This window comes from Rhinopithecus roxellana, chromosome 6, assembly GCF_007565055.1.
Source record: "Rhinopithecus roxellana isolate Shanxi Qingling chromosome 6, ASM756505v1, whole genome shotgun sequence".
NCBI classification, from domain to species: Eukaryota; Metazoa; Chordata; class Mammalia; order Primates; family Cercopithecidae; genus Rhinopithecus; species Rhinopithecus roxellana.
The window spans coordinates 69,730,277-69,843,357 of NC_044554.1; the positions used below are offsets into that span (position 1 = coordinate 69,730,277).

Consider the following 113,081-nt stretch of genomic DNA (forward strand, 5'->3'; position numbering starts at 1 on the left):
GTTTCCAATTCCCAATGTTAGCAGTAAATTTATAGTATCTCTGCCTAGAGATGACAACAGTGAAGGACTCACTGGAGTAGTTCCACAGTGAAAGTTGGGTGTAGTTTCCAATTGTATAGAGTGAGTAAGGAAATCTGACATTTGACCAACAGGTATTCCAGAAAGAGAAAAGAAAAAAAATTAAGGGTAAGAAAAATATGCAAATAACAAAAGAAAAATTTCCAGCACTAAAATACATGAGTTTTTGGATAAAAAGGGCCTTTGGAATACCCAGTACAATAAATGTAAAAGTATTCCACTATAGTAAGAATTCCATAAACAAACAGAAGATCCTAAAAACTTTTAGAGGTCATAAAGAGTCACATACAAAAGATCAGAATCAGAATAACTTCAGATTTCAACAGCAATGTAGAAAGTTCAAAATCGATAAAATAACACCTTCATATTCTGAAGAAAACTGGTATTCAACCTGAAATTTTCTACCTTGTTAAACTAATCAACCAAGGGTGAGATTAGAATAAAACTATCAGATATTCAAGGTCTCAAAATTTTACTACCTATTCACTTTTTCTTAGGAAGTCACTAAAGGATATACACTATCAAAACAAGGGAGTACATCAAGATGGATGACATAGATTCCAAGAAACAGAGGGTCTAACACAGAAAGATAAAGGGAAATCCCAGGATAGTAACTCAGTAAAATTCCAGACAATAGCCATGTAGCAACAGTACAGATTAACATGGGATGATGGATGGCTTTGGGAGACAGGTCTCTGATTAAAATTAGTGAGTCTAATAGACTCCTAATACACTTGATTATGTGGAAAATAATATGAGGAAGGACTTTATAGTTGTTAATAAAGAAGAAATAAAAGAAATAAAATTTAAGCAAATTATTGAGGGGGGAAATCCAACAAAGTTAAAGTATACAAGAATGTAACTTCTGTTTTATGCTGTTTTAAGTTTTGTACTACTATTTGATTTTTTAAATTATGTGCATTTATCATTTGCATAAAAATAATTGATTTTAAAAACATTATGTGGTAGCAGAGACCATATCTTTGACCCCAATAATGTCGATGTGGTAATGGGGACATGTGGTATCTTCAAATTTTCCGAAGTATCCAATCTGCCTACTCATTTATAACGTAGATTGACCTTGAGCACATTACAATAAAGGAATCAATGTTGTTCCTGTCTCATTTGGAATAATAATAAGCCAGTGAATATTCATTAAAGTTAAAGAGCAGCCAGAAAACCAGGAAGCAGCATCCTGGGAACTATAACATACTTAGCTCTTCAAATCATTTCTTGATTACAGGTAAGTACTAGGTATTTGGAGACTAGGTCATATAATGGTAGTAACTATCACTGGTAATTTAGTAGCATGAATAAGTGTTCAATTTTCCACTAACTTCAATAAGAAATCAGAATGATTTGTAAATAAACTGTTTATTCCTAAAAAAGAAAGCCCCAAAGAGGTTTGTAGTTAAAATGAATTTAAAAACGAGAGGCAGAAAAAAAAATGGTGTGCTAGCTTACTTTTCAGATTTTAGTTGATGCAAAATAAAACAATTAACATTTAACTTGGGATAACATGTACTAGAACAAATTCTTGTAAGCATTGCTATATGCAACATTTACATAAAGATGTGCAGAGATATTTTACAAAATGAACATTTTAAACACATGACATTTGTGAAGGTTGGATGGGAGAAGTAGCACTCATTGCTCCTGCACTTGGTCTGCAAATCCACATTTGCAGCATTCAGATTTGCTGTTGTTCTGTGTCTATAAATCAGTTCTGCCATAGCCAAGCAGCAATTATGGCTACAATGGCTGCTGAATGCCGTGTGCATTCAGCCACCTTTATATTCCCCCACAGTAAAGGGTGTCACTACATTTTGAATTATTAACATTAGCAAGGGGAATAGGGTGTTTCAGAGGACTTGTAACAGTACATAAACAATGACATTTGTGAAGAAATATATATAACAGAGAACCATAACAAGAGAAGCTTGCAAAGTACCCATAAGGATAACAGCAGGAATGTATCTGAAATTATGCCCTCATTTCCATAATGAGCTACCCTAATGTTTTCTGTTGAAATGAGGGCTTTACCTTAAAAGATCATACCAAAGAAAGAAAGAAGAAAATGAAGTACTAGATTAGATTCTAGTTGAGGTAAGGAAAGTCGAACGGAAGAAATGAAATGTAAGAATTGCCTTTTTTTGGTTATATTCATATACACGTTAATAAAGGTTTTTTGTTGTTGTTGTTGTTGTTGTTTTTTTTTTTTCCCCACAGCCCTCTCCCACTACTCTTTCCTGTCTTCAAAATAGTTTGGTGGTCTACAAGTTCTAAAAGCTGGTATTTCTAGCATATGCATTTTATATGTATATTAAGATAAAATCCCTAGTCTTCTTAACTGAGCTTACAAACTTCAAGATACTCTGTTGAAGGGAAACAGAATGCTTATGTCCTGGATAAAATCCAATCTCTCAAACTGGGTAAAAAGAATTTGAGATAAGGAAATAACTTGCCAAAGAAAACAGACAGAAAAGATGTCTTGTGTTCTGCCAAACAGCAGATATGCTATCAAGAATGAAAGAAAGGACTTGCTAAAACTTTTGAAACAAAAACAGCTAGTACTGCTTGGTTTCAGGATGAGTATGGAAAAATAGAATCCTTTATGTATGGTAAGGGGGGAATCCCCAAATACTGCTTGTTCACAGGCTTAAATGAGTAAGGAAGTCATATTTCCAGTGAAATGTTCATGCTTACGTTTTCAACATCAAGAGCTGGAAAAAGCCCAGAGAAAAACAAAAATAACAATGGAGGGTAGAAGACAAGAACTTAAATTGCAATTTTGTGGACAAAGGACTATATTAAACATTTGGAGAAAATTAAAGAAAGGTTGGACCTGAGGAAAAAAGTCTACTGTGGTCATAATTTTCCATCTCCAAGTTTAAAGAAAACAGAACAAGGGCAAATAGTAAAAGAAAAATTGCATTTAGATAAGTCATAAAATTTCCTGAAAGAAAAGAAAATCAATAAAACAATAGATAGTCTAGGCTAGTAAGAGGTTGTGAAATGACTGGAACTCAGTGATTCTTAGAATGAGATATATTCTTCAAGGCAGCTACTGTCCATTCACCTATCATCACATGGCCTTTTTTTTTTTTTTCCCCACAGCCCTCTCCCATTACTCTTTCCTATCTTCAAAATAGTTTGGTGGTCTACAAGTTTTAAAAGCTGGTATTTCTAACATAAAATTTGCTAATCTTTCAGTTTTTTTTTTTTTTTTTGAGACGGAGTCTGGCTCTGTCTCCCAGGCTGGAGTACAGTGGCAGGATCTCAGCTCACTGCAAGCTCCGCCTCCCGGGTTTACACCATTCTCCTGCCTCAGCCTCCGGAGTAGCTGGGACTACAGGCGCCCGCCACCTCGCCCGGCTAGTTTTTTGTATTTTTAGTAGAGACGGGGTTTCACCGTGTTAGCCAGGATGGTCTCGATCTCCTGACCTCGTGATCCGCCCGTCTCAGCCTCCCAAAGTGCTGGGATTACAGGCTTGAGCCACCGCGCCCGGCTACTAATCTTTCAGTTTTTATTAATTAGAAGCTAATGGGATTCTATCTCTGGATTTACAGTTTTAAAAAGTTTTATTTTGGCATTCTGGGATATATGTAACTTATTTGGCATAATATATGGCCTAATCAGAAACTCTATCAAGTTCTTCACTATAGTTTTGAAAAATTATGTACAATTGTAAATTTGAAGGACAGTTTTTGAACAGTCAGACTTAAAACAAAGGTAAGAATACATATATTAAGTCTTGATCCCTTAGCTCAGGGAAAGCAGAACAGACCATAGGCAAGGACTGTCAGTGGCCGACAACTAATACTTGAGTAACCACTATGTATCAGGTACTTTACATGTGATATCTTTTTTAATGCCTTATAATTTTAGTTTAAAAAAATTTTAATAGACAATAACTGTACATGGGGGTACATAGTGATGTTGCAATACACATAACGTATAGTGATTAGATCAGGGTAATTAGCATATCTATCATCTCAAAAACTTATCATGTCTTTGTTTTGGGAATATGCAATATCCTTCTAGCTATTTGAAACTATACAGTATTGTTAACTATAGTCATCCTACAGTGCTACAGAACACTAGAACTTATACCTCCTATCTAGTTGTAATTTTGTATTTTACAACTTCAAAGTAGGTGTAATTACCCCTATTTACACTATACTTGTATGAAACAGAAATTATTTTCATTTTACAGATGAGGAAACTGAGACGCAGAGAAGTAATTTGTCCAAAGTCCACTGGGTTATAAGATTCATAACAAGAACTACAACTTGGGTCTATCTGAATCTTAAACTTCTGGCACTATACTTGTTCACAGGTTTGAAAAGAAGAGCTTTAATTTCTATTATTTCTCAAGAATTTGTAATGCTTTCTCTTGTCACTATGCTTTCAACTTACAGAGGTTGCAGTTTTGATAAAAGACAAACTGATTTAGCTTCTAGCTTTGTTAGATCTGTAATTTAGAAGCAACTCCAGGCTTCCATTTCTACTACTGCTTTCTAAATCTAATTATTTTATAAATAGTCCTGTTGCTTTAATTCACTTTTTACCCTAACATTATTAATCAAGTTTCACTTTGAAATCTCCATATTTTATGTGAGACTTCCCAATGCTATCCACTCTTACCTTCCTTTGTAAATTTATTGTTGCTCAGCCTATTTCATTAAGGACAGCTTTAATTTTAATACTTTATAATTATTTTCAAAGTGCATGATAATGGTTTATCCGTCTGGTTAGTACATCAGAGATTTCTATTGGCGCTATCAGAGATGTTAACATCCAACAATTTTACCAAAGTGTAATTGTTATAGATGTCTTGTTTAACATATAACTTTTTTGTTTATTGAAATTAAGCAATTACCAGACATGAATTTATGCAACAAAAATGTTTAATGTGGAGAACAGTGACATGCATAATTGATAACTCACTGCAGTCTGCATCATCGTCTCTAGATTCCAAAATTTCATTTTAAGCCGTTTAGTACTTAACTTACAGAACAAAGGGGGTTATCTTAGATAACTTTTAATATCCTGGGCTATTTTCCAATTCACGATAAAGGGAAAAAAAAAAATGTGTCCTGGGCCCTTAGAAGAAAATACTTTGAATTTAAATATGACACATACATTAAACCCACGTGACACGCCAGGCAGGCGGTGGAAGTCAAGTGCATTTGTTTTTGTTACATCCATCAGGGCGATCTCTTTCACAATTCTGGGAGAGGCCTGTTTGTTCCTCCACTCCCACAGTTGAAGTTTGGACAAAGTTTGAGAAAATCCCAGGCACCTGCGGCTCCTAGCGAAGCCTGCGAGGAGCACAGGGGAGAGCATCGCTTCCCCAGTTTTCAGTCTTCAGATCGCAGGCCTCTCGCACCCGCAGAGCGAGCGTCACGCTGCCGCGCTTGAGAAATAAGAGCTATTTCAAGGACGGGCCCTGGCTCCTCACTGACGCTTCGCAAAGGTGTGCGTCCGCCCAAGGAAGGCCGGCGGCGCGGCGGCGCAGCGACGGCGAGGAGTCTCCACCCATCTTCTCTTCAAGCAGCAGTAGCTGAGTCTGTGTACCGAACCGACAAGCCGAGATGCCAGAGGCCAGAGGACGAAGTTGAAAGCCTGCGCCCCGAACCAACCGGGATTCCACTTAGCTCCGCGCGGTCCGCGCCTCGGCCGGAAGGGGGCGTGGCTTCAGGCCGGCGCGGCGAGGCCCGCCGCCGAGTTGGGGGGGTTCCTCCCGGGCCCCGGCCGCGCGTTTCCGGTGCGCTCCCCCGCTCCCTCCGTCCTGTGGTCTCGCCCGTCCCCGCTGCCATGTTGGATTGTGCGGCCGCCGCCGCCGCCGTTGCGGGAGGGTTGGGGGAGGAGTTGGGAGTTTAGCGCAGTCGCCGGAGTGCGAGGACAACGACCATCCGGCCCTATCCTGGCCGGGCGGGAGCTCGGAGCTTCCCTTTCTCAGCGCGGCCCGAAGGTGGCTCGCCGTCGGCGTCTGCGTCCCTTGACCTCCTCCTCCTCCCCGCTCCGGAGGAGCTGCGAGATGTGGCGCCTCTGACTCCGCTTCTCCCCGCCCCTGTCACCGAGAGGGGGAACGAGCTCTCGCCCACTCGCCGGAGGAGACGGCCCTGGCCTCCCGGCCCTGGCCTCCCAACCCTGCCGGCGAAACCATGAGCTCCGTCCAGCAGCAGCCGCCGCCGCCGCGGAGGGTCACCAACGTGGGGTCCCTGCTGCTCACCCCACAGGAGAACGAGTCCCTCTTCACTTTCCTCGGCAAGAAATGTGTGGTCAGTGGACAAGAACCGCGTCGCCACCCCTGACATTACCTCACGGGCCCGGACTTGGGGGCCGGGAAGTGGGAGTGGGGAAGGAGGCGGGAGCGGCGCGGGGAGGGTCCCGCTTGTCGGCCAGGCCTCTCGCCAGCCCCGGCCCCTCGTCGGCGCCCTGGCCCTGCTCCCTGGGTGCGGGCTGTGGCGGTCGGGCGCCGCCTCCCCGAGCTTGTGGGGGAACAAGGGAGTGTCACCTCCGCAGGCCTGTCCTCCAGCCTGGCCGGGCCTCGGTCCGCGCCCTGGCTGCCGGTTAAAACTTTACTCTCAGGCCACAAGGGGATTTTCTTGCAAGAGTCGCTTGGTCCCAGAATCTGGGTCCTTGTTCTAGCTCTTGCGTCACCTCCTCCTACTTGATCTGGGGGTACCTTCCTTAACAATGCCAGGTTTGAGGAGTGGATAGGTCGGGGAAGGAAGGTGGTTTTTACCCTCCCATTAGGATTCCAGGAGGGAATGAAGTCGAGTGCAAGAGCCTGGGCTCTCTTCAGATTAGAGGGGGTAAAAAAATGTTATTGCTCTTCGTTAAAGAGAAACAAGATTTATTTCTCCAGCAACCTTGTCTAGGCCTGGTTTCTACTCTCCTTCCCACTGATTTTTTTCCCCCATTGGTGGGAGGGGGTGCTGCTCTCCCCGCAGCCATGCGCAGGGAAACCTCAATCTCTGGTAGTTCTTGGTTTTTGGGGCCGAGAAGGATTCTTAGTTTGGTGCTGTGCGGCCAATTCCAACCCCAGATGGCCAGTTGGGAGCGAGCAGTTATGCTCTGGGAAGGGGAACGTGTGTTGTTGACGGAAGCATTCATTACATTGGCTACTGGCACTTCTGGGGGTGGGGAGGTTCTGCTCTGTGGTATAGGCCTTGTCGGAATCGTACTGCGGTGACTGGGTTGAAGTGTGGTTTGTTGAAATCCTGGCTGGGTCCCTTTCTCTCCACTTTGTTTGCTAGCACCTGCAGAGTATGTGTCACTGAAACCCAGAAAACACGGAAATTTCAACAGAGCAATACCATTTTATAACTCCTTTAATGTTAGGTATGCCAAACCAGATTTCACCTGCTTCTTTACGAAGTTAAGATTAGACAATTTCTGGAAAGTTCTTGGATTAATTGTTAACTTCATAGAAGTCCACCCTTTGTATCTTGTGCCATCCAGTTGGAGATTGAATCGTTCCATACAATTTCAGATGTGTTTCAAATTTCGGAACTTAGACCTTAGAGAACATTGAGTTTCCTGATTAGAAGGATGAAACAAGAGGAGTGGCTCAAAACGAGAATTTTGGGTAACAACTTTAAGCCCCTCCCCATTCACACACACTTTTTTCAACAAATGAGAGAACTGATCCAATGAGCCCAAGTCATACAGCAGTTTAACATTGTAACCAGAACCAGAAAACCAGGACTCCTCATGCCTAGTCCTATGCCATTGTACTTTCCACTACATCATGTTGTTTTAGAAGGGTGTTTTTTTTTTCTTGTTACTGATTTATTTCCAAAAGTGGTGTTAAAGGAATAACCACTTTGCCTTTTTCACCAAAAACTAATTAAAATACAAGATTCTTAAAGCACCACTAATGTTTGCATATGTTCAGTTTAGGAAAATCTCCAGCACTTTGAATGTTAGTTACCTCCAATGAAAAAAAAATTCAGTTGCTGGTTTAGTAGATTAGCTGTGTAACCTGTATCAAAAAGGAAGTAGTCGTACTGTGTTCTACATACCACACACATTAACTTTACGCAGAAAGGACATTACATTTATACACAAGTATAATAATTGTTCTGTGCTTACCTGTAGTTTTACTGGTTTCAAAAAATGGCAGATGGGGAAAAATACTGTAATAGGGAAAAATGATGTTGCACGTTGGTTAGTGTAAGTGGATTGCTGAATAGGCTGTCAGTATTCAGTGCTTAATTTCTTTATGCCATCTTTTATTAATTAACTTTACCTTTTGCATTTCTGTCATTTAAAAATTACACTGTGTCAGTTGCCTGCTTTTGTGGGATAAGTCGTTGCAAATACTAATTTCAAAATTTCAAGTCCCTAGTTAATAGAGAATGAAGAGTAATATTTTAATTTTTGAAATAATCTTTTCCTCCCTTTGCTGATTATGCCGGGTTTTTTTGTCTTTTAAAACATTACTGAAATACATTGTCTCATAATAAATCCAGCAGTAAGATTTACAGGTCAGACCAAATGTGTTAGGCAGAAGTGTACTCAGAGCTCTATTTAAGAATTCAAGAAATGAAACAGAAGCAGTTACAGTCTTAGCTCTGGAGGAGCTTCATATCTTCTTTCATTCAACAAACATGCATTGATTAAATGTTGAGGTCAAAATCTAGAAGGGCTGATACTTGTCCTCAGGGAGTTTACTAGGTCTAAAAAGGGAAACGTGTAAACTGATAAATAAGTCAGTGCTTCAGAGTGATGTGTAAGAGGCTACTTTTCACAATAGAAAATGCCTTCGCTATGTAATAGCAAATATGGGTTCAAACTGGGGGTCACTTTGGACAAGTTTCTTAAGCTTCCTATCCCAGTTTTGGTTTTCTCATGTGTAAAACAAGGATACTATCTCATGGGTAGTTGTGTGGATTGAGACTGTGTAAATATATGGAAACTATTTTTATAAAGGTTTAGGGGATTAAAGGAGAGAATGGTGGGAGAGAGGATGAGTAAAAGCTTGTTAAAATGGATAACTGAATGTTTATATTTAAACAGGTACTCCCTAGGCTGATGAGAGGTATGAAACAGCTTGAAAAGTTAGGAGACCTACTAGTAAGTTTGTTAGGTTTCTTAGGGAGCAAGAAGGGCTTCTGCTTGGGCTCTCAGATTTAGGTATGCATTGGAATCATTGTGGAGATTATGAGAAATGCATATGCCTAGACCCAATTCCTAGATAATATTCACAATCACTGGATATGAGGTGAAGCTTGGACATGTCTATTTTTAGCAAACTTGACAGAAGATTTTAAAGTATATCACAGTTTGAAAACCACTGCTGAAGACCACGTTGTCTGATAGGATAATCCTTGAGCACATTGGAAATCTTAATAGATTTTTCTTCAATTTTTGGTCTATATTTTGCAAATTGAAGCTCAATTAAGTTAAACCAAATTCTTTTAGTACAGCATTTCTCTGACCGCTTAAGATATCAGTGTACATTTCACTAAGAAGTATTGAGGAAGTATTGCACTCTTTAATGGGGACTCACAAGATCATATTTGACTTAGAAAATTTTCAGGGGAAAGGTGGAGGCAGTATAGAACGTGGATTGAGGATTGTGAGGGAAAGACAAGGGAAATCAGATAGTTGTTTTATAGTAGTGCAGGTGAAATATGATGAGGGCCTAAATTAAGAGAGTACTTTGGGAATTCAAGAACAATTAAAGTCTCCAGCAGAAATTAGTCCCAGTTATATATAGAAGGTGAGGGAAGGGAGTTTCAATAAAGGCAGGCATTATAACCACCAGCAGAAAGAAACATATTTTTATTCTCATTCGCTGCAAATATGCCTAAATGTTAATGAGACTCTGGATTGGTGATTGGCTTCATGGAGGAGGTAAATCATCAGTAAATCTTTTGTTTTACCACAAAATTCATTTTGTGGAAGTTGAGATTTCATGGTGATATATAAATACATGATATGTACTTTTACATAAATAGTTCTGATGCCATTCATTAGCTGGTAGTATTATGAAGGGAGAACAATTTAAGAAGGTTATAAATAAGATTACTAGGTCTTGTTTTGTAGTTATATCTGTTGCCTTTCATGTAGTGTAATTCAATTAATTTTATATAAAGAGTATGTGCAATTTTGCTAAGTGGAGTTCAGCGTGTATAGTCCTGAATAAGTGAGAAACTAAGGATTAGGGAAAAGTAAAACATTAAACTACGTCTCTACAGCCATATCTGGTCTATATGGATTGGGGTTGATAATGTTATTGAGCATTATCTTTCCCTGCCATACTCACCTGGTTTGTTTTTTCAAGATTTAGTGATACTTAAGCCATTTTTATTAATCAACCTTAATCTTTATTTCCTTTATCTCCTCAGCACTTGTTTTAACTTGCTTATTGTCTTTAGTTTTTTGTTTCCTCATTCTAATTCTTGGAGGTAGACTTTATGCCTCGGTAGTCTATTGTAATTTTTATAAGTTCCAGCACACAGATCAGTGAATACTTATTGATTGATTGAATAATTATAATTGCTCACTTGCTTATTTTTTAGGAGCTTGTTCTGCATTTCTCATTGCTTGATTAGGTTGTTAAGCCCTTCAGTTTCTAATGTACATGGTATCTGGACTTTAGTCTTCATTTATTATGCGACCAAAATGGTTTAGTTCTGCTGCTGAACTAATATAGGTGGTAACAGTTGTCTAACAGTAGTTTGTTTCTGTTCTGAATCAGACCTTTTGGGTAGGGATTCTTAAATAGGCAGAGGGAAAGATATGCTTAGCAGGATCATTGTATTGATGTTGGCCTGAGTAAGGCACTACTGGTGGAAAGTTTAGGCTGGGAATGTATTTCCCCTTGAGTAGTAAGGAAAAATAGAAGTTAAAATTCACTGGATTTGGAATATACAAAGATGACAAGATACCCTTGTCTAGTACAGAGGAAAAAGATTAGCACAAAAATGTATGTGATGCAGCGTAGCTATAAGCACAAGAAGAGATTCAGAAAAGTCCAATGGTTGGATTGTGAATTTTGTTTCTGGTTATTCTTAGCTCTATAATACAGACAAATTTCTTAACTAGTCTCAGCCTTCATGTCTAGATTTGTAAAATGGGCTTAGTCAAGGATTTCAAAGAGTGTACAATAATTATGGAAGATGCTTAGAGTCCATGACACACAGTATTCGGGGAGTTTGTAGGAGCATATGAAAGAAAGTTGTTATTAATACTATTTCGTGCTCAGTTTAGATTTCCTGTTACTGGCAGAGAGGATTTAGAGTAAAATTTTCAACTCTATGTTGTATTTGTTTTGACTTAGGTAAATTAACAATTTTAAAGTCAGTTAATTATAGAGTGTGTAAATTAAAAGTTAAGGAACAGCTTGAATGTATCTCTTTGGGAGTGTCTGGGCAGCCTGAGCCTCCCTGGCTGCTAATTGAAGAGGAAGAAAGGGGTCCTGATGAAAAAGTTAGGAGTTCCTGTATTTTAGTCCATACTTTACTACTATACATTGTGAATGTGAACAGGAATTTCGGAACTTTTTTTTTTTTTTTTTTTTTGAGGCAGAGTCTTGCTTTGTTGCCCAGGCTAGAGTGCAGTGGCACAATCTCGGCTCGCTGTAACATCCGCCTCCAGGTTCAAGTTATCCTCCTCCCTCAGCCTCCCAAGTAGCTGGGACTACAGGCATGTGCCACTACCCACAGCTAATTTTTGTAGTTTTAGTAGAGACAGGGTTTCACCATGCTGGCCAGAGTGGTCTCGAACTCTTGACCTCAGGTGATCCGTCCGCTTCAACCTCCCAAAGTGCCGGGATTACAGGTGTGAGCCACCGTGCCTGGCCATTTCTCCCTTCCCGAACTTCACTTTTCTAATTTGAAGATGAGCGGTTGGACAAGATAACTCCACAGTCTTTCCAGCTTTAATGCTTAATCAGTTTCAACTAACTACTCTAGATACCAGGGACTCCAGCAGGGGAGAGAACAGGCCTAATGTTAACTCTGTTTTGCACAGCAGAGACTAATATAACATATATCTAAGCAGAAGGTAGATAATCCTGAATTATTTCATTGAAAATTCCCATTTTTAATTCACCTTTTTCTAAGCATTGTAATTTAATAGGCATTTCACTTTTAAAACAACAGAGTGAACAGAATAAAAAGGTGTTAGTAATAGAATTATCAACTTTTAGCTAACTTAGAATTATTATTTGTAATTATAATGTATTTTTGGGTTGTTAGAAACTGCTTTTTTGATTAAGATGGAGTTATTTTTAAGAATTTCCCTTTTGTTAACCAATTCCATCTAGAATCCTAAATCTGGATGAAATTGTATTAGTGATGTGATAGGTGTTACATGTTACTGCTTATTTTCCAACGTTAAAAACATAGGTTTTTAGTTTAAGTAATAGACTTAATAGTTACAACGAATTGACTTGGTTATTTTAGAGACTGGTTCAAAATTGAGATTACCATGGGGATTCATCCGTGTGATTAAAATAATCTTGCCTTTCTTAAATTTTTTTTTAATGCACTAGACAACATGCTGAAATTATGGCTTATTTTATTAGTGAATTTTATATTCCTGAAACCGCATACCAAGAGACACTAGAACCTTTGACAGAACTTTTCTGAAACTCAAATGAATGCCTAAATTAGGCATCCTTTTAAGATTTGAAGGACTGGGTTTTATCTTTTACTGTCTTTCTTGCTTTTTTAACTTCTGTTCTTGCTGTACTCTGGGTATTAGAAAGCACAGCTCTTGAGGGAAAGATGTGACTGGGCCCTCTGAACAGTGTCTCCTACACCAAGTTCTGCCAGTCACTCGTTGGCCATCTCTCTTTTGTGGACAATTGTAGGGATTTTATTTAAAATATACCATTTTTAAGAAAGTTATATTTGTAAAAATTGTATGTGTGAGTAAAATCAAATTGTAAAGTCTAGAAATAAAGTCTTGATTAGAGAGCAGGTTTGATTAGGACATTCAAGATTCCTCATAACATACAGAGTTGGAGCTGTTTAAGTGTTGGCCAAAGTACAGAGGAGCTGGGTTCTACTTGTTTTGCTGCTGTTAATGGTAGCCCATTCTAGTTTCAAGTAGAAAAACAAATTTTAAAAGAGCAGGTAAGAGTTGAGCTTTGTTATAATTTATTCTGTCTGGAAGTCATAGCTTTGTTAATAGAGTTCACTCTTACTCTAAAGGTTCTCAAAACAAAACAAGTTATACATTCATAGTCACAGTAATAGGGTATACTATAAATGTAATTCTTATAGGTCACCTAGCATTATTGATAGATTCTTGGAAACTGTGACTTTAGGTGAAACAACACATAATGAAACCAGTTTTACCATAGGGTAACTGATACAAACAAGAGTTAAGTTTCTATAGCATATTTATGGTCACAGAAATATCACCAAATGTCTAAATAAAGACAAAAACACTTCTAATATTAATTAATGAAATAAATGTAAGCTGTAACACGTTTAAGAAAGAGTAATAAAAACAAGACAGTTATCTACCCAGTTACTTCACTTCAGTCTCAGGTGATTGGAGCCTATCCTGGCAGCTCAGGGTATAAGGCAAGAACCAACCCTGGACAGGACATCATCCCATCGCAAGGTGCACTCATACCTACACCCACACCTCACTTGTACACTCGCTCATCCTGGGATAATGTAGACACACCAGTGAACCTAATATGCAGATTTTTGGGATGTGGGAGGAAATCCAAGTACCCAGAGAACCCAATAAACATGGAGAGTACCTGCAAACTCCACACAGATAGTGGCCCAGCTGGAAATTGATTTTCTTTTCTCATCAAAGTTAATAATGGGCTGGGTGTGGTGGTTCACACCTTTAATCGCAGCACTTTGGGAGGCTGGGGCAGAAAGATCACTTGAGGCCAGGAGTTTGAGACCAGCGTGGGCAACATAGACCTAATCTCTACAAGAAAAGTAGCTGGTAGTGGTGGGCTCATGTCTGTAGTCCCAGCTACTCCAGAGGCTGAGGCAGGAGGTTCACTTGAGCCCAGGAATTCAGGGATGCAATGAGCCATGATGAGGGCATTGCACTCCAGCCTGGGCAACATAGCGAGACCTGGTCTCTTAAAAAAAAAAAAAAAGTTAGGATGAAAGGACATTGAACAAAATGATGTTGAACAAAAGGATGTTATTTGAGGACCAGCTGTATTAAGTATTTAGTAATTAGGAGACATTTGGCATACTTAACCATATTCATAAATATAATACAAAATCTTATTTATTGCATCTATGTTAGTAGTCTCAGAAGTATTAGAGAGTTATATAATAGCATATAGGAGAGTAAAACTAATTAGAAAACAGTATTTTCTCTTTGGAGTTAATGCATTGTAGAGGAATTGTAACCCTTTTTTATAGAGACCAAATAATTGAATATAGAGTAATGTTGAAGAGGTAAATACAGAAAAGCCCCTTAAGAAAATGTGATCAAATGAAAGATATATATATAAGATAATATATATGAAATATATCTGACATATGTATGAGATATATATGTTTTATCAATCAACTCCTTTACTAATACATGCGCTAGTTAGAAACTGAAATGATTTTTATTAGTGAAACATAGTCAAGTCTTGAGGACTTACTGAGCACATAACACCCTCCCAGTATCTTGGAATATGAGGGAGCGATAAGGAAAATCCAGGTTTTACCCCTCGGTTATTCACTGTAAAGCTGAGGAAGACAAAAATTATGCATAAAAAGATATATGCTCTAAACCAGCATATATATATATATATATACACACACACACAACACACATATATGTATAAAAGATTTGAATAATAGAGAGGAGAGATGGGTATATCATTGTGGGACTTGAATATAAAAAACCTTAAATAACCTAGAGAATTGATGTCAGAAACAAGGAAGCAACTTATCAGGTACAGATGCTCTTCTACTTATGATGGATTATGTCCTGATAAGTTGAAAATATTGTAGTCAGAAATGCATTTAACACACCTAACCTACCAAACATTATAGCTTAGCGTAGGCTTCCTTAAATGTGCTCAGAACATTTACAATTACCTACAGTTGGGCAACATCATGTAACGCAAAGCCCATTTTATAATAAAGTGTTGAATATTTTACATAATTTATTGAATACCATACTGAAAGTACAAAACTAAATGGTTGCATGGGTACTCAAAGTATGGATTCTACTGAATGCATATTGCTTTTGCACCATTGTAAAGCTGAAAAATTGTAAGTGGAACCATCATTAGTTGGGGAGTATTTATATCGAGAAATGTATAAACAAAAGTTTGGGGATAGAAAATGTGTATATAATTTTAGGAGGTATTGAGGAGACTGGTTGGCTAGAATTGAGAATGATATTTGCTTGGGCAGATAGTAGATGGTAAGTTTGAAGAGTAAATTGAGGCTAAATTTTGGAAGACCTTTGAACTTCAAAGGATTGAACTTTATTCCCTAGACAGTAAGGAAACACTAAGATTCCTTCAAGAAATTTCAAGATAGGAAGGATCTGGAGAAGGAAAATTGGAAATTATTATTCATAATAGAAATAATTGAGTAATAGTTTATTGTTTACTAAATTTCTTACTAGTTTAGCACATCAGATCTGACTAAGAAACCTGGATTGTGGCAGCTTCTAGAGCAAGCTTGTTCAACCCACGGCCCAGGATAGCTTTCAAGGTGGCCCAACCCAAAGTCATAAACTTTCTTAAAACATGGTGAGTTTTTTTTTTTTTTTTTGCAGTTTTTTGTTTTTGTTTGTTTGTTTGTTTGTTTTTGCTCATCAGCTATTGTTAGTGTTACTGTATTTTGTGTGTGACTCAAGACAATTATTCTTCCAATGTGGCCCGGGGAAACCAAAAGATTGGACACCCTGATGTATAGCAAAAATAAAAGGACTAAGTCCTTGATCTGTGTGTCCATGGCAGACACCAACAATCACAGCATTTTTTTCCTACTGAGTTCAGACATGGTCTCTGACTGCCTGTTGTATTCCTAGAGGCAATCACTACCAATTGTCCAGGTTCATGATAGATGAAATCTAGTTGTCATTCCAAGGCTAGATACCAGAAACATGTGAAGAAAAAATTGGCAGTATTTAATTGGCTTGTGAATTATTAAATAGTACTATAAATAGTACTATTTATAGTATATTTACTATATGTATAGTAAATATATATATATAGTCCAAAGCTCTAGTTCCTACTATCTAGCTATATATAGTATAAACATACTATATATAGCTAGATAGTAGGAACTAGAGCTTTGGACGCTAGTGTTGATTATTACGGCTGTGGCAGTGGAATTAGATCTGTGAAGGTGAACAGTCTAGCTAATGTTTTACTTGGCCAGCATTGGAAGAGGATGGCTTTGGCTAAGTGCTAAAGTGTTACTCTCTTTAATTTGCTAGAAACATGGTATACATATTGTTCTGCAACTTAACTTTTTCACTTTTATTAATATATATTATATATTTCCATGTTTATATCTGTTGCATCCTTTTTATTAATATATTATTGCCTTTTATCAAGTTATATTTATGTGTAATTAATTAACCTCTATTAATGGGTGTAATCGTTTTCCCTGTAGACAGTCTCACACTGGTGAAAACATCTTTTTGTTAAATTCATAGTTTTTGGTGAAGTTCAATATCTTTTCATGTCATTTGGCCATTTATATTTCTTCTGTGAATTGCCACTTCTTGTCCTTAAACCAATTCTCTATTGGATCATTTGTTTTTGTCTTAGTGACTTGGAGGAGCACTTTATATGTTAAAGATAATAATTCTGTATTATAGTATTTTTTGTGGTTTGTCATTTATCTTTTGACAAGTATTTGGTTTTGGTCATTGTACAGGTTTAACAATTTTTGTAGTTAAGTGGAATAATCTTTCTATTATAATATCAAGTTCCCCAACTCAGAATTGCAAAAATATTTACTTACATTTTTCTGGTATTTTTATGGTTTTATTTTGAACATTTAATCTTTAATCTTTCTGGAAGTGAATTTGGAAAATGAATGTAATAGAAATCCAGCTTTTTATTTTTGTAAATGGCTAGTTGTCCCAACACCATTTATTGAGCAATTTATTTTCTCCCACCCATATGAAATGCTTTTTTTTTTTTTTTTTTTTTTTAGATGGAGTTTCGCTCTGTCACCCAGGATGGAGTGCAGTGGCGCCATCTCTGGTCACTGCAAGCTCCACCTCCTGGATCAAGCGATTCTCCTGCCTCAGCCTCCCGAGTAGCTGGGACTATAGTCATGCACCACCATGCCCAGCTAACTTTTGTATTTTTAGTAGAGACGGGGTTCACCATGTTGGCCAGGGTGGTCTTGATCTCTTCACCTCATGATCTGCCCGCCTCAGCCTTCCAAAGTGCTGGGATTACAGGCGTGAGGCACTGCACCTGGCTGAAATGCTGCTTTTATAATTTACTAAATTATTAGGAGTACGTAGACCAAGCTTTTCCAACCTGTGGCCCATGGGCTGCATGTGGCCCAGGATGGTTTTGAATGCTGCCCAAGACAAATTCAAGTACAGTCTTAAAACATGAGGTTTTTTTTTTTTACAATTTTTTAAAAGTTCATCAGCTATTGTTAGTGTTAATGTATTTTGTGTGAGGCCCAAGACAATTGATTGAATGTGGCCCAGGGAAGCCAAAAGATTAGACAGCCCTAAGTCTTAGACTTACTTTTGAAGTTTCTTCTATTTCTTTCATTTGTTTATTTCTTGGCCAGTACACTGGATTTTAATTAGTGTAGCTTCATAATGATGCTACAGTTTGATTAGAGTCTCTCATTACTCTTCAATATTTTCTGGCTATTTTAATATGCATATGCTTAGTTTTTTTTTTTTTTTTTTTTTTTAAGGCTTTATCCTCTACCAAAAAAACATTCTATTTGACTTGGAGTAGCATTGGATTTGTAGATTAATTTAGGAAGAATTGACATATTGAGGCTTTCCATTGGAAAGCAAGATTTTATTTTATTATTTGTCTTGTTTTCTTCTATAGTTTTATACTTTTCTTATATATACACTACCCATTTCTTTAACATTTTTTTTTGAAGTACAAAATAATACCCAGTTACAGTCATGTATCACATAATGGTGTTTCAGTCAGTGATGGACCACATATATAATAAGGTCCCATGAGATTACAGTGGAGCAGAAAAATCCCTGTCATCCAGTGATGTAGCCCTACCGGCTATTATGCTGTTTTGTTGCCATGTATTTTACTTCTACAAATGTTATAAATTCCATGATACATTTTTATAGTTTTTGCTGTAAAGATTCGGTTATCTTTTAGAAACATTTAAATAGTAAGGGAAAAACCCTTGTATTTATTCACTTGGTTATCATTTCTGGTGCCCTTAATTCATCTGTCTAGATCTAGGTATTTCTCTGGTATCATTTTCTTTCAGTGAGAAGGATAACTATTTTTTTCTTTCCTTGTTTTAAAATGTTTCTTATAGTGCAGGTCTGCTACTTATAAATTCTTTCAGGTTGACATAACTTAAAAGTCTATATTTTATCCGAATTATTGAAAGTCGTTTTCTCTGGGTATAGAATTATAGGTTGATAGGTTTTTCTTTCTGTTCTTTAAAGATACTGCTCCAATATCTTCTGGTTTGCATTATTTCTGGCAAGAAATCTGCTATTGTTTTTTTCTTTAATCTTCCGTACATAATGTATCTTTTTTTCTCTGACTGCTTTTCTGATTTTTCTCTTTACTACTAGTTTGAAGGGATCCAATTATGATGTGCCTTCGTGCAGTTTTATTATTCTTTATCGTGCTGGATGTTAACTAAGTTTACATCAAGTTTGGAAACTTCAGACATGATTTTTTCAAGTATCTACTTTTTTTCCCCGGCCCTACTGGGCTTGAGTTTCAGATATATTAGACTGCTTGAAGTTGTCCCATACCTCACTGCTGTACAGCATTTTTTTCCTCCCTCTCCTCCTCCTCCTCCTCCTCCTCCTCCTCAGTTTTTCCTTTTCTGTGTATTTTTGGATAGCAGCTGTTGCTATGCCTTTAAATTCACAAATATTTTGGCTACAATATCTGCCATTAAAACCATCCACTGTATTTTTCATTTCAGACATTGTGGTTTTCATTTCTAGAAGTTTGATTTGTGTATTTTTAAAATACATGTTCAGTCTTTGCTCTAGCTACGTTTTTAAATGTGTGGACTACAGATATAACAACTGTTCTAATGTCCGGTCTGCTATCATCTGAGTCAGTTTTTGTTTTATTCCTATTTTCACTATTGGTCATCTTTTCCTGTTTTTGTTTTAGTTTTTTTCCTGCATGTTTGGCAATTTTTGATTGAATGCCAGATTTTGTAAAGTTTACCTTGACTCTTTTTATCAGTCTTGAATTTTTGATGGTAAAAAGTTACTTTTTTTATTTTCCATGAAATCATTTGTATAATTGCTAATTGATCTATTTTAATAGCAACCTGCTCTTTTGTGTGCTCTTTACAATAATACTTAACATTTCTGAAGATGCAGATAGATTTTTTAAAATTCCCATTAATTTTTTTTTTTTGTCAAGTCACCTGCACTGTGTATTCATTGTAGTCCCTCTACTCTTTGCTGCTGGTTTTCCTCAGTTGTCTTATTATTCTTGGTTGTTTGTTTGTATTTATATTTGCAGGACTGCTTGCTCAATATAGATAGCTGGCTTGCATTTTTTTAAAATGAAATAGTCATATTTTTTAGAGCAGTTTTACATTTACAGGAAAATTGTGCAGAAAGTGCAGAGGGTTCCCATATACTCTGTCTCCTTCCCTGCTCCCTCTTCAGTTTCTCCTATTAATAACACTTTGTATTAGGTAAATTTATTACAATTGATGATCCAGTATTGATACATTATTAACTAAAGTTTGTAGTTGACCTTAGGTTTGAGTCTTCGTATTGTACAGATCTTTGGGTTTCGGTTTCACAAGTACAGAACATCATGTCCACCATTACAGTGTCATACCAGAATAGTTTAACTGCCCAAAAAATACCTTGCACTGTGCTTATTCCTCCCGCCCCTCCCTGCTGAAATCCTAGCACCCACGGATTTTTTTTTTTTTTTTTAACATTTTCTATAGTTTTGCCTTTCCCAGAATGTCGTATAGTTGGAATCATACAGTATGTAGCCTTTACAGACTGGCTCCCTGTTTCTGTTGCTCCACATTCACACCAGCATTTGGTTTTACTGGTGTTTTGGATTTTTAGTTATTTTAATAGTTTTGCTGTCATATCTCAATTCCCTAATGCCATATGATGTTGGCCGTCTTTTCATTTGACTATTTGCCATCTGTATGTCTTCTTTGGTGAGATGTCCAAGTCCTTTGTCAGATTTTTTATTGGTTTGTGTCTTATTATTTTATTTATTGTGTTTATGTCTTATTGATGAGCTTTAAGAGTTCTTTATCTGTTTCAGAATCAATTCCTGTGTCAGCTGTGTGTTTCGCATGTATTTTTATCTGAGTCTATGGCTTGCCTTTTCATTCTTTTATCAGTGTCCCATGGAAAGAAGTTTTTGATTGTAACAAAGTCCATCCAGTTCATCAACTTTTTCTTTCATGGATTGATTATGTTTTTGGTATTGTATCTAAAAAGTCATCATCGACCCCCAGGTCACCCAAGTTTTTTCTTATGTTCTCTTCTAGAACTCTTAATAGTTTTGCAATTGACATTTAGATCTTTCATCCATTTTGAGTTAATTTCTGTGTAAGTTGTAAGGTCAGTTCCTAGATTTGATTTTGTTTTGTTTTTTTTTTTTGGCACGTGGATGTCTAGTTTTTTACCACTTGTTGAGAAGATTGTTATCAGTTCTTTGTTGGATTGCCTTTGCTCCTTTGTCAAAGATCATATGACTGCATTTGTATGGGTCTACTTCTGGGCCACCAGTCTATTTTGTCTATTTGTGTTTTCTCTCAACAAGGCCACACTGCCTGATTACTGCAGCTTTATAGTAAGTCTTGAAGACAGGTAGTGTCAGTCCTCTGGTGTTACTCTTACTCTTCAGCATTGTGTTGACTATTTTGAGTCTTTTTCCTTTCCCTAACTTTCAGTTTTTTGATATCCACAAAATAACTAGGATTTTGACTGGGCTTCTATTGAATCTATAGATCCATTTGTAGAAAATTGACATTTGAGCAGTATTTTTTTCCTATGTGAACCTGAAATACCTCTTGTTTAGGTCATCTTTGATTTCTTTCATCAAAATTTTGTAGTCATGTAGATCCTGTACTTATTTATTAGATTTATACAGAAATTTTTTTTGGTACTAATGTAAGTAGTGCTATGTTTTTAATTTCAGGTGTTAATTGTTCATTCCTGGTACAAAGGCAAGCAGTTGACTTTGCATATTAACTTTGGTTATGCTACAACCTTGCTTGATATAAAAGCTTATTGGTTTCCAGAATTTTTTTGTTTCTTTGATTCTTTTTTTTTTTTTTTTTTTTTTGAGACGGAGTCTCGCTCTGTCGCCCAGGCTGGAGTGCAGTGGCCGAATCTCAGCTCACTGCAAACTCCGCCTCCTGGGTTCATGCCATTCTCCTGCCTCAGCCTCCCAAGTAGCTGGGACTACAGGCGCCTGCCACCTCGTCCGGCTAGTTTTTTTTGTATTTTTTAGTAGAGACGGGGTTTCACTGTGTTAGCCAGGATGGTCTCGATCTCCTGACCTCGTGATCCGATCCGCCTGTCTCGGCCTCCCAAAGTGCTGGGATTACAGGCATGAGCCACCGTGCCCGGCGTGTTTCTTTGATTCTTTAGGATTTTCTACGTTGATAAGTGTGTCATCTGCAAACAAAGACAGTTTTATTTCTTCCTTCTCAATCCATATACCATTTATTGTGTTGCATTAGCTAGAACTTCTAGAATAATATGGAATAGGAGTGGTGAGAGGAAACATTTTTACTTTGTTCCCAGTATTAGGAGAGGAATTATCTACTTTTTCTCCATTAAGTATGGGGTTAGCTGCAGGTTATTGATGGATATGCTTTTATCAAGTTGAGGAGGTTCCCTGCTATTCTTGATTTTTTTTTTTATTATGAAAGAGTATGCTTTTACTGTATCTGTTCATATGATCATTTGGTTTTTCTTTAGCCTGTTGATATGATAGATTACATTGGTTGATTTTTGAGTGTTGAGCCAACCTTGCATACCTAGAATAAATTTCACTTGGTTTTGATGTATAATTCTTATATATTGTTGGGTTCAATTTGCTATATGTTGTTGACTTTTTTTCCATCTTTGTTCATGAAAGATATTGGTTTGCAGTTTTCCTTTTTTGTTAAGTCTTTGTCTGGTGTTGGTATTAGCTTAATGCTGGCTTTACAAAATAGTTACTAAGTAGTCCTTCTGCTTCTATTTCTAGAGAGATTTGTATCATGTATTCCTCATATGTTTAGAACTCACCAGTGAAACCATCTGCTATGGTGTTTTTTGCTTTGGAAAGTTATTAATAATCCAATTTTCAAATAGTCGTAGGCCTATTCAGATTGTCTAGTTTTTGTGTAAATTTTGATAGATTGTGTCTTCCAGGAATTGACCCATTTAATCTAGATTACTAAAATTTGTAGGCATAGAGTTTTTCAAAATATTCCTTGTTAGTCTTTTAATGTCTGGAAGATCAGTAGTGATAGGTCTCTTCTTTTGTTTAATTATTTTTTATTTTTTTATTTTTTGAGACGGAGTCTTTCTTGCTCCGTCACCCAGGCTGGAGTGCAGTGGCAAGCTCCGCCTCCTGGGTTCATGCCATTCTCCTGCCTCAGCCTCCCGAGTAGCCAGGACTACAGGCACCCGCCACCACGCCTGGCTTTTTTTTTTTTTTTTTTTTTTTTTGTATTTTTAATGCAAAATTAAAATGTTGGTTTCAACATGTTAGCCAGGATGGTCTCGATCTCCTGACCTCACGATCCGCCTGCCTTGGCCTCCCAAAGTGCTGGTATTCAGGTGTGAGCCACCACGCCTAGCCGCCTCCTCTGTTTTTATGTTAGTGATTTGTGTCTCTTTTTTCTTGATTAAGCTGGTTGGAAGCTTATCAATTTTATTGACTTTCATTTCTGTATTGATTTCCTATTTTCAGTTGCATTGATTTCTGCTATAATTCTTTTTTTTCTTTTCATCTGCTAACGTTGAGTTTAATTTGGTCTTCCTTTTCTAGTTTCGTAAGTTAGATGCTTAGGTTATTGATTTTAAATCCTTTTTCTTTTCTAGCACATTTCTGCTTTTGCCGCATTGTACTTATTTTCAGGAGTTATATTTTCATCTTAATTTAGTTTAGAATATTTTAAAATTTCTCTTGAGACTTCTTTGACTCATTAATTATTTAGAAGTATGTCTAGAAATATTTCCGAATTTTCCTGTCTGTTACTAATTTATGGTTCAATTCCATTATGGTCTGGGAGCATACTTTGTGTGATTTCTGTTCTTTTAAATTTGTTAAGGTGTGTTTTGTGTCCCAAAATGTGGTCTTTTTTGGTGATTGTTCCATATGTGCTTGAGAAGAATGTGTGTTGTGCTGTCGTTAGATGCTGCATTCTATAAATGTCAACTAGATCCAGTTGATTGGTGCTGTGCAATTCAGTTCTATCCTTCCTGATTTTTTGCCCACTTGTCAATTACTGGTAGAGGGGTGTCGAAGTCTCTAAAATAGAGGATCTATCTATATTTGTCCTTGTAGTTATGTGGGCTTTTGCCTCATGTATTTTGACACTGTATTGTTAACTGCATACATATTACAGATTGTTATGTCTTTTTGTATAATTGACCCTTTATCATTACGTGGTGTCCCTTTTTATCTTTGATATGTGTGTGCATATATATATATATATATGTATGTACGTGTGTGTATACATATTTACTCTGAAGCATACTTTGCCTGAAATTAATATAGCTGCTCCAACTTTCCTTCAGTTAGTGTTAGCAAGGTCTGTCTTTCTCTATCCCTTTGCTTTTAACTAGTCTCTGTGTTTTTATATTTAAAATGGGTGTCTTCATTGAGTACACATGGATGCAAAGAAGACAACAGCAGACACCGAGGCCTACTGGAGGATGGTGGGGGTAGGAGAAGGATGAAGATTTAAAAACTACCAGTGGGATACTATGCTGATTACCTGGGTTACAATCACCTGTACACCAAACCCCTGTGATGTGCAATTACCCATGTAACAAACCTGCACATGTACTCCCTGAACCTAAAATAAAAATTGGAAATGAATAAAATAGGTTTCTTGTAGACTATATAGAGTTGGGTTGTTATTTTTTAACCCATTCTGACAGTCTTTTTTAAATTGGTGTATTTAGACCATTCACATAGGATTATTGACAGTTGGATTAATATCAACTGTAACTGTTTTTGTTGTCCTTAGTCTTTTTTCTTCTTCTATTCTTTAGTTTTAATTGAGCATTTTATGTGATTCCATTGTCTCTCTTTTTCTAACAGCAGTTATACTTATGTTTACAATTTTTTAAGTGGTTGCAACCCTGTAGTTTGCAATATGTATGTACAACTAATCTCGGGTCTAGTTTCAAATTATACTCTAGTGCTTTGTGAATAGTAGAGGTACCTTAGAACACAATGTTCCCATTTTCTTCCTCCCATCTCTCCCCACTGTCATTAATTTTATTTATCTAAAAGGTGTAATCACTGAATACATTGTATCTATTGTTATTTTAATCAAACTATTATCTGTTAGATCAATTAAAAAGAAAAAAATTTATTTACCATTTATCCCTTCTCTAGCAATATTTTTTCTGTATATATGTGTATTAAAGTTTCTGACCTCTATAATTTTCTTTCTCTAAAGAACTTTAAACATTTTTTGCTAGGCATATCGGTAACAAATTTCTTCAATTTTCAATCGAAAAATTATTTCTCTTTCATGTTTGAAGGATAATTGTGCTGGATACAGAATTTTAGGTTGTTGTATTTTTTTCTTTCAGCACTTTAAATATTTCACTTCACTCTTTCGCTCCACTCTCTCCTTGTTTGCATGATTTCTAAAGAGAAGTCCAATATAATTCTTAACTTTTTTCCTCCACAGGAGAGAAAATTTCTCCAATAGGAATTTTTAGGTTTATTGAAGGCACACAGAATGAATTCTTAATTTTTTAAGCCTTGTTTAATGCTACTAATTACTATCTTTTTCCTATTTTTGAAAAAGACCTAAGAAAGTTTGAGAAGCTTTTAACTTTATTTGATTAAACATAAACCGAATTATCATAATCTCATATTAAGGGAGCTCAAAGTAAGGCTCATAGTATGGTCAGTAACTATTGAATTTAACTATCAGAAATTCACTGTTAGAAAATCTGGAAATTAGGGGTTGGCTTCATGTGTACACCCACATACGTATCTGTAGGAAGACTTATTTTAGTGCTACGTTGTAGTTTGATTTTTATGTTGTATCTCTTTATTCCATAACTTTACATCAAACTGTTCATTTACAAGAACAAGAATCTTCCATGGAGTGCTAGGAACAGTTTGGAGTAATCCAGAACATTATGTAATACACAGATGTGAAACTTTGGAAAAAGCTCTGATAGCAGTCAAGTGACTTATTTAAAAAATACTGTGTCTTACTCATTAAAAATACAGTGTTGATTATTAAAGACTTAGTCCTGCACTGTCCAGTATGGTACTTGGTAGCCACTAGCCACATGGGCTATTGAGCAGTTGAAATGTAATTAATTCAAATTGAGATGTTGAGTAAGTATGAAATACACACTGGATTTCTAAGACTTAGTACAAAAAAAAAAAGTAAACTATTTCATTTAATATTGATTACATGTTGAAATGGTGGAATTTTAATATATTCAGTATATAAAATTTAAATTAATTTCACTTTTTGATTTACAATTTGGCTACAAAATAATTGAAATTGGTTATTAGTTTGCATTATATTTCCAACAGATACTGCAGACGTAGGCAGTTCACAGAGTAATAATGATGACAGTGCAAATCATCTATAAACCTTACCACCCAGAAATAACACTTATTAACATTTTTGTCCAAATCCTCCTAGGTTTTGTCTTACATGAATTATTGAATAACTACACATGTATGTACTTACTCTCAGCAAACACACATCCACAGGCACAGTCATTAATGGTTTGGGTTTTTTTTCGTTTGTTTTTTGAGACAGTCTCCAGACGACTAACACCAGTTATGTACAATGAAGTTCCCCAGGCTAGGAGTGCAGTGGTACGATTTCGGCTCACTGCAACCTCTGCCTCCCACGTACAAGCGATTCTCTTGCCTCAGCCTAAGTAGCTGGGATTACAGGTGCTCACCACCACCATAATTTTTTGTATTTTTAGTAGACGGGGTTTCAGATAAGTTGGACAGGCTGGTCTCAAACTCTTTACCTTGTGATCCACCTGCCTCGGCCTCCTAAAGTGCTGGGATTACAGGTGTGAGCCACTGTGCCCGGCCGACATTAATGTTTTATGGACCTTGTTTCTTGTCACTAAGTATACCATTATCAGTGGACACGTTTATGGAATTAGGAATTTCCTAGAGATGGACAGTTGTTGGGTTGTTGTTTTCCTTACTACCTTTTTACTCCCTAACATAATGTTGCAGGCCACACACACATGCTCTTCATCTGTCTTCACCAGACTTGATCTATTCTTTTATGACAGTTTCTAAGAAATATGTTTGCTCAGTTTTAAATTTATTTTTTGCCTTGCCAAATTGCATTTTTCAATAATCTGTACCTTTTATAATGACAGTTTAGAGTTTTCTCTGTAGTTGTTGAAAGTGTCCGGTCCCCAGGTAATGTTAAACAAATGTGTCAAGTTTTTTTTATTATTATTATTTAATTCTGTTAAGTGCTCTGAATTTTAAAATGCGATCTTTCTGAATGCTGTCCATGCTTTTTGTAAGAGTCTTAGAGACATCTCACTTTGAAAATGAAAGTGAATGCCTGAGATGATGAATACAGCAGTAAATTTTACAATTAAGCTTTCTTGTCTCCCTTGTAAAGTGAGATACATTTCTTTTCAAATAAAGCAAGTAAGGTTACATTAATATTTATTGTTAATAAGAACTTTCTTTCTAATTTCTCTAGCTACCATGAAATGAAGTGTGTCAAACATAAGTTATTAGTGTTTTTGGTGTTTTGCCTTAATGCTTCATCTTAAGATTCTTTTTTTCGCTTAAGAAATTACAGCATAATTTATGTATAATAAAATACATGGACCTTAAATATTAACTTTCATGAATTTTGACAAATGATACAGAGTATGACCATAGCCCCAAAGTAAGTTTAGAATATCTGTAATGCCTCAAAAAGTTCCCTTGAGACTCTAACCAGTTAGGTTCTTTCTAATTCCTGCCTCTCTCCCATCTTCATGCACCTTTTGCAATCACTTTCTGATTTCTCTCATGATGGCTTAGTTTTGTCTGTTTTGGCCTCTTCACTCAGTGTGTTTCTGAGATTCATCTCTGTTATTGCACACGTTTATTCTTTTTTTATTAGTCACCTGATCAGTGTTGACCATGAATATACCACAATTTGTCTGTTCTTCTATTAACGGATATTTGAGTTTCCTGTTTTTGACTATTAGGAATAAGTCTCCTATGTTCTTGTATACTTTTGTGTGTGTGTGTGTGTGTGTGTGTCACATATTTTTATTTCTTTTGAGCAAATAGCTCAGGAATTACATTGTCATTGGAAAGATGTACGTTTATTTTTATAAGAAACTTTCAGATAGTTTTCTAAGTGGTTGTGCAATCTTTGCACTTCCACCAGCTATGTATGAGACTTTCCGTTGCTCCACATCTCCAGTATTTTATGTGGGCAGTCCTTTTGTTTTTGGTCATTTTAGTGGATGTGAAATGGCATCTCAGTGTGACTTTTGATTATATTTCCTTGATGACTAATGGTATTCTTTCTCCCTTTCATGTGCTTATTGGCTATTTGTGTATCTTTGTTTTTTGGATAGCACTTCAGGTCTTTTGCCCATAGCTTTTGTGGGTTGTTTGCTCTTTATTAATGATTTGTAGGGATGTTTTATATATTCTGGACACAAGATTATTGTTAGAGATATGTACTTCAGATATTTTCTCCCAGTCTGTGGTTTGCTTAATTATTATTATTATTATTGTTGTTATTATTTGAGATGAAGTCTCACTCTGTCGCCCAGGCTGCCGTACAGTGTCACAGTCTCAGCTCACTGCAACCTCCGCCTCCCAGGTTCAAGCGATTCTCTTGCTTCAGCCTCCCAAGTAGCTGGGATTACAGGTACATGCCACCACACTCGGCTGATTTTTCTATTTTGAGTAGAGATGAGAGTTTCACCATGTTGGCCAGACTGGTCTTGAACTCCTGACCTCAAGTAATCCACCTGCCTTGGCCTCCTGAGGTACTAGGATTACAGGCAGCCACCATGCCTGGCCTTAATTAATTTTTAATGATGTTTTTTGATGGGCTGGGTTTTTTAGTTTTGATGAGGCTAATTTATCTTTTTATTTTTTCTATCACATACATTTGTGGTCTGAGAAATCTTGGCCTATGCCAAGGGGTCACAGTCGGAGTTTTTTGCTTCTTCTAGGAGCTTTGTGGTTCTAACTTGAGGTTTATGATCCATCTCAAATTTTATGTGTTATGTAAATTGCAAAAAAGGTCATATGAGGTGGTCATATGAATTTTTTCTTTACAGGTTCATTTTTTTCCCTATGTAGTTAATTTGATACAGCACCATTTGGTAAAAAAGCCTTATCTTTTGTCATTGAATTGACTTGGAACCCTTTCTAATAATAATTGGCCTTATGTGTTTGGATCTATTTCTGGAGTCTGACCTGTCGCATTAATTTGTTTTTGCATCTTTATATAATATATTATTGATATGATTGTATTTAGATTGATTTTTCACATTCATATGCATGAAGAATATTGGTCTAAACATTGGTCTGTAACATTAACAGATTTAATGCTGGCTTTGCAATACCTTTAAAAAATATTCTTCAGATCTCTAGGTAATATTTAACAGGGAACTTATGTTTGCTTTAAAACACTGATCTGTTTATCTTCTTTTCTTGTGACCAAAATTAACTGTTAGGGATTCTTACAGACTTAGTGTTGAATAAAAATTTTTTGTTTAGGGAAGGAATTGAAATCCCACCTCCCCCTCTAGAAGCCAGTGGGACATTTAATTTAAATGTTTTCTGCACTGAGACACATGGTTCAGTAAAGCAGAACCAGTAAAGCAGGTCTGCAGTAAAGCAGATCTAAATTTATAACCCTGTTCTTTGAGTTTCTACCTCTGTGACAATAGGCAAGTTACTAAGTCTGTCTCAATTTTAATTTCCTCATACATGCACTTGGTTCCTTCTAGGATTGATATTAAATAAGAAAATACACGTATAAGTTCTTAGCACTCTGCTTGATACAAGTATCAGTTCTAGACAGTTGTTATTAATATTTTTATTTGGGATTCTAATGAGGAAAAAGGCATATTTCGAGAAATTTTTAAAAAATATAACCTAATGTAAATTAAAATAGAAATAGGTTTCAGAGGCATAAATTCTGTGTAAAATTACATGTGTTTTAATTTTTATCTTTGCATAGCTTTACAGTTTTCAAATTATATCCCTCCTTTTTTAAAAAAACAGATTATTAGCATCTTGAGTTTAAAAGTCCGTTCTGTATTTTCACAGCACAGTAATGATGGGCGTACGTAATATTTATTGGGTAATTTAATAGAACATTAAATTTATATACAGTTTGTGTACCACAACAATGTGTAAAAGATAGAACACCATCGTTTTTAAGACCATCTTGAAAACCACAAAGTTGTTCAGCTAACAAAATGTACTGAAAATTATTTCGTGCTTCTGTGCTCTTCTGACTCTCAGCCTTGTTGTACTTTGAGAATTAGTGGGAAAAGTACATTCTTTTTAAAAATGTATGTTGACTTTGGTATGCTGTTTTTCGCCTCAGAACTGTCACTACTTCCTTCTATTGGGGAAGCTTTGAGAATTGGTAGGAAAAGTACATTCTTTTTAAAAAATGTGTGTTGACTTTGGTATCCTTTTTTTTGCCCCCAAACTCTCACTGCTTCCTTCTATCGGGGAAGCTGTTGTGGAAGCAAATTGTTACGGCATTTAAAACAGTATGAAGGGGATGCATTAACTGAGGTTTTTCACCATGTCATGTAAGTGCTTATGATTAGTTATGAAGTGCCAAGAAGAAAAGTGTCATCATTCTTCTAAAAATAATTTTAATACCGCAGATTAGCAGTTTGTAATGTCCTGAAAAAATATTTAAGACAATTTTGATAGCACAGCAGTAATCAATAAGATTCTAAGAAAGGCACCCCTTTCAGTTCAATCTAGCAATTGAATATGCAAAACACATGTAAAATACTGTGTTAGAAGCGAAAGGTAATAATAGTTGAGGAGCATGTAGCCCTTGTCTTTAGAGGGTGAACAGTGTTTTGGTGAAGCAGATCCCACATAGGAACTTATAGTCATTCAATAAGTGCTTTATTGGATGTATAAATGAAATATTATGAGAATATATAAAGGGAGAAATATTTGCCTGAGGAAATTGAAAAAACTTGATCGAGTGTGATATTTGAACTACATATATGGAGTCTGAAAAGTTTTCAACATTGTGTTTCAGCAGAGTGAACATTATAAGCTGAGAAGTATGATATGTTTGGAGGTCTGCAGATTATTTGGCTGCTATCTCTGATGTATATTGGGTTCATAACAAGATAGTGTCAAAATATTGATTGCCCCAGACTAAGAAATAGCTTGAATTCTTGAAGAAGAGTTTGGACTTTCTTTTTATTAAATAGGAACCTGTTATGTTTTTGCATATTGATCTGGGTACTGAAAGATAATTGGCAAACACTTAATGAAAGAATAAAATAGAGGCAGTATCTCCTCTTGGGAGCAGGGAGCCATTACAATACTTCAGGCCAAAGCAAGGTATAAATTTCAGATCTCACTTACATACTTGCATATAATAGCATATACATATGATGAAAAAATGTATCATTTCTCATTGAATTTCATTAAGATTTCAGAGATATGAGAATACACACAATCTTTAAGAAGTGTATTGTTAGCTAAGCTTCTTTTTGTACAAATAAAATGAACTGATTCTGGCTGGCTCAACCAAAAAGGAATTTTTTGGCTACCAGAGGATCCCATGGAATTCAAAACAGAATTGAACAAGGAAGTTTCAGGAACAGCAGGAAGCTGGGAAGCTCTGAGAAAAACAGCAGGAGTTATTGGAACTTCTCTGAACTCCAAGCCTCTCTGCTTCCTTACTAAACCCATCAGTCCTGGGTCCCAGTTGAGAATTCTAAATTCCTGGGAGAGGATCTTAATTTAATTGATTGAGCTTAGCACAAGTGCTTGTCCCTGGAGAGAGGCATTGAGTCTCTAACACTTGGAAGTATTGGGTTTGGGTAATGGGTGGTACTGGCAAGGTAGATTTGTCATATTTATACAAGCCAGCAAAAATCCCATTAAAATACACTGCATGATGATTAATTTGGTTTCTCACTGACCTAAACTTGCTTTAGATGCCATTGTTCAAAATGTTTACTCTACTGTACTGAAGTGCTTTTTTAGTTACAGCTACAATCTGAGATTTGCACATAATAAAGGTGTGAATGTTATCTTTCTTATTTTTGGAAGTCTGGGCTTTTTTTAGATTCTCTTTAATTGACCAACATACTGAAAATAAAAGAAATACTAGTCTTTTCATTACTAGCTTCTGTTGGTTAGTAATAGAGCCTTAAAATGATCTGATTAGAAATGTCACAACTGATGCGTCTGATAATATGAATATCATAATTAGCATTTAATAATGCATACAATGCCAGTGTTTTAAGTACTTTATGTGTATTAACCCTGTAATAAGGAACTTTATATGTATTAACTGAAGTTAGTCCCATTTTATAGATGGTAAAACAGAAATAGGGTAATTTAGTAATTGCTTAAAACCACATTGCTAATAAGTGGTGGAATCTGTCCCAGAGTCTGTGCTTTCAGTCGTAACACTCTTCTTCCCTGGAACATTCCTGATGCTTTGCCCTCGCTTGTGTCCAGTTAGAATTCAGGGCTCCCTTCTTAGCCTTCCCAGAACACTTCTATTCTTGCTTTCATACTTATATCATACTTTGTTATAATTATTATTATTTTCGTTATGTTTTTTGAGGCACAGTCTTCCTCTGTCACCCAGGCTGGAGTGCAGTGGCGATCTTGGCTCACTGCAACCTCTGCTTCCCAGGTTCAAGCGATTCTCTTGCCTCTGGGATTGCAGCCGCCCACCACCAAGCCTTGCTAATTTTTGTATTTTTAATAGAGGCGCGGGGTTTCGCCATGTTGTCCTTGCTGGTGTTGAACTCCTGGCCTCAAGTGATCCACCTGCCTCAGCCTCCCAATGTGCTAGGATTACAGGTGTGAGCCACCATGCCCAGCCTACAATTATTTTTCTAAACATATCTCCTTTTCTAGGTTATTAACATCTTGGAGACAGAGACCTTCTCTTAATCATCTAAGATGATTAAGGTAATAAATAATTGTTAATTGAATTAATGCTCTGTTCAGATTTAGTCTCTAGGTTAGCCAGACATTTTATGAGTAAATATGATTTTTTAAATTATTTTTATTAGGAACATTCCTTTGTGTAGTTATTCCAACTTTGACCTTCTCTTGACCTTATAAATTCCGTATCTTGTTCTAATAAGTTATTTGCGTAAGATTATCCCTAGGACTTCCCAGAGCATTATTGTCCAATAGAACTTTTTATGATGCTGTCCAATATGGTAGACATCTGATTATTGCACACTTGAAATGTAGCAGGTGTGACTGAGAGACTACATTTTTAACTTTTATTGGAATAGCCATTTGTGGCTAGTGGTGACCTTATTAAACAGTACAGCTCCAGAGAACAAAAGCAAGATGAGTCCAGAAACTAACGGTACCCTCCCGCCTGCCCCTGCCCCCCAAGCCACCCAGCTTTGGAGCTTACCTAGAGAGGACAGTAATAATGTAAAAGATCTGTGTGGACTGAAAGTGAAATCATTCCCAATTAATTTATACATTCTAAAAAATAGAGAACATTTAAGTTATTAATTCTCAATCTCAGCTGACTGTAACCTCTGTCTCCTGGGTTCAAGCATTTCTCCTGCCTCATCCTCCTGAGTAGCTGGGACTGGGACTACAGGCGCCCACCACCTCACCTGGCCAAATTTTGTATTTTTAGTAGAGACGGGGTTTCATCATGTTGGACAGGGTGGTCCTCAGGTGATCCACTCTCTTTGGCCTCCCAAAGTGCTGAAATTACAGATGTGAGCCACCACACCCAGCCTTAAGTCTCTTAAATTGTGAATACAATGTATATCTTAAAAACAAAACTTGAGAAACGTTCTTGGGTTCTTCAGTGGGTTTTTGTTGTTGTTGTTGTTTGTTTGTTTGTTTTTTGGTGGGGAAGGTATCTAGCTCTTGTGTATAATGTACGGGAGTGTCTCAAATGTTGTAGTCTAAGTTCTTAGGTTGTATGTTGAATTTAAACTGTTACTTGTTACAAAGTTCTTTACCTTTACTTCATGCCTTCAAAAGCTCATATTTAAATAAAATGTCTCGCAAAATGCAGTGTATTTTAATGGGATTTTTGCTGGCTTGTATAAATATGACAAATCTACCTTGCCAGTACCACCCATTACCCAAACCCAATACTTCCAAGTGTTAGAGACTCAATGCCTCTCTCCAGGGACAAGCACTTGTGCTAAGCTCAATGACTTTGATTGTACATGTCAAAGTCAAACAAACTAAAAGTGCTTATTTCTATAAAATATATGTACATCCCTGTGACTGTCCTTCAGTGCTTATTAGATTATTCAATTGCTGAATACAGAATAACAAATATGGAAGACAAAAATTTTTAATTTGCTTATTTTTATTAATCATGTTTAAGAGTTTGAAAGTCTGCAAGTTTGTAAAAGAAATCAAAGACTTTGTCCTTCGTTATAGACCGGCTATCTCCCTATTGTAGCCAAAGTTTGCTTTTTATTACTTTAAGTCCCTGTAGGCCCTGTAGTATGTTATTCAGCAATGTTTACGTTTGATTTTTTAGGGGGAAGCTAAAGAGCTACTCAAAATTCTTCCTAGGTTACTGTTTCTAGGTCAGAAAGGTGATTTTGTTGTTGTTATTGTTGTTTCAGACTTGCACCATAATGTGATTTGAGTAGGTCTTTTTTTACGTGTATTTTTTAAAATCAATTTTTAATTTTTGGAAAGCTAAAATATCCACATGGTTTAAAAATCCCACAGTGTGCAGGCGCCTGTAGTCCCAGCTACTGGGAGGCTGAGGCAGGAGAATGGCGTGAACCTGGGAGGCGGAGCTTGCAGTGAGCCAAGATTGAGCCACTGCACTCTAGCCTGGATGACAGAGCAAGACTCCATCTCAAAAAAAAGAAAAAAGAAAAATCCCACAGTGTGGAAAAAAAAGTGATGTTTCTCATTTATCCAATCCTTCATTTGCCTAGTCATTTGTTCTCTGACAAAATACATGCCCACACACAGAACGTCTAAACAACTGTTACTAGTTTTGTCTCTTTTTCATAAGGTTCTGTGCATACATAGGCAAATGTAAGTTATTTATTCTTGTTTGTGGTATTGTGTATAGATGTTAGTATGTGCTACCCTTCCTTTTACATCTTGCCTTTTATTCAGATACCAGTGTATCTTGTTCATCTTATCATTACTTGAAGAACAACTTAGTTTTTTTGGTTTGTTTGTTTTTGTTTTTTGCAGCTGTATGGTATCCTGTTTATATAGCTAAACTGTGCTTTATTTAATAATTGGGTATTTTTCTTGATGACCAAAAAAATTCCAGTAATTTTAGATAATTTTAAGATTCTGAAGATTTGAATTAATGATTTAAAATAATGATTTTGATAGAAGTCATTGTAAAGTATGTTACCCCTTTACCCTGATTTAGTTAAATAGATCAAACAGGTAACTGAACTGATTTTAATTCTTATAAACTGGTTGTTGGGAAACAGGTTTTGGGGTAACCATATATTTTGTGCTAGGTGAATATAGAAATTAGTCAGGGCCTTATCTTCAAGGAGTTGACAGTCTGCTGAGAAGACCTAAGTGAACAGATTATAATACAGTAACTGGTGTAGTGAAGGTTCCTAGGCACTATGGGAACCCGTACTGAGGGAAAGGTGGGTTGGGAGGTTCTTGTCACAGGTGAGCAGTGGCTAGTGACTATCTGGGGGTAAAAAGAATTTACCAAGACAGTTGTGGGTACAGAAAGGCAGATTTCTTTTTTTTTCTTTTCTTTTTTTTTTTTTTTTTTTTTTTGAGACGGAGTCTTGCTCTGCCACCCAGGCTGGAGTGCAGTGGCCGGATCTCAGCTCACTGCAAGCTCCGCCTCCCGGGTTTACGCCATTCTCCTGCCTCAGCCTCCCGAGTAGCTGGGACTACAGGCGCCCGCCTCGTCGCCCGGCTAGTTTTTTGTATTTTTAAGTAGAGACAGGGTTTCACCGTATTAGCCAGGATGGTCTCGATCTCCTGACCTCGTGATCCGCCCGTCTCGGCCTCCCAAAGTGCTGGGATTACAGGCTTGAGCCACCGCGCCCGGCCAGAAGGGCAGATTTCTTAGAGACAGTATGAAAATATGTTGCAAGGGTGCAACAGACAGGTCAGCAAGAGAGGAGCTGACTGTCAGGATACAAAGGCTTGCTGGAGATTTTATAGAATGGTGCTTGTGCTCTATACTGAAGAGGGCTTTGTGCGGTACTGATAACAAGGTTGCAGTGAGCTAATTTCATCAGCCAAGGGTCTGCTAATAGCTGAGCTCAGGAAGATCGTGAGTTATTTGCGCAGAAGGACTGTGTGTCCTGGACCATGAAGAAAGGCAGACTTACAGCTTATCTGCTTTCTCTTTTTGCTTTCCCTGGGTCATCTTGCCAGCTTGACTCCACTCCCAAATTAGGACTTCACAGTTCCCATGGGCAACGTCATAGCTGAAGTTTGAACAGTGACCAAGTAAAAGGAGAGTCAGAGAGAGTACTTCCTTTTGGGAGCCTGGATTTCGACATAAAGGATCAGGATATGAGACAGGGTAATGACTTCTAAGACAGTCCCATGTGACTTCAGCATATGATGTGGTAGATGACAATGAGGCTGCACATTTCTTTTTATGATCAGAAACATTATTTCACCAATATGTTGCACTGATCAGACCACATGTAAAATATTGACTTCCTTTTAACAAGGGTGACCAAACTATTAAAGGGATTCACAAAAACTAGGTCAGATGAGGAGTGATCAAAATAAATTTTACCTTAAAAAGAGATGATGTGACAAGTAGAGTTTTAGTGGAACATTGCTGTGGAAGTGAAAATGTTGCTGCCACTACACAGAAATAAGTATGCTGTAACTGGAGGACGTGGTATATACCTTCAAAGTTTTTGCCTTATTGTAGCTAAAGTACCTAGCATTATGCCTGCCACATAACAAATGCTGAACAGATGCTTGAACGATAGAAAAAAAATTCACAACCTATGGGTGGCAATTGCCAGGAAAACAGGTTTAGATGAAGTGTTTAAAATTTTCTAATAGTCAGATGTTCTTACTGCTAAAACAATAAGACAGTTTTTCCCTCAAGTTGTGAGTACCCCATTACAGCAAGCGTAAGCAAATGTTATGTAATCATCTGTTAAAAATGGGACTGGGCATGGTGGTATGCCTGTAATCCCAGCACTTTGGGAGATCAATGCAGGAGGATCACTTGAGGCTAGGAGCTGGAGACCAGCCTGGACCACATAGTGAGACCCTATCTCTTAAAAAATAATAATAGTAATGTTATATGAAGGATTCTTAAAACATTGAATATAGAAGACTCTCCTCCTTCCACATAAACACTCATTGTCATTACCCACCTATCTTAGTGTTTTTGTGTTTTTTTGAAGTTGCTTGGCTTTAGTTTTCTTAAGTGGATAAGATCACTATATGTTCAAAAGTTGTTTCATTAAGTGTGGTTTGGCAAAATGAATATATTGGCTTAGTTGTTTGCTTTCTTCATATACAAAATTCTGTTGTTCTGATTGATGCATCATTTTCTTACCCCAAGCAAGGCTAATCCAGGTTTTGTGGCCTGAAGCTTATAATTTGGAGGGGCTCTCCTTAAGAAAAATAATCCAAAATTAAATATAAAAGTGAATGTTTATTTGGTGTGAGAAAAGATCACAACAAATAAAAAATGCCATAAACTTCACAAAATTTAGACAAATAGCTTATTGTTATTATAACTTACTGTGTTTACTATTAATTAACAGCCCAATATATTATACCTCTTTGGTACTTTTTTTTTCTACCTATTGTGGCCATATATTCATTCATCACTTCTTTACATGACAGTTTTATATTTTCTGTAGGAAGAATCTTTTCCTCTTGAACAAGGCTTGACAGAGTACCAACCATGGACCAAATTCAGCCTGCTTGTTTTTATAAATAAAGTTTTTTGTAGCACAGGCATCTCCATATTATCTATAGCTGCGTTTGTGTGCAACAGTGGATGAGTTGAAAGAGATCATATGGTCCACAAAGCCTAAAGTATTAAATATCTGGCTTTTTACAGAAAAAGACCCCTGCTCTAACATATTTGCTCAAAATTTATTTCCTACTGATAGTTGTGAAGCTGAAAAAAAAGTTTTGAAACCAGTTACTAGTAATGTGATAGCACACCTGTAATTTCCTTCACTTTACATAAAACGTGTTTCTTGCCTGGGGAGAACTTTATATCTCCTTTGTTTGGACCACTGCCCCTGACCCTAGAAGTGTCCATGTAGTTGGATCATAGTATGTCACACCCAGCAGGAGCTGGGCAACACTCATGCAAATCTTTGGGTTAAAGGTTGAGTCTGGATGCATTATGTGGTCCAAGAGGGACGGGGCATTACTGCTAGGAGCTGGGCAGATACAGAGATAGTGCATCCTTGATGGAAGTACCACGATCATCTTCCGGGATAGCTGAACAGGAGCCCCTAGGCATGAGGCTGCAGTTGATGTTGGTCCTGTGTCCCAAAGGAGAGTAATCCAAGCCTTGTAAGGGACTCTACCAAGTAAAATATCCTGAAACTTAAACTTAATTAGCTTTATCGTAAGTTCACCTCTTTTCCCCAGGACAAACAACTTAATGTCTGTTTGGAGATTCTCCCTTCATAAACATCCTTTTTTTCTCATGCACCAGCAGTCCTTTACTTTCTACAACCACTAACACAAGCTCTCCCTCCCTGCCGTTTTCCCTGCCCCAAAATTAAGGTAAAAAACAAACCAAAAGGGAATGTTAGAGGAATACAACTATATGAAGGATATATCATTCTTGGAGGACTATTTAGCTGGCATAGGGCAAAAATATGACAAATTAGGAATTGGGATGAATCACTGATTATATAGTGTATGTTGAGTATAGAATTAGCAGCTGATTGGGAAATGCATCCAAAGCTGTATAATATGTGACCTCTGGCAAATAAATTGAGCTCATCTGTAAAATGACGGGATTAAATTATATGCTTGATAAAATATATGGTGAAATGGTATTAAGTGCTATTTGGCTCTAGCGTTCAGGAACACCCACATCCCACCAGCAACTGCAGTAACTACTTTTCACCCTGTCATCCCAAACTGTTCCCACAGAAGAGTAGTAGCAAAGTTAAAAAACAAAAATCTATCTTTCTCGCCCCCTTCCTTCCTGCCTCCCTCTTGTCTCTCTCCCTCTCTCTCTTTCCCTCTTTCTCTCTCCATCCTGCAGTCGCACTCTCCCTCCCTTCCTGTATTCTTTCTCAATTTTTTCCCCTTATTATCAGGACTTGGGACTCCACTAGTAATGCTAAACTTTGGGCCGAGCACAGTGGCTCACGCCTGTAATCCCAGCACTTTGGGAGGGTGAGGCAAGCGGATTGCCTGAGGTCAGGAGTTCAAGACCAGCCTCGCCAGCATGCTGAAACCCCATCTCTACAAAAATTAGCTGGGCATGATGGCGGGTTTCTGTAATCCCAGCTACATGGGCGGCTGAGGTGGGAAAATCTCTTGAACCTGGGAGGCGGAGGTTATAGTGAGCCAAGATCGTGCCATTGCACTCCTCCACCCTAGGTGACAGCGTGAGCCTCCATCTAAAAAAAAATAAAATTAAAATTAAAAAACAAACTTAATTGGTGAGCTGGGACTCCTAGGGTAACTCCTTTCCAACTTCATTCCCTGAAAATCCAGAACCAAATATCAAGTTTTACCATAATCCATCTGAATTTGCAAGAAACAGAAGGAAAAGGAGGCAGAAGAAAAGAGAGAGGAAAGACTCCTTTTAAGTAGATCCACTTAAGTTACAGAGTAGGGCAGAAGAGAATAAGCCACACCTATGAGCTACCCTTTAACACAGTGTCCTCACCCGTTTGCAAATATAACCCAGTCTATAATGAGATCGGTATTCCTCTCACCTTTATCTATATATGATTATCCTTCCAGTAGTAGAAGGTTAAGGAGAATACATTAAGACTTGCCATTTTTAGTTTTAACATCTAATTTGGATTGTTTACTGGTAATGCTAGAGGTCTGTGCCACATAATAATTTGCAATTTTCTGGATGTATGAATTTAAATCATAGTCAGTATATAAGATTGGTGTGTGGTTGTGAATGACCTAAGCCTGCTGTCTAGCACACACCTTTCCATATGGCTTTTGTATATTCAGTTATTTTTTAAATGTTTCCAAACAGGAATGTGCACTGATAATGAAGGGATGTCTAAAACTTTTATGATTTGTAACCACAAATTTGTCCTAACTATACTGGTAGAAATGGAATGGAGGAAGACGTAGAGCCATTTCTTATAGGTCATATGTCTTTTAGTATATTAAAACAATCCCCTATATCTGTTATCTGTTGTTGCAAACAAACCACCTAACCTAATGACTTTGTGACTTAATAGCAGTATCAACATATTTCTCATTCTGTAGATTGAGTGATTGGTCTGCTGGTGACTAATGTCACCAGAATGTAGGGACTGGGCTCAGAAAGGACAGTTGAAGTGGGCTAGGGCCTTGCACCCCATGTGGTCTTTGATTCCAGGTTTTAGGGCAGCTCTTCCAAAAGGGCAGGCTATAAGGTACAAGTATTCCCGCTTCTCCTTCCATTTACCAATGTCTTTTTGGTCAAAACAAGTCACATAGATACATCCAGCATAAGTGGAGGAAGAGAATATATAAGAACTTGAATCAAGGGCCATTACAAGAATGATGTGCTATTGTTCCAAATCTCCAGTCAAGGTTTCCAAACCGTATATGTCTGTTTGTCTTTAAATCACACAACTGAGCTGTGTTTTGTATTACTTTAACATTAAATCTGTGTCTTCATACCATGACACTCTTCTCTTTCTTATTCCCTACTCCACACAGTTCACCAAACTATCCTATGGTAGGTTGTTTTTTGATGAGTCTGCTTAGAATGCCATTTCCTCCATACTTGCCCCCCACCAACCCTTTGTTCACTTAACTCACCCTTTTTCATTCTTCAGGTAAGCCTTCCTACACTAGTTAGATTTTAATTTTTCTTGCATACTGATTTTTCCTAGTAGCATTTTAATAGTTACTAATAATGCCAGTCTTCCCATTGACTAGATGTTTTATGAGGACCCTAATTCATTTTTGTATTTGCTCTCATTTTCATTCCTGTCCTTACCCCCAGTTATCCCAGTCGTTTGAACATGGTAGGTTCTTCATAAACATTTGGTGAACAAATATGTCTGGCTTAGAAATTTTTTTGAAAAGCTGCTAAGATCTAAAAGACTCTTTGTGTTTGGTCCCTGAGATAGCAGCTCTTTTTATCTGGCTCCATTTTTCTTCACTGTTGAGATTCTGTTGGTTACTTTTTGCTTTTGTGGTTTTCCTCCTTCATTCTTCCAGCTTTGCTTTTTTAAAAAATTATTTCTTGTGGAGTCTTTTGTCATTGCCATATTCTTTATAAATTCTGTACTGTTTTTGTTTGTTTTCTCTTTTCTTTTCTGGTTATTTCTCATTGTAGAAATTACCAGGTGATAAGATCCCTTCCCTCTAAAGTGAATTTTTGTGTTTTCTTCTCCTGGATAGTTCTTACTGATACCACTCAGTTGTTGTTCCCTGCCAGATACATTGTTTTTCTTTTTTAAATTTATTATTTCAGTATTGGGTATTTGAGGTGGGCCTATAACAGGTGTTGCTACTTTAATTATTTAGAGCATTGCTTCGTGAGATCACTGCATAATAAACTATAAGAATTCAACCAAATTCTTTGCATTTCTTTACTTTTATACTACTTTTTATAGTGTATAGATTAAAATTTTACAGTCATCTCCTAGTATCCGTGGGGGATTAGTTCCAGGACCACCTACAGATACCAAAGTTCACACATACTGAGGTCCTTCAGAACCCACCCATGTGAAAAGTCTGCCCTCCTGTTTTGTGTGTGTCTCATCCTGCTAATAACCATATTTTTCAATCGACATTTGGTTGTGGATGCAGAACCCTGCGATATGGAGTCCTGACTATTTAGTGAAAAAGATCTGCATGTAAGTGGACCCACACAGTTCAAACCTGTGTTGTTCAAGGGCCAACTGTATATTCAGAGTAATAATAGGTCATTTCATGTAAATATATCATCAGAGCATCTAGGAATGTGTTTAAATCTTAGCTTTTATGTAATGAGAACACTTAGAATGGATTTTCCAATGTTAGTTTTCAGACATTTGAGGCCATACACATTAGGATACATGCGTACATATTAAAGTTGGAGTATTTGACTGTTAATCTGGGTCAACATGATCATAGAAAAGACTTTATTTTGTTAAGTCATATGATTTTTCCCCCACATTTAGTGTATGTTGAATATTTATTGAAAAAATATTTTTGGCCAGACCCAGTGGCTCACATCTGTAATCCCAACACTTTAGGAGGCCAAGGTAGGAGGATCACTTGAGGTGAGGAGTTGGAGACCAGCCTGCACAACATAGTTAGACCGCATCTCTACAAAAAAATTAGAAAATTAGCCAGTCATGGTGGTGTGTGCTGGTAGTCCCAGCTACTCAGAAGGCTGGGTGAGGTAGGAGGATCACTTGAACCTAGGGGCTTGATGCTGTGGTGAGCGATTTCACTCACCAGTGCACTCCTGCATGGGTGACAGAGCAAGACCTTGTCTCAAAAAGAAAAAGAAAGTATTTTTAAATATTTTCTGTAACAACATTGTATATTTATTAGATTATTAAAATAATTGTAGACAGTTATTCAGTGTTAAGTCATCTTAGTATTTGTTGTAGGCAGTTGATGGCTAAAATCAAGGATCCCTGTGACTCCTAGTATTTTCTAGTCTTTTCCTTGTCTAGCTGATTCTGTAGTCAAAGAAATACCTATTTTCCTGATCTAAAATTCTTATTCTGACCTGTTACATAATGTGGTTGTTCTGAAAATGTGAAAGGAATTTAAACAGTAGAAATGCTGAATGTTTGTGGTTTAAGTCTTACTCAGGGTAGAACTTTCAAGAAAGTTGGTATACATATAGAGGGAATAGGAGGAAGTGGGAGTTTTCTTAGTTTTGGGCCATTGCAGCAGTGGCTAACATATATAGAGGTAGTAATGGCTCTGGGGAGAGGACCACCTTCTCAGGATTGCTGTGGTTGTGAAAGAGAGCTAAGAGTCATACATTTTAATGAATCATTTGTGCTTGTTAAAGTTAGAAATAATTTCATACTTGCAGATACAATACAAAGAACTTCTATATATCCTTCATCCAGATTTGCCAAATGTTTATTACATTTACCCTGTTTTTTTCTATGTATGTATACATGCATGTTATTTTTTTTCTGAATAACGTGAGAATAAGTTGCAGACATAATGCCTCTTTATAATATTTCAGGCTTATATATCCTAAAATCAGAGTCATTCTCTTATTGCTGTAGTATTATCATCAAAATCAGAACATGTAGTTTTTAACAAATACTTGTTCACTTGGGGACAAAGTACAGGTGGAGTGGAAGTATAAGTTTGCAGAACTAATTTAAGTGCTTATGGGAATTGCAGTCTTTTTAGTGGTTAAGAAGTCAATACAGAAAATTATTCTGATTTAGAATAAGACCAGTGGAATAACAGAGTAACACAAGGTACACAAACAAGTACTTCAGAAATGTGCCCCCCAAAAAAAAGTCATTTCAACCTAAGGAATCAGAGAAATACTTCAAGTAGACTGTTGCAGAGTCAACCTCAAAAGAGGTAGAAGTGCCAGGCAGAAGGACAGTGGGAGGGAATTCACTTCCTAGAATACATCCCCCATATTCTTCCTGCCCTTGATCATCAAAGTTCTAAGAATGAATATGTTTATTCAGTACTGAAATATCAGGAATACACAAGAGATGACAGATTCTGTTTCTACCAAAGTTGATACAGTACTTTTTTTCCTTTTAATTAGCAGATTTTAACCTTAACATTATTAGGGTAATAAGAAATATATTTTCCTTCCTAAGCACTTGTTCTTAGGTTGTTTTTCATTAATATCTTCTTAATTACAAAAGACAAGAAGGAATGGAATTGATTCATTGTAATTACCTAAAGGAATGGAAGGAATGTCTTTAAAAACTTAATTAAGTCACTGTCAATCTAGAGTGTAGGGATTATTATTTTTATATTGTCTAGCATTAATATACTGTATTAAATGTATGCTAGTTATTCTCATATTCACTGTAATTATTCTGAATTAGAAAAGGCTTTACAAGGTACTGTGGTATGTCAGTTTCAGACTGAAGGTAAGAATTAATGAAATAGACACTTATACTGATAATAAGAGTGTAGCAAATATTTGAAAATCCAGTTACTGAAAATTGCTTTCGAATAGTTGTTTTTTTTTTTTTTAGTTTTAATGTTTATATTGCAATATCCTGTCTGTGAAAAATTACAGCATTGTTAGTCTTTATTTCTTAAGCAGGTGTTTTAACAATTTAAGTTTATCTAAAAGTTTAAATGTTTTTTAGTTTGAGGTTTTTTTTGTTTGTTTTGTTTTGTTTTTTAAAGTTCACATATATAGCCACATGGTGTTTTACAACATGAATATTTATAACATCATGAATATTTAGTCCTTTGGCTAGCAAGGGGATTTTCATAATGGAATTTCAGACCCTATTGAATAACTTTTTTTTTTTTTTTTTTTTTTTGGTGAGCTGTTACCTCTTGATTTCTGGTAAAAAGTAGGGAGATTTTTAGATCTTCATTTTGGTACATCTAATTTCCTAATTGCTTTCCTTTTTAGAAATGAATGTCTTTTGATAGTACCATACTAAAAAAGACTTTATATGAATTCTCCTTAGAACTAACAAATTTGCTTGTTTGATTTTTGAATTATTCAGCCTGGTATTTGAGACCTTTAGATGGTGTATGCAAGACCCATTTTTCTGAAGTTTTCAGTACTGGCAACAGGATGCGTATGACGCTGTCATCCTGATATTGTACACTTGCAAACACAAGTGTGTTTTGAGCAGGCCAAAAAATGTCCCACATTCTTCAGTCTTCTCTTTGAAACCCAGTGTCCCAGTATACACATTTTTTGTTTTTAAGTTATCGTAATTTTTAGTGACTCTTGTAGAAATATTTCTGTTCCTTTGTGTCCTGCTCAGTACTGTGTGTGAAGTTCAAGGTTGAGTTTGGTCTGTAATGTTAAAAACATAACATTGAACATTGTTATCTGAGCAAGTCTTTATGGACTTTTGATCCTCACAGTATACTGATCTTACATTTCTGACTTTAGTATCCAGTTATAAAAGGTTTGTGCATATAATTGTTCTTTGGAATTCCTCTTACCGAAAGAGGGCGGCACCCCTCAGGCGTAGTTAAGTAAACCTAAAACAGCGTATCTCCAAATCTTAATGTAGTCTATTTTTTATTACAGAGCCCAATTCCATTGAACTAAGATACCATAATTACTTAATCAGCTCCTATTTTAGGTTATTTCAGTTCTTCCTCTTTAAAAAAATATATATTTATATGAAATACTTTATTTTTGTATTTACATTAAAATGCGAAGTATATTCTAAATGATTTTCTTAATTTTTAGTTTAGAAGTGAAATTACTGGATCAGAAAACATAATTACAGCTTTCAGAGGATTTGTAAGTGCTTTATCAGTATATATATGTATCACTTTCATAGAAACTGAAGGTTGAATAGTTACATTCTAGTTATAAAATAAACTTGGGATAAAATTAGTTTATACCTTTTCATGATACAGTCTTGAGACGGAAGGTGACAACATGGTGTACTGGAAAATCCTAATGCCCTGAAGTGTCCATTGCATGTAACCAGTTAGCTTCCCTCTTACACATCTGAAAGGGTTCTATTTAGGGACTATCCTTGGTAAAATTGAGACAGTAGTCTTTCAGATCTTTTTCATATCCTCAGTATAACATTAAAACTATGTGGCCCCTTGTGCAAATCACTTAAAATCTTAAACTCACTTTAGAAAGGAGATATTATAATCTGCCTTCCAGGGTGGTAATACTGCTTTCACGTTTGACTCAGTCCTTATCTAGATAAGTGCTTAACTGCTTTATAGAAGTTAGCCATTAGTAATACTACTACTTCATTGCTTAAATGTTCACTTTATTGGGAAACAGTATAATAGCGGGGAGTAAGAATGCTAGGTTTGAAGTCGCAAATTGCCTGGATTTGGAATTTCAGCTCTGCCGTTTAGCTGTGTGGTATTGGGCAAATTACACTCTTCACTGTCGGGTTTCTGAAGTATAAAATGAGGTTATCATAGTAATAAAAATTAAGTAAGACTATTTAAAAGTGATTAACACATTTTCTAACACATTTTAAGCATCAGTAAATGTTTTCAGTGATTATTGTTATGTGATTGTTATATTAGTTCTTTATTACTACATAAGAAATCACTTCAAAAACTAGTGGCTTAAAATAACAATACATGTTTATTATCTCCTTGTTTCTGTGAATCAGGAATTTAGGAGCCGCTTAGCTGGGTGGCTGCAGTCAAGCTGTCAGCAGGGGATGTGATCACCTACATACTATTTTGAACCTAATGGTTATAAATTTTATATTTTGCAGACTATGTCTTCAGCAGTGGTGCAGTTATATGCAGCAGATCGGAACTGTATGTGGTCAAAGAAGTGCAGTGGTGTTGCATGTCTTGTTAAGGACAATCCACAGAGATCTTATTTTTTAAGAATATTTGACATTAAGGTGAGCTTTGATTTGCTTTCACTTTAAACTAGGTGATTAGGTTTTCTATATCAATTACAATTTAGTTTAGATTTGATTATCCTATATGTGATATTTAAATTTGTACATAAACTAATATTAGAAGAGTGAAACTTGGTTTTAGATATTGACATATGAAAATCATGACCAATTGGGAATATGTCTGAAGCCAGAATGTGAATAGTTTCCTATTTCTACTGCTACCATGCATTAAGCCTTTTTTTTTTTTTTTAAATTATGCCTATTGGTTCTTGGGCTTTCTCTACACTCTGTGTTTTTTTAATGATACTCTTTTATTCTATCTTGTTCATTATAGAATAGCATACATAGTCTATTCAGGGAACAACAAGATAATATTTTAGCTCAGTATGTACTATTATTTAGCCCAGGTTTAAAACATTTCAATGTCTATAAAAATCTGTTTGCTACTCATTTTTCCTTATGTTGTTTCTCATGATAGAATATATTCAGATTTTCATAGCTTTATGTCCCTCACTCCCAATCATAAATCACATTGCTATAGATTGGATACCCTTTGTTAGATATTCATTTCTTACAGTTGTCATAAAAACATCATTTTGCTAAGATGAAGTCTCCATTATTTTTTTAAAACCCTTTCTGTAAGTAAGCCTCCATGATTAATATTTATATGTGACAGTAAGTGCAATGAGATTTTAATTACAAAAAACTAAAACTGCCTCTAAACTATTGGGCACTAATATGACCTGATAGATAACAGTCAAGAGATTTTTACACCCCTGGTCTCAGCTTTATTTGTAAAATCAGATAACCATCTTGGTCTGTTACGAAGTATTTCACTGAGTTTAAATGAGATCTCAGTTATGGTATTTGGTAAATTAGTGCATCTTTTGTTGTTGTTGTTGTTGTTGTTGTTTTGAGACAGGGTCTTGCTCTTGCTCTGTCACCAGACTGGAGTGCACAGCTTACTGCAACCTTGATCTCCTTGGCTCAAGCAATCTTCCCACCTCAGCCTCCTGAGTAGCTGTGACTACAGGCACATGCCACCACACCTGGCTAATTTTTGTATTTTTTTGTAGAGATGGGTTCTGCTGTTTTGCCCAGGCTGGTTTCAAACTCCTGGACTCAAGTGATCCTCCTGCCTCAAGCTCCCAATGTGCTGGGATTACCGGCCTGAGCCACCAGTCCCGGGCTAAATTAGTGCTTCTTAAAGTCTGCTTCCAAGACAGCTGAGAGATATGACATGCTTCTGTCACTAGCAGTGGCTTACTAGTAGTCACTAGCAGTGGCTTACTATGGCAGTGATTCTCGGGGGTGGGGAACACATGCATAGTTTGAAAGAAACCCCCAAGTGCTTTGACATATTTCTCATAACCGTTGTGAAGCACTATTTAGAAATGGCATACGCATACTACTCCACTAAGAAGAAAGGAATTCCATTGCAGTGGTTATCATGTGTGAACAGTGTATTGTACATATTTTTAAATTGTGGTCTGGGTACAACCTTGCATTTCTGAATAGGGCAATGACTATGTTTCTCTAACCACTTATTTCCAATTGCTGAACATTCATGATTCTTCACCTTTGGTATTAAGATTAAACATATTTTTTATACTATGACAATAGATATGGCAGTCATCATGGCATTCTTATCCATAGTTTAACCTTGGTACATTTTAATTATCAGTCTCTTTCTGCATCATGATTAATACTACTTATACCAGTATGTAATTAGAAAGGTACTCTGCAAAAGTTAAGGATTTGAAGATGGTTAATGAGCCGTACAAGGAAGGTATATTTGACCCTCCCACATCTATAAAATTGAGGAAAAGAACATAAAAGTATTCCTGCAGTGTTTGATAGTACATTGTCTAAATATTGCTGGTAGAACTGTGCTTTGATAATTCATGTACAAAAGTGTCCTATTCCTTCTATGTAACATTGATGACCTAGTAATTATTCTGGTTATGTATTTGACCAAGTAACTGAATTTGGAAATGGTTGGCTAGGGAGATTATATCTTAGCTGAATTAAACTGACTTGATATGTAGGTTTTATGAAAGACACGTTATCCAGTGTTTACAGTTTTAAGAAATTACTGATTAGATTATGTGACACTATTTATATATTATAAATATGTTGCATGTGTGCATGTAAAAGTTATTTCTAGTATAAACAGTTATCTTAATATGAGTCATCTGCTTTTTATTCCTAGAGATTATGTTTTGGTAGTTCTTATTTTAATTTTTGACTTTTTTCTAGGATGGGAAACTATTGTGGGAACAAGAGCTATACAATAACTTTGTATATAATAGTCCTAGAGGATATTTTCATACCTTTGCTGGAGATGTAAGTCATATTTTTCTGTATTACCATCTTTTTTCATTGCTTGCCTTTTCTAATCCAAATTATTTATAGAGCCTTATTGAAAGATCAGATTCAATTTGCTATTTTATTTTTTTGCTGAAGATGAAATAATGTCTTATCTGCTAGTAAAATTAACCTTTCATTCTTTAGAAATATACTTCTTTTGCTCATTGTTTTTATAATATAAAGCTGTTATATAAAGCATAATTCTGTTGTTTCCCCTTTGTGATGAAAATATTTCAGACTTGTCAAGTTGCTCTTAATTTTGCCAATGAAGAAGAAGCAAAAAAATTCCGAAAAGCAGTGACAGACCTGTTGGGCCGCCGACAAAGGAAATCTGGTAACTCTTTTTTTAATTACTTAAATTGGACCAGCAAACTAATGCTCATGGGACAAGCGTGGGCCACTTCCTGTTTTTGTAAATAAAGGTTTACTGAAACTTAGCTATATTCATTGGTTTACATGTTGTGTTTGGCTACTTTTTTGCCATAACACAGTTCAATAGTGATGACAGTGATTATGTGGTCCTCAAAGCCTAAACTATTACCTGAAATATTTACTGTTTACAAAAAAATGTGGTGGTCTTTACCTTAAAATAAATAACATTTTTTTGAGAACGGTTTTTTTTAGATTTACTGAAGGACCCATTTCAATAACCTTTTTTGTTGATAAAATGTCATATGTATTGACTTTTAATTTTGCATTTGTGATACCATTGTTTGTCAAGTTTTAAAAGTATTTTATACTTTGTAAACAAAGACTTTAGAAGCAAGTAAGCTTAGAAGCAAATAAGCAGAGTTGCTAACAAGATCTATAAACATTGCCTTGTCTCTCTATTTTGCTCCTAATACTATATACTATAAAACCCGTAAGGAACCTGTTTAGTGTGTGAGACAACTCTTAACACATATAAAACGATTATAGAACAATGCAGGATAGTATAAAGCTTTAAATTAATTGGTATAGAACTGTTGTTCGACAGCAGAGTACCAGGCCTTTCTCTTGTAAAGTGGAGAAGGGTGACTAGGAAAGGCGAACCTTTCCAAAATCATCTTAAGCAGATCAGTTTCAGGAGAAAGAACATGTGCTTTCATCCAGTCCTATGGTTCCAAAAACTGTGTGCTGATGACTCTCAAAGTTTTGTCTTCAGTACCGACACATCTTCCCTGACCTTCAGACTCTGTCTACTCAAGTTAAGTGACAGAATAGCCTTTAGACTTAACACATCTGAGCAGAATATTTGATCCATGTCCTGTGTCCTGAACCCTAGCCCCACTCAGACCTGTTCCTATTCTTCTACTAATCTTCCTTGTTTCAGTAAAAGGCATTTGTTCCATTTTATCCCTCAGGTTCACCATGGTCCCTCATAAATCCTATGAGAGTCCTATCAGATTGGCTGTGCCTTCAGAAACATGTCCTGTCTGACTATTTCTTACCATTTCTGCTGCTACCATTCTAATCCAGGCCGCCATGATCTGTCAGTTGGACTGCTACACCAGCTCTCTGACTAGTCTCCCTGCTGCTACTCAATCCTTTTTACTATCACTTTTCTATACAGTAGCCAGAGTAAACTTGTAAATTAGGTTATATCACTTTCTCTATTTAAAATTCTATAAGAGCTTCCTATCATATACACATAAAATCTATAGTCCTTAACCATGGCCTAGGGAACCCTACATGGTCTAGTCCCTGTCTTTCCTTCTGACTTGTTTCCTTTCGCTGTGCCTTTTGCTCACTGCAGTCCAGCCTTCATGATGTTCTTTCATGTTGTACCCTCCTTGGGGCCTTTGAATATATTGTTCCTTTTCTTATTTTATTTAGATCTCTGCTTAAATGTCGGGTCTTCTGAAAAATCTTCCTTAGTCACACATACATCAATTTAGGAATAAGACAGTTTAGTGAATTAAACTGTCTTTTTTTTATGTTGATGTTGTCTTACATATATTTAATAATATTCTTCTAATTTATTTTCTAACAGAGAAAAGACGAGATCCCCCAAATGGTAAGCTTTTTGACAATTATTAATCTTTTAAGATTTTAGGTGACAGTTTAATCCTTGTGGAAACATGTACCATACATTAGTAATATTTAGTATCTATTACATCTTAATCCTTGTGGAAACATGTACCATACATTAATAAGTAATATTTAGTATCTGTGATCAAATTATACGGTTTATTGTGTTCTTTTTAATTAATGACTGACAGATGAGACTTAGGAAACAATATTCTTCAATATTTTTCTGACATGAAGAAAGAATACATAGGGTGAAGATCACTAATACTTATATCTTAATTCTGGATTCACAGTTGACTGAGTATACAATCTAGCCTTAACATTTTTCCTAGAGGCAGTAAATTTTGTCTAGCATATTTGTTAATTTCCTACTTTAAGATTTATCTTTCATTCTTATTTCAAAGGATTATTTCACACTGGTTATATGTTACATGATGACAACAATAATAATAGCAGCTAGTATTTAACGATCTTTTACTATCTGCCAGGCACTGGTCAGCAACCTTCTTAAGTAGCTCTTGTTATCTCTTTTATAGATAAGGAAACTGAGGCATAGATAGATAACTTGCTCAAGATCTCATAACTAGTAAGTAGTGAAGCAAGATTCAGCATCAGATGATTTGACTCTAGAGCCTGGCCCCTTAACCACTATGTTATGTCCAAATGATTTTGAAGGCAAAACTGAGACACAGGGTAAATATCATGTCTCAGAATATATAAGCTAGTACGTGGCAGAGGCAAAAGAAACAGAAGCAGCTGAGTTACAAGTTGCTCATCTGTGAACTTTCAATGTAGTATTGGAAATTTTCCTTGATATAAGTCTAGTATTTCAACCTTTCTGAATTTGTTACATTATTTTGAGTTTAGAGAGTATATACAGTATTGAGTACCAATGGAGAAGACTTTCTAGTGGTGCCATGGAAACACTTTGGGGAAAGTAACCCCAGATTTTAAAGTGTAGATGCTGTAGAAACAATATAATTAAAGTTGTAAATACATATATCCATGTTGGATCAGGTCCGGGATCCCCCATGGATAGGAAACTTCATTGATACTCAAGTCTGTGATACAAAATGACATAGTATTTGCATATAACCACAAATTCTCCTGTATGCTTTAAATCCTCCTTAGAGTACTCATAATACCTAATACAATGTAAATGCTAGGTACATTTGATCTTAGCCAAAAGGCTGAGAAGCAGTGCTGGGTAAATAGTTGTTATACTGTATTGTCTAGGAAATAATAGCAAGAATAGTCTGTACATGCTCGGAATAGATGGACCCATCCACTTTTATTTTTAATCCACAGTTGGTCGAATCCATGGATGTGGAATGCATGGGCATGGAACTGTGAATATGGAGGGGTGAACATTTATAAAATGAATTTCTGAAGAGGCACCTAGTTTCCATGAATAGATAGAATTTGAAAATTCTTTATGTAACAGTGGTGTTTCATAATTTTATTATCCCTACTAAGAGACCCACTTAGAATTAAATGTAGTTTCTTTCTCTGAGTTGGCTGTTGGTTTTAAATCTTTAGTTTTAATCATTTGACTCAGTGGTTTCAGACTTCTTTTATCAAATAAGTGGAGGGTTTTTTTTTTAATAGTGCTGTTAAAGGGCAAAATTATACAGCATGTATTGCCCATACTTGTATACTTATAAACTATACATACAATATGCAATTAATATATTAATACACAATAAAAAATGAAATAAATAATTATCAATACAAGTTGTAATATTTTAAAACTGCTTTGCATTCAACTATCTTGCTTTCACCTCTAAGTGGAGACTACTGTTTGGGAGGCAACATTATTACTTTACTGTATTTGGTGCACCACCACTAGGTGGCAGTGGGCCCCTGTACCATGTCCTCCAGTAGCCATGCAGGTGCTTTGTCTCAGATCCTTACTAGATTAGATTATCAGTTTACCACACCTTTTCAAATTTTAATTATTAAAAAGATACTTTCTGTGGAATTTACATACATTCCTAAAATGCAATTCAGTATCTTCCTCACTCCTAATTTCTTTATTGGTCACTTTCACATTTTAGCATATATGCTTTCCAATGATTTGTTCTCAGCTTTGTGACTGCTTGACATCAGAGGCCTCTAGGCCACCTGTTTTTCAACTGTTTTATACCTTGATGAGGCTTCTTTGCTTTTTATGTAATTAATGGGAAACTTGAGTTCTTTTAGATTTAAAATTAGACATGTCTGTTCACAAGAACATTTAAAAACCTTTTCCTGCAACAGTTGTCCTTAATCAGGAGATAATTTGTCATTTGCTTTTTGAAAAAAGAAGGAAAACAGCCCCCCTTCATTATATGTTTACATAGTAGTTCTTAGGATGAGTGTAATTTCATAAATGGAATAATTAAACTTTACTAGAAATGACTTGAGTACATATCTCTGTTACTAAATCTTTCATATACTTTACGTTATTTAAAAAATGACTCTATACCTTAAACAGGTATTCACTTTTTTTAGTGTGTCACTTGAAACAGGTATTTAATTTGGCTTTAGAATACCATTTTAAACTTATTTCCTAACATCTTCAAACCCTAAAGTAAATAACCATTGTCAACAGAAATAACCAAGTACCTAACTTCTTGAATGTGTAGAAATCCATTTTTTTCTAAATTCTGTAAGTTGTTAGTACATATTTATTGAATAATGAATTGTTGGACCATAGACCAGGAAAACTGATAAATTGGTAAACAAAGAACATGTTATGGCATTTGTAAAATTAGCAGTGTCATCCACCTTGTAGTTCGACTTTTGTGTAAGAGGTAGAATAGTTGGCCAGGCACGATGGCTCACGCATGTAATCCCAACCAACACTTGGGGAGGCCGAGGCAGGTGGATCACAAGGTCAGGAGATCAAGACCATCCTAGGTAATACGATGAAACCCCATCTCTACTAAAAATATGAAACATTAGCCAGGCTTGGTGGCATGCACCTGTAGTCCCAGCTACCCGGGAGGCTGAGGCAGGAGAATCGCTTGAACCCAGGAGGTGGAGGTTGCAGTGAGCCGAGATGGTGCCATTGTACTCCAGCCTGGGCAAGAGAGCGAGACTCCATCTCAAAAATAAAAGAGGTAAAATAGTTAATTGGAAGGGTAGTGGACTAGAAACCAAGATACCAGAATACACGTTTGCTTCTGTCACTAATCGTGTGACTATATAAAGATCACCTAACTCTTACTGTCCTTCATTTTCATTAATAAAATGAAAGGTGATTTTTGAAAGGAAACTCCTAATTTCCCATCTAATACTAATTTTCTGTATATCTCCATTATATGGATTTTTTTTTTATAGGCTTACTTAAAATAATGTTTTAACTACTACTAACGAAATTCATTTATAGTGACTTAAGGAGATAATGTTGTTGCATAATAATATATCCATACCTGATTTTTGGGTAGAGGAAGAGGGGAAACACACAGTCTGATTACGGTATGAGTTAAACATTGTTATTCGTTTCACATATCACTTATATTTTGTTCCTATCCTCATTCTTGAATCTTGTTCAGAGACAGCTGAATTACTTTCTCTAGTGAGTTATAAATCAAGGTTATAAGAAACTGATTTTCCAAAAAAGGTACTAGCTTGGATAATTTAAATCATTAAACTGAACTTTATCCAACTCTGTTTCCATGCTAGTCGTCTATAGTATAATAGATGGCTTTTACGTAAGCTAAAGTGGCAGAAAATATTTTTGTTGTTTTCTGTTTTTATATTTTACTGGTGAGTCTGATTGTAGTTGCTGTTTGAATACTTAGTTCAGGAAAAGTCATATGAATAAAGAGAGTGCCTAATTCTTTTTTTTTTTTTTTTTTCTTTTTTGAGACAGAGTCTTGCTCTGTCACCCAGGCTGGAGTCAGTGGCGCAATCTCAGCCTCCCAGGTTCAAGTGATTCTCCTGCCTCAGCCTCCTGAATAGGTGGGATTATAGGCGCGTACCATCACGCCCAGCTAATTTTTGTATTTTATTAGAGACGGGGTTTCACCATATTGGCCAGGCTGGTCTCGAACTCCTGACCTCGTGATCCGCCCGCCTTGGCCTCCCAAAGTGCTGATTACAGACGTGAGCCACTGTGCCTGGCCAGGGAGTACCTAATCCTGATACTCCTAATTTTGTCTTAATTCTTAAATTTTATTAAGATATGAAGATAAGAAACTAAAAGTAATTTGTAGCATCCTTATTGTGGATGGTGTTGCTGATACTGACTGGTAAAGATAAGCAAGAGGGCAGAAAGGGAAGAATGAGAAGTAAAAGCAGGCCACCAGATAAGTCTGTGAAGGTCTGAGTGTAACCCCAATTCAACGCTCTAGCCCCCACATTCTGGGTATTCTCAGTAAGTCCTTATTTGTACAACTATGTAAATGCCAAAATCTGATACCTGAGCAAATTTGAAAATTCATATCCTATATTCCTAATAAGCCTTTCAGGTCATTCTGTACTGCTTAACTCACCTTTACTTATTGATCTAGTTATTTTTCAGATTATTCCTGGGCACTGAAAAAGCTTTTAATGGTTTTATGCATATTACTCACTAGCTCTCATTTTTTCCAAAAATTATTTCTTATCAATATCAGCAACTTCCTATGGAATTTTTGAATGACATTGTAACTAAAACTTTAGGATTATTAACATACTATATATAAATGGGATTTGAATATTAAGGGAAAAGAGTTGAATTTTGGTGATATTAAAAATATACCTTTCTAGATTATTTACTTTTTTGATAAGGTGACATGGCTTTCATAAATTTGTTTTAGTTTTGTTTTATCTTTAATAGTAGAGTTGGGAGAAAATAAGGTATATACAATTTACCCATGTAAATAAACTTCTTTTTTTTTTTTTTTTTTTCCCAGATAATTTTAGTAAGTAGGATACATTGGTGGTTTGGGGCATAATTAAAGAATTACAGTCAAATTGGATTTTAAGGATCACCTAATATACATTAGCCTTGAGATTTCTATTTGCCATTTATTGATTATGTTGGGGATCCTCAAGACTATCCTCAGAGGTGGTGATTCACCAGAAGGATTAAAGGACTCAATATATAAATGTACTTATAGCAAACATTTATTACAGTGAAAACACATATAAAACAAAATCCGCAAAGGAAAAGACACATGGGATGAAGTTCGTAAAAAAACCACACACAAGTTTCCAAGAATTCTCCCAGTGGAGTCACAAAGGTTGCACCTAATTCCTCCAATAATGAATTGTGACAACATGTGAAATGTTGTCTAAAGGAAAAGCTTGAGACTTGGTGCTCAGGGTTTTTGTTGGGGGCTGGTTACATAGGTCTCCCCTGCCTTGCACTCACCAAGATTCCAGACTCCCAGAAGGAAAGTAGATGTTCAACATAAACTGAATTGTTAGCACAAACAATTTAGACACAATAAGCCCACCTTATCAGGGAATAGTGGGAACCCTCTTGAAATCCAACTTCCCAAATGGTCACCTGAGGGCCAACCTTGCAAGTGGTCCTTTCTAAGAAGGGCAGTCTCAAGTGTGCTGTGTTAAATTATTTTCTACACAACAATGATAGTATTTCATATGTTTTGGAAGTGGTCGTTAATGTAGTCGCCTCAGAGGAACTTGGCCTCATAGGAGGATTTGTCAGAGAAACATTTAAAAATAGGACCTCTAAGGAACATGTGTTGCCCTTTAGTTGAATTTTTAAGAAATTTTTCAGTTGAATGCTTCACATTCAAACTTTCATACTTTTAAGATCAAGAATTTTATTTTGAATTGTAAGACAAGTTTTGTGCTACGTTTAGTACCACTTCTGAAGATACTATTAATAATATGGAAAGATGCCTTTGATATTTTTACTGTTGATTCTTGCACAAGATGAGTGCTTTAAGAATTTTTGCATTTTAAGTTTTTGAATTCTATACTTCTGATAGTCAAGGTGTATGCGTACTGGTGGGGAAAATATCATTTGACTTAAGTATGCCAGTTTTAGAAAAAATGGTAGTAATAATTTTAAGTATCCTTTTTCTTCTTGACTAACAGTTGAAACAAAGAGTTAAGCCTATATTTCTTTGTTAAATTTAAAACAAAATAGACACTTACTTTACTTTCTTTATCCTTGTTACAAGATACGTTTCACTTTACCATTGAGCAATGTGTTGGGTATGAGGCTATTGTAATCAAAATTTAAGAGAGTAGACTAATTATATTTAAATTCTAGCTTGGAAATTCATATTCTTTATGAAATTTAATGGTATAAAAATGTAAGTTTGCTTTGAAATAGTGCATCTACACTAATTTCTTTAAGAACTTATAGATTTTAGAAATTTAGGCTGCATTTTATGGAAAAATATAGAAGTTTAAAATATAAATAATTTATAATGAAGTGATCCTATTTCAGAAAAAAAAATTTTAATTGTAAATTGTGATTTTATATCATTGTTATCTTAAATTATATCCTTTTTACATTATTTGGTTTTATTTGCAGGTCCTAATCTACCCATGGCTACAGTCGACATAAAAAATCCAGAAATTACAACAAATAGATTTTATGGTCCACAAGTCAACAACATCTCCCATACCAAAGAAAAGAAGAAAGGAAAAGCTAAAAAGAAGAGATTAACCAAGGCAGATATAGGAACACCAAGCAATTTCCAGTAAGACAGTTCTTTTGTTGTTTTTATCTTCACTTTTGATTTATTCATTGCTGTTCTTGATTTTTAACTTGTTAGAAAATTTTCTTTTATTTTCGGGAGGGTGTGTACGTTCATCACTTGGATACTGTTTTAACTGCGCTTTATTGGAGTTTTTGTTTTTGTTTTTGTTTTTTAAGGCAGCTGCTCAATAGATGTTCTTGGAATCTTACAGTTTATTTACTTTTTCAACTATGAGAAAAGAAAAATTAGATAAAGTTGCTTCTTCAACTAATTATTGAACATAAAAACGATTTCTCACTTTGCTCTAAAAATAGCATTTAGGAATTGTGTACGGATACTGCCTAGGGTCAGTAAAAACATTTGGTATTTATATAACATATTTCAAGCATTTTCATATGCATTATTTTATTAGCTCATTATGAAACCCCTATCCCATCATATACATAATGCTTGGACTCTTACGCTAATTTGACAGTTAAGTAAATAGATGGTGAGAGAGATTGTACAAAAATTTTAAGTTTCAGTTAGTAGCAGAGTCAGGGCTAGAATCCTATTCTTCTGACTCTTTGTACATAGTTTTTATCATAATATGGTTATGTCTGTGAGAACTATTAGTTCAGGCCAAAAATTCAAAAGCCAGATGTTGATTGGATTTCATATATATTGTGTTTATAATGCCCTTTATGCATTTTGTTTTTTCTGGTTTTTTTTCTATTTTCTACTTTAGGCACATTGGACATGTTGGTTGGGATCCAAATACAGGCTTTGATGTAAGTATGTTTTCAAATCATGTACATTATAACTCTGTGGAAATGTATTGGCCTATTTTAGATTTTTTAAAATTCATTTTTGTGGTGTCTAGTATCTGTTTGAATGTGCTTGTGTTTTATGTACATATACGACTGAGGTTTAAAACCATATTATTGTTCTGTCATTCATGACTAAGTTGCTAGAGACTTAGACCAGGGTTTGTGTACCTTGACTTTATACGCTGTGTAAATAAAATCCTTGTGTTTTGAAAGCCAAGAGAAGAAAATCATTTCTGCCAAGTGATAATTTCAGGGGAATGTATACCAAATTACTAAAAAGTAGTATCTGAATATTCATCTGTTGAATTCTCTAGATCTTTTCATTCTCCTGTTCTTTTTGGCAGTTTTGTCATTGTTTTGTAGCGCTGTGAAACTGCTGGCAAAAATTAATCAGCGTTTGGATACATTATTTTAAAGCGATATTATTTATGATTGGAGTAAAGAATCTTTTTGGTTATTTTTGTTATAGCTACAATGTTAACTCTACAAACATACTGAGCACCTCTTTGTGCTGGGCATTATGCTTGGGATTACAGGAAGATCCTTGCTCTCAGATTTTCAAATTAATTTACTTTTTTTGTGTGTTTATTCCTGGTTTTACATACATACTTAGGACAAGGTAGATCAAATGAGCATTGGAGATGTCTGAATCATGAATAGGCTAATAGAAATCTAGATGAGATGCCCTCTTTTTGAAGGCAGGGAACAAAAAAGAAGAAGAAGAAAATAGGAAATCTATCTGTTCAGTTTTTTTTAAGTAAAATCGTTTAGCTAGCATGTAAGTAATATAAGCATGTTAAAAGTTTAAAAAGGCAAAATAAGTTCAGAAGGACACAGATGAGCCTTAAAATTAATGTTTTTGTTTTAATTGGGATATATTTTTATAGTTAGCAGTTACTTTGTTTTGTAGCTGAATAATTTGGATCCAGAATTGAAGAATCTTTTTGATATGTGTGGAATCTCAGAGGCACAGCTTAAAGACAGAGAAACATCAAAAGTTATTTATGACTTTATTGAAAAAACAGGAGGTGTTGAAGCTGTTAAAAATGAACTGCGAAGGCAAGGTAACTTTTATCTCTATTCAGCATTCTGTTTTGTTTTAATCTTTTGAGGTCAGTTTCATGGAAAACAGGTACATTCATACATGTGAACTCTGCCTTGAGCAGGGTGTTGAAGTTTCTGGACAACAAATGCGGCCCATCATACTGTGTCTTAACATTATTTTATTATAACTAAAAACTTTACAAGATTTTGTTTATTAAGTCTTTATTCATAAAAATCTATACAAAGTCTTCCAGCTATTTTATTTTAAAGTAAACACTTACAGTTGCCTAAGTGTTTTACTTAAGGAGTCCTATAAACCACCAGATTTTACTGTAATTCAGAAGTAGTAATTTAAATATAATCACTTTCTAATTAGTAATATATTTTCAGAATATAAATAATGTAAACTTTCTATTAATTTTGAAATACAAATCCTTTTTCTTGGATAAAGTATAAAATTTTCTTTTGTACCTGAGAGCACAATTTATAACCTTTTAAGATTTGATATTTCTTTTAAAGGACCTTGTATTTTAGTTTTGTCTTAATAATTAGCACAGTAAAATGCAGATAAAATACTCTAAATTTTCCAATATAACAGTCATCTCTTTGCTACCTTGTTGATTTAGGACTGCTTTCTTTTCTTCTTCCTAGCGTTTGCATAGTCACAATAGTGTAGTCAAGCAAAAGCTCCAGTTACAACATTCTTCTGAAGAACTTAACAGTCATTTTAGATTAGGCATTCAGTTTACTTGTGTCTTTTTCACTGCCAGTGTTCATTTCAACTTTGATTGATTGATTGATTGATTCATATAGTTCATAAACATTATTATGCCAGTACTGGTCTCAGTATATTTAGATGTAAAGGATTCTCATGCCTCAGCCACCCAAGTAGCTGGGATTACAGGCATGCACCACTGCACCCTGCTAATTTTTATAGTTTTAATAGAAACGGGGTTTTTCCATGTCAGCCAGGTTGGTTTCAAACTCTTGGCCTCAAGTGATCCTCCCGCTTTGCTCTCCCAAAAGTGCTAGGATTACAGGCATGAGCCACCATGCTCAGCCAAGTTTATTTTTGTGTTATATCTTACATTTTTACTGATGTAGAATAAGAATGCTAATATCCTGACTGCTAGAATAATAGTAATTTTTGTTAATAACTTCAATTTTGCAGTATATAGAAATTCTCAGTTAATTTGTTAATAACCAGTTAGTTTATGTCTGGAATAAGTAATTGAGCATTTCAGCGAAGCAACCAGCCTCCCAGAATGTCATTACTAGAATTGTAGACAATTTTTAGAGATACAGACATACTATGAAAGTACAAATGTAAATTAGATGACAAAGGCTTACATTTTGAAAGGAAAGCCTTATATTTGGGCTTTAGCGCAGATTAATGTGAATGAATTCTGTTAAGCTACACTACACTATAATTCTGAATGTGAATTGATTTTATTTTAAAAAAGTAAGTGTACTTGATTCTTTTTTAAAGAGGGAAGGTATTCATTTATTTTTATTAAAATGTAAAATAATGCTAATTAACAAAATGTTTAATTTCATTGGTATATTTTGTTATTATTTTGTAAAGTAGAAAATGTTTATTCCCTTTGCTTTCAGAACTGTACTAATTCCTAAAAAGTGAACTAGTCTGTTTTAGCTCATATTGTTTTAAGAACCAATAAGAAAATGATCTTTAGGCTGACAATTCTCAAAAAAATTTATGAGATATCATCTGTGCTCAGGTATCTTTGTAAAATAAAATGCAAAGATGAGGCCCTTTTTTGATATTTGATTTTTATACATGTTAAAATGAATTACTTTTCAATATGATGTTTATGAGAAGAAAAAAGCATGCCTTCTGTTTTTCTGTTTGCATTTCAGCACCACCACCTCCACCACCATCAAGGGGAGGGCCGCCTCCTCCTCCTCCCCCTCCACACAACTCAGGTCCTCCCCCTCCTCCTGCCAGGGGAAGAGGTGCTCCTCCCCCACCACCTTCAAGAGCTCCCACAGCTGCACCTCCACCACCGCCTCCTTCCAGGCCAAGTGTAGCAGTCCCTCCACCACCGCCAAATAGGATGTACCCTCCTCCACCTCCAGCCCTTCCTTCCTCAGCACCTTCAGGGCCTCCACCACCACCTCCACCTGTGTTGGGGGTAGGGTCAGTGGCACCACCCCCACCGCCTCCACCTCCGCCTCCACCTGGGCCACCACCCCCTGCTGGCCTGCCTTCTGATGGGGACCATCAGGTTCCAACTACTGCAGGAAACAAAGCAGCTCTTTTAGATCAAATTAGAGAGGGTGCTCAGCTAAAAAAAGTGGAGCAGAACAGTCGGCCAGTGTCCTGCTCTGGACGAGATGCACTGTTAGACCAGATACGACAGGGTATCCAACTAAAGTCTGTAAGTAAGCTTTTTTTTTTTTCATTTTAGATCCTCTATCATGATGGAATTTTAAAGTAATTTATTGAAAGACATTTTTGAAAAGTGTATTTGTTCTTTTTTTCTCTTGCTAATTCATTCTTAACCCTATAAATTTAAAAATACTTTTACATGCAATGACATGCACAAGTTTTAATTCAGCTTTGATACATCTCTATAGCCATGTAACCCATATCTCTATATGCAAATGTAGGGCATTTCTGTCACCCCGGAAGGATTTTGCATACCTCTTCCCAGTTAATTTTTCCATAAACAATCACTGATCTAATCACCATAGATTAGTTTTACCTGTTCTAGAACTTCATATGAATGGAATTTTACAGTATGTTTGCAATTCCTTGTTCTAGACTTTACTTTCAAATAAAAGACACTTTAAAGAAAAATCCTTATTAAGCTATGAGAATTAAAAATAGCCCTACTTGAAACCAATTTCCTTAGGAAATCTAAACCAGTAGCTTTATAAAAATTAAATCATGTTCCAGAGTTTTCATGTTCTAAAATTTAGATTAGTAGAGAATCAGACTCAAAAAAATTGAAAGAATTGTAATAGAATTTCTGACAGTGATGGCAAATAAATTTAGGATTATCTGATTTGGATGAGATAATCATTTAATCTTACAGGTCATTTAATCTTAGAGTTAAGCAAACATTTTTCCGTAAAGGATCAGGTAGTAAAATTTTAGGCTTATATGGGCAATATGGCCTCTTGTCGTGACCACTCAGCTCTGCTGTTGTACTACAGAAGCACCACAGACAATACATAAATGAATGGTCATGCTTGTGTTCTATAAAACTATATTTGGACACTGAAATTTGAATTTTATATAACTTTCACATATCAAAAACACTCTTATTTTCTATCAGCCATTTAAAAATGTAAAAATCAAGCTTAGTTTTTAGATAGTTTAAAAAAAAAAATACAAGAACAGACTGGATTTGGCCCATGGGCTATAGTTTGCTGACTCCTATCCTAGAGCCTAACCTGTCTACATTTACATACGTCTTTTGGAGCCTTTTATAACATGTTCTCCAGGACTTCAGGCAGGTCATGGATGATAGATTTTTTTTCTGTGAAGTAAACGGAGACGACAGAGGATGTTTTAATTGAAAATTATTTCCCAGTATAGGAATTAAAGTAGCTTTCTAAATCTCAGAAACTTTGTGTAAAAGGAGAGTAATAGATAGGAAGCACAACTAATTGAATGAAAACATGTAAACATTAGCATAGATTTAAGAAGACTCTGATCTTTAAAATATATCTTAACTCTTTTCTTTATATGTATTCAGGATGACACTTAAACCTATGAGCAATCATCTCTATTCTCTTTCCCCGTTTAGATCAGACTAAAGATCTGTCAGAAGCAGTTGAAGAACTTTAAAGAGTGGTTAGTGGGGAGAATTAATGTCAAAATGACCACAGCCCAGCTTTTGCCTTGGAATTTCTGCTAGTTCCTGCGTCATTCTCATTCCTGTAACTCCCACTCCTAACCTACCTTTTTGTTTTTTCTATTTCCTTTTCACAAACCAACTTTTGTTTCTTTCTCTCATTTAGCTATAATAAGGCGATTTTAAATTTTTAATGAATAAAGTTGTATCCTCATTTATTTTAAAAAGTTAAATTTTCTATTTACTTTCTCCATAACTTTCTCCCATCCCAACGCTCCCTTTCTTTCCAAAAAGAAAAACCCATTAATTGATACGTAAGTACCTTTTAGAAAGAAAAATATTTTCTATTCTAAGTGTTGAATGGGGGCCATTTTTATCCTAAATAATCACTTTCCTTTTGATTGCATTTATTGCAATCATAGAGTGCATAGTCATTGAACTATTGGCATGTTATACATGTAGTCTGAATTTGTTATTTTTTTAAAAAGACCATTTTGTGGTTGAAATTTCTATGGCTGTGTTCTTTAAATTTTTTGAGTAAATCATCAATTTATTCTGTGATGAATATGATTAACATAAAACCATAGATTTACTTTAAAGAGCTAGTAGGAGGTATTCAGTACTCACATATATTTTGAATTCCATGGTTTCAGTACCTCAAATAGTACCTTGTTCAAGTAAGCACTTCAAAAAATGTGTTTGATGACAGTGTGCTCACTTCTGCTTTATGCTCTCTACTTTACATTATGACATTGCTTAAAGGTAGTCTAAATGTCCCTACTGCTGTTGCACCTCTGAGAGCCTTGTACAGAAATACAAAGCTCTGAAACTCTGTGTTATCTTTTTTCATTTGTGGTACTTCTATACTGGAAATAATTAATAGATAATGTTTAAAGCCAAAATACTAAGGAATGAATCTGTATCTTAGGGGGAACCACTGTGAATTTTTTTTTTTTTAAAAAAGGTGTTTACTCCAGGAAGAAAAAGGAGTATTAGAGGAAGAATTGTACAGATCAAAATGGAAAGTTTGTCTTTGGGAAATGATTAAGAATTTCAAAAATATATATTATATATATATATATATATATGTATTAAAACACAGGTAATCATTTAGTACAGCTGTGCTCTTTCATCTTTAGTGATAATTTTTTTTTTTTTCTTGAATGCACTTTGGCACAGATGGAAGTACTTCAGTTAGGGATTGTTACTTGCCTAGTGAGGCAGGTACATTTTGAAAGTTGCTCAACTCATCTCCTTAAAAAGAAATTATATACTATGAGAAAAGAGGTTCATTTTGAAGGTATAAATATAACATGAAGGTGTAAAGCTGGATTTTTGTAGGCAAACGTTTCTACACTTGTTTTTCAATATCTTCAGTGTGCTTCCCACATAACAACTCGAGTCTAAATATTACCCTCTGTTTATAACTTGAAGTCCCTTAATAATAGCTTTAAAGTTGATAGTCTAAGTCTGTGTGTGCTGGAATAAACAGAAGTAACCCAGCAGTATTATTCAGGAGAGGGTTTGTTATCTGAATATAAACGTAGATTTAGAAATGTATTGTTGGCTTATACATTAAGATGGAAAGGAAATATTTTTGAATAATATCTTTAAGGCAGCAGTTTGTTTCTTGTTAATTTAATTAATCTTGTGCTGGACTTGCCAGTTTAATATCTTTTTTGTCTTTTATGATAATAAGTCATTCTAAGAAAGTAGGACTTTCTGGAGACAAAGATTCTTTGCTAAAGATTTATTACTGAGTTTTGCTACTTCCTTTTCCAAGGTGTCTGATGGCCAAGAGTCTACACCACCAACACCTGCACCCACTTCAGGAATCGTGGGTGCATTAATGGAAGTGATGCAGAAAAGGAGCAAAGCCATTCATTCTTCAGGTAGAGAGAGAGAGAGAGAGACAGAGAGTGTGTGTGTTTAATAAATTTGAATGACATTCTGTTATTTTTATTTTATGACTGTCTTTGCTAGCTTTCTCCCTGCTAATTGAGTAACTACAGATACGGGCTCTAGGGTGTATTTTAAAAAGTTGTTGCCTCTGTGACTAGTCTATCTGAGACTTAACAAATGCAATACCACCACAGCCATAGCCGTAAATTGAAAGAAGAGCTTTGGGAATATTGACCGTTTTGTTTCCTATATCAGGAAATGCTGATAGACTTCCTAGCAAACAACCTCTAAACAAAGCTTGAGATTTTTAGATCTTATTCCTGTGACATTACTGTGACATAAAAGATTCAGGGCCGGGTGCAGTGACTCATGCCTGTAATCCCAGCAGTTTGGGAGGCCGAGACGGGTGGATCACCTGAGGTTGGGAGTTCAAGACTAGCCCAGCCAACATGGAGAAACTCCATCTCTACTAAAAATACAAAAAAATTAGCGGGCGTGGTGACACATGCCTGTAATTCCAGCTACTCGGGAGGCTGAGGCAGGAGAATCACTTGAACCCGGGAGGTGGAGGTCACGGTGAGCCAGGATCGCACCATTGCACTCCAGCCTGGGCAACAAGAGCAAAACTTCGTCTCAAAAAAATAAAATTAATTAAATAATAATAAAAATAATAATAAATCAGGCTATTTACCTCATCTGTGAGGATTAGGACTAAGAATTTTAAGTAATTTTTACTGTTTCTAGAGTTTGCTAAAGAATACTGACCTTTTTTAAACCTTTATCATTTTCTAAAAGGTTGATTTGAATAAACCAGTACATATTCTGAGGTTATTATTAAACATATACATACCACCATATAAATGAATATTGCTTTAAAGAAAGAACAAGAATATGAGTGTTGCTGATTGGAGTGGTTAAGGTTTGCTAAATAGCTTCTCTAACATAATGTGCTAGAATCAGATCTTTCTTATTAGATTTATTTAATCTCTGAGATCTCTGAGCCTCAGTTTCTTGTTTGTTACATTCAAAGAATTCACAAAGCATATAGATATGAGAATTAAATAGTATGTCACTAATCAGCAGATTGCCTAGCACATAGTAGGTGCTCAGTAAATGTTATCTTCCTTTTGTTTCTCTGTAAGGATGTGTATGTCCTAAGATCCTTGAGCAGTGTTTATTTTCCTTAAATAGGCATATTTGTTCCATTACAGAGATAGAGATAAATATTTATTGTGGAATAGTAATAAAATTTTGACAAAACAACAGAAGTCCCTTCCTTCATCAACATGCATTAGGTCTAATGAGAGAGAGAGAGACAAGCAGTAAACAAAGCAAACTAGAAAAACATACAGTATGTTAAATGGTGACATGAACTAAGGACAAAAGTCTAACAGAAAAGGGAAATAGGGAGCAGGCTGTTGAGAGAGAGAGAGGTTCATTTTGAAATGATAAAGGATGATAAGGGACGATAAAGCCTAACTGAGGTGACATTTAAGAAAAGACCAGCAGTTCAGGAAGTGAACCATGTAGAAAACTAGGGAAAGTGTATCCGATGGAAAGAACAGAAAGAACAGACAGTCTGTTAGGTTGAGAAACAGTGAGGAGATCAGGGAGCTTGCAAGAGAGGGAGGGAAAGAATAGTAAGGAATGAAATACAAGAAGTCGTAGGAGGCCAGTGGTAAGGCTTTGGAGACCCCTGGAAGTACACTAGCTTTTATTCTGAATGTGATGGGAAGCCGTTGGAGGATTTTTAGCAGAGGTGTAGTAATGATCCAAGCAAGAGATCATGGAGACTTGAACCAGGTTTATAGCACCAATGAGAAGTGGTTAAATATTAGTTATATTTTGAATGTGGAGATCACTGGGTTTGCTGATGGTTTGAAAATGAAAGTTGAAGAAAAATAAGAGTGCAAGATAACTCCAAGGTTTTTGACTTGAACAACTGGAAAGCAGAAAGACTTAGGTAGAAAAAGTTTGAGAGGGAAGATTAGGAGTTTGGTTTTACGTATTAAATTTGAGATACCTGTTAATTCAACTATAGATGTGGAGTAGGCATTTGGTTATGAGTCTGGAAGTCACAGGAGAGGTCTGAATTGTTAAATTGTATGTCAGTAGGATATATATAGACACATGGTATTTAAAGTTAAGGTTGTATCTATGGTATAGTCTTCTTTAGCAAACTCTAAAACAGTGAAAATTGCCTAAATTCTTAGCCCTAATCCTCACAGCTGAAGTAAACTGCCTGAATTTTTTATGTCATAGTAATGTCACAGGAATGAGATTAAAAATCTCAAGCTTTGTTTAGAGGTTGTTTGCTAGGAAGAGATAAAGAAAGGTCTTCATTCATTCATAAGAAATGTAAGGCTTCTGTGAAATACATGATTCTGAAAATGCGTTTATTCTATGCTGGTATCTGTGAGTTCTGCTAATTATTTCCCTACAATACATTTTTGTTTTTTTTTTTTTTTTAATAATATATAATAGTCATGCTAATATAATGAAAATATAGGATGGTTTTTACTTATTTTCAGACCCATTTCTTTTAACTATTAGTATTTCTGTGGTAGTACCTGATGATGGAATTATTAGCTACATCTTCCTCTTCACCATAGATACTGATAAGTTTCTGTCTTTTGTCACTCTGTAATGCCAGCATAGTCGGGTGTCTTTGATGCTTTTCATCCAGGTAAATTTTGTGAAGCATGTCTAGCATAAGCTGGTAGCAAATTATTTCCCTTGCTAGAAAGTAAACACAAAAATTAACATGAAGTCAGTTGAACTCCTTTCCAAATAAATTCTGTAACAATTTAGAGCTGACCCTCAGACTTAAATAAATAAATATATAAATAAATAATTATTGTTATAAAAGTAACAACTTAGTTTAGGGCTAAGAGAAGATAACGTTGCCTCTCTTAGGCTTCTGTTATTCAAGTTCTAATACTGCAACTCCAGTACTTCTTCAAATACTACCTTCACACAATCAATTTTATATGGAGAAAAATAGAAGAAAAAGATGGTTCTGTGTTCTGTACATGTAACCCACACATATGTCACACAGTCTTACTGGCTCTTTATCATTACCAAGTCCAATTACTCAGCTACTGTCTCACTTTATATACTTGGCCTTCATGGGTCCTGTATGTATGTATATATAAATGTATATATATTTATATATAGGCATATATATTTATACATATTTTATATATAGGTATATAAAGAGGTTAAATATGGAAAGTCATTATAATACAGAAGTGTGCTTATAAAATCTGATGACATCTAAATATTCCTTCAACAAATATTTATTGAACAGCTGATGTGTAGCGCTGTTTCGGTGTTGAGGATACAGTGAAAAATAAGATAGGCAAGGTACCTGCTGTCATGGAATTTAATAGATAAAGTATAATAATTTCAGATATTAGTAAGTGGTATGAGGAAAATAAAATGGGATAGGCAGTTACTGATTGTGGGGAAGGGCTATACTTTACATATGATGGTCAGGAAAGGCCTCTCTGAGGAAGTAGTGTTTGAATGGTTCCTAAATGATGAAAAGATTCAGTTTAACAAAAGAAATGGCTACTGCAGAAGTTCTAAAGCCAGAATAAGATTGGTAAGTTTAAGGGACAGAAAGGAGACCATCTTACTAGAGAGAGTGACTTGAATGGAGAGTGCATTATGAGAAAAGTTTGGAGAGAGGGAGAGACTGTATCTGGGCAAATCATGTAGGGTCTTGTGGAGGGAGGTAACGACAGACTTCATTCAAATAGCAGTGGTAGCCACAGGAGGACTTTAAGAAGGGTAGCAACATATTTTTTAAACTTGGAATTTAAATAATATCACTCCATTTGCTCTGAGTCAAATAGACTCTAGAATTGAAGTAATCCAGGCAGGATGTGATGGTGGTGTGGAGAGTAGCAGTGAAAGAGGTGAAGAAGAGCAGGCTTGATAATTGGATCGTGAAAAAGGAGGAAGTACTAATAATTTCTAGGTTTTTGGCCTGGTTATGTGACAGGATGGTGATGCCATTTATTGAGATGGAGCAGGAAAAGAAGATTGGGGAAGGAAATAAAAGTTAGAAGTTTTGAGTTTGAGAATCCACATGAAGAGTACAAGAAGGCAGTTAGATTTGTGACAGGTCAACCCAGATGTGATTTTATACATTAACACGTTGAAATTTGTCACATAGATATTAAGGGACTAGAACCATTGTCTCCTGAGCCCTGTTTTAATCTTTACTATCATACTCTATAAATATTTTTCTTTAGATTCACTTTAAACTGTTTTAGTAACTGGATTCTTCTGGGAGTCACATTATCTGTGTTTCAGGAGTTAAATAATTGGAGAAACCACCCAAGAATTATGTCATGTCATTTTATTTATGCATGTTTTAATTGTCTCGATTATTTTCTTCTAGATGAAGATGAAGATGAAGATGATGAAGAAGATTTTGAGGATGATGATGAGTGGGAAGACTGATCTATATATTATATATATATATATTTTTAAGGTGAAATACTAAACACTACTTTCTGTCTGTGGATTCTGTAAAATTATCATGTAAATGTTCTACCAATTTGCTGTATATTTTTGTTGCCTTTTTTGCTTTTTTTTAATCTGTGCAATACCTCATTTAATCTGTAAAGGTTTGTCGTAATCCTCTACAAAGCTACTCCCTGTTATTGTGTGCAAGTTTACACCAGGATGCTCACTTGATTTGTGAATATTTTTCATTCCATCAGCAAGGGAGTTTAAATACTATATGTGAGACTGACAAAAACCTTAATGTAATTTACTTATAATGCCAGAAGGAAAACACTATTTTCATACCCTACTTTTTCTGTACCTAAAGTTTCTTAAAAAAAAAAAATCTAGTATAGCACTACATTCTTTTTTAAGTGATGCAAACCTTAGTTTCTTTAGCCCCTTTATTTTGAATACAACGCTACATATGAATGTTGAAGCTGATACATTGCACAGTTCTGTAGATATCACTACACCGATGCAGTTTCTCAAATTTTAGCAATATGCTCTACGTAAAATCACTACAGAGATACTAGTGGGGAAGATGAGTAACACACCTCTTACAGCAATACTGCCTGTTATTGGTATAGCAGTGGTATTTGCAGACTGGGATCATAAGGAGCCCTTACATACTTGTTATTGACTGAGGTTATTTTTATGCTGTAGCAAATGTGGCAGGCTCTTTTTGGCAAAATTTCTGAAAATTTTTTTGGTATTACTCTGAAACAAAATTTAAGTTGGAGTTTGGGGGATTTAGGGAGTAGTTTTCATTCTACATGAACTGAAATAATATTATGGTTACTCCAATATTTGGTTAAAAATACCGTACAAATCAGAATAGTACTAAAATACTGTGGAGTTTTAGCATTTTTATTTTGCACTTTGTGTGGATTGAGGTATTTAGAAATACCAACCATAAAAATCTAATCTAGTTGGCAAAGATATGCATCAAAGCACAGAACCTAACATGCAGTTATTTTGATAATTTTTGAGGGTTTTTGTCAAATAGCATGTGAAGGGTTACATTTTTCTTAAGATTGGTGGTCCCAATGTCAAATTTCTTGGAACACATAACTGAATGATAGATTTTTTTAAAAGATAAAACTTTACAACCTGCACATTTGTTATGCATACTAAATGGTGTGTTAAAAGTAGGGTTTCTTTGCCTCTCTACAGTACACTAATCTGCCTAAAGGTGGTTGTTTCATATTTATAATGCTAATTGTCATACCTACCTACTTTAAATTTTAGGTAGAAAATTATCTGATTTAAATACAGACACATATTTTTCTCACATTGAGTCATATGCATAATGTAGTTCCAAATGTATTTCATTACTATAGTCACAATATCCAACTAAAAATTACGCTATCTAGAATTGTACCGACCCAAATCTAGTATTGGCAGATCTTGACAGGCTGGACCTGCAAGATGTGGCTTGAATTTTAACCATTTATTACATAATCTCTAGTGATCATGCATCTAGTTATCATAAGAAATAATTTAAAAGGTTTTGTTGCTGAAAGCAGTAAGTGGTGCAGTAAAATAGTTAAGTTATTCAAAGAATGTTATGTTTCTTGCAAGAGTAATTTAAGCACATGGGAAAGATTCTAGACTTTTTGTTTCTTGCAACAACAGTGCCCTCTGCTGCTAGAAACCTTTTTCTACTTACTATCATTTTTATTGTGGCTTGAGCTCAGTGAATCTGGTGCAGATGAGGCTGGACAACTACTAACCAATAAAATCAGGAATTTGTACAAAAGTTAAATGGGATATTATAATTATTTCAAGTAAGTTAATTTAAATTTTTTTTTTCTTTTTGACAATATAAAAAATATTTTAAATTTCCTAGAAATGTCTTCAGGGTAAGGCCAGTTTAAGATCTCTCTTAACTTTTGGCCAATAAATCCTAGATTTTCCAGCTAACTTTAGAAATAATGAATATTTATCAGGAGCTTCTCTTAGCAGAGAGTATCCATTCTTTGAATTCGAAGCACAATTTTAAACATGTAAAATGGACATATAATTTGCCAAAGGTGATTGGTTTACTCTTTTTTTCTTAAAGAAAAAAAAGACATTGGTTGTTGTTGCAAAAAGTCTAAATAACTATCGGTTGAAACACAGCAGCTGTGGAGTTCAGTCCAGGCATGAAGACTAAATCTGCTTTACCAAGTAAGGTGTAAGGTTGCATGTTTCAGTCCTCTACCATCCTGCACTGTGAGCAGCACTATACCTGTGCGTTGTCTGAAAGCCTCCTGTATATTCTCCAGCTAAATGGTCGTCTGGTAGCCTTTGCATTTAACAAACTAGCATGAGGCTTTTTATATCTAAATGCTACGTGATAGACAATTTCAGCTAGCCACATATTGTATGTATGAGATTCATAAAGACTTTCAATCATTTCATTTTCAAACAACTGAAATTTTGTTTAGTATGTGAATTCTTTTTTTGAAATGTATAGTGAATAGGATGTTGCACTGGTGGCAATTCATCATGGAGCATAATAAAATTAATTTGACCCAAATAGTATAAAATAATGTGTTTTATTTATTGTCAAAAGAGTCAAATAGGTTTAAATGTTTTTTAACTGTATAGCGAAGGGTACACAGCAATCAATGATAATGGTTGATTTTTTCAGCAGACTGCCTGCCCTGAGAGTTAGAGTGTGCCATTAAATAAACATGGTAAGCAGAAGAATGTTACACCCTGTTCTGTTGGGAAACATGACAGCTGCTCAGCAGCTCCCCTAGAAGCCACTGTTGTGGTTTACAGAGCATTCACATTGCAAGGTCAAACTGTTTGGAACTCTTCCACATACCAAAAATGTTGAAGTTTTCTAAATCATAATGATATTGGAGTTTACTGGTAGTTTCAATAAATGCCAAATATAGCAGCTTGTAATGGGACATAAGTAGCTTTTAATAAATAGTATCAAAGAGGGTGCTCATTTTAAACAGGAAACTGTTTTTGATAAATAGAATTTTCTGTTTCACTGACTGGAACAAGTGGGTGTCTGAAGATTAAACTGAGTTGTGGAATTCAGAGTGTAGGATGCTACAAAATTACTTTTAAGAGCTTTGGCTAAATTTAACCATTTCAAGAGTAATACATTCTGTTAAATAAAAGTTGTTTCTGTTGTGCAAATGTGAACACTTAAGAATATATTAGACTTTTAAAAGAATTTTTTAAAGAGAAGTGAAATGTGCCTAAGAATTGTTTCTGTCACATCATTTTTATCTAATGAACAAAGGGGATTCCCGAGATAACTCTTGTTTTAGAAACAGAGTTCCTAAAGGACAAGTATAGAGATAAGGCTTATTTATAGTACAATAGAAAAACCTGTATGGAAATGTTGGGAAATTTTACCTTCCACATTTATTGACATTGTCACGTCTCACCTCCAAAACACAGCATTCTTTATAATCTCTTGGTCATTTATTCATGGATTTAAAAAAAAAAAACTTTGCTTTCTAAGGAAGCCTCTGGGAAAGGTATAGTACACTGTTACGAATATGTTAGGGAACATGCTTTGCAGCTACCGCTTTTACTTCTGTATGTAATACGTGGCATCCTCCACTGCCATGAGGAGCCTATTGAAAAATTTGTCTCCGGGTGCATCTGCCATAGGTTTTTCCAAAAAAAGAAAAGCATCACAGATTGTGTTAATTGTTGATACAGTGTTTACTATTACCCAAGTCCAGTGCAACTCTAAATTGGCCATGCGCACCATCAAGATTGACAAGTCAAGGTAAGAATAGCACACAATTATTTTGAGTAAAACATAATGGATTGTAGTTTATAGGTGGTTTCAGTCTAATCAGATATTTGTGTATTGGGACATTTCTAAAAACTTGAAGTAGTCTCTGAATTATTTAACAACCACAAAAAAATCTACCTTAAGATTAAAAAAAAAAAATATTTAGCAAAGTTCAATTTCAGCAGTATCAGATTGCATTATGGAACTTGAACAAAACACTATTTTCTGTCTTGAATTGGTTAGCATTTCTTGACCTAAATTTTGTCTTGTCTAGCTATTGCTAGATGTGTGAAGATTTTCATCAAGGCCTAATTTTAAGGATTTTTAAAGCATCAAAATCATCACATTTAATTATGAACTAAATGTGTGGTGGACATTAAGATACAGCAGTGGATAGGATAGGTCCCCACCCACATTTACATCATTTAAATCTAAAATACTTACTTCATAAATGAAAGACGTTTGGAGACCATTGAGTTATATGAGAACAGAGGCATGTGGACACCACCATGCCTATTCCCTAATTTTGCAGGTGAGGGTGTTGCTTCATACAGTGCTTGTGGGGCTTGCCCGAGGTTAATTAGAAGTATCTTTACTAGAAGCCAGATCTGACTAGTTCAGCTGCTCTTTCTCATGCACCATAATCCTATTGTATGCCTTTCTCTTTTTCTTAAGGATAAACTGCAGATTTCATTTGTTTCTGAAAGATATATGGCTACAGATGTCACCCTTATATCATCTGGGTGTTGGTAGACACCGCCAGCATCCTGTGTCCATCTCTAACCAGAAAAGCTGGCTTGCTTTGAGGAGTCAGCCTCTGACTCTGATGCATGTGATTGTATTTTGGCTCATTGGTGGCAGTCACCCTACATTGCCCAAGCATTTGTTCATCACAGGGCATTTCTGTCATCTAGTACAGAGTTGAAATGAGGTTGAGCTTTTCATTCTACATCCAAATTATTTTTGTCAGTTTCTTACAGATGTAAATAGGCATTGTTTTTACTTATACATAAGTATAAGTCTTTACAATCAACTTGTCTGACAGAAAATTAGTTTAAGAATATATTAATTTTCTGAATAATACTTGATCAACAGCTGCACTTGTCAATTTAAAGACCAGGAGTTCTTCCAAGGACCACAAGGACAATGTTTCAAATCCAACTCTGGCTTTATTATTGATGAGAGAGAGGGAGATCCTAACTTGGTTACATGTATTTCAACCTTACTAGAAAAGAGACAGGAAAATAAAATGTGGGTCTTGTATTTGTGAAACAAATACAAGAAACAAATGAAAAGGCATTATCATGTCCGGGTAACTATGGGAAAGCAAAGCTGTTCATGTCTCAGTTCTATAGTTGTCTTAAAGGCAAGCATAATTTAGCTCACTAAATCAGTGTCTGACATAATTTTTTCTTTTTTTTTAAGCCAGGATGGGAATCTAAGGAGGCAGAGAACAGAAAGGAGAGTTTGTGTTTGTAAGCATATTTTGGTGATCTGGGGAATGCTCAGCAAGTAGAATTGAGAAATGCAGTTGAATCTCCATTTTTAGGGACGAAAACTAGTTCTAGAGGAGGCAACTCATATTTGTGTTTTGTTTGTTTATTGAGCAAGGATGTGAATGCATAAGGGCCAAACCTTTTCTTAATTTTCGTAGCTAAAGCTCAACTACACCTGACCATTCGGGTGTAAGGGTTTTTTCTTTTTTTTTTTTTTTTTTTTTTTTTTTAAGTTTTCTGAACTTTGTTGTGGATACAAGCATAGCCTCAGTATTTGAACCACATTCTTTCCAAACCACCAGTAAATGGACCTTAGGATTCTATTTAAGAGGCCTTGCTTTGACCATGGTTGAATATCTGGATGCTCTAGAACATGTTTATAATGGACTTGCTGCCCAGAGATGTTCAGGAAGTTCAAGTAGATTCTGAGCCAGATTTAGATCTGCACCAGTGCCCTAAAGTTCTATAGCCAACATACTGCATTAACTTGACATGGTTTAGGCCAGTTAGACTGTGCAGAGAGAGGTAGTCTGCGCACACTATGTGAGCCCTTTAGCACCCTGTTTGCTTTAGCACTTTCATCACTTTGTTTTCCAAAAACTCAAAACAGCAGAAAAACTGATGTGTTATGGGAATCACTGTGTTTTTCATGGTTTTTTGTTTGTTTGTTTGATTCCAAATTGTCTAAATCATACTAACCAAGATCATTTCACCAGCTTAGGAGAAACAAATAGATTGTGCATTTGAGTTCAGTTTTGATTCTGTAAAGACTTTGCAAATACTACTTCACTAATTATGTACTACTGTTAAATGGTATTTGATAGGTTGTTGGAAAAGATAGGGTAACTTATATGTACAGAAAAAAAGAAATGTAGTTGCCATTACCACTGCATGGCAGGTTAACACTTCAGTGTAGCGTTATCTTTGTATCTTGGTCTTACCTTGTGATATTAGGGTTGTGGTAATGAGCCTACCTGTGAACTGCCTGCCATAATAAACTTTGGGGTATCTTTCAACTTGTGAAAAACTATCGCTCTGTCTTCACATTGGTAAGTTTTTCCACAAAATTGAGGGTAGACATAGGTGTTGTAAAACTGTAAAGGAATTTTTTCTGAAGGTTTTCTCCAGAAAGCTTTTAAATATACACGTTTCTTAAATATTAATGGGAAATGATGACTAAAACAAGAAGGAACAGAAATGTAAGGAAATGTTCTCTTAATATTCCTGAGTCTTCAGGAATTTCCAGAAGTATGATTTATTTTCAAAGCCAATGGATAAATGCACTTGAATGCAAGTATTACTCTAATGTCCTATACTGAAACAAACTATTTTAAATGAGTATTACTGTAAGTTGGAAATAGACCCCAGAATAAAACAAATCTCTCTGTGTACTAATCTCTAAGATCATGGTAATACAGGAAATTCATGTGACCATGTAATGCTAAGTCCCATTGAGAAATCAGGCTTATTTTTTTTTTTCTTCTGTCACTTCCTTAGCAAGTATTTATAGTTAAGTTCCCTTGACACAGTGGGATTTGGGATAGAAATTGTGCACATGACCAATTGGGAAAGAATGGCAAAAAGGCATGCATTGGTGGAGAAGTAAAGGACAGCTGGAAAAGCTTGACACTCTTGGAGAGATACATTGGTTGTGTGTGTGTGTACCAACAGCTGAGGCCACTTCCAAACGTGCAAAAGCACAAAGCCTGCGTTAGCAGGTCACTAGAGAGGCCAGTCTTGGAACTACTTCATGTTATTTAGAGATTGTCTTAGTATGCATGGGCAAGAACATTTATGTATATTGATGTATATAAAATATTTATAGAACCATCGTGACCTGTGGAAATTTAAAACAACTTGCTAAGTACAAGGAGAAGGAACTAATGCATAAATTATTCTGTGGCTGACTCCATTTAGATCGAGAAATAGCTTTTTATCCATAGGTCATAATTCTTGGGAAGTTTACATGACTGCACTCGGCATCTAATCTAATGGGAAAATGTTGGTAAAATAAAAGGGTAAGGAGGAGATTTATATTTGTAATTGTTACCCACAAGACTGATAATGGTTCAGTGGTGAAAACAGGCTAGTTGGAAGATTTGGTGGCTACAGGCTGTTTTATGCAAGATGGTTCATATGAAATTGCTGCATAATTTATTTCTAAATATGAGAGTTTAAGTCACTGATGTAGGAAACACATATCCTTGAATCATTTTGTCAAAGCTAAATCATCTGTTTGTTCTCTTATAATTGGAAAAAGGGACCATTAACCATGGAATTTTGGACATGCAGAAGTCTCTGTGTCCAACATGCTATTGAGAGAAATGTAGGTGGAGGTGGCATTTTTAGATGAATATCTATTCTGGAAGAACTAGCCTGACTAAATATGCACCTTGGCAATGGGATTAGGCAGTTTGCTAGAGCTGTTCGGTTCTCTTACGGAGGAACGTAAATCATCCTATATAAAATTCAAAATGTAGAAAACTGTTTTTCTCAACTGTTTGGTTTCAAGACCTAAATTTCCAATGGCTTTTTTTTCCCTGCAGCATCTCAAAAGATAGAAACTGCATGATGTTGAACAGGCAACTAGAAGAAACAACAGGTTTCAGAGAATTATGGCATTGCTTCTCAGTCTTCAGTTACTGCTTCTCTTCAAAGCATTGCTTTTCTTTTTCTCTGAATATTATAGTAATAACTTTCATTCTGCTTACAACGTGGAGAAATTATCCAATGCAATTTTGTTTTATAGTTTCTGCCATTCCCTCCTGTCCCCCATTACAGCAGTGAGTACTAATTTTCAGGTGCAGGTATTAAGAGGGCAGTGGAGGGGGGTGGATATAAAATGCGCAGAGGAGGATTTGTTTTTTTCATATGTGGGTTCTATAACTTGTAAGCGAATAGATACTGGAGGATGGGTGCGCAGTGAAACTTTCATGGACTTCTTATTAGTAGAACACCTTAAAATACTCGTCCTACTTTGCAGTGACAATACGTGTATGAGTCCATAGTGGTATTTTTCTAATACACAGTTTCCAGAGAGCACAATTGAGCCACTTAGTTTGCGTTTCCCAGTGTAGACTGCTCTCTGACTTCCTGAGGGTGGCATCCTCTAGCCCTGTCTCCTTTCTACAGAGGTGGTGGTATGTGGGCTCTCATCTAGTTTCAAACTGGACTACATTTTCATGATGGTGATGAAGCCATTTAGAGGGGCTTCCAAAAGTCCCATGGCTGTGCTCACCCCACTCCTTTGAGGAAAATCATGTTGAAAAGAATTCTCGTAATACTAACTAGTATTTATGGGAACACTTATTGTTGCATGCTACATTAAATGGTTTCTATAAGCAAGATATCCCAATATTTTAGCCAAAGCAAATGAAACTTAGATTAAATAATTTGCACAAATGTAAGTAGCTAGTAAATGGCAGAGCTGGGCTTCAAAATAAAGTCTGTCTTAATATAAACCCTTCACCACTATAGTACCCTGCCTACCAGGTAGCATTAAGACACCAGAGATGGTCTGGATGCAGTGATAAAATGGTTATTCCAATTATCTACTTCAAATGTGGAGGGCTTGGGATTTTTCTGCTTATGCACATGCAAAGACCCAAAGAAAAATGCTGTCACACTGATTAAAGAAAAAAAAAGGGGGGGCAACAGAAAGGAAAATACATTATAATCATGCAACCAAACCAGCAGCCACTAAGGCAAGTTTTAAGATTAGAACAGCCCCAGATTTTTGGAGTACATGAATAGAATTTTTAAAATATTTTATCTGGGTTGCTTATCCCTGATCCCCATTCCCTACTTCACCAATGAAATATTTTTTCCACTTGAAATATTAGATTAGGTAACTGGTATGTTTGAGTAATCCCACATGCTTAATAAATGATTACATAACAATTTATTTGGCATTACCTCAGAGTTTTCTTTGTGAATTTAGAGTAATCTCGGCCACTGTGTCTTCTTAAGTATTTCATATTTATTTTATACTTTTGAATGAACCCAATGGTGATTTTTAATTTAAGGAGGTCAGGAACAACTTGGATTTGTTGCTTAAAAAAAAAAAAAAAAAAAGTTTGTATTTCTTTGAAAACAGCTTTTATTAGTGACAGCTTCTGAGGCAAAAGGATTGTAATCCATCCCAGCAAGTTCTAACAGGTCAAGATTCCTGTTAAATTTTCTATAAGTGTCTCTGCAGACAGTCACCAGAAATTCTTGGCAGCATTTAGAGAAAAAGTTGGTGTTATTTTGCTCCTCTTGAATGTGATATTTTCAGTTGCTGCTGGTTTCCTGCATAGTCACCACAACTCCCAATTGCTAACATGCAGAAGATTGAGGTATAACTTCTAGAAAGAAATTCACAAATAAGTATCAATATATTTTCCCTCTGATTCTTCCCCTTAAATGTAATTTAAGAAAAAAAAAAAAAAAAGCTGTGTTTTTCCAGTTTTGCCTCAATGTAAAGCATCCCTTTGAGCTGCTATTTTTTGGATAATTTGTTCACAGGAATGTATTGCCTTTTAATCTGAGTGCTGCCACCAACCCACCCCCAGCTTGACAGGGAATTATTTCACAATAAATTCAGGAAGGACAACTTGCAAACTGTAACCTGAAAGTGACTTTAGATCATTTGTTTTGTGTTTATGTAACAGTGATTAATGAATCTTCTGAGATTCTATTTAGGGAGAAAGACATTTAGCAGTTAGTGCTAGTGACTACAGTTTTTGATGTGAGAAGATTGGTATACATTTCAATAACATGCCTAATTTTTAAAACATTCTCAATATATGGCTCAAAAAAAAAAAGCTGTGTTGCTAACAAACTGTTTAACTTGTTCTAAAGGCTATAAAGCTAATCACACAATGTTTCAATCTGAAACAAGTGATTAGTCATCTGAAAATTCATGCAGCATTGTCAGTGTACAAACAGATATGTCAAAATGAAACCCTCAGCCTTAGATTGCAAATTTGTCTAATGAACTCCAAGAGTTAAGGTTTTAAAGATTATAATTTCACCTCAGGAAAGTTTATTTAGAGAACCAGACTTCCATTTTCCAGTTGTCAACCCTTGGCTTCCCCAAATACCCTCCCAACCGAAACCTGCACAGCAATTCCTGACTACACAGCCTGACCTCTGCCGCCAGCTCTCACATAGAAAAGGAGTGGAGTCTTTAAGGGAGGAGTATCAGCGCAAGTGAATGTAGATATCGTTAGAACTCCGGCCCTAAAATGTGCCAGTGTTAGAGTGAGATGGTAGAGTGAAATGCCTCCGTTGGTGGCTCCTTAGTGACATGCTCCTTGGAGCCCTTTAGCCTCCATGCGTAGGTCCTGCCGTGTCCCAGACTTTTGGGGCCAATCTTGCCTCTAGAACCTCATTTCTCAACCACAATCCTTTTTGATCAATGTAAAAATTTTGCATTCAAAATAAATATTTGTAAGTAAAAGCAAAATTGAAGACAAGTGATTTGTTACACACAAGACTTCGATACATTCCTTTCCTATTACATCATTTTCCAATCCCTCTACCTCCACTGGGAAGAGCCTTGTTTCTATAAGGAGCTTTAGGCCATTTTCTTTTGAACTGTGCAAACAGGACCAGTGATGTACTCTTGTTCCTAGACTCCACCCATCCCCTCTGAGCCACTCCTTTAGCTCCCTGCCTGTACTTTAGTTCAGATCTGCAGTATAACTTCCCTTGCCCTAGTCCTGCCCTGTCAAGGGTGGTAGTCAAGTGCCTTATGCCCCATTGCCAGAGTCTGGGTCAGTTCTTGCTCTGGTTGGACCCCATTTGTACATGTCCCACACATCCCCCCACCTCCATCACCACCACTACGACAAGGGCCAGGTGGTAACGACTCTCTTGCCCAGAGAATTGTTCTTTGCTGACTGGATGTCTGCCCACATCTGACCATCCACATGGGCTGTTGATTTTCTGACTCAGGGGCATTTCTATCTGGCTTGCCCACCACTGATCCATAGATTGATCTACAGATCTCAGTATCTTTCTTCAAAAGGTAGAAGCCATGGAATACAGCAATTCTAGTAGTTCACTTTGGGCACTTACCATATTACTGCAGAGTGCAGTAATATACTAAAAGTGTTTGAGGGTAAAATACTTAACACCTATCCTCCCTTTTTGGCTTGGAAACATTTTAGTATGTCAACGTGTCATCTAATTGTGTGGTTTTCAAAAGTAAAATATTTTCAGTCATGAAGTTCCAAAAGGGATGACTGATTGGGACTTTCTTTATAGCTGAGCAGCACCGTTCATATAATATCTAGTAATTGCACAATGGAAAAGCATCCCATACCACTGTTGACCACATTCGAGGAGTGTGAGAGGGTACTGTCATGATGTCTCTTCATTGTTGTTGAGTAGCTAATTATCTCCATCTAATCGAATATATGTATTGAGACCTTGCAGTTTTTAAGGCACAAACATAAGATATAGTGCCTCATCCCCAGGATATCAATCCAGTAGGATAGTAGGAAGATAAAACGTGGCCGGGTGCAGTGGCTCATGCCTGTAATCCCAGCACTTTGGGAGGCCGAGGCAGGCAGATCACCTGAAGTCGGGAGTTCGAGACCAGCCTGACCAACATGGAGAAACCCTGTCTTTTCTAAAAAAATACAAAATTAGCTGGGCGTGGTGGTGCATGCCTGTAATCCCAGCTACTCAGAAGGCTGAGGCAGGAGAATCATTTGAACCCGGGAGGTGGAGGTTGTGGTGAGCCGAGATTGCACCATTGCACTCCAGCCTGGGTAACAAGAGCAAAATTCCATCTAAAAAAAAAAAAGACATGTATACAAATATACAAATAATATAATGCAATGCAAAATATGGTAGGTACCAAAAGAAAAGCTTAAGGGAAGGACAAAGAAGACTCAGAGGGAAGAATGGAACAAGTAAATTTTATGAGAGTGAACCTTGAAAGATGAAGAGCTTATTGACCCAAGGAGATGTTTAAAAGAAAATTCTGAACTGAAGAGACACTGTGAACAAAAGCAAGGAGGTGGGGAAGCGGGGATGGTGTTTGAGGAGCAAGAGCAGAGTTTCATGCTGACTAAAGGTGTTGAATGAACCAGAGGCATTTTCTATCAGGCAAATTGTAGCCGTAGTGTGATATCAGAAATACAAAATCCTATTATAAAAACTGCCATGTGAGCGGTTTGCATTTTCTAGGAGTCATTCATCTATTCAACAAACATTTATTAAATGTCTTTAGCCCTGGAGCACTAACAAGATCAGACATGGCTACTGTCCCTAAGCAACTCATGTGGCAACCACTCTATTAAAACTCCTCATCAATGCTGAGTGTGTGGAAATCAAAGACAGGTAACTGTCCAATGGGAAGACAAGAGGGATAGGGATAGAGAAGACTGTCCAGTCAGTTATATGCAGGACTGTGGGATATAGCGAAGGTTTTGGAAGAGGAAGAGGAGTTCAATTTTAAGTATATTGTGTCTGAGGTGTTTTTCCATTTGGATGTGTGGGTTTAGAATTGCAGGGGTAAGGCCGGGCGCGGTGGCTCAAGCCTGTAATCCCAGCACTTTGGGAGGCCGAGACGGGCGGATCACAAGGTCAGGAGATCGAGACCATCCTGGCTAACACGGTGAAACCCCATCTCTACTAAAAATACAAAAAAAAAAAAAAACTAGCCGGGCGAGGTGGCGGCGCCTGTTGTCCCAGCTACTCGGGAGGCTGAGGCAGGAGAATGGCGTGAACCCGGGAGGCGGAGCTTGCAGTGAGCTGAGATCCGGCCACTGCACTCCAGCCTGGGTGACAGAGCGAGACTCCATCTCAAAAAAAAAAAAAAAAAAAAAAAAAAAAAAAAAAAAAAAAGAATTGCAGGGGTAGTTTCTGTACTGGAGTAAAGACTTGGAGGTCATGTGGTATGATGGTATTTCAAGATAGAGGCCTGGATAAGGTCACCTAAGGGAGAGTGTGGAGAAGAGCAAAGGCTCTTTTGAATCATGCCTTTTTCCCCATCTCCTTAGGTCAATAAGATACTCATCTTTCAAAGTGTCTTTTGGAAGATGAGTAGGTATTAACCAGATATAGAGAGTGAGAAAGGAATTCCAAACAGGTAGATGATATAAGCAAAGATGTGTGTCAAGAGCTCAATATGGCTTAAGCACAGGGTACCTGAGGACAAGTGCTAGAAGATGAGGCAGAAAAATGATCAGAATCATATATGCCATGCTGAAGGATATGAACTTTATTCTGTAGAATATGGGTTACTATTAAAGAAGTTTAAGCAGGTGACTGATGTGATCAGAGTTGAATTTTGGAAAAAATATCACCCTGGCTTGTTGAAGACAAATTGGAGGTAAATAAAAATGGAGACAGAGGCCGAGTGCAGTGACTCATGCCTGTAATCTTAGCAGTTTGGGAGTCCAAGGCGGGAGGATTCTTGAGTATAGGAGTTTGAGACCAGCCTGGGCAACACAGTGAGATCCCATTCTCTACAAAAAATTTAAAAATTATGTGAACGTGGTGTTGCATGCCTGTAGTCTTAGCTACTCGAGAGGCTGAGCAAAGAGAATCACTTGAGCCCAGGATTTCGAAGTTGTAATGAGCCGTGATCGTGCCACTGCACTTCAGCCTGGGTAATAGAGCAAGACCCTGTCTCAGGAAAAAAAAAAAAAAAAAGATGAAGACAGAGAAACCAGTGAGGCATCATCAGGAATGCAATAGTCCAATTATGAGGGACTTAGCAAGGGTTTTTGTGGTGACCAAGGAGATATACCATTTTCCAAAGGGAAGAAAATTTTATTCACAACCACAACTTTGGAGTAGCTCCTATTAAATAAAAGATGTATCTGCTGGTCATATTGACCCATTTGGGTGTGCAGCGGTAGAGCTAGAGCTGCCTTTGGGAGGAGGGTGGAGAGAGCTGAACTTGCAGTACATGAAAGAGTGGAAGAATTTGGGATTCTTAAGAGTAATCTAGGACAGTGGTAATGAAACAGGATCATGAGAAGAGGAAAGAAGGGATAAACCAACAAGAAAACAAAATAGCCACGGGAATAACTTTCTGGTGGAGAGTTAGCCAGAGGATTTTTCGTCAGAGGGCATCTAATACTCAATTTGAAGTTGTTTATGTTGCTGTAATCTCAACCTCATCTTTATTTCCCAAAATTTCATGCCATGTTGAGTCTGTGAACGTTAAGCATGAGGACTGATGTGGTCAATGTACTTTGGAATAGTGGCATTAATCATAAGTTTGCAAGATGCATGCTTAGAGTATGAAACCAAAGAGGACCATGAGCATACAAGCCTCCAGCCCCCACCTCTCCATCCAGGAATTCTCAGAAATCTTGCATAAGACTTTGAGCTGTCATGGAGGGAATTAAGTTTTCAGTTGACTTTATTTGGATCTTAGATATAAGTTTTTAAACCTTTACATGAGAAATGTTTTTTCTCATGTCAAGTAAAATGACATACTAGAAGATGTGCCTTTTTTATCCTGAGACTTTGGGGAACCTCTGAGTCTCCACCAGAGCAGTGTGCTCACTTTTTGAAGGACTGCACTACACTCTTCGTCTTGGTGAGTTGTGCCACACCACTCTTACAATCTGATTTCCACCTCCATTGTCCCATGAACTTGCTGTCACCAAGGTCAATGTTCTGGTAAACACTTTCTAACTCTAGGACTCACTGAGGCATTTTATGCTGCAGAACATGCCTTCCGTAGTGCAGCTCTCTGCTTTACAACACATCTGACTTCTCTCTGCCCTCTGATCATACTCAGCCTCTGTCATTCTCCACACTCTTCCTAAGTGACCTTATCCAAACCCCTACCCTTAAATACTATTCATAACACATGACCCACACATCCTTACTTCCAGCACAGATCCCACCCCCACGATTCTAGACCCACACATTCAAATGGACAGGCACCTCAGACACCATGTGTTTTAAATTAAACTCATCTTTCCCCCTCCCAAACCTGCTTCTGCTATATTTCCTACCCCGTTTTATGGCATTCTGGACCACCCAGATGGCCCAGCTAGGAATACAAATGTCATGCTAGTCTCCTCTCTTTTGTTGCCCAGTGCCCCCAACCCGCCCCCTATAGCTAACTAGTAACCAATTCTGGGGAGTTTATGCTTTCCTACTCTCTGTTCTATCTGTTCCAGCCTCTTTACACCTACACAGAGTTCATCGTTCAGTCTGCATCACTTCGTTCTTAGATCATTACAGCGGTCTCCTAACTGGTCTTTCCACCACCAGCCTAGGCCTCACTGAATCCATTCTTCTGTTGGTTACAGAAGTCATATTTTTAAAACCTATATAAATATCATGTCACTTCTCCTCTTGAGCTCCTTTGATGCTCCTCTTGACTTTTCATAATTAAGTCCACATTCCCTAGCTTACACTAAGTTGCTCAGGACAGACCTCTGTGACACTCAGCCCATATCAGCCTTCTTATTCAGATAAAATTGTACTAGCTTTTAAATATGAATCTTACAAATACATGCTCTGTAGTTCAGATTGTCATATAATTTGTCTGACAGAAACTTGGTAAACATGACAATTTAATTGGAACCTAATTTCCAGTTTTGGTGTACCACAATGATGCCACACAACTGTAGTCTATGTGGGAGATGGCTTTTTAGCTGTGGTTTGTCAGCCAATCATTTCTTCTAAGGACTTTTGGAAAAGTTAAAAGTTATAATAGCTAAATAGTAAGGGAAGAGCTGGGACAAACAAAGTGTGTAACACCAGAGACAGGACTAATCAAAATAATCTAAATATCCAACAGTTCTTGAAATTGCTTAAATAAAATAGGATTTTAACGGTATGTAAACTATCTTCTTTTTGAAGAGAAAAAATAGTTATGTATGTGTTCAAATATATATTGAGAAGAATTTTTAAAGATGCACTAGGCCAGGCACAAGTGACTCATGCCTATAACCCCAGCACTTTGGGAGGCCAAGGCAGGCAGATCACTTAAGGCCAGGACTTCCAGATCAGCCTGGCTAACATGGAGAAACCGCATCTCTACTAAAAATATTTTTTAAATTAGCCAGTCATGGTGGTGCATGCCTGTAATCCCAGCTACTTGAGAGCCTGAGGCATGAGAATCGCTTGAACCTAGAAGGCCTAGGTTGCAGTGAGCCGAGATCGTGCCACTGTACTCCAGCCTGGGTGACAGAGCGAGTCTCAGAAAAATTAAAAAACTAAATAAAATATATGCACTAAAGAGTTATCAGTTAGTTATTCTTCTGTGTGGAGGGGATAATGGGGTTCTTTATGTTCTTTTGTTTATATGTATGTTCTGATTCTTCTTAATGATCACACGCTATTTTAGTTCTAAAATGAAAAGGACATACAGAATCTACACAATATTTATATTCTTAGTCCACCAAAATTATCAATCCTAGAAAGAAAAAACTAAAATATTAACTTTTTACCAAATTGTTTTTTACAGAATGACATAAAATCCTATGGTTTCCAACCATTTTTTATACTAGCCTTTTTCCTCAAATTGAAATGTCTTTCCCAATCCCCACACCCATGAACTTTTTTTTCCTAGCCTGGTCACTTTATTGTTTAAACATTCTGATAGTGTCGGCTGGGAGTGGTGGCTCATGCCTGTACTCCCAGCACTTTGGGAGCCAAGGTGGGCAGATCACAAGGTCAGGAGATCGAGACCATCCTGGCTAACATGGTGAAACCCCGTCTGTACCGGAAAAAAAAATTAGCCAGGTGTGGTGGCGGGCGCCTGTAGTCCCGGCTACTCGGGAGGCTGAGGCAGAAGAATGGCATGAACCCAGGAGGTGGAGCTTACAGTGAGCCGAGATCACGCCACTGCACTCCAGCCTAGGCAACAGAGCAAGACTCTGTCTCAAAAAAAAAAAAAAAAAAAAAAAAAATTCGGATAGTGTCACATTCTCTGTGAAGCTTTCCTTGATCCAGAGTCTGCTGTAGATCAGGGATCTATGATAAAACGTGGTTCACAGGCTGAAGCCATCCAACAGTTATTTTTGTACAGCCTGTGAACTAAAAAAATTTTTACACTTCTGGAAAGGTTGGTTTCCTTAAAATTCCCACTACTCTGAGGTGGAAGACACTTTCTAATTCAGCTTGGTCTTCCCAATCTGGAGGAGAGTGCCCTGTCCATAGGAGCCACTTGATAAATAAATGCAGAATGCATGAAGGAGCAGTGTAAGCTTCCTCCTCACTGCTAGAATGTAAGTTACATGAGGACAGGGGTTCTATTGCCTTTGCTCACTGTTTACCTCCAGTGTTTGGAAGAGTATCTGGAACACAGCAGGTACTCAGAAAATATCTGTGATTGTTAAGTGCACCAATATTGTTGCCATATTTCTGAGTTTTGTAAGTTTTAGATCAATTAGTAGTCTTTTACATCATACATTTGGCAATTTATGGAAATAAAAGTCCACCTTAAAAGCTTCAGAAAAACAAGGAAGAGGCAGCTTTAACTGTGTCGAGAAAGGAAGTAGTTATGAGATCTTTTCAAGAGCATATTGATTTACCCGTCTTTAGGGCGTCTGCATAAGGACACTGCAGCCTGTAATTACCTCTTCCTTTCACCCAGTGGTAGCAACAGTCTCAGGGCAGGTATTAAATCAAGATCCTGCTGACACCGAGTTATTAAATACCTGTGGCAGCAGGGCTCATGAAGCAAAGGGACTCAGCATCCTGGCTCTGTTTCAAATCAGGATGAGCTGTACTGAGCTGTACTTTTAGAGATTAACATGCCCACATTAATCACAGCCTAAACACTTCATCTGCTCTTAGACAGTCTCTCTCCCAGTGAGTTGAAAGCTCTTTATAGAGGATGAACTAATTAGTTTTCATATCAGCTCTATGAGTTTCCAGGGAGGATGGACCAGGATCCCTGTTCTGTGCTGAATAATGATCATCATAATACTTTGCATGTTTGCAGTACTGGATTCTGAACGCATTGTAGAAATGCTTTTTTCATAATGATAAATGTGCCCTCTTAGAATCTGACCATATTATACTTGTCTTATTATGTGCTTTATCACTTTGTTTCTTAGATTGATGTGAGAGCCTGTATCTTCATTTAAACTTTGTGAAGTCCCTAGTAAGTACATGTTGGTCTCTCTTAAGGCACAGAAAGCCACAACAAGGCAGCTTGTTAAAATGCAAAGGAGAAAACATATCTCCTCATCACTTGCTTCTGGTGAGAAGGCTTGACCAGTCTCCCCAGCCCAACCAGCTCCTGGTAATACTCATACTAGCCTTTTCCTCTTTATTCAGGAGGGCTGCCACATCCCGCTCTTGGGATCGCGACATGGTTTAATCAATGACCCAGTTGATCAGCAAACTTTTGCTCCTCTGCCTCATCAGACTGGAGGTGGAAACTGTTCACCTCTCACAACCCTTTGACTTAGAAGAGCCCTGTCTTCATGCACACACGGGTTCAGAGGAAGGGAACGCCTGCCTTGGCTTTCTGTTCTAAATTCACACACCTGCACACATACATGCCTTTTAAAAAAGGAAATGAAGAGCTCCACTGTTCTAAGAACAGTAAACCTTGGGAGGTTGAGTCTGGATGGAATAAGAGAGGTACAGTGACACAAAAGGAGCATGAGCTGCACAGTCAGAGACACCAGGTTTACCCTCTCTGTACCTCCGTTTATTCATCTATAAAATTGCAATAGAACCTTTTAATGTTGTTGTGAAAACATGAGACAACTTAGTTCAGAAAATATCAGTCACCTTCCCTCCCTCACACAGAATCAGGGCACCGACTAGCTCATGGGCCACTGGGATCCTTTTTAAGTGATTATGTCAGTTGTTATTCTGTAAGAGAATGGCTGAACAGCAGAAACAGACTCAAAGAACCAGGCTGAAGGACTATGGGAGAGATTTTCTAGTGAAACACAATCTTCTTGATTGGAGATAATCCAAAGCTCTGTATCTGAAGCAAACAATTATTTCCTGGGTGACCCAGAGAGTTTGCCAAGACCACTGTTATAATCTGTAGGACACAAGGATACATCGCTAATCATAGTTAATACAAAGGACTTTAAAGGGACTTATAACTTTCATAAATTAGAGTGGAGCACTAGAGTGAAGTGAAGGTAATTCAATATGTCTTTCTCTTATTTGAATTCAGACACTTCTTGAGTGACAGGGGTAGAAGGATAGCTGGAAAAAAAGCACGTGCCCCGTGTCCCCATGTCTATTTTGTGAATGTTGGCATCGTTGTGATTTGTGTAGAGACCCACTAGACTAAGGCTTATCCAAAGAGAGTTCAAAGAGCGACTTGAATCATCCTTAGCATCAGCCAAAATGTAGCTTTGAATGCAGGGGTCTTACCTTCCAGTATTCCTCTAGCACTTATTTCCTTCCTACCATGAAACTTCTTTTCAATTTTATTCCTTCAAGAGATCATTCATTTTTATAACAAATGATTGAATCGACATCTAGGTATCTATGGGACTTCTGGAAATATGGAAACATCAGCTCCATCCTGGGTCTAGCATCCATGAATCTAAGATGATAATGACCACATTGGGGATCTTTTCACAACTTTTTATCTCACTTTGAAGAAAGTTCTTACTGGGCACGCTGGCTCACACCCATAATCCCCGTGTTTTGGGAGCCCCGGGTGCGAGGATCTCTCGAGCCCAGGAGTTGGAAACTAGTCTAGGCAACACAGTGAGACCCCGTCTCTACAAAAAAATCAAATTGTTAGCCAGGTGTGGTGGTGCATGCCTGTAGTCCTAGGGACTCCAGAGGCTGAAGCAGAAGGATCAGTGGAGCCTAGGAGTTTGAGGCTGCAGTGAGGTATGATTGTGCCACTGCACTCCAGCCTGGGTAACAGAGCCAGACTCTGTCTCAAAAAAATAAAAAATAAAAAAAATTCTTGCTTGCAGTCCTTTAGAAAGAGATCTGATCAGATTTTCTTGAACAAGAGGAAACAAAGAAAGGCAAATGCTTAGGACCCAAACCCTTTTTGGGTGAGAATGTAATATTTTTTAATATCCAGTAATGTTACATACACACCTGACAGATGTATCAACTCACAGAAAAATATTAGTTTGGCTTTTTAAAAAAAGGAAAAAAACTTCAATATACATTTACCGAGATTACAAAAATCTGACAGATGTATCAAGTCACAGAAAAATATTAGTTTGGCTTAAAAAAAAGGGAAAAAACTTCAATCCACATTTATTGAGATTACAAAAATAACAGCACATTTCATGAACTCATTACAAGTCGGAGTTACCAACACATCCAGAGATAGGAAGAGCATCTTTATATTAACTGCTTCTTGCCAATACAAATCTCACAACATAAAAAATAAATTTATTTTCATATTTACAGAAGAAACATGCTGATTGTTTCTTAAAATTCTCTTCGGAATTAATGGGCGAGATTATTTTTAAAGTCAGGGATCATTTTGAATTGAAGAAGTTATTTTAGAAACATCTCACAATGCATTTTGTGTAATACCACTGAACAGTTCTGCATCCTCTTCTAAAGATCGTGTTTTTATCGCAGGGCTTCTGGAACTTCCACCTACAAAAATAGCGGATTTTCTCTCAATGAAACAACACATATGATAAGGGAAAAATATCCGTAGGATATGTCTCTAGCAGTATCCTCTGAGAAGAACTCAAGCATAGGTTGATTATTGCTGCATGGTTACAATTTTTGTTACCATGTTATACATTTTATGTTATAAATTAGGTATCAAATCAATCACAACTCTGTGGTAAAATTTTTGACAAGTGGTGAATCCTTTTGGAATTTAGATTATATTCCCTGGTTTTCTTCTTAAGGGAACTGGGACATGTATGTCCTGGAGTGTCTTAAAATGGTCCTGGCCCTTATATGACTGAGAGGCTGGGAAAGTGGCCCAGACGTTCCTCTCAAATGGAAATGTGCTCACTTTTGTGCCTGCTCCTAATGTTTCAAACTTGGTGTGTTTGCTCTCGCATACTAAAATATTGAAAGTACTGAAGTACTGATAAGTATTGTGAGAGGTGACTTTGGTACCACCATGCAATGGAGGACAACTCATTTACTGTGTCTGTGCCCCTGTGTCTGTTCTCTGGTTACTTACCCGCTTTAGCTGTTTTATGCTGCTTCCCCGAATTGCTTCCATGAGATTCTCATGAGCTGATCTCTGTGGGGTAGAAGGTCGGGAACTGTCTTCCGTTTTCTTCTCTTGCACTGACCTCAGAGAATTTTTTATTTCCTTTAGGATATTGTTTGGCTGTTTCTTGACCTTTTTCCCTTTTTTCTTTTTCTGTCCGTTTTGTAATGCCCGTTGGGCACTCTCCTGTTGTTTGATGACTTCTGCAATGTTTCTGGTAATGAGCTTTTTCTCTGGGAGTGGAGGAGGGGGAGGAGGAGGAGGTGGTGGCAGCCTTTGGGAAGAAGGAGGGGGAGGGGGAGGAGGAGGAGGGGGAGGAGGAGGAGGTGTGGCCACAGGAGACAGAGGACGGCTCCTCACAGTCCGGACTTTTTTGGAGAGTTTTGGGGATGACCAGGGTGAGTGCCGGGGAGACACATAAGGTGAAGAGCTAGGTGTTCCTCTTTGCCAGACTTTGGTCCTAAGATTGGGTCCTCCATCATATCCCTCCTGCTGTTTTTGCTCCTGCAAACGTTTTTGCCTCTGTTTATCCATATTTCTTGTCAAAATGCTCGTCATGCTCATTCTTGGTCCTGGGAGCTCAAAATGGTATCCCAGCCTCAGCAGCGTCGTGTTCTCCTTCAGCAGCTTGACAATCTCCATTTCCACCTGGCTGCCCATGATGTGCCTCTGGTTGTGGAAACGCAGCTCGGTGAGCACCGTGTTGTGCTGCAGAGCTCTCATGATGGCCAGGATCCCCTTTCCCGTTATGAAGTTGGAATCGACGTTTATATTGGTGATGTGCTCATTGACTTTGAGCATCTCCGCAATGGCCATGGCAGCACTGTCGTCGGCATGCGTGTTGGCCAGACTGAACGTCTTCACCACAGTGTTGTCCTTGAGGGCTTCAGCAAAGCGGGTAAGTGTCTGTGTTGTGATGTTCTCAATGTTGTTCAGGTTGACTTCTGTGGTGTCAGGGTCATTGCTTTTAATCTTGTCCAAAGCGTCCTCAATCACTGTAGGATTTCCACAAGGGTGAATGGCAGCTGGGGACTCAGTGTTTCTTCCATTGCTGCCGTTGGTCAAATTTATGTTCTCTATTTGACTTTTAAATATCTTTGGCTTAGAGTTATCAGAATTGACACTATCATAATTTACAGTTCCATTAATCCCTTTTGCAGTTTCAATTATTCTTTCCTCTTCCTCGCTGTCTTCTTCCTCCTCTTCCTCCTGGGACTCCTCCTCCTCCTCTGTATACACTTCCTCAGAAACCTCACTGTTACTTTCAGTAAAGATAAGCTCTTCCTCACTTTCCTCTTTGTCTTCTGCAACCTAAAGAGTATGATATCATCGTTAAGCTTCTTAAAAATGATATCATTTTTAAGTACATTTTTAACTTGCAAAAGTAGCACATGGCAAGTGACATAAGTTTATAAGGAAAACAGTTAACAGTCCTCTGCTTCTGATCTGTCTAGTTCTCATGACCAAGGCTGACATTTTATTGCAATAAAGAGCAATAGCTTTTTCTACAAACATTTCTCTTGTTTTCTGCAGAATATCCAGAATTCAACTTATTGAATAAAATTATATAATCATTTTGCCAATCTGAACAAATAAATCAGAACTTCAGCTTTGGAAAACCTTGATAAATTTGTCCACCTCCTGAGGACCGACTCTTACTGGTTAACTCTCCATTTACTTACAATGTAGCAAATTCAACCCTCCCTTCTGGAATCACTCTGTCCTTTCTTATTTCTCCATCTCAAGCAATCGAATGACAACAAAAATACAGAATATGTTAATGAGTTCCCCTTTTTAATGCTCAAAAATTCCCAAATTTGCCATCCATAGCAGATGTGACAGAAGCCAACCACTCTCTACCAGGCCTTGCCTCAGTGTAGACAGAAGCAGAGCTGTCATTTGCTCCTCCAGCATTTATCTGCCTCTGTGGTAGAGCCGGCACAGGGATTCAGAGACTCTCTGAATCACCTGAGAGCTGCCTCTGTAGCTGTCCCTTATCTGGGCAAGGGAAGTCTAAAGGCAGGGCTGCTGCTCAGGACAGCAGGAGGTCAAAATCCAGTTCGATGCAGAGGAAACATTCAGGTCACCCTTTTGGGAAGCTCACCTTGAAACCTCCATCTAGTCCAGGGTTAAATGAGACAGACTGCAGAAGACCAGGTGGGAAAGGTAATCACCCTTGGCACCCACTAGATTCTAACCAGTAAAGTGGATGGAACAGCAGAGAACAGTAGAAAATCTTGAAGCAAGCCATTACCCCAGCCTGATGGTCTTAAATTATTTAGCATGTATCAATTATGAAAGGCTTTCAGGCAAACACAATTTCATTCTATCTTTGTCTTTCCTGTTTACAAGACTTGCTGTACAAAGAAGCCCAAGTGACCCCTTGTTTCTCTTTTTCTTGCTATCTTTTCTGATTTTTACAAAAATAAAGGTCTAGAAATTGCTGACAGAGTCTGATTTTTTTCTCCTACTGTCTTTTTAGTCCTTTCTCTTTATCTTTTCTGCAGCCCTGGGACCCTGCCCTGTCCTCCAAGCCCTGATTCTTCTCTCTATATTGGCAACTTTTTTCTCACCCCAAGGGTGCCCGCTGCCTGAGGCATGTGGATCTAGCTTTGGAAAACACTGCACTTGTCTCCAGGCTTGTTTGCCCAGTTGCTGTCACAAAATAGCCTCCAGTTATCCACTCTTTGGAGTGGCAGGCACCAAGCGATGGCCTGGGGAAGGGGTCAGCCACTCCTGGGATGACTTGTCCATTCTTAATTTACTGCCTTTTACTCCCTTCTTCAGGAGCAGGGAGGGAGAGAGACAGATACTCTGTGTCTGCATGTGTGTGTGTGTGTGTGTGTGTGTGTGTGTGTGTGTGTGTGTGAGAGAGAGAGAGAGAGAGAGAGAGAGAGAGAGAAAGGTTTGGTGGCAGCTGGCTGCAAGTCACACTGCAACAACATAAGAAAAAGAGTGTGGCTCTAGCCAAGTCTGCGGGCATATGCGAGGGGAGAGAGGAAGCCTTCCCTGTCCAGCAGTGAAGCAAATTGATTAACCCGAGAAGGAAAGAATTGTGGGCTGACTTCTCCTCATCCCCATTCCACTCCAAATTCCTTATAATTCTAGTCCCTGTAAAGCTGTGTGTGTTCATGTGTTTGTATGTATTTTTAGCTGTTTTAGTATTTGGAGGAAAGGGGCCTGTCTCAAAATCCAAGGTATACAGCCTTGTATGACACCATTACATTTCATTCCCTTTGGTTTTTTTAAAGACCCTCTGGCTCTATCTGCAAGATCTGTTTTCCCCTCGTAATGTACCTGGACAGGTAATACCTGAAACTGTGAGTTGTCATACAGCATCTAAATGATAGCTCTCCCAGAAAGCCTTCTTTGACATCCCCTCCAATTATCCCTCCGATACATTCCTGTAGCATTGTACTCGTCCCCAATAAAGTACCTGTCACTCTTTATTTTGGTCACTTGTTTTCCCCAGCAGACAGTTAGCTGTTGAGAGCAGCAGACCATGTCTGCTTTGCTCACCTAGTACAGTGCTTAGCATGTAGTAGGAGCTCAATAATTATTTGTTTACCGAATGGCTCTAAGTTGACATTGGTTAACCACAGCTGAGAGTTAGGACTAGACACAGGAAACAGGTGACAAGCTCTCCCAGTTTGCCTGAGTGCGAAGGGTTCCCTAGGATTTTAGTCATGAAATCTAGACAGTCCCGGACAATCTGAGATGATTAGTCACCCTAGGTGGGGGACATCTGCAGAAAGAAGAACAGAAGGGGAAAACGTGTCTACAGAGGTGAGGTGAAGGGATGCAAAAAACAGACTCTGCCTACTTTATAAAATATTCTGTCCCTAGGGCGCCTGTTTTATGACAGATTTCCTATATGCCACTGCTTTGGCATTAACCCTGATTATTTGAAGAATGGAGGTGGGAAGGAGGGTGTAGAATGAGGAGGTGGGAGATGAGATGTCAAGGGACTGGACAAGGAGAAGGGGAATGTTAGCAAACTTAGAAAACAAATCAGGTAATAAGAAGAGTGGCGGTTCGTTTCTCCTGATCACCTCCCTATTATGTACGTACATATCACATTCAAAGTATGTGTTAATTGACTGCTTATGTTATTGGTAAGTCTTATGGTACACAGTAGGCTATTAGTAGTTAAGGTTTGGGGGAGTCAAAAGTTATACATGAATTTTGGATGCTGCAGGGGCAGGAGTTGGTTGGCCTGACCCCCATGTTGTTCAGGAGGTAACTGTAGTTGAGCGGTTCTTAAGTTTTACTGTGTGTCGTAATCACCTGTGAGAGCACCAATTGTTGGGCCCCATCCCCAGAGTGTCTCATTCATCAGATTGAGGGGAGCGCTATAATTTGCAGTTCTAAGAAGATCCCAGGTAATGCTGCTGCTGCTGACTAGGCACCCACAATTTTGAAATGTTCTTTAATTTTCAGGTCTATGTAATTAACAATTCTGTTAACCTCTAATGAATTTCTTAACCTCGCCTTGTCTCAGTTCTCCAGCGCAGAAAGTTAAGAATGAAGTGACATAATGGGAGAAACTCATTGGCACCTGTGCTGAGATTTAACCACTGTCAATAGGGAAGCTAGACCATTGGGATTCTAGGGTCCCTGGGAGCTCCAATGTGACATAAGTTTGTATAAGCCCAGGTGGGCAGAAAGGCTGCAATTCAACAGGTGTTGCATCTGCTTTTTGTAAGCCTTTACAGAGCCAGCCGCCTGATAATAAATCAAGACCCTCCGCTCCTTCTCAGGGTCCCTACTTTACGGCTCTTCACTTATGCATCTACCTTGCTCCCCCAGCCACCCCACAGCTGTATGAAGAGTTTTCCTGTTGTGGGAATTGGATTTGCACCCTCCATCAGCAAGCTCCTGCTCATCACGCCTTGCAACTACAGAGAGCTGGCCAGCAGGGAAAGTACTGGGAGAAAAGTTAACTAGCCTAGAAAGGAACTGAAGTCCATCAACACAGCAGCCTCTCTAATTGAGCTAATAAGCCATTAGCAGGGATCAGCAAAACCTTTGGCAGGATCAGGTGGGTTCGTCCGGCTGACGACAGGTTTTGCCCTTTGCTTCCACCACTATCACACATTGTGACATTAAAAAGTCTTTGTTGGGTTATTGATATACTGGTTGTATAGCCTGGATATTCTGAGACAGTTTTATTCTTTTTTTTTTTTTTTTCCTTTTTTTAATGAGACAAGGTTTCGGTTTGTGGCTCAGGCTGAGTGCAGTGGCACAACCGTAGCTCACTGCAGCCTCAACTTCCCATGCTGAAGCCATCCTCCCACCTCAGCCTCCTGAGCAGCTGGGACTACCACTTGCTAATGTTCCACCACACCCAGCTATTTTTTTTTGTTTGTGTGTTTGTTTTAGAGATGAGATCTTACTATTTGCCAGAGCTGGTCTTGAACTCCTAGGCTCAAGTGATTTCCCTGACTCAGCCTCCCAAAAAAGTGTTGGGATTACAGGCGTGAGCCACCATACCCGGCCAGTTTTATTAGAGAGTTTTAAATAATTGTGATAATAATGTTATTATTATTTTGACACTCATTATCACATCAAAGAAAAAAAATTCCCTCTTAAAACAATGGTTGTGGAGGAATTGACCTGCCCAAGTACTGACTTGTATGTGTCCTTCCTTCTAACACATCCCTTCTAGCTGCTCAATACCATGGCCTTGGCAGACCCTGGCCGGATCCCAGTGGCCCTTCCTGCAATGATTGACATGGACAAAACTCACACATATCTTGCTGCAATTGTGGCCCACATAACCCTATCATCAAGATCATCTAACAGCCCTAGATTAGTACTGTGGAAGTCTTGCCATTGGCTTTAGGCCATTTTGACTTTAGATGATTCTAACAGAGTGCAAGGATTTTAAACTGTTTCTCCTGACCTCTGTTCTTCCATAATTCCGGAAGAATTTTTTTTTGTTATATGGACACTTTATTATCATTACTGTTTTCCCAGAGAATAGTAGTCTTTTGGACTTCCTGCTGGTAATGACTCATTTGGCAAATTCAAAGTAACTGTTTACTGGGCAGTACACAAGAGATTCACAGACCTGAGCTCTGATATAAGCACATTTACTAATCTCAGGATCACCATCATAAAGGAGACAGAAATCTTAGAGATCATCTGTACAGCTGTGCTGCCCCTGAGTCCTCAGATGGGTTTCAGGATGTGTTATCATTTTGAAATTCTATGCAAAAGTTGTGTATTTTGCACAAATCCAGGGCTATTTTAAGACGGTTCATAACTTATCAAAATTTCAAAGGGGTTCTTGATTCAAGACAAAAGAAACACTGTCTCTAACTCCCTCGATATCCAGAGGGAAAGCGAACCCTGAAGTGATTGTTCAAGGTCTAACAACATGGGAACAGAGCAGGGACTCGTAACAAGGCCCAGTGACTCTCAGTGTCATGTACTTCCCACCACCCCACACTTCTTGGTGTTGGAACAGAACTATTTCACCATAGCTACTATCACAGTCAAAGCAACCAGCGTTCCCACTTTTGTCTTTATAGGAGAGAATAAATGTACTTAACTGAAAAAAAAAATGTATACATGCTATACGTACATATATATCTTAGGAACATTACCAACTTATAGCTCCAACAAGACTTATGTTTGGCAAAATATTGAATCCCATAGACTGGTTGTGAATTATTTTCCTCTTGAGCTTTCTATTTGTAATCAAAGAGCCCCAATTAAGAATTTTACATATTATGATCCATTGGGTGACCATAGCATTTACATGATTATTTCAGCCTGAAAAATGATTTAGTAGCAAGTATAAATGGGTTCTAGAAAAATTCAAGTGATTAGAATTGAGAATTTAGGGAAAACAAGTGTCTAGGTTTGGGGTGGGATTAGCCGATGAAAAGTCCCGAGAGCCTACCTTTCCACATTCCCCCAGTCTCTCCTTCTCCAAGAGTTTTTGGGACTCCTTTTCCCAATAGGCCATCAGTGCCTCTCTGCTGAATGTCCCTGTGGGGGTTTTCTCAGTCAGGCTCTTCTGCCTTAGCCCCACGGGAAGGTTGCGGTCAGGTTCGATGTCTTCCAACTCTCTCTCTAGCTCCTTCAGCTCCTCAGCTGACAGGGAGGCGAGGAGTTCATCCTCGTCGATGGATTCATATTTACTGAGTCCTCTTCGGTAGCCAAAGGTAGACATGGTCCCTGCTTTGTCAGACCCAGAAGGAGCTTGAAGGACCAGGCATTCAAGGCAGCCAGAAGCAGGCAGGGAGGCAAGTGGCAGACTGGTCAACAACTGGTGCTAGGAGTGGCTGCGGGAGCCTTTTAAGAGTGGTGATACAGGGCTGTGACAATGCAGAGAGGGGTGAAAGCATGGGCTGTTTTAAGCATCAGACGTCAGCTAGACATTTGAACACAAAGAATGTCACATCGGTGGTGGATGGAGGTCTCAGAACCAGTGGGGATTATTAACATACTGGCCAGGGCCATATTTAGCTGAGCCTGATAGCTCATGAGGACAGGCAGAGAGTGTTTCAGATAAGGAGTAACATAGTTCTTCTCACTTTGTATTCAAACAACAAGGGAATAAAATTTATTTTGAAAATGACTTGCCGCCACCATCATGGTCATGAAAAGATTTTTTCATTATAATCTTAGGGTTGAGAAATGTCTCCACAGTACTCCATGGGTAGTTGTTCTGGTTCTTCTATAAACACACTGTGGGTGCTACTGATGGGGACAGAAGGTCATAATAATATAATATTTCATAATTTTATTGTACTTTGCAGTTTACAAAGCACTTTAATAAGTTTTCCTAATCATAAATCCTGTGAGATGAATAACATGATTCTCATTTAGAGATGTTGGCAACTGAGGCATTGAGAGATTAAGTGAAACGTCAGAAGTCAGAGAGCTGAAAGTACAGAGAGGTGTCTTTCTCCACTGAACGAAATGCTTCCTCCTTCTCACCATGATTACTAGTGAAAAACTAGACTTGCAAATAAAACTCTAAAAAGACAAACAATAGTGTTGGGTATAATTTATTAAGGACTGACACTATGCCATTCCAGTGCTAAGCATTATCTCCTTTAATTCCACAATCCTGTAAGGGGTACATTAGTGCCCATACTTTACTAGTACACACTCAGAGAGGTTAAGTTACTAGCACAGGAGCACAAAGCTAAGAAGTAAGACAGCCAGAATCTGAGCCCAGATTTGTACCTGGCCTGAAAATGGAAGAAATGTTAATTTGAAATTATATATACAACTTGATCAGTATGTATTATATATATATGTAACAAATTTTCTTATGTACTCCATACATTTGCACAAATTAAAAAAAGAAAGTATATATGACCATTTTGTTATATATAGGTTAAAATAAACCCATAGTTTGTAAGACTTCATAAATATAATACCATTTTATAGATATGTAAAATCTATTAAAATATTAATGCAAACAAAAATACATTTATCAATACATGTATAGTACGTGATATTCTGATTATACCTTCAGCAGCTGGTGAATATTTGGGTTGTTTCTAGTTTTGGGTTCCTAGCTTTTATCTATGAATACAGTTTCTATGAACATTTACATGCAGTGTTTGAGTGACCTCAGGTTTTCATTTATTTTGAGTAGCTGTATGGGAGCAGAATTACTGGGTTATATGATAAATTTACTTTTTAAGAAACTGTAAAAACTGTTTTCCAAAATGGCTGCACCAATTTACATTCCCATCAACGATGAATGAGAGTTCCAGTTTCTTGACATCCTCACCTATTATTGTCTTTCTATTATAGTCATTTTAGAGGGTGTCAAATGATAGTTTTAATTTTCATTTCCCTAGTAACTAATGATGTTCATCATTTCATGTGTTTATTGGCCATCTTATATCTTCTTTGGTGAAAATATTTATTCAAATCTTACCTCCCCCTTTAAAAAAAATTTTTTTTGAGACAGGGTCTTGCTCAGTCACTCAGGCCGGAGTGCAGTGGAGTGATCATAGCTCACTGCAGCCTCAATCTCTCACTTATGTCCATTTTAAAATTGGGTTAATTATCTCCTTATTATTGAGTTGTAAGAATCTTTATATATTCTGGAGACAAATATTTTATTAGGTGTATGTTTGTTTTATTCTGGAGCTTGTCTTTTGGTTCATTTTGAAGAGCAAACTTTTTAAATTTTGGTGAAGTCCAAGTCCAATTTATCAATTTTTTTCTTGTATTGTTTGGTGTTATAGTTAAGAAATATTTTTCTGGCCATGCACGGTGGCTCATGCCTGTAATTCCAGTGCTCTGGGAGGTTGAGGTGGGCACATCACTTGAGCCCGGGAGTTCAAGACCAGCCTGGCCAACATGGCAAAACCCTGTCTCTACTAAACATAAAAAAATTAGCTGAGCATGGTGACAGATGCCTATAATCCCAGCTACTCCAGAAACTGAGGTGGGAGAATCATTTGAACCCAGGAGGCAGAGGTTGCAGTGAGCCAAGATGGCACCACTGCCCTCCAGCCTCAGTGACAGAGCAATACTCTGTCTCACAAAAAAAGAAAAAGAAAAAAGAAAATTTTTGTCCAACCCAAGGTCACAGAGATTTACTCATATTTTCTGAAAGTTGTATAGTTTTAGGTTTATTTAGGTTTCCTACCCATTTTGGCTTATTTGTGTGTATATATTCATCTTTTTTATTTTTTAAAGGTATATATTCATCTTTTTTATTTTTTATTTTTTAGGCAGGGTCTGACTCTGTTGCCCAGGCTGGAGTGTAATGGCACCATTACACTCCATAGCTCACTGTAGCCTCTACCTTTTGGGCTCAGGTGATCCTCCCACCACCACCTTCGAGTAGCTGGGACTACAGACGGCAAGCCACTACGCCCAGTTACTATTTTTTTATTTTTTGTAGAGATAGTGTTTTGCCATGTTGCTCAGGCTGGTTTCAAACTCATGGACTCAAGTGCTGCCCCCGCCACAGCATCCCAAAGTGCTGGAACTACAGGTGTGAGTGACAACACCTGGCCCAAATATATCTTTTTGCACACAGATATTCAATTGTCCTAGCACCATTTGTTGAAAAAACTATCCTTTCCTCTATTGAATTACCTTGGCACCTTTGTGGAAAATTAACTGACCATAAATACAAGGGTTTATTTCCAGACAGTCAATTCTGTTCTGTTAATCTATATATCTATTCTTATGCAATATCACATGGTCTTAATTACTGTAGTTTTATAATAAGTTTTGAAATCAGGATGTGCATAAGTCTATCTGACTTTGCTGTCTTGTGAGAATGTTTTGGGTAACTATTTTGATCTTAACTCATTATGGTATTCTGCTCCAAAAATAACTATGACACTTCAGTGATGCTAATGGAAGAGATGATTATCGAATTAGAAGTAATGAGTTCATTTTTTTTTTTTTTACATCCTGTAGCATATGCTTTTGGGTAACCTCAGCTCAGCGAGGGCCCATCTTTTTTATTTGAAAGGGTTTGATTTTTGGCAATGACATCAAGTCATGATAGCCAGATCTGATGCATAAGATGAGTCATTCAGATGTAGTATCACATTTTAGGTAAAAAGATGAATAAGGATTACAACCATGTAAAAATCGATGTGCTTTTGGGAAATAAAGAAGAAAAGATGTCTAACTGATAGCATGAGCTCATTCTTTCAACAATTATATATTGGCCACATGTAATATGTTGACTACTGTGCAAGTTTTAGGGTATATAAATATGTGCAAAGAAACACTGGAATTGTGTTTTACCCTGTCTCTCTCATGTTTGTAATCGTTCTGTAACATCTTTTTTTTTTTTTTTTTTTTGCTGATTTTTACTGGACAATTGACAAAATACATATTACATCCCAGATTCTAATTTAGTTGCTTGGGTTAGAGAAGTCAACACAATCAACAAAGTTCCTTCCTCTGTAGAGCTTACATTCTAATTGGGAGAGACAGACAATATCTAGACAAACATGTAAATATAGAACATATTAGATAGAAGTTCTTTGGAGAAAACTAGAGCAGGGTAAAAGGGAAGGAAGATTATGGGGGTAAAATTTCATCTAGGAAGATCTCTGTAGTAAGGTAACATTTGAACATAGACCTGGGCTCAATACATGCAGACTATAATATACAGTTAGTATTCAGATATTTTAGAATCACAGATTATCAGATTTCAAAAGGACTTTGAAATACATGAATTTTCTATCAGTTCTATATGTGATCATCTGGTGTTTGCTTGGACATCTTCAGTGAAAATAGCACATCTTCAAAAGCTCACTTCATTGTTGGATGACTCAAATCTTCAGAAAAATCTTTTTATTGCTTTGAAACTAGTCTCTTGAAAAATCAACATATTTTAAATTTTGTCATTGGAACAACCCAGAATATCATCTCACATGGATTTCTGTCCCCCCCCCCACACACAAATCTTATGTTTCCCATGAGTGACTCTGAAATGGCTCCAAAAGAGAAGGCTTAATGCCTTTTGTTTGTTTTTGTGTGTGTTTTTGCTATGTGGCAGCTTCACTGGAAAAGACCATTATGGTCTCTCAAAGACATTACCTTAAAAACAGTAGTCATTTAGATATCCTAGTATATTTGTTACAAATCACTCCGATTATAATAATAATCACAACTCATTAATGATCTTATGAGTTAGGTTCAATTCCTGGTTCCTCCTGTAAGTATCCTTCACAAGCTTTAACTCTCCTGGATACAATTCTGCTGAGTGATCAAACACTATCCGCCTGACTCTGACTAGAATTAAATGTGGTGAATAATTTAGTTTTCCTTGAAACCTTGTCTACATTGAAAAAATCCAGTCACCTATATGTTCCAAGCATCAGCATTTTGTATTTTGAGATTTTTACTTGGTCACATTATGTTTTTGGATAGAATTGCTTTTACAGTCAATAATACTCCAAGCCTTTTGACAGTTAATATTTTTTGTTAAAAAAAATCTGCATTGGGGGAGAATTTTTTCGTAGTTCTGGCTTCCCAGTGAGATATATTCATATACACTCAGATGCATACTATCTCCCAATATATTGGTGATTCCCTTTTTAGTGAAAACAGAGCTTCTTCTTTCAACTTTTTTTCCCCTTTTGGTTTCCTCCTGAAAATACTATCATTTGTTTGTTGGTTTGGTTAGTCAACACACATTTACCAACTACCTTGTATGGAACAAGTCTGTGCTGGAAGCTGGGATTATAAACAGAAAATGGAAATTGATCTACTCTCTGCCCTCAAGGAGTTCATACTCCTGGGAGAGGCAGACAGCTGACAGTAACATAGTGCAGTGATGCCTCTAGCCAGGCGCCAGGGAGGGAAGAACCATGGGGCACAGATAAAGAAGCAATATAGCCTATATGAATGGAGTCAGAGAAAGTGCAGAATCAGATAGAGCTTTCCAGGCCGAAAGAGCAGCTTCTGGGCAAATAGACAGGAGTATGGAAACAAAAACAAAAACCAGACTGTTTGGCATAGGGGTGCAGAGTAGGTGGAGATGAGGCAGAAACTGGCCCTGATTCATGTACTACTTTTTAAAAATGGCTTTGGTATGTACCCCTCCCCCCTCTTAATAGCCCCCAGTATCATGCCCTCACATAGTAGGTGCTTATACTTATTGAATATTTCTTTATTTGAAGGGCTTTCTAGGCCATGTCAAAGAATTTTGGACTTTATTACTATCTGTGTTAGGTGGATGTAACATTACCCCATAGCATCATCCATAGCCATAGTTGCCTAACAGGACACTGTTCACCTTAGCAAGTGTCCTGATTTAATGGAGACTCAACAAGAGGGTGGCAAAAACTCACCAGTTCCTCCAAAAATCAGCAATACCAGACCTGCCAGTAGATCTGGTGTTTCCACAATTAGTATTTATAGGGTGATCAGAGAGAGCTCCTAAATGTACACTTATCTAATTCCTACTTCAGCCTAACACTTTCTATGGAAGGAGACTCCTACTTCCTATAGGTGAGTTACCTTGCTTGCGGCTTATGTTCTCATGGAAACATTGCAAGCGTTTAAAAGCTTTGCAAGGCCCTACCAATTGTTTGTTTTCTAACTTTATTAATTCCCAAATTTCGAGAAGAATTTGGTAATTTCAGAAACTATTCCTATTTTAAAAGATTTGTTTAGGCATTCCTATTTATATCCACCAAACAGAGTTAAATGAATATATTATACAAATATATTTAATTATTAATTATATATAATATTTATATGTCATATGTAATATGTATTTCATATTTAATTAAAATCCTCCTTTCCACTGATCCTCTGCTTTATTCTACTATAGGCTTGTATTTTTATTTTATTTATTATTTTTTTGAGACAGAATCTCGCTCTGTCGCTCAAGCTGGAATACAGTGGCATGATCTCAGCTCACTACAGCTTCTGCCTCCCAGGTTCAAGTGATTCTCCTGCCTTAGCCTCCCAAGTAGCTGGGATTATAGGCACCCACCACCACACTGACAAATGTTTGTATTTTTTAGTAGAGACAGGGTTTCGCCATGTTGACTGGTCTTGAGCTCCCAGTCTGTAGTGATCCACTCACCTCAGCCTCCCAAAGTGTTGGGATTACTGATGTGAGCCACCACACCTGGTCTTCTATAGGCTTTTATCACTCACAGATTTAATATATGTATTTCAGTGATGAAGGAAGGAAGGAAGGAAGGAAGGAAGGAAGGAAGGAAGGAAGGAAGGAAGGAAGGAGGGAGGGAGGGAGGGAGGGAGGGAGGGAGGGAGGGAGGGAATCTCCATCTGAGTATACCACTGGTAGCTAAAACTCAACCTCCCCAAACCAGTGTTTTAATGTGCATTTATACTTTCCCCACCCACTCTCTCAGCCTTCTATGTTTCTTTTCTTTTTTCCTTTTTTCATTTCTGTTGTCACTTTTTTTTTCTTTCCAACTTTTATTTTAGGTTCAAGGGGTACACGTACAGGTTGCTGCATGGGTAAACTGCATGTTGTGGTGGTTTGGTGTGCAGATAATTTTATCACTTAGGTAATCAGCTTCTACATTTCCGAATATAGTATCCTCATCCACGACGTGCTACAGCCTGTGTGCTACCTTTGTGTCCTGCCTTCACCAACATCATTATATTCCTTTGGAAGACCTAAGCTCTTATATTTTAAACAGCTCTTGAATCTTACTTCATTTCTTGCTATTCCCCTTGCTTGAATCTAAGCTGCTGTCCTCATTTTCTTGGATGATGGTCAGTGACGAACTAGCAGTTTCCCTGGTGCATTGCTACATGATTCTTTCCCCTTTACCACAATGCAGCCAGAGTTAACCTTTTAAAACACAAATCTCATGAACTAATTCCCTGGCTAAAACCCTTGAATGGTTTCCATTGTCCTTCAGATAGAACCTTCAACTGCAAGCTCTGGCCCTTCCAGCATCAAGCCCTACTCACCTTTCCAGCTTCAACTTGGGCCACTTCTTCCAGCTCTCACACTTGAGCCACTTTGGGCTGAATTGTCCACACATCCTTCATCCCCAAGTCATTGCACTGCTCCTTTCTTGGCCTGGAAAGCCTTTGCATCTTCTACTTTACTCAAATCTTAAGTAACACTTCCTCAGGGAGGTCTTTCCTGATGTCTGAAGCTAGTTTAGTTCTCCCAGCTCCCACAAAACTATTTCATGGTAGTAGTATCCCACTTGGGATTACCTGTTTCAAATAGGTCTTTCGTAGGAAAGGCCTTTTCTCCAAGGAAGAAAACACTGTCTGCCCCATTTGCCATCCTCAGGGGCTAGCATAATTAGTAAGTGTTCGGGAAGTAATTAAACACACACACACACACACACACACACAGAGAGAAAGAAAGCAAAACAAAACAATGCAAAACTGATGAGTTGGAGAGTAGGCAAGGGTGAATCCAGTGTTATAGAAGCTAAGAATTATACAATGTTGGGAACCTCTTTAATAATATAAAATTATAAATACAAAATTAGTTATAAAAGTGAAAATGTATTTAAAACAATAATAGAAATCATGATAAAGTACTGGGTCTTAGGTGATTTAGACTTCTTTCTTCTGTGATGCCTTTAAGGAGTTTATTAGAAATGCTTTCAGAGAAATGCCACTTCATTGTAACCTGGCTTCTCTCCCCACCAAGAGCTCTCTACTAATCCTGCAAACCCCAACACCCACAAGGACCTGAAGCTCACTCTTCACGGTCAGTCTGCCTTTCAGTATGTCCCCCAGTGTAATGAATGAGCCCAACTGACCACTGAGTGCTCATATCTCGTAGTGGCATTTTTGTCCCTTTCATGGATGCCTTTCTTATTTAAATTGCCCTCAGTTTGCTGGTGAGTAAACATTGAAATCATATTATAAACCAAAAATAAGATTCTAAGCACCTCCCCCCTCCTCCATTCTATTGAACAGACAGCCTTTGGGCCAAGGGGACCCCAGGGAAACCTGAAAAACTGAATTTTGGCCATGACAGGAAGGTGGTTGGACACACCTCATTATGCCCTCTCCATTTTGGAGTTTAGGCACAACTGGCCAACATTAACATCAGAAATCATAATGAAACGGCCTTTGCAAAATGATGACTGAGGCAGTGAAAGAGATCTGACTTAACTGACTCCATCTTGCTTCTAACCTCCACGCTGTCCTTGTTCATTCTTGAGTGTAGGCTGAACGAATTTTGGGAGAAACTTAGTTTATAGTTTAAAACAAAGATGATAACAGCCCTTTCCCAAAGTAGACTTGCTTCTTTCCAGGAAACTAGATTGCCTTTGTAGGACTGATATTAGCCACAAGATTAGGAATCATGGTTTACGAGTCGTGCAGCTGGAGGCTACAAGATTCTGACCCTTCCTAAACTGCTCCTAAGATCAGTGCTTGAGATATTTTGCAGACCCTGCACCTGATAGCATCGTCCAGATGGATAAACTGGCTTATCTGATCTTGTGACCCCAACGCAGAAACTGACTCAGTGCAAGAAGACAGCTTCGATTCCTGTGATTCCATCTCTGACCTGTGACCAATCAGCACTCCTGGCTCACTGGCTTCCCCTCACCCACCAAGTTGTCCTTGAAAACTCTGCTCCCTGAAATGCTCAGGGAGGCTGATTTGAATAATAAAACTCTAGTCTCCCGCACAGCCGGCTCTGCGTGAATTACCCTTTCTCTATTGCAATTCCCCTGTCTTGAAGAATCGCTCTCTCTAGGCAATGGGCAAGGTGAACCCTTTGGGAGGTTATAGTAAGACTGACAAAACTTCTCTCGTGGCAATAAGATTCCAAATTCCAACGTGACTCTGGTATAGCATCACATATTCTCTGAGGGCTGCCTCCTATGAGACTTCATTAACTTAACAGGGCCTTGGCTTCTGCAACCTCCTTGTCTTAGCTCAAACATTTCTTTCTACTGACTTCCTACGTTTTTCGACAAAGTTTAACTCTTTCAACTAATTGCCAGTCAGAAAATGTTTAAATCCACTTGTAAAATGGCCTCTGCTTCCAGATATCGTGGCTTTTTTTTTTTTTTTTTTTTTTTTTTTTTTCTGAGACAGAGTCTAACTCTGTCGCCCAGGCTTGAGTACAGTGGCGCGATCTCAGCTCACTGCAACCTCCGCCTCCTAGGTTGAAGCCATTCTCTTGCCTCAGCCTCCTGAGTAGCTGGGACTATAGGCGCCCACCACCACGCTTGGCTAATTTTTGTATTTTTAGTAGAGATGGGGTTTCAGCATATCAAACTGGTCTTGAACTCCTGACCTCGTGATCCACCCGCCTCAGCCTCCCAAAGTGCTGGGATTACAGGCATGAGCCACCATGCCCGGCCTATTCTTTAGGCTGAACTAATGTACATCTTCCATGTATGATTTATGTCTTTACTTATAACTCCTATCTCCCTAAAATGTATAAAACCAAGTGCTATAACCCAACTGCCTTGGGGACTCTTTCTCAGAATCTCTTGAGACTGTACCTTGGGCCATGGTCACTCATATTGACTCAGAATAAACCTGTTTAAATATTTTACAGAGCTTAGCTTTTTCATCAACAGTATGTTACATTATCATTGGCAAATTTGGGAAACTGGAAATTCTTTTATTCTCACAAATGTTGAGTCTACTGTTAACAAGCTATTCCTAACTTTCACCCTCCCTCTGCACCTGCCTTTTTTAAAAAAAGTCTTAATCTAATTTCTCTAACTGCACAGGTGCAAGGTTGCTGCCTGAAATAGATCTAACATGTTTCCCAGTTACACGGAAGGGTTTGGGTTTTCAACATTTCCTACGGATGATTTGTAATTAGGCTGCTGAACTAACGTAATGGCTCCTAAGGAAGTTAAGCTTCCGACATTGCTCAGTCAGTTTGCTGGGAGCTTCTCAGATAGCTGGAAAGAGGCTCCCGGGGGAGAATGTCAGGCAGAGGTCAGGCTCTGTACAGACAACAACCAAACAGGCCAAAGGGATCAGATGAGAACTGGCAATACCCTTATCAAGTCTTCACTCTTAGGTTTGGCAGCCATGCAAATCTCCCAGCTATGCCAGCTTGTGGTAGTGAGCATGAGTCAAATTTAAAATTATTCGAGCTATTTATAATATCTTGCAATTTTATAATATTTATAGTTTATAAAATACTTTTATCTACAGTCAATGTGCCAGGCAGTACGACATGCTAATATGATCTCCATTTAATAATTGTGTATATTAACACAACGTGTTTGAGACAACACTTGCTGAAGTAAATACTACTGAATTAGTTCCATTTTACAAAGGATAAAAGTTCTGAGAGGTTAAAAAATCCCTGTAAGTATGCCCAGCTAGTAAGTGATGGGTATGGTTATGTTCTAATGAGTCCAAACTGCTTCTCACATTGAGATCTACTAGTTAGGCATTCAAAATGTATCAAAAAGAAAGAAGGATGGGATGAAAGACAAAGATTTGTAATAGAGCATCTAATCCTTCACCTGTGTATAGTAGGTCTACTTATTGTTTGTTACTCTGATTCAAACATGTAATAATGAGTCCCACAAAAGCAAATAGAAAGATAAACTGATAATGTTAAAACTGTAAAGACCAAAGAAAAAGATTTTCAGAAAAAAAAAGAGAAATAGCTGAATTTCTCAACCAAGTCTTTCATCTTACACAGTAGATGGTGAATATGGAATTCCACTTACGAAACAGGAAACAGATTTAAGTTCTAATAAAAGGACATTTTACTTGAGGTGGACTAGAAGGTTCTAATAAAGCTCACCTAAGGTTCTCATAAAGGAAATTTTCCTGGAGGTGGAGTAAAAGGTCTTCCATTCATTCCAGCAATTACCCGTCCTGAAACCCCGAGTGTTGGTCTGACAAGTTTGGGCAGAGCTGTTCGCTGTAGTATTAAGATGAATGATGTGGAGGGTGAGCACCCAAGACAGGGATCTCCTTGATATGGTTCCCTCCTCAGGGTCATGACAACCGTCACTTTAGAAGACTCTAGGTCCTGCAGGTAAGTGCTATATTAAAGGGCAGAAAAGTTGAGATCTTTTGTGAATGGGGTAGAGAGGTAAAGTCAGTTTCAAAGTACAGGAATACGAGGATTCAGTGTGGCCTGACAATGGGACAGTTAGTGCTTGAAAGCTGATATCTGGTTACTGAGACTTTTTATTTGAAATTTTATCATGAAAATCAAAGGCACTCTTTTTTCACACAGACTCGCAGCTCCTAACTGACCTTTACTTCCACAGCACCCTGTGTTCTTGAGATCTAGGGCCTGTTGAATATTTGCCTTCTCTGATTGCCCCCGCCAGGAGTCCCTAGTTTCTCTTTGTTCTCCTTTCTACGGCATCCTCAGTGAATCGGAGCTGGTTTTCAGAGAAGTTATAAAAGACCCATCCCACTGGTAACATGATCCCTTGCCAATTCCTGCCCTTAACAGGACTGGAAACTTTCACTTTTAGCTCTCCAACCTACATGTTTTGTTGCATTTGTTTTCTCAAATATATATTTTTAAAAGGTGGAAAAGTTATATTACAAACAGCATGAAAATGTCAGAGGCTGGCAGAACAAGCTGCGTGTGTTCGGGTTGAGGTCCAGTAAGATTGGTGAAGGCAGCAGGCTTTGTGTTGCCCTTGAAGAATGTGTCATCATCTGCTTTTACTGGCCTTATCAGCAGGGCAAAACCAATAAATCATGTGCTGCCAGCACAAGAACCAAGTGCTTTCCTCCAAGCCAGATGATTCCATTGTCGTGCTGGGCCTCTCAGGGAGGTTGTAAACATGGCATTCTCTGCCAGTAAGACACATGCTCCTCCTGTTCTTTTTTTTGTTTTGTTTTGTTTTAAGGAGACATATTGAGGTGAAATTTACATATCATAAAACTCACCTACCTTAAGTGTAACATTCAACGATTTTTTTTCTTCTAGTAAATTTACTGAGTTGTGCAACTATCACCACAAACCAATTTTAGAACATTTCCATGATCTCAAAAAGATCCCTTGTGCCCATTTGTAGTCAACCTTTGGCCCTATGCTCTAGCCCCAGGCAACCTCTAATCTGTTTTCAGTCTATCGATATTCACTTTGTCTGGATATTCTATATAAATGGAATCATACAATTTGTGATCTTCTGTGTTTGGTGTCTTTCACTTAACCCAATGTGTTTGAGGTTCACACATTCTGTAGCATGTTAACAAACAGGATCCCATTGTCTGGATATGCCACATTGTGTTCATCCATTCACCAATTGATGGACATTTGAATTGTTTCCGATTTTTGGCTATTGTGAATGATGCCTTCCTATTCTTGATGAGCTAAAAATGATATGGAAAGAGCTTGGGATTTGGAGTCATTTCCTAGGGATTTGGAGTCAAGTCCTAGCTCTGACATTTACTACTTTAATTAAGTATAAGATGTATTTTCTTATCTATAGAGTGGAGATAATTAACCCCGTCCCTCCCTATTCCTAGAGTAGCTGTAAGAATCAAGTGGGGTGATGTATGTGAAATTCTTTACGAACTGTAAAACCTAGAATAAATGAGAGACATTACTGAAGTAGTCTTCCCAGATGTCTCCGAATGGTCTAGATGGTCCTCAAGATATTTTCCATATTCATAGAAGAAATTATGAAGCCTTTGGCTGTAGAAAATATCTGTAATTTCCTTCTATGGACTTGGGGTTCTCATCCTTTTTCCTTTATCAGAGTCCATTATTTAAAAAAATGTTTGGATGTCATTCTACCTCTCTTAAATGTACTTATATTTTAAACCTTATTTTTGATTGTCAGATAAGGTTTTCTGTTGAAAAGAGGGTCTTCAGATACTCCAGAATCATTGTAGGAAGTATCAAATCACTATAGTTGAAGTTCTGATTTAATCAGGGCACCCTCCAACCCATAGACTCAATTTAGTTTCTTGGGTACTTCAGGTGATTATGAAGGGCAGGCCCCCAGTGAGGGGACTGGGTGCAGAGTCGAACCCAGGTTGATGGGTTCCAATGAGTCAAAGGAAAGTCTAAGCAAATGTTGGCAGCCTCCAGTCAAAGGTGATTAAAACTGTTGCTTCATTGAAATGATATTAAACCAATGTGGGTAACCATATATGTAGGGGTATTCAGACACTCAGGAACATAGCAATTGCACAGAACATGCAATTCTGACCACTGCATGTCATGCCTGCATATTTAACTTCCACAAAACCTAGAAAATAGCTTCCATGGGAAAACAGTATAGACTTTGCTTCAAACAGAAAGAACTGGCTACTATTTTTCACACACACGCAATCCAAAGGTAAGTATCACTTTTAGTGCCCTCCACATCTTCTACCTTATCCAACCGTATAGGATGTTTCCAAGAAGTTTTACCTTAAATCTCATTGAGAGATTCCAGAATGGAAGATTTCCAGAGCAACAGCAATGGCTGTTCCCAGTTTCCTGGAGTCTGAAGCACAGAATGTGAGTGCCTGTCAAGTGCCTCTGATAGAATCACTGGCTAATCCAGCATTAGAACTCAGGCGCTCTCAGTGCCCAGATTCAAATTACTAGACTGTCTCTTTCCCAAAACAGCAAATCCCCCGACATCTCCAGCACTCCCTGAGGTTACACAACACGGGGAACTGAGGTCAAATAAGTCTATTCCTTCTACTCATCTTCTCCCCTGAGAAGCCCTTTCTTCCCTTGACAACAATTGATAATTAAGGCTTTACTAAGGAAAAGAATATGTGGTGGGTTATTGCCTAGAGACAATTCTCTGCAAGTTTTCTTTCCGTGAATGTTGTCAAAGTATTTAGAAATGCCATATGCATTCCTAACATTTTCTTTTTGTATTTTCAGGTATAATGACAATCTACAGTTATGTACCATACAACCAAGGTTCTTGACTTTTGCAGCTCTGACACTGGCACTGCCACTATGTAGTAATAATGATGAGAGCTCAGGTTTCATGTGCACTTACTCTATATTGGATATAGTACTTTAGACACTTAGTTCATGCCTTGTCCAAAACCAAACAGCTAATAATTTGCAGAATCTGGCTCAAAGTGGCTCATAGTCTGTTTTTATTTTTGTATTTTAATGATACTATTTATCTGTATAAACTCAAGACACTGTAAAGGTCATTGATATCTTTTGTGGTATCTTTTTGTATTTTTTAAATTGACAACAATTGTATATATTTATGGTATACAACATGATGCTTTGAAGTATGTGTATATTGTAAAATGGCTACATTGAGCAAATTAACATATTCATTACCTCATATACTTTTTTTTGTCATGAGAATGCAAAATCTACTCTCTTTGAGGTTCTCAAGTATACAATGCACTATTTTAACTGTTGTTAAAATGTTGTACAATACATTTCTTGAAATTATTTCTCCTGAAATTGTGTATCTTTTGACCAACATTTCCTGAATCCCTTCTTCTCCCGCCTCCTGGTGACTGCCATTTTACTTTCTGCTTCCATGAGTTTGCTTTTTCTAGATTCTTCATAAAAGTGAGACATTTGTCTTTCTGTGTCTGGCTTATTCCACTTAACATGGTATCTGTTTAATTACAAAATATGTGTCCTTGCCCACTGCATTACCTACAGTACTGCAATAACATGCCATATTTCAATGCATGTGTGTATGTCTGTGTGTATTACATATGTATATGTCATGTACTTGTGTGTATGTATGTGTATAATGTGCATGTTGTTTCATAAAAAACTTGAAGCAGCCTACATTTTTTAAAAATAATTTCAACATTTATTTTAGATACGGGGGTGCATGTGAAGGTTTGTTACATGGATATATTGCATGATGCTGAGGTTTGGGGTCTGGATTCCTTCACTCAAGT

At 37.2% G+C, this 113,081-nt stretch overlaps 2 protein-coding genes across 2 annotated transcripts; one reads left to right on the forward strand and one right to left on the reverse strand.

Moving 5' to 3' along the window:
• The first annotated feature begins 5,948 nt into the window (after positions 1-5,948).
• WASL (WASP like actin nucleation promoting factor) lies at positions 5,949-71,985 on the forward strand. Its single transcript, XM_010367988.2, has 11 exons — positions 5,949-6,366; positions 46,187-46,321; positions 48,581-48,667; positions 48,929-49,025; positions 50,664-50,687; positions 57,186-57,354; positions 58,082-58,124; positions 59,074-59,227; positions 61,086-61,606; positions 64,815-64,923; positions 69,345-71,985. Exons 1-11 carry the CDS (start codon positions 6,250-6,252, stop codon positions 69,404-69,406), a joined length of 1,518 nt encoding a protein of 505 aa, XP_010366290.1. The 5' UTR covers positions 5,949-6,249; the 3' UTR covers positions 69,407-71,985.
• A 17,678-nt stretch (positions 71,986-89,663) lies between these two features.
• LMOD2 (leiomodin 2) lies at positions 89,664-98,152 on the reverse strand. The gene is made up of 3 exons (XM_010367987.2): positions 97,723-98,152; positions 90,780-92,123; positions 89,664-90,232 (listed from the first exon to the last, which is right to left on the reverse strand). The coding sequence occupies exons 1-3, from the start codon at positions 97,993-97,995 to the stop codon at positions 90,206-90,208; spliced, it is 1,644 nt and encodes a 547-aa protein (XP_010366289.2). The 5' UTR covers positions 97,996-98,152; the 3' UTR covers positions 89,664-90,205.
• Positions 98,153-113,081: the final 14,929 nt, after the last annotated feature.

Bases quoted from the DNA above. Each gene is read 5' to 3' on its own strand.
- WASL (XM_010367988.2), top strand. From the start codon at position 6,250: ATGAGCTCCGTCCAGCAGCAGCCGCCGCCGCCGCGGAGGGTCACCAAC. The intron at 49,026-50,663 runs GTAACTCTTTTT...ATTTTCTAACAG, and splicing joins CCGCCGACAAAGGAAATCTG to AGAAAAGACGAGATCCCCCA. The intron at 61,607-64,814 runs GTAAGTAAGCTT...TCCTTTTCCAAG, and splicing joins AGGGTATCCAACTAAAGTCT to GTGTCTGATGGCCAAGAGTC.
- LMOD2 (XM_010367987.2), bottom strand. From the start codon at position 97,995: ATGTCTACCTTTGGCTACCGAAGAGGACTCAGTAAATATGAATCCATC. The intron at 92,124-97,722 runs GTAGGCTCTCGG...CATACTCTTTAG, and splicing joins GACTGGGGGAATGTGGAAAG to GTTGCAGAAGACAAAGAGGA. The intron at 90,233-90,779 runs GTAAGTAACCAG...CTATTTTTGTAG, and splicing joins GCATAAAACAGCTAAAGCGG to GTGGAAGTTCCAGAAGCCCT.